This window comes from Astatotilapia calliptera, chromosome 23, assembly GCF_964374335.1.
Source record: "Astatotilapia calliptera chromosome 23, fAstCal68.1, whole genome shotgun sequence".
Classification (NCBI taxonomy): Eukaryota; Metazoa; Chordata; class Actinopteri; order Cichliformes; family Cichlidae; genus Astatotilapia; species Astatotilapia calliptera.
In genome coordinates this window covers 21,715,890-21,839,263 of record NC_137443.1, presented here as the reverse complement: position 1 = coordinate 21,839,263, position 123,374 = coordinate 21,715,890, and the positions used below count along the sequence as shown (strand labels likewise).

Sequence of the window (123,374 nt, the reverse complement as noted above, 5' to 3'; positions counted from 1 at the left end):
TTGCAGCATAACTAAGGGAGGATTCAGGATCACCTGGTCCAGCCCTAACTATATGCTTTAGCAAAAAGGAAAGTTTTAAGCCTAATCTTGAAAGTAGAGATAGTGTCTGTCTCCCGAATCCAAACTGGAAGCTGGTTCCACAGAAGAGGGGCCTGAAAACTGAAGGCTCTGCCTCCCATTCTACTTTTAAATACTCTAGGAACAACAAGTAGGCCTGCAGAGCGAGAGCGAAGTGCTCTAATAGGGTGATATGGTACTACAAGGTCATTAAGATAAGATGGGGCCTGATTATTTAAGACCTTGTATGTGAGGAGCAGGATTTTGAATTCAATTCTGGATTTAACAGGAAGCCAATGAAGGGAAGCCAAAACAGGAGAAATATGCTCTCTCTTTCTAGTCCCTGTCAGGACTCTTGCTGCAGCATTTTGGATTAGCTGAAGGCTTTTCAGTGAGTTTTTAGGACATCCTGATAAAGAGAAGAGCGAAAGTGGATCGTTAAATGAAACAGATGAACCAGAATTGGTTTGTAAAAATGCTGCAACTTCAGTGGTGCGGAACTGGTTTAGCTTTCGTCCGTCAGATACACAACAAAGCACTATTTTTGGTAGAGCATGCTAGCGGGTCGTCGTTATTACCGTGTTGTTTGGAAAATACGGCACACTTAAAATCAATCCTTTGATTTTTCTGAAAATCGACAGTGCCCCTTATAATCCCGTGTGCCTTATGTATGAATTCTGGTTGTGTTTACTGACCTCGAAACGATTTTATGTGGTACACGGCGCTCGAAAATCTGTCAAATGTTTTAATACGACTTGGCTAAGCTATGACCCGCACCACTTGATGGACTGTCGGAGCATTACGGCTATCGTAGGCAGGAGCCTCGCGGAGTGATACGTACTGTGCTTCAACATAATATTACCGTATTGTGTGTGTATAACCTCTTTTTAAGTTTTGTGGATATTATACATGGCTATGCTGAGGATATGTTGGCCAATTTCCACTGGAAATGCCTTTTGGTTAAACTGTCAGCAAGGAATTTGCACTGTCACATTTTTATATAACTTTAATGCACAAAAAAAAAAAAAAGCTGCTTGTTTAAGTGAAAATACATTGATGGGGTTTTCTGCACTAATAAAGTTGTGGAGTTGTAAAGTGTTTTGTCTAGTGTCAATTATATCGTCAGTTATATTGTTATCGCAAATTTTCAAATGTATATCATTTATCACATTTTTCAAATGTGATAAATATTTTTGGTCATATCGCCCTGCTCAATTGGGCAGTGCATTTATCACGACATGTAATGTGTTTTCTGGATACACTGTGCTTTTTCAGTGTTCAAAGATTGATGGCTCCGTGTCAGAGCACTGGCTATGAATTTCAGATGGATCAGGCCTTAACTTAACCTCTTACTTTTGCAGCAAAACAGCAAAAGTAAGAGGGAATTCATGACGATGTTTGTTAAATGTGAAGCGTAGTTTCAGAGGGGTTTTTTTTGTTTTTTTTTAGACGCCCCATTAAAAAATTTTGTCGCACTCTGGAGTCCTGCAACTAGGTCCAAGGTGGTGGAGCATGAGGATAACATAGCATTCATAACTTCATCAGCCGAGGGGGGAGTACGACACTTGGGGTCCATCATATCAAAGACAGTAGTGAAATTAGCCACAATCTCAGAGTTGATTACACGTACAGGGCAACAGAGATCAGCAGTGTTCATGTGTGTTACACCTAAGGCAGCAATAAACGTAACCAGATGATGATCAGAGATGCCAACATTGTCAATGTCCTTAATGTCCTTGAAGCTAGAGAATGTAGAAAAAGGCAGTCGCTGAAGTTTACGTTTATTTTTAAAAACCGTTGCTATGCCTCCACCCTTCCCTGAAAGTCTCGGTTAGCTGAAAAAAACACAGTCAGGGGAAGGAGTTCAGAGAAGTAGAAAAGCTAACTGGGGCAAATCCAAGTTTCGGTCAGGAACAAAACATCCAGGTGCAGGGTGAGAAAAAGATCATTTAGGATGAAGGTTTTATTCACCAGTGATCTTGTGTTAAGCAACGCCATAACGCTCTTAGTCACCTTGTCCCTGACAGAGGCGCGTCTCAGCTTGCCTGTGTTGAGCGCAAGTCCCAAAGGTCCCAATCCAGGTCCGAAGCGATGAGCACACCACTGGAAAGGCCAGATAAAATTGAAGTCCAACAGGGCAGATCCAGCGATGGCTGAGCAGTTTGAAGGATGGCCGGCCGTGGGAAGTGAATGGAAATTGCAGAAAGTCCAGGAAGGGAGAGGAGTTAGCTGCAGCATGTGCCTTAAGTAAGGCTTTAAGGTTAACCCGAAGTCCACTCCGCTTACCGTGCCTTCTGGAGTGCCTCTTGAACAGGGAAGGTGGAGGCAGGCAGAAAGTTCTAGTAGACAGGCAGGTACGCGGCAGCGTAGCGTCTCCTAGGTCCCAATGTAGCTCCGGCTCATGGAAGAGAGGTGGCCGGAGATTTAATAGAGTTAGCCGATCATATGTGATTAAAGCATTGTTCTCAGAGAGGCACAAAGCCAAGACGAGAATAAGAAGCGCACAACAGTCGAAATAAAAAGTATGAAAATGGAGACGAGGGTAAGAAGAGGTAGCAGGAAAACAACCTGCCGAGCAGACTGGCGCTATCTTGGTTTACTCTTCTTCCACAGACTATGAGCTAATACTGGGTATAAGCAGGAGCTGAACACATGTGAACGATTCAAGTCTGGAGGTTTACAGTTTTTGTTTTTCATTTTATGATCTTAGTCTGAAATGTTTTTGAATGTTTCCTTCTCCAAAGCTCCTTTTATTTAAATATCGAACTGTCATCATACACAGTTAATGTTTTGAAAATTAGATAGACAAAATATTCCAATATGTGAGAGCTTAATCAATCCAAAAAATATTTCGTTCCAGCCCTGGTAAGAATTTTAACTGAAGAAAACCATGAGGAGAAACTGAGTGAGTGTGTCAGAATGAATTGTCCGATGGAGGACATTTTCATCTATGAAGGTTTTAAATGTGTAATATTGTTCTGGTACAGTCAATGAACTAAACCAGAGAGGAAGAAAACAGACTTTACCATGAAGGTCCTCAGTGTGGATCAGTATAATATCAGCCTGCTGCTGATGTTTGCAGTTTAGTCTCAGCATAACATTCGCATCATATTTACCTCAGACAAACTGAAACATGGTGACTGACCTCAGAGTTTTAAGTCCATATCCTGGACTCTACAGAAAACCACACAGCTGCTTCAGTCCTGAATCCTGCAGCTTGCTGTTAGTTGGGAAAAAACTGTCACTACTCAAGTCTAGATGCTTCAGGGAGGAGTTGGTATTCAGAGCTGGGATCAGAGAGCTGACCTCTGATGAACCACAACTCCTCGATCTGTATAAAGAATGAAAGATGTAAGTTTATTAGACAAAGTTTGTGCCTGAAATCATTCAGTGTTTCATAATCTGTTAAGAGCTAAAAAAAAAAAAAAAAAAAAAGGTTCAGAATGTATTTGTCACATCTGCTATGGCAGGTGGCATGGAGTAGAGAGAGTGTGGACCCAAATACAGACAACGGAGATGGAATGGAACATTAACAGAAAGCGTGTTAATGCATGCTCAATCATCCAGGTAATCTCCAAAGGTTGATTCTGTTCATCTGGACGTAGCGTTTTCAGTGGGAGAAACATTTTGTCACTCATCCAAGTGACCTCTTCAGTCTCAGGCTGAAGAAGTCAGCCTGTCACGTTTTACCCTCTTAAAAAAGAGGGTAAAACGTGAGCAGAAGTTAAACAGCAGAAATAAATATACAAATAGATAAAAAATAAATAATAAATAAAAATGTTTAAAAAAAAACAAAGTGACACTGGCTTTAAAAGCACAAAAACACTCTGCTGTCTATCTAAATGTGGGTTTTAGTACTGACTTTAGAGACAATTAAAAAAAAACAAAAAACATTCGCCCAAACAAAGTCACAGATAAACAGTTAAAAATATAAACTCAAGAACTGAAGAAAAATCGTCCTGATTTTAAACATCCGCATCAAGATAAACTTGCAGATTTACGAGTCAAAATGTGTCAAAAAGTCTGTATCCTTACCTGAGAGTTTCAATTTACAGTTCGTGATTGGTCTGTGGGCTACTTGCTGTCTGTGTCAGCTGGCCTTGTAGGAGAGTCTGATTGGTCTGAAGTGAAAGACCCAGGAGGAAGCGGAGGAACAAGTCCAGGTGTCCATTTGGACTCTGTAAGGCCTTGTTCACAGCACTCTGGTAGAAGAGTATCTCTGTAGATTCTCTTGTTTCAGACTCCTGGGAGGTTGTTTGTTTCTCTTCCAGCAGATTGACTCCAGAGTTGATGAAGGTCAGATAGACATGAAGAGCAGCCAGAAACTCCTGAACACTCAGATGGATGAAGCAGAACACCTTGTCCTGGTACTGTCCTCTCTCCTCTTTAAAGATCTGTGTGAACACTCCTGAGTACACTGAGGCTGCTGTGATATCGATGCCACACTCTGTCAGGTCCGATTCATAGAAGATCAGGTTTCCTTTCTGCAGCTGATCAAAAGCCAGTTTTCCCAGAGACTCAACCATCTTCCTGCTCTCTGGACTCCAGTGTCGATCTGTCTCAGCTCCTCCATCATATTTGACCTTCTTCACTTTGGCCTGAACCACCAAGAAGTGGATGTACATCTTGGTTAGGTTCTTGGGCAGCTGTCCTCCCTCTCTGGTTTTCAGCATATCCACCAGAACTGTAGCAGTGATCCAGCAGAAGACTGGGATGCGGCACATGATGTGGAGGCTTCGCGATGTCTTGATGTGCGAGATAATCCTGCTGCTCTGCTTCTTATCTCTGAATCTCTTCTTGAAGTACTCCTCCTTCTGTGGGTCACTGAACCCTCTGACCTCTGTCACCATGTCGACACAGTAAGGAGGGATCTGATTGGCTGCTGCAGGTCGTGTGGTTATCCAGAGGTGCGCAGAGGGAAGCAGGTTGCCCTTGATGAGGTTTGTCAGCAGCACATTCACTGAGCTGGACTCTCTAGGGTCAGTCAGTATCTTAGTGTTCTTGAAGTCCAGAGGAATTCGATACTCATCCAGACCATCAAAGAATCAAATCAAATCAAATCAAATCACTTTTATTGTCACATCACATGTGCAGGTACATTGGTACAGTACATGTGAGTGAAATTCTTGTGTGCAAGCTTCACAAGCAACAGAGTTGTGCAAAATACAATAACGTAAACAAGCAAAATACAAGAATGGCTACATCTGAAACTAATAAATATATGTACAATATATAATAGTATATGCATTTCTGGATGTGTATACTAAATATTTTCTACGTGTGTGTGTGTGTGTGTGTGTGTGTATACACATATTTTACAAATTAAATAGAGTAAACAATAAATAAAATCTATAAAAATATACAGAGTTGAGACATGTGCAAAACAGTGGCATTACTGTACGGTATGGAGTGCATAATGTTAAAGTTCCAGTAGTGAAGCTGAGGTGTCTATGACGTGTTCAGCAGTCTGATGGCCTGGTGGAAAAAGCTGTCTCTCAGTCTGCTGGTACGGGACCGGATGCTGCAGAACCTCCTTCCTGATGGAAGCAGTCTGAACAGTTTATGGCTGGGGTGACTGGAGTCCTTGATGATCCTCCCCGCTTTCCTCAGGCACCGCTTCCTGTAGATGTCTTGGAGGGAGGGAAGCTCACCTCCAATTATCCGTTCAGAGCACTGCACTACTCGCTGGAGAGCTTTGCAGTTGTAGGCGGTGCTGTTGCCATACCAGGTGGTGATGCATCCAGTGAGGATGCTCTCAATGGCACAGTGATAGAAGGTCCTGAGGATGCGGGGGCTCATGCCGAATCTTTTCAGTCTCCTGAGAAAGAAGAGGCGCTGCTGCGCCTTCTTCACTGTTTTGTTTGTGTGTACTGACCACGTAAGATCCTCAGCCAGATGTAAACCAAGGAACCGGAAGCTGCTCACTCTCTCCACAGCAGCGCCGTTGATGGTGATGGGGGTGTGTACTTCTCTGCACCTCCGGAAGTCCACTATCAACTCCTTTGTCTTTGCGACGTTGAGGGTGAGATGGTTGTCTTGACACCAGTGGGTCAGGGCGCTGACCTCCTCCCTGTAGGCCGTCTCATCACCATTGGTGATAAGACCCATCACTGTAGTGTCGTCCGCAAACTTCACAATGATGTTGGAGTTGTCAGTGGCTGTGCAGTCGTAGGTGTAGAGTGAGTACAGGAGAGGGCTCAGTACACACCCCTGTGGAGCACCAGTGTTCAGTGTGATGGGGGATGAGGTGATGCTGCCCAGTCTGACCACTTGGCATCTGTCAGACAGGAAGCTAAGCATCCAGCCACAGAGGGAGCTGCTCAGTCCTAGATCCTGCAGTTTCCTGTCCAGCTTCGAGGGAACGATGGTATTGAATGCTGAGCTGTAATCTACAAACAGCATTCTCACATACGTGTCTCTCTTCTCCAGGTGTGACAGGGCAGTATGTAGTGTCAGGGCTATGGCATCATCAGTGGACCTGTTGTGGCGGTATGCGAACTGTAGAGGGTCCAGTGAGTCGGGTAGTGCAGAGCAGATGAAGTCCCTGACCAGCTTCTCGAAGCATTTGCTTACGATGGGGGTCAGGGCTACAGGTCGCCAGTCGTTCAGTGAGGAGATGGTGGAGGATTTGGGTACAGGGACGACGGTGGCCATTTTGAAGCAGGCTGGGACTACAGACAGAGAGAGGGAAAGGTTGAAGATGTGTGTGAACACTCCAGCCAGCTGATTCGCGCATGACTTGAGGACGCGGCCGGGAATCCCGTCCGGACCAGTAGCTTTGTGCGCGTTCACCTTCCTGAAGCACTTCCGCACATCCTCCTCAGACACAGTGTGCGCACTGACGTCATCCGCGGTGCGCACACTGTCCGGTCTCATGGTGTTCGCTGTGTCAAATCTAGCGTAGAATACGTTTAGATCCTCACACAGAGAGGCCGTGGTCTGCGGTGTGCTGGTTTTCCCTCTAAAGTCTGCGATCGTGTTTAGTCCCTGCCACATACTCCGAGGGTTGTCAAACTGTTGCTCCACCCTGTCCCTGTACTCACGTTTGGCTGCTTTGATCGTCTTCCGGAGTTGGTAATGTGCGTGTTTGTAGTCCGATGTGTTCGCGGAGGCAAAGGCAGTGCTCCGTGCCGCCAGTGCCGCGCGAACATCTCCGGTAATCCAGGGTTTTTGATTTGGGAAGGATTTGACTGTTCTGGATGGGACGACATCTTCCACGCATTTCCTGATAAATCCGCAGACTGAGTCTGTGTACTCATCAATGTCCCTAGCAGCCACGTGAAACATTTCCCAGTCCGCGTGATCAAAACAGTCCCGCAGCGCAGACTCCGATTGGTCCGTCCAACAGTGCACCGCCCTCCGGGTTGGAGCTTCCTGTTTCAGCTTCTGCCTGTAGGCGGGCAGGAGCAGGAGCAGGATGGAGCGGTGATCTGATTGGCCGAATGGGGCGCGGGGGAGGGCTTTGTACGCATCCTGGAAAGAGGTGTAGCAGTGGTCAAGTAGCCGGTCTCCACGAGTGTTGAAATGGATGTGTTGGTGGAGTTTGGGTGAGACTTTCTTCAGGTTTCCCTTATTAAAGTCCCCGGTCGTGATAAACGCTGCCTCTGGGTGTGCGGTTTCCTCACTGCTGATCGCGCTGTACAGTTCCCTGAGTGCACGGTCAGTGTCGGCTTGTGGGGGAATGTAAACAGCCGTAATAATCACTGCTGTAAATTCCCTCGGTAGCCAGAATGGCCGGCACTTAATCATCAGGTACTCCAGGTCCGGTGAGCAGAAGGATTTGACCGGGTGCACGTTCGCATAATCACACCAGCTGTTGTTGATCATGAAACACACACCACCGCCTCTGCTTTTCCCAGTAAGATCCTGTGACCTGTCCGCGCGGTGCACAGAGAACCCCGGTAGTTGTATTGCGGAGTCCGGTACCTTGTCCGATAGCCAGATTTCTGTGAGGCAGATCACGCAGCAGTCCCACATCTCTCGCTGGAATGAGATCCGTGCCCGAAGCTCGCACAGCTTGTTCTCCAGAGACTGCACATTAGCCAGTAATAAACTGGGTAGCGGTGGTCTGTTAGTGCGCCGTCTCAGTCGAACCAGAACGCCAGATCTTCTCCCTCTGCGTCGGCGTTTGCGGCCTCCAGGGCCAGAGAACAAAGGTGTCTCAGGTGAGATGAATGGGGGTCTGCAAACGGAGCGTCCGTGTTGCAAAACTTGAACTCCAGAAAGTTATAAGAAAGACCGTCTTTTATGTCCAGTAAGGTTTGTCGGTCGTACACAAGGAGACATATGCTACTCGCGAAAAAATGAAGGAAAAGTAAAATTAAACACAGAAAAAAGCTGTTGCTTAGGGGAGCTCGCGACGAGGCTGCCATACTCGGCGCCATCTTCATCTTCATCAAAGATGAACACAACCTGGAAGTCTTCAAAGCTGCAGATTCCTGCTTCTTTGGTATCAGTAAAAAAGTGATGAACAAGTTCCACCAAGCTGAACTTTTGCTTTTTCGGAAGATTCAACTCTCTGAAAGTGAATGAAAATATGAACTGGAGGTCCTGGTTGGCTTTGTCTTCAGCCCAGTCAAGAGTGTATTTCTGTGTTGAGACTGTTTTCCCAATGCCAGCCACTCCCTTTGTCAGCACTGTTCTGATTGGTTCATCTCTTCCAGGTGGAATTTTAAAAATGTCTTTTTGACTGATTTGATTGACTGGTCTGTCTGGTTTCCTGGATGCTTTTTCAATCTGTCTGACCTCATGTTCATCATTGACCTCTGCAGTCCCTCCCTCTGTGATGTACAGCTCTGTGTAGATCTGATTCAGAAGGGTTGGGTTTCCTGCTTTAGCGATCCCCTCAAACATGCACTGGAACTTCTTCTTCAGCTTAGATTTTAGTTCCTGCTGACACACCTCAGGAACCCCCGACTGACATGATCGCTGCAGCACCGGGCAAACCTCCATCGGCCCCACTTCTGCTAAACAGGTGAAAATAGGTTTAAAAGCGACAGCAATTAGTGCTGCTGAATCTTGGATCTTTATTTATTTTTTTGCTGTTTTACTTGATGTGGGCTGCCACAAACGATTATTTTGATAGTCGACTAGTCACCGATTATTTTTTGCGATTAGTCAACTAATCAGATCATGCGTCCATTGGACATAAAACGTACAGCTTATTGCATCAGCATGTGTCTGCTCTTATATAATTATCATTAGCTTACAGCTTTAAGTGTTTAATGTATGTGCTAACTAAAAATAAAGACAAGATGATAGTTTATTAAACTTTTAATGACATTTGCAGATTGTCTCGGGGGAGTTTAATAAACTCGTCCGTCTGTTCTTTCTGTGTAAAATATAACAGGACACTGGAGTAAATTCTCGACCATTTCACGCTTCTGTTTAATCAGTTCTGTTTGACATTTATTCAGCTGTGTAAAAACTCTAACTTTAATCTCAGCCAAACCAATTTATTGAGGAACAAATAAAACACTGAAAAAAGCCAAACATTAACAATGCGAAAGAACACAAAGGGGTTTGAAAATGATGTGCCGGGAGTTCACTGTTCTCGCCAGCTCTAGTGAACCTTGAACCCTCTAGCTATTGAGCGGGTGGGTAACAGACGTCTCCGAACACGTCAGAGCCCTTTTGCAAATATGTGATGTCTTGATAAACCGAGCAGAAATTTGTAAGTAGCTGCCGCCATTGTTGAAAACTGGAATTGGCAGGGCCACGCTATGAATTGTGGGATAGGTTGGGCCACGAAGTATACACCCGACCCATCCTTCAAATCTGGGGAAATGAAGGACGCATTTTTCGGCCACGTTTGGGGGAATCTTCGAATTTGGACAGGCTTCGCTGCGTCGCTGTTATGTAATTGGCCTACAAATGCTGCCTCTGAAGGATGCAGCCGCTAAATTTGGACACAGCTATGAAATCGGACACTGCTTCTTCTTCGGGGTTTAATGGCAGCTGGCATCCTTGTACATGCAGTGCTGCCATCTTCAGTTTCAGTCTGTTATTACACGCTTAAATCCTACTTATTCCTGCGTTTTTCGGGATCTTACAAAGCTTCAAACGAAGCATCAACTATTAAATTTGTCGTTGACGATTTTAATAGTTGACGTAATCGTGACTAGTCGACTAATCGTGGCAGCCCTAGTGTAAACACAAAAAAATATTTTATTTCATATCTTGGAATATGCAGAAAATAGAACTAAACGTTAAACAAATTTCTTAAAGTCAAAGACTGTTTCATATAATTTAATTTTTCCTCAATGCCATGTGCATAAAATTAAAAGATTAAAACTAATAAAACATTTTTTTAAAAGAGATTTTTTGATTTGATTCTATTTTATATTATCGATTTTACAGAAAAAAATGTATTCAGGTTGTGTATCATGTTTTTAAAAAGTAACTAAGTAATAAAGTAACTAATTACTTTTGAAAATAAGAAATCAGTAAAGTAATGGGAGTAATTGGAGAAGTAATCACCAATTACCATTTTCAAGTAACTTGACCAAGTGTCACGATCCTGGGTCTTAGGACCCAGTGTTTTGAGTTTTAGTTCATTTTGATGTTTATAGTATGTTAAGCTCATCAGGTCTCCTATGTTCATTTGCTTATTAGTTCCCTCTTGTGTTTTCAACCCCTGTGAAGTCTCCCTTGCCCTTCGTGTGTTTCATGTCTGTTGTCTTATGTTGTCATGTCTGCCTCTCATGTTTCCTGTTTCATTTTGGAGAGATCTCGTGTTTTTATATTATGGATTATGTTTTGAGTCCTTTGTGGTACTGTTTCGTGTTTCCCTAGATCTGTTATGGTTATCTTAGGTTTTGCTCTTTGGCTTTGTCATACGGCTTCCCTGTGTTCCATGTTATGTCTCCCCTGTTGCTGTTAAGTTTGCATGTTTAGAATTCAGTCAGTGTGTTTCCTGTTTTACTTTGTAGGTCCATGCCTCATGTGAGTGTTTCTAGTTTTGCGTCTCTGTCTCGTCCAGCCTGATTGCTCCCCTTCTGTGTCTCATTCCCTCGTTATCCCTCTGTGTATTTAAGCCTTGTGTTTCTCTTTGTCAGTGTCGTAGTCTCCATCATAGCTGTGTGATTTTTCCCTGTGGCTCCCTGTGCTTTAGTTTTCCCAGTTTAGTTTATTTTGTATTGTTTTTCGTGTCCCACTCCACGCCAGCAATAAAGCTGTGTTTTTTGAGTTTACCTTTTGTCTCTGTGAGTTCGCGTTTGGGTCCTCTCCTGCCTGCCACACAGCCGAAACATGACACCAAGACTGGTTATAACTCAGTGGAAGGTTTTATGGAGAAATATTCAATTCAGTTTTATTTATAGAGCACCAAATCACAAAAACAGTCACCTCAAGGTGCTTTATGTTGTAAGGAAAAACCTCAACAATCATTTGAGCCCCTATAAGCAAGCGCTGTAATGACAGTGGAAGGAAAAACTTCCTTTTATCAGGAAGAAACCTCCAGCAGAACCAGGCTCAGGGAGGGGCGGCCATCTACTTTGACTGATTGCTTGAGAGAAGGAAGCCAGGATAAAAGACATGCTGTGGAAGAGGGTCAGAGATTTATTATAGCTGCAGATTAGCAGCTAAGTGGTGTATAAACAGGCAGAGAAGAAGAAACACCCAATGCATAATGGGAATCCCCCAGCAACCTACACCTGTTGCATCGTAACTAAGGGAAGTTTTAGGGTTACCCGATCCAGCTCTAACTATATGCTTTAGAAAAACGGAAAGTTTAAAGCCTAATGTTAAAAGTAGAGATAGTGCCTGTGGCGAGCGAATGTGAGTGTGATTGGTTGTCTCTATGTGTTAGCCCTGCGACAGACTGGCGACCTGGCCTGGGTGTACCCTGCCTCTCGCCCTAAGACAGCTGGGATAGGCTCCAGCGCCCGCCGCGACCCTGAAAAGGATAAGCACAAGCGAATGGATGGATGGTTAATAAATATTGATTTGCTTTGATAATATTACAAAAATAGCATAATACACAATATAGTGTTCAAATATTTAATAACTTTAGAATATCGTTTCACTTAATAAAAAATTAATACATTTCTAAAAACTCTGGTTTAAAATTTAAAAGCCATTTGAAAGCACAAAGAGTGAACGTCTGAATGTATTATGAGATCCTAAAGCATGACCTGTTTGGATATTTCTGATCCCAAACAGGTTAGATGCTTTTCTATTTTTTTTTAGAATCTGCTATAAACCATCCTTACATCTCATCTAAAGGTCAGTTGTCCTCAGTTTTAACTGGATCTGCTCCTGAAGCATTAATATGAGGTAAGTGCTGTTATAGCCAGTGAACTAAAGCCAGAGATTTTTAAACCAACCAGCCATTCATTCATTAGAGCTCTGACATACTAGAGAGCTAAACTGAGGCTACAGAGATATCACATGGAAAGAATCGGAGTTCTGATTGGTCAGCTCAGAGTTTGTGTGTTTCTGCCTTATCCACGTCTCTTCAGACAAACTCATGGAATCTTACCTTCTGATTCTGATGAAAGTAATGAAGCCTTATGGGCTGAGGGCCTTCCTGTTGGAGGAAAGTGCACCTGAAGTGATCATGAGGTGGACTGTTTAAAAATGAAAACCTGCATGGCTTCAAAGTAATGTAAATATAACATTTGTAATCAAAGATTATTTGAGGAGGAAAGACAGACAAAATTAAAACTTTTAATACATAAAATAAATTGTGAGAATGTTGTGTCTTCCTACCATACTGAGTCTTTGATGTTTATTTTTTTCTCTGACTTTAATCATACTGGAGAGCTACATTGAAGCTACAGCAATGTCACATGGAAAGAATCAGAGCTCTGATTGGTCAGCTCAGAGTTTGTGTGTTTCTGCCTTATCCACGACTCTTCAGACAAACTCATGGAATCTCTGAATGACCTTTTTTAATCTTCTTTAAAATCAACTCCGCCACCTCCATCACACGGCCAGTAGTATATGTTCCCACCATAAGATCCACTACTCTCCTTGTGTCTGCTTTCTCCAGGTAGCTCCTTTTAATGGTCATGAAATCACCTCCGGGTCCAATCCGCAGGTGCCAGTGAAAACGTTCCAGCTCCTTTTTACCTAAATCATCCAGTATGTCCAGCAACTGTCTTCGAACCGGCTTCTCCATCTTTAATCTGTAAAACAAGAAAGCATGTGAATCATGGTCTCATCACAACTTTTTTTGTTTACTTATTTAGTATATTTCACAGCAGATTTCATGTTCAATCTGTATTATTTATACTGGCACCAGTCTGATATCATGTTTCTAAACCTGCTCTGGTATCAGGAACATGGTACCAAGAAGGAATCGTCACAATAACAGTTACAATATAATTATCTGATGACGGGATAGCTCTGGTCATTGGATATATTCTCATGTTCCCATTGATCCTAATGAGCTGGTTATCCACTATTAGAGCAGACAAACATAAGGATCAGCTGAGCTTAAAGCCACTCAGGGCTGCACGAACAGGCTAGAACGGTTTCACATAAGTTTCACATAAATCAAATGTCTCACTAAACAATTTGTCCTCGTCCATCTAGCAACACCTGAAAGTTCCTACCTTCACTGTGTTTGAAGCAAAGCACAAAGGAGACAACTGCTGGAGCAGCTGGAGTCCTACAGACACTCAAAACACCTCCTACAACATCCATTCTTTACACTCTGACTGCTGTGTTTGTGGAAACACAGTCATGGAGTCATGTACAGTTAGAGATGGTCTTCTCACCTCTGAGCTTTGGTCTGGTGTAACCCAGTCATAGATTCGCAGAAACACACCGGTTACACTGGCTCTCAGGTTCCCCACACAGAGTGGTTTTAGAGGGAGGGGCTCCCTTCTCTTTGTCTCTCTGATCCATGCTGCTAAATCCACATCCACCTCAATTTGTGGGTTACAACAGAAAATGATACATTTCTTGTTCTCCCGTATTATAAGACGGGATTATTTCATCAAACAGAGGACATTTTGCCTGATAATTATTACCAGAATTCCAGGAATAGTTAGTTATTATTAGGGCTGTGTGATATGACCAAAATCTCATATATAAGAATTCTATCGTCCCGATAACGATATAAATCACAAAAATGTAACATTTTCTGTAAATTCTGTGAATCTCCGGCAGCTCGACTTGCGGGAAGTGTTTCCAGCTGCGCGCCATGTAGCTGGAGTCAAGTGTTTTAACCAATGCATGAAACTATACAGTTTTAGACATAAGTTGTAAAGGCCGCCGTTTTCTTTGTGAGTATTTATTACACGGCGTGCTGCGGAGAAAAGCCTGTTCTAACGTTTGAGTCTAAGGTTTATTTTTTAGCACCTGGCGGCTCTTTTTTAATTCTCATCCGTAAATAATCTGCTCTTTCACGTGATTCAGTTTATTTTGAAAAGTTTCAACAGGAGCTTGAGCTTTATTGTGAAAGGTTTATGTGGAACATAAACAAGCGGACATGCGATGCTGTTACCATCGTTGTTGCTAACCATAACACATTAAAACAGGCGCTTGTCCGTCAGTAGTGTGGTTATATAAAATATAAGAGAAAGAGAGAACTTTAAGAAATTAATATAGCCACTACAGTGACCATCAAAATGATGGAAAAATATTGCCGTAAACAGTTTATTTTGCGACACCACGAAACAAACGATAGCGTAAAATGAAACGATAGATGTTTTTATATCGTCATCCGATATATATCGTTATATCTAACAGCCCTGTAATAATAATAATAATAATAATAATAATAATAATAATAATAATAATAATAATAATAATGGATTGGATTTATATAGCGCTTTTCAAGGCACCCAAAGCGCTTTACAATGCCACTCTTCATTATTCTCTTCCTAGTTATTATAAGAAGTGTTTGTGGACTAAAAATCAATAAATAATAATAAAACGAAAATGCTTAGACAGTGCTAGCATGATGGACAGGTTTTTGACGGGACTGTCACACAAACGCAAAGCAGAAGATGAAGCATTGTCAAACCAACTTGCTTTTAAGCCAAATACTAGAAAATATGAAGAAGAATATCTTGCCTTTGGCTTCACCTGCACAACGGTTGTGCCAAGATAGGTATCTCCGACAGAATTTGTTTCCCCTGCGTTGGGAGCATACGCTGGGCTGTCCAAATCACGGACAAACAGTGGTTGCCAAACTTGTTTTGCTACACCCCCCCTTATTTTTACAAGAAAATCTTCGCCTCCGACCCCCACCCCCCTTCTCCTCAAAAGGGGGGTGGGGGTGGGGAACCTGCTTCCCTCTGCACGCCTCTGGATAACCACACGACCTGTGCACCTCGGAAACTCCCTGATATCTGGCAGGTTGTGATTTATTTCTGCTGGTTTTCCTGTTTGAAACACAAACACATCTCATTACTTTGTTGTTCTTCTTGGTGCGGCGTTTGAATATTTCAGCACCAAACTGATTTTTCTTCAAAGCTCGTTTCGACATGTTGAAGTCTTAAATGAAAGTGCAGACTGAGAGTGGATCACATGCTTTTTAAGTGCATCATGTGACATGTTCAGTATTGTCACACATGTCTAGATTGCCCCTGATATCATAACTGCTCAAACACTGATTATTATATTTGAAGAATTATTACTGATGGCAGCAAAGTTGATGCTGATTTGTCGCCCCCTAGAGATCAAAACACAAACTGCATGATGTCGCTGCAACTCATAGTGAAAGGAAGTGTTTAAATGACTGAAACACATTCAGCTTTCACAGCCAGCCAATATCCTGTGACACTGAACATGTACAAACACAGGTCTTGAACTTTTCCACATTTTGTCACATTACAGCCACAAACATGAATCAATTTTATTGGAATTTCACGTGAAAGACCAACACAAAGTGGTGTACACGTGAGAAGTGGAACGAAAATCATACATGATTCCAAACATTTTTTACAAATAAATAACTAAAAAGTGGGGCATCACCAGGTCATGACTACAACCCCCGGGTTAAGCCTGTTGGATTTTATTATTGTTATTTGTATTGGGAAATATCTAACCATATATGCTTAGAGGTGTATAATCAGTTGTGTAGTGATAGGATATGTGATCCTTAGTGGTCTGCAACGACTTTGTTTTCTGGTGTTCTGGCATTCACACCCACATCCTGGGAGCATGGGAGAGGTTGTACCTTCTCTTATTGTTTTATGGTAGGATAAAATATCTATATCTGTTTTAGTCTAAGTGCCTTTTGTTTAGATGAACTGCTGGACTTCCAGACCAGCAGGTTTAGGGAAGTTGTTTATGGGGTCACATTCTGGGGTGCAGGTGTGTCACTAAGGTGCAGGAGAGGCATTCCTCCTCTGTCCCCTTCGGGTCACCTGTACTTCAGTTTTATTCCACATCCTATACATCCACATTACTCACACTATCATAGCACATACATATAGGGCCTTGGGGGGTGGGCATGTTATATGGTATCCAGAGGACAGTCTGGGTATTTAACCTCAACTCTGGTGTCGGTGCCCGTCTCTCAATTTTAAATGCATGAAGATATTGAGGGTTCTCGGGAGGGACCATGCTGACACCGGCTGCTCTCTGGCAGGAAGAACCATGCCTCTTCTATGTTTTAAATACACTTTAGAACAGCATGCAGCAGCACCACATATGAGCGGGAAGAGGGAGACATGGGGTCTTCACACTCCCGTTCTCTGTTTATCATCGGGACGGAGGGGCTGGGAGGAAGAGTTGGCCGTCTGATGGGGGTCTGGTGGGGGGGTCTCCCTGCTGCTCCGGGACCGGGGGTGGTCTGCTTGTCTCCACCCCAGGAAAAAGGCTAAAATCTCCTGGGTCTGGGTACCATCACCCCTCAGGGGTGGTGGTGCCTGGACCTGGGATATAGAGCATGTTTGGAGAGGGTGTGTACAGTGTCCATTTATGTTTGTTTCTACTTTGGGCGAGTGATGAGTATTTGTATGGGGATGGGGGGCCCTTGGACCTTGGGCCTCTGCGCCTGGGGCTTGGTGCACTGTGGCGTGGCTGGATGCCAGCAGAGCTCACAGGCACATCACCACAGCTCCCTCTGGCTTCTGCTCCGTGGCTTCTGGGTGACCCCTTGTCTTGGGCTCTCCTTAGCTCTTTCCAGGAGAGTGGCACGGTTGCACCTCTGATGGTACTTCTTGGGCTCTCACGCTCTGGGGGCCTCTGAAAGTCTGGGGCCTGGATCTCCTCCATGCCTGCTTCATGCCCTTGGGGACGGGGCTATGGTTCCCCACACCCTCTAGCAGATTACATGAAGAAAACCTTTTGAATGCAATACAATACAATACCTGAAAATGCAGGTGCTCATAGACACACACTATATCTTTCTTGGCTGCTACCTCAAAGCACACTGTGCGCTGTTGGTTGCACATACACAACTGTTCTACTATATTAATGTTTAGCTGCCAATGGACTTGAGGAGTAAATAATAAAAGGCCAAATGTCTGTAACTGAGGATTCTGTCTCAGTGATTTATAGCTGTAACGTGTTGGGTAAATCATGTTCATGTTGCATGATCACAGTCCGCTTCAGGACCTGACAAAAGTTGATTAAGAATTAAGACCAGGTTTACTTTAAGAAGTAAGATCAGAGCATTATTATTTTTAACTGTTTGGCCTCACATACTGAAGAGCACCAACAGGACAGACTTACCTTTAAGCCTCACCAGTGTCCAGAGTAATTAATCAAATTCAGCTCAATGTACAGTTATGTTTTTTTTTACTCTATTACTTCAGCCTGATTTAAGTGTGACTGATCTTTTTATTATACATTTTTAAAAAAGTTTTGTTCTATGCTTTATAGATTTTATAGAATATTTGTTTACAATGATTTATTTGCATCACACCAATCACATGTAACAAACACAGCATATTTCATGCCAGAAATAAAAGGTCAAACATTCTGGAAAATTATTCTGAAGTGAAACAAACCTTATTTCATGGCAGAATCATAACTAATGCACTTTTGTCAGCTCCTAAACAGTGGCCGGAGGAAAGAATTGGCAGAATTTCCTTGTAGATACTCTGTACAAATATTAAAACCATTAAAATCATAGAATTATTAACACCTGTTTTGAATTTCCCCAAAAAGACAAGAATGATCACAAAAGCAAATCAAATATAGACCAGAGTCATCCAGCTACATATAGATCACTATCTTTCATAGATACCGATATTAAAAAACACCGTGTTTAGTAAAAGTCATTCCAGCACTCAATAAAACACACACACACATTCCTCCCCATCCCCATGTGCCTCCTACTTTCCGCTCCACCACACCCACCCACACATGCAGAGCCTTGGGGTGCAGGTGTGTCACCAGGGTGGAGGGGAGGCATTCCTCAGCACACACAACACACATTCCCATACCGAGTTTTTCACTGAGATGAGACAAAACCTCACAGCAATCATTAAATAATGGATGAATTGTATTTCGTATGCATTATTTATTAATCGAAGAAGAGTTCAGTCTTTTTTTTATTACACAAAGGTTTTCTCACATTGTTTTTGATCAGTTTGTTATTTGATGATATAAAAAGTACACACAAATTATATACACAACGTTAGCGCAAAATAACCACAGACCAGCTTTTATACACGCTCTCTACTTTCCTCTGCATCTGGAGGGCTGTGTTGACGGAGCTCATGCTCCAAGTTGACTCTCCTCTATCACATTTATCTTCACAAAAACAGACTGAACATCCAAATGATGTTTACCAAAGCAAAAGTAAAATAATTCCTGCTTATTAACCACAAAATATCTTCACTGATGACCTGACTGACCTTGTCCTCCAGAGCTACCCTCTGGGTATCGTTTCTAACTGAATTCTCTGTCACACCAGTGCTGCTGACTGCGGGTGGATGTGCAGATATCCCTTATGTATTTTCCCATGGTTGTTTTTCTGCAGTCGCCTCACACTCCAACTCACACTCACCGTACATCATATGCAATCACAGATGCATTTCATCTAATACTCTGTGTCAGTTTTCGCTTCTCTTGTTCTTTGTTCATCCTTAAATGTTTTCTCTGAGTGGCCGGAATTTGTGGGGGTTTTTCTTTTTTTAAATTAAACAAATAAGCAAAGAAATAAGGAACAGGATCTGATTCCAGTCAAACCAGCAGGATACAGCAGATTTCACTTTGCATATGTTAAAAGTCTGCATGTTGGATGCATTCCTGTTTTTTTGAAGTATATGGATCTACTGCTTGTCAGTCAGCCACTGTTGTCAACAGTAACAGGCAGCACAGGGACAGCTGCCTCATTCCTCTCAGAGTCATCCCCATCATTCTTCTTCTCTTCCTTCCCCTTAGCTTCTAAACCAACCCTCAGAAAAGATGCCAAGCACGGCACTAGATGCACCTCGCCACTTTCCTTTAAGAGCTGGACACAAGTGTAGAAGTTTTGTGGTGAGTGGCTGGTGCTGAAAGTGAGTTCTGGGACCAGGACAGTATTGGGACCACAGGAATATTGCATCATGCTGTAGTCAGTCCCGGGCAGTGATACGATCTTCAGCATCGGCCATGGAGAAGGAATACTCCGAGGTTTGGTGAAGGCTTCAGTGGGAGAAGAGCTGTAAGGCGGCACACTCTGCACAATCAATGTAGTGTTTGGAGCCGTGAGCTGATGGTGGGCGGACACTTCCATGGGTGCCGGGTTGCAGGGAACTAGTAAGGTGTCCCTCTCTGATTCTGTAGGGTTGCGTGGGTCGCTGTTGTCCTTTGGTGTGTTTAGATAGAGGTCATTGGCACTCACATGGTCCCAGACGTCCTCGGAGGAGCTTGGAGGCCTGTAGCTGTGGAAGTTACTGAACTGACAATTGATTTCATCCAAGTTCCCCTTCTATGGATGGAGGTGGGGGTGGGAGGAGGAATGAAAGACAAAATTGAAAAAGTAATGAAAATTAAGATACGGAAGAAAGTGGGAAAAGAGGAAGAACAATAATCTTAAAGGAAATTACAGGAAGACAAAGTGATAAAATAAGAGGAGAATGGAGCAGGGAAAAACATATATGGAGTGAGGCATGAGAATTAAAAAAGAAGCGTCCTGATGCATGCTCAGGTAAGTAAATCCCAAAAAGTTGATTCTGTTCATCTGGACGTAGCGTTTTCAGTGGGAGAAACATTTCGTCACTCATCCAAGTCACTTCTTCAGTCTGAGCTGACTGCAGGTTTCCCCAATCGTATAAAAAGTATATTTGCATAATGACTGAAACCAACCCACTGAAGGAGCAATGGATCAGTATTTAACTCATTCACTGCCATTGACGTCTATAGCCGTCAATTGCAGTGAATGAGTCAATGGGTTTAACTCATTCACTGCCAATGGCTGGCAGTGAATGAGTTAAGGTTTGACTCTCATCATCCACTGGAGCATAAACTGGATGTCATCAGGACGCTACAACACAGAGCGAACACCATCCCCACAGACACAGCGGCCAGGAAAGCAGAAGAACATCAAGAAGGCCCTGAGTAAAAGTTGCTATCCAAGCTGGATATTTATGAAAGCTGGGAAGGCGCCAAAAGAAAGCTCCAGCTGATCCAGGACAGAAGGACAACTGCTGACTAAGCGAAAACCTGTAGGGATCCCGAGTATCGGAACAGTTGAGATGCATTTTTTCTAAACACCGTGTTTCTGTGGCTTTTAAATCCCAAAATACGCTGCGCCAAAAATTGGCCCACCCCAAGGATCGGGTCCCCCGACACAAACAGCACAGAAGAGCTACCTCATCAGGCCAGGACTCTGCAGTCTATTTACACCTACAGGCCAGTGGACACTCTTTCAAGGATGAGGATGTACACATCCTGGACAGGGAGGAACAGTCAGGGAGGCCATTTACGTGAAAAGGGAAAGACCATCTCTGAATCAAGGAGGGGGCCTAAGTGTCCATCTTTCACCATCTTACAATGCTGTGATTGCAGCCATTCCCCAACTCTCTGTGAATGGTACTCATGGCCATTGATCAGTGGGCTTTGGTCAGTGGTTGTTCATCAATGGTCATGAGAATTTGCATAATTATGATTAAGGAACTGACCTCCCAGCCCATTGTTCCTTCAGTGGGCTGGTTTCAGTCATTATGCAAATGTACTGTTTATAAGATTTGGGGAAACCTGCAGTCAGCTGAGACTGAAGAAGTCACTTGGATGAGTGACGAAACGTTTCTCCCACAAAATGCTACGTCCAGATGAACAGAATCAACTTTTTGGGATAAGAAAGGAGAGAGAGATGAGGGAGGATATGGGGAAACAAATTAGCCTTAAAATGTAAATATAAAATTAAGCAAGAGGACATGGGAAAATTATGGAAAAGAAAGAAAAGGGCAACAAAACTGGACTTGACAATACAATTAGAAAAAGGGGGGAGAAGAGATTTAAAAAAGAGACAAATGGAGGGAAGAAAAGAAAGGAGCAGAAGTACAAGGTCAGAACAAATGGCTTAAACCCTGAAAGCAGCGCTGCACACAGGCAAGTTACCTTCAAAAGCACGGGGTCAATGCCAATAATCTGTGATTTTGGAATGGCCGGCAGGAAGAACTCTTTTATTCTGAAGGTGAACGCAGACAGGGAGGAGGGTTGAAAATAGCAAAAATGAAAACAAAAACACACAACACATTCATCCTCCAACACTGTGACTGTGTGACAGCAGTAACTTCTGCTAACTGAGGTTCTAAGGGTTCTAAATAAGGTCATTGTAATGTTATAGCCATTATAGAGATCAAGGTAAGACCAAAACCAAGTTAATGACTAGCATTTGATACAAAGTCAGCAAGTAATTTTATTTTGAAGGAAAGATGTGTTTTTTCTCACCTCTTGGTCTGTAGAACAAGACTAAAGGCGATAACAAGCAGAGCCAGAACACCAACTCCAGTCTCCAGAATCAGCACCAACAGTTTACCTGCACAGGTAAAACACATTTACTCAGCTTCTGTTTCCTGCTCTCCATCAGCTTTATGACACAGTGACACATTTAACTGGAAAAGTTACAGTTCTTATAGAGATTCTGTGTGTAAGAAGCTGTCATTTTTTATTATTATTTTAGCATCTATAATGCATGTAACAGAAATGTGCTTAATGCAGTTACATAACTTATCTTTTATTAGTCTGCAGGATTAATGTCTTCTGTCGAGCTCTACATGTTTGACACATCTGTTCTTTCCTGCCACAGCACAGCTGTCATGGACTTTGTGTTCAAAGGATTTTGTTTTAGGTGATTAATGTCTAAAAATTCTGTGCACAAAATGCAAAGGGATTTTACGCCTGCTTAATAAATTTTAGTTAAGCACTATCATAAAAAAGTGCCTACATCTTTTTTATGCATAGCCAAATTGGTTTTACATGGACATAATGAGAAAAAATATCAGAAATTTATAAAAACCAAACATTAAAAGTAGAAAGACAACTGTATTCACTACAATTAAAACTAAAATAATGGTAACAAATAAAAACAACTTACTAATCATCAAAAAGTATGTAAATCAGCACCATATTGCCATCTGCCTGCTGACATACCTGCAGACGGTTTTGGGGGGATGCTCATCACCAGCGTGGTGCTCCAGTCACTCCACAGCTTGGAGTGCTGCGCACGGCAACGAACTCGGACCACGTAGTCGTCAACAGAGAGTCCAAGCAGCTCCACCTGAGGCTCACGCAGAGGATACTTCACCTGCAAACAGATAGCATGTTTTATGACATGCAGACTATAATGAACTACTTTATTCTTGAAAATATGTCAGCAGAAAAGTAAAGAATTCAGTCTAATGAATACATTTTTTTAAAAATCTACGTTTTTCATTCTCTCTTTTTCAAAGTCTTAGTCTCTCACAGTTCGGGGTTTCTTTTGTATTTTGCTTATTTTTTGTTTTATTTTATGATGCTGAGTTTGGGGTTTTTGTCTGTATGTTATTGAGAGTTTTTTGTTTGTTTGTTTGTTTGTTTGTATTTTATTGTTTTTGTGATGTTTCTTTATACTTGTGTTTGTTGATTTTTGTGGTATTGTGACTGTGATTGTCAGTTTTGTGATATGTTATGTATTCTGTTTTGGTTTATTTTTACTCTTCAAGACTCACAGATCTTCCTCTGTCTAACCTTTGTTGTTTCTTTTATTATTCCCCCTTTTTCTCCTTGAGACTTTGTTCATCGAGTTAAACATGCTCACTTTTTTCACACAGCACTGATCACAGTTTTTAGAACTTTGATCTTTATACATAGTTGTGCTTATCATCTTCTGTGCAGATGTTACTGTAGAATACCCAACATCTTCCTCACAGCCGCATCCTGACTTCAGTGAGCTACAGTAAACTCTTATTCATCCGACACCAGAGTTAGAGTCAATGAAATTACTGTCATCTCACATCTGAATGGGTTTTCTGCACAAATGCAGAAATGAATACGTTGAAGACTAATTTAACCAGATACAAATACAGAAAGGGCTCAAATGTTATGTTTTATATTTTAATGTTTCTTTTAGCATATTTAAAACCTTAAATATCTGCTGAAAACACCTTAAGCCTCTTAACCCAGATCTTAAATATAAATCTTACTTAAGAAATAGCAACATCAGCTCTGACGTTCCTTGATTGAATAATCAGATTAAATTTAAAGTCCAATCTCTGCCCCTCCTGGAATCGCTACCTTATCGTGGTGGAGGGGTTTGTGTGTCACAGGGATCCCAGGGGCTATGTTGTCTGGGGGCTTTTGCCCCCTGGTAGGGTCTCCCATGGCAAATTGGCCCTGGGTGAGGGACCAGACAAAGAGCGATTCATAAGACCCTTATGAAAAGGACACCGAGGGAACAGTTTACCCTGCCCGGGATAGGGTTACCGGGGCCCCGCCCTGGAGCCAGGCCCGGGGAGGGTGCCCGAGGGCGAGCGTCTGGTGGCCGGGCCTTAGTCCATGGGGCCCGGCCGGGCACAGCCCGAAGAGGAGACATGGGCCCATCCTCCCGCAGGCCCACCACCCGCAGGAGGCGCCATAGGGGTCGGGTGCATTGTGTGCCGGGTGGCGGCCAGGAGCGGAGGCCCTGGCGGACTGACCCCCGGCTGCCAAGACTGGCAATAGGGACATGGAATGTCACATCTCTGGTGGGGAAGGAGCCTGAGTTAGTGCGTGAGGTTGAGAGGTACCGGCTAGATATAGTCGGGCTCACCTCTACACATGGCTGGGGCTCTGGAACCAGTCTCCTGGAGAGGGGCTGGACTCTGTCTCAGTCTGGAGTTGCCCCTGGTGAGAGGCGGCGGGCTGGGGTGGGTATCCTAGTATCCCCTCGGCTTGCTGCTGGTACGTTGGGGTTTTTCCTGGTGGACGAGAGGGTTTGTTCCCTGCGCCTTAGGGTCGGGGAACGGGTCCTGACTGTCATCTGCGCGTATGCGCCGAGTGGCAGTTCAGAGTACCCAGCCTTCTTAGAGTCCCTGGGCGGGGTGCTGGAGGGTGCTCCACCTGGAGACTCTGTTGTCCTGCTGGGAGACTTCAATGCTCACGTGGGTAACGACAGCGAGACCTGGAGGGGCGTGATTGGGAGAAACGGCCTCCCTGATCTGAACCCGAGCGGTGCTCTGTTATTGGACTTCTGTGCTAATCACAGTTTGGCCATAACGAACACCCTGTTCGAACATAAGAGTGTCCATAAGTGCACGTGGCACCAGGACGCTCTAGGCCGTAGGTCGATGATCGATTTTGTAATCGTATCACCAGACCTGCGACCATATGTTCTGGACACTCGGGTAAAGAGAGGGGCTGAGCTGTCAACTGATCACCACCTGGTGGTGAGTTGGATCAGGTGGCGGGGGAAGACGCTGGACAGACCTGGTGCACCTAAACGCGTAGTGAGGGTGTACTGGGAATGTCTAGCAGAGGCCCCAGTCCGCGAGATCTTCAACGCACACCTCCGGCAGAGCTTCAACAGCATTCCGAGGGAGACTGGGGACATTGAGTCCGAATGGACCATGTTCAGCGTCTCCATTGCCGAAGCTGCTGCATTGAGCTGCGGCCGCAAGGTGGTTGGTGCCTGCCGTGGTGGTAATCCCCGAACCAAATGGTGGACACCAGAGGTGAAGGGAGCCACCAGGCTGAAGAAGGAGTCCTATCGGGCTTGGTTAGCCTGTGGGACTCCGGAGGCAGCCGACAGGTATCGACATGCCAAGCGGAATGCGGCTCGGGCAGTGGCTGAAGCAAAAACTCGGGTGTGGGAGGAGTTCGGAGAGGCCATGGAAAAAGACTTTCGGACTGCCTCGAAGAGATTCTGGCAAACCGTCAGACGTCTCAGGAGGGGAAAGCGGTGCTCTACCTGCACTGTGTATAGTGCTGGCGGAGCGCTGCTGACGTCGACTGAGAAAATTGTCAGGCGGTGGAAGGAATACTTCGAGGACCTCCTTAATCCCACTGACACGTCTTCCGAGGAGGAAGCAGAGTCTGGGGATGAGGGGAATGACCCGCCAATTTCCGGGGGCGAGGTCACTGAGGCAGTTAAACAACTCCTTGGTGGCAGAGCCCCTGGTGTTGATGAGGTCCGCCCCGAGTTCCTGAAGGCTCTGGACGTTGTAGGGCTGTCCTGGTTGACAAGCCTCTGCAATGTTGCGTGGAGATCAGGGGCAGTACCTGTGGACTGGCAGACCGGGGTGGTGGTCCCCATCTTTAAGAAAGGGGACCGGAGGGTGTGTTCCAACTACAGGGGGATCACACTCCTCAGCCTCCCTGGGAAAGTCTATGCCAGGGTGCTGGAAAGGAGAGTTCGTCCGTTAGTCGAACCTCGGATACAGGAGGAACAATGCGGTTTTCGTCCTGGTCGCGGAACACTGGACCAGCTCTTTATCCTCTCCAGGATACTTGAGGGTGCATGGGAGTTTGCCCAACCAGTCTACATGTGTTTTGTGGACTTGGAGAAGGCATTCGACCGTGTCCCTCGGGGTGTCCTGTGGGAGGTGTTGCGGGAATATGGGGTGTCTGGCCCATTGCTACGGGCCATTCGATCCCTATACAACCGTTGCAAGAGCTTGGTTCGCATTGCCGGCAATAAGTCGGACTCGTTCCCGGTGGGTGATGGGCTCCGCCAGGGCTGCCCTTTGTCTCCGGTTCTGTTCATAATTTTTATGGACAGGATTTCTAGGCGCAGCCAAGTGGCGGAGGGCTTTCGCTTTGGTGGCCTCAGAATCTCATCTCTGATTTTTGCAGATGATGTGGTTCTGTTGGCTTCATCGGGTGAGGGCCTCCAGCTCGCACTGGAACGGTTCGCAGCCGAGTGTGAAGCAGCGGGAATGAGGATCAGCACCTCCAAATCTGAGGCCATGGTTCTCAGCCGGAAAAGGGTGGAGTGCCCACTCCGGGTCGGGGATGAGTTCCTGCCCCAAGTGGAGGAGTTCAAGTATCTCGGGGTCTTGTTCGCAAGTGATGGGAGAAGGGAGCCGGAGATCGACAGACGGATTGGGGCTGCAGCTGCAGTAATGCGGACGCTGCACCGGTCCGTCGTGGTGAAGAGGGAGCTGAGTGTAAAAGCGAAGCTCTCAATTTACCGGTCGATCTACGTCCCTACCCTCACCTATGGCCACGAGCTGTGGGTAGTGACCGAAAGAACGAGATCGCGGATACAAGCGGCAGAAATGAGCTTCCTCCGAAGGGTGGCTGGCCTCTCCCTTAGAGATGGGGTGAGAAGTTCGGCCATCCGGGAGGGGCTCAGAGTAGAGCAGCTGCTGCTCCACATCGAAAGGAGCCAGCTGAGGTGGTTCGGGCATCTGACAAGGATGCCCCCTGGGCGCCTCCTGGGTGAGGTGTTCCAGGCATGTCCCACCGGGAGGAGGCCCCGGGGCAGACCCAGGACATGCTGGAGAGATTATATCTCTCGGCTGGCCTGGGAACGCCTTGGTATTCCCCCGGATAAGCTGGAGGAGGTGGCTGGGGAGAGGGAGGTCTGGGCCTCTTTGCTTAGGCTGCTGCCCCCGCGACCCGGCCCCGTACAAACCGGATGAAGATGGATGGTCCAATCTCTGGTCTCACAGTATAAATTTAAATTTATACCCATTAGAAATACCTGCTTTTACCTATAGACACCACCTATGAACCTGAATAATGTACCCTCTAACCACAAAGACAATGTTTTTGTAATACACTATATTTAGTGTATTTGTGTGTATATTTTACACTCAATATCACAATAATTATAAGTATTTGTGCAACAAATCTTCATAAATGACCAATTAAACGGCCAAATTTGACTCAAAATTTGACTCAAATGTTCATGTCCCCTGTGAATGTTCATGTCCCCTGTGGGACGTGAACATTTCTTTTCTCCCCTAAAGAACGTTACCAGAACAGGAAATGCAAGCGCCTTTACCCAAGTCCATTGTATTATTTTTATGACATAAGACTGCCACAGTAAAGAGAAGTCATATTTGTTCCTCTCCATGTTTTCTCCCCATACCTTCCAGTTGTCAGACTCTGTAACGTGTCTGTACTGCAGCTCATAGACCAGTGTGATCCAACCATACTGCACGTGGCCGGGCACCGGGTAGGTCCAGGAAATCAACGCGTTTTGGCCCATTTCATCGCTGCCTGCATTTGTCAAGTTGTAAGTCACGTTGACTGGAATTTCAGTCTGAACTGTTAAACACACACAAAATGTGTTTTGAAACATTAGCTGTGTGTCAGTAAATAGTTCTAGTTTCTATTTCCTGTCTTTGGTGCTCAGGAAAACAAAAAAAGAACATCTATAATGAGACGACAAATTTTGATGCTAATGTTGAAACTCCAGCTTTCTCCTGCCGATGCTTCCAGACATCCATCCTTGTTGAGACTTTTTCTAACTGCAGAGTCATGAACTTTAACATGTAACATGCTACATGAGGCCTGTAGATTCTTAGAGGTAGCTCTTTGTTTTTCTGCAGCTTTTCTGAGCTGTCCACTCTTGGCATGATTGGCAGCAGTTTCTAAGATCATTGTTGATGTCTGTCCTCTTTGGCTTTATGTGAACACACACCTGAATCATCCAGATCAAAAAACTGCAAAACCACTACTTTTACAGAGGTGCTCACATTTTGTGATCATCAGTTAGTCAAGTGATTTTTCACCTGGCTTCTACTTGTCCTCTAAATTCCTATGGAAGCAGTAAGAGTGTGCATAGTTTTTCCACACACTGCTTCTGCATTTTGGATTATTTTTTGTCAAATTAATAGTGTCAATGTCTAATATGATATAGTTCATCTGAGGTTGTATTGAAAAAAATCATCCCCCGGCTTCCAGTGTTGCTATAAAGTTTGCGATTTGGAGTTTAAAAATAGTCAAATAGTTAAATAGTCAGATATAATGATAAAAGAGGTGACCGGCTAAAACACATGTGCATAGTTTACTCCCAAGGCTAATTTAGAGCAAGGAAAAATCCTACCACTCACTAATACCTAAAGGTCACTAAAGGTCTGCTTGCACTAAAAACATATCAGATGTGTTTTTTTGGGGGGGGACAGTCATGGATATGCAGACAATTATACATGGATCACGGTGACAGTAAAGAAAAGTTAAAGACACACACAGGAGCACAGATTTTTTAGCTGGTTGGCGGAGCATGAGGACTCGTTTCTGGTTTAATTAATTTATAGCCTCGAACTTACTCTTTTTTCATCTGTTTTCTTTGTATCATTTTGTTCTTCAGTAAATAAGCAATAACAAGGAGAAATTTGCACTAATATCTGATTCAATTCAGAATCAAACTCAGAACAGAACCGCTTTGGTTTGTTTTTTGGGTTTTTTTGTTGTTGTTTTTTTGCTAAATAACAAACCAAAAACTAACTACAAAAAAGAAACTGAATTTTGTGTTATGGAATAATGGAGGTAGTTTGAATCAGTATTGATAAGCCAATATCATCTCCATCTTTACCTATTTCTGCCACATCCAGGCAGTGCTGCTGGGAGGTGTAGTTTCTGTGGGTGGTTATGGCAATCACGGTCAAACAGTACACCGTCCATATAGACGTATGGCTGCTGTCGAAGTGGCAGCTGTTGGGGCCGGCAGTCACATAGTCTGGACATTCAAGGTTGGGTTCCTGCCTTCAAAAAAATCAAAGAAAAAACACATTTAGATAAGCACTAACACACAAAAAGGAAATCAGTAAATTAACACTGGACATTTTTTTATACAATACCTTTCTTTTGTTTTGTTTTTTTTCACACTTTTTGTTTAACTTCTAAGCAGGTGTGCAGAGTTTAGTGGTGTTAGACAATTTGATATATAGCCATCATGAAGCCATTGTTGTAGCTTCACTCTGCAGTTCAGAGATCCACCCAGAGTCCTGAAGAACTGTTTACAACCAAAAGAAAAACAAGGAATCCCACAACAGATGGTCTCACTCCTGAGGACCTGAGGTTAATTTGTCTGAGACTGAAGTGATGCTCAGAGACGTTTTCCATCATACCTCAATACGAAGACTAAACCAAGTCGCCACCTGGTTTTCCCAACCTCTAAAACCAACTTAAAACCAGTTTCAGAACTAGTCCAAAGACAATGTCAAATCATATTCCAAATGCAAGAATGTCAAGGAACCTGTCTTTAAGTTTCCAAACTTTTGTATATGGAGCATAATTCCAAAATTGTGTTTAGCCTCATTGACATGCAGCACAAACATCAGTGGTGAGGTGTGCCTGCAGAGTGTAATCTCCCTCTCTGAGCTGTGACTTTATTCCTAGTTGCTTTGCTGTTTGGTGAAATTTTGTCTTTTATTTGTCAGATAATCACTGATCTACATTTGTTTTCCCAAACAAGCACTGGTGGGTGCGCTGAAGCCACGTGGAAGTCAAAAGCACAATCCAATTTCTCCTGATTAGTGGAAGCGTTTTCTTTGCTGTGGCTGCCATCTGGGCCAGCTGGCATCTGTTTGAGGCCACATCTGCGTTCAGGACTTCAGAGTAGCTAAAATGTGAACGCTTCCCAGTGACACGAAGCACGAGAAATCAAACTGCACAAACTCACCTGACCCAGAAACTTCAGTGTGCTGCTGATCTGGGGCTTCTTTTATAGTTTCACAAGGCTAAAACAAGGCTCTTATTGTTTGTTATGGACTCTGGCAGATGCCAGTGCTTCTCACTGGGCTCTCCTCTCAGAAATCTGTGCCCAGTCTTCAGTGAACTAATATTGCTGTCTAGCCTCCACTCTCCTTGTCTGGATCCTTACTCCCCTGTTCCTCATTTGCTGTTCCATGGAGTCCAGTGCTGCCTCCAGCTCTTGCTTCTGCTTAGCCACACCTCTAACCTGTACTCAAAGGACTTACCTGGATACATCCAGATTCCTGCTCTGCTTGGAAAACCTCCTCCCTAAACTGAAACCTCTCTATTCACAGGTAAGGCTATTTCCATCACTTACTCCACAATCACATCTACACGAGCTTGCCTCCACCTAACCTTCTCCTCTCCTCCCCATCACAGATCTCCCAGCTGTTTGTCTTTGCTCAAACTCTGCACCAGTTTTCAGTACGTCATTAGTTGTCTTTTCAATAAACCTTTTATTTAAAGAGTTTGAATTCTGAGTCCTAACCTGCCAGCATGACATGTATAAAAAATCTCTAGGGAAGTTTGATTAAAACACATTTAAAATTTATACCCCAGAATAAGTTTTGACTTTGACATAGCGGGTTTATGCCTCTTGCATCTTTGCTTTTGTGGAGCATTTCCATTGAGTTCAGTTCAGAATTTTGGAGAGCCACATTTGTCAGTTGGTATAATATCCTGCCATCCCTGTAGGATGTATTTTTGTATATTTCTATGTATTTTTTACAATGTGGGCTAGTTTTACTTATAAAATATTTTTAATGTGCAGTGTTCATACTCTGTAGAGTAGGTGAGGATGTGGGTGACTTGCTCGCCATCTGTCAGGTTGCTGAGTGGATGCCACCAGCAGGTGAAGTCCTCCATGTTGGGCGAGCGGCAGAAGTAGATGTGAGGCGTCACTGTGGGGCCACCGGTCGCCTCTGTGGAGTCAGACACAGGTGGAGTTACAAGCAGCATGATGCAGTAACACTCTCTGCCAATTATTCATATTTTGCTTCCAAGAAAGATCCTGGGAGGTTTTATTTTAGATTTATCTTGTTACTTGCAGTTGCAATACTTTTTAGTTGTTTTTTGATTCTGATGGAGTAACTTTGTATTATCAAAAAGTGGAAAAATGTTAATTTCTCTTACTGTTATCTCATTTTGTGTCAATTTATCCTCCTTTTAATCTAATCCCTTTTGATTATCCAGCCTTTTTTATTTCAGGCTTCCACTTTTTGTTTAATGAAGCAATGAGGCAGAAATCCCCTGCCTCCAAAAAAACAAGTAAATCACAGTGTTATAATTGTAAAAATTTAAAGTATGCTACACAGATTCTTAAATATAGGATTAGAGGTTGTGTATGAAAGGTTTCTGCAGTCACAGTGCTGTTAAATAATAATCAAAGCTCTGATAGTAACGGATGCACACAAACAGCAGAATGAAGTTTGTAACCAGAAGAAAAGTAACTTCTCTGATACTGCAGCACATCTTTACCCTCTGGAGCTCTTATCTACTGGTTGCTGGTCAGGCTTTTGCTGCTCCTCTTCCCTCAGCTGTGGAACTCCTACAGAGTTTATGTAAAGATGGGCGTAGCTTTTGGTTTCTGGATGCTGTAGTTTGAATCCTTTTGGTTGCTGTTGTGTTGGTTTTATGGATCAAGAAGTAACGATATGTGTATGAAAGAGTGGAGTACTCAGTTATCAGCTAATCTATAAAATGTATGAATGCAACACCCAGACTGAGATACCTGCCAAGGAGTAACTTCTGTGTCCTGTTAAAGATTTATTACATAAAACATGGAGACTTTAAATATAATTTTGTGCTGGGTAACTGTTTCACTGAGTTAAAAAAACAAAAACAAAAAATATTTAGGCTTTTTACTCGAGTAAAAGTTACAATCCTAGTTAAATAGCTTAAAAGTAAACAAGCTCTTAGAATCAAAGTAATTCGTCTTGTGAGATTAATATAAGTGTCTATGTATCAGTCTTAGCTATAGAGAGCATTCTGTTTATGTAAAATGACCATTTCATATACATTAATGATCTATATGAAATGGTCATTTTACATAAACAGAATAACTTTACTGCTTTACAGCATAACTACCTCTAGGCAGTTTAATTCTTAGCAGGGCCTCAGTGTGGTGATTAATATAGTGAAACCCTGCGTGCCCATCAAGATGATGCCGTGGGAAGTGAGCAGTAATCCATTGGAAAATCTGTGGCGCTTCAGTCTGCAGCAGCAGGGAAAAAAGGGAAGGCCGTATGTTTGCATCCAGTATGCAGTTTTATGGCTTTTCCCTTTGATTTTCCCTCTGAGATTTCGCCAAAATGCTGGAATAGTTTGTATATATAGTTTTGTATAGAATAGTTAGTACATAATTATTATATACTATGATTAGATAGTCTTTGCACTTTTAAAATGAAGAGCCACCAGTTGTTGTTCCACGATGCCTGTTGATACTAGTTTTTTACAAATTGGTGAAACTGCCTTTATTTGTGCAGGAGTTTCACACCCTGTGAGGTTCAAAGAGAAATGTATAAAGAACAGAAAGAATGGAGGGATGACTTAAAATAATCATGCCCTGGATTGATGTGAATCCTGTCAGAGGATTTACAGTAATAAATTTTAAGAAACACATTTTTCCTTAAAAACGTTTTATTCCTCTCAAATTAAACTGTTATAATTTCAGCACCATGGACCGCACACACAGTTTTTATGTTGATCTCATAAGCAGTCATCTTACACTTGACTTTTGAGTAGTGGACCTAACATGCACAAAATAAAAAGAAATCACCAGTTTGAAAAACCGCCAGTCTTAAGCAGTTGCGCTCAGACTCACCATGGTCGTGTCTTTCTGTGTGAGCGATGTTCTTGGCGACGATGCTGCCATTGCTCACTGGAGGAAGCAGAAAGAACAGCAACCACAACATCTCAGATCTATCTGGTAACCTGTCAACACAAACAAATAAACATTCAAAGATGAAAACTGGAGAAAACGCCACTGAACCCCTAATGCTCTTAACACTCTTACTGTGATTTTTTACTGTGATTGAGTCTCAGTGTCCACTTGTGTCTGTGTCAGGCCAAGAGGCCAAGTACATCTAAGATTTTCTTAGGTTGTTTCAAGTTAGTGTTTGAAAGCTGTACTACCAACCAAAAGTCAAGAAACAACCTCACTACTAGACACTGGACACATAATATTGGCACCATGTTTTGAAATTTGAGGGCTTTTTGCCTATGTGTCAAGTAAGATACTGACCATTTCAAATCCAATCTGATGGGTTCATTTTACCACAGCCAATATTACATTACTTAAAATCACCTAACTTCTTAACTCAGACTTAATTATCACTCCAAATACTTTAAGTTGCTTTAAAAACATATCTTCTGTGCATTTAAAAAAAGAAACTTGGTGTATATTCCCTTTCAAATTCTGGATGATTTCCAAGCTGTTGTCTTTTGTTCTCCTCTGTAACCCTGACAACAGCTGCTGCTCATTAGCTCCAGCTTACATTCAGATCTTTCTAAAAGTTAATAACCCTGCAATGTTTCATGAACTAAAAAATATTTCTGAGAAAATATCATTGCCTTTAGATTTCTGTGTTCAATCATTTCTATCAAAAACATCAGATATTAGAGGTTCTGTTGAAAGCTTATTATTTTAAACAGCTTAGTCCACTGAACTGCTTCCTCAGGCTGGGCATGTGCAAGAAGTCATAGATGCACATTTACACACACTGTTGAAGGACCAGGAGAGTGGACTTGTAGAAAAACCACTGTATTTCCCTCAGCAGGTGGATGCGGCGGCATTAGAAGTAGATGAGACTTTAAACCAGGAGTCTCGGACATTTTCCTTTGCTTTCTTCTCCTCTGTTTTATTTTTTTTCCTTGTTTGTCTTTTTCCATCCTTACTCACTTTCCTTTTCATCACATTCCTCTTCCTTACACTCCTCCTCTTCTTTTTCCAACTTTTCCTTATTAATCTTTTCCTTCCTGTTTTCCTTCCTTCATTTTTAACTCATTTTTTTCCTCTCTGTGCTTGCCTCTTCCTTTTCATCCTTGCACATTAAAATGTTCAACCTTTTCATCCATCATTTCACTGTCCCTCCTTATTTCTTCCCTTCCCTATTAAGTCCTCACTTTAACCCTTCATACTTGCTTTTCAGCAGTCCTTTTCCCTCCTGACCTTCTTTTCTGTCCTTACTCCTGCCCTGCTTCCATATAATCACTCCTGCTTATTTTGTTTCTTTACGTACTTTTACCCGTCTTTTCTTCTTCTTTATGTACTTTCGCTATTCATCCCATTGCCTCCCTTTTTCCTCTAAATCCCTTTTTTTACTACTCATTTTTATTCTCGTTTTTCAGTTTCCTCTGATCTGTCCCACTTCATTCACCTCTGTTGACTCTGCCTTTCCAGCTCATTCTTGTCCAGCAGCTCAGCTCTATCCTGGAGTACTAAGACAACAATTACCTCGAATAATCCCCACCTTGATCTCACAGGATTACTGCGAAGCCTTTTTGGGTTTTATCTGGCAGCCTCGGCTCACACTGACACGCCACAAGGTGCAACATGACTGCCTCAAAAAGCACAAAAAAGAGTGTCTCGTCCTTCAGACTGACCCACGTCAGCAAGCACGCAAACTTCTTCTGCAGGTTTCTAATCCCTTGGCGTCCCTCACCAAACATCTGACCTACAAAAAGCCAAACACTTGTTTTAAAAGCTTCAGATTTTATGTTCCCCAAAATCAAACCCCATGCTCTGTCTTGTAGAATTTAATAGGTTTTTTGTATTTCTTTATGAGATTTTAATATTTATGTAACAGCAACATGTAATTTGCTACAGAGAAGAGGGCTATCTCTCTGCTCTACTCATCAAAGAAAATGAGTGATATGAGTTTGACACACCGATGTGCTTTGCTTTGAGATGCTGACAGAAAGTAAAAACCCCAGACTAAATCCAGTTATTTGGATCTTTAAAATCCAAAAGCAACAGGAGGAAATTTTGCTAATAACCCAGTGAGCTCATAGCCTAATTAGAGGGGGAAAGTCTTAATTGACAGATAATTGCATTTGAAAGCTTTGTCACTCAAGCATGACCCACCTGGAACTTGTTCAAAATGCAGCCGCAAGGCTCCTGACGGGTACTAGAAAGAGAGAGAATATTACCCCAGTACTCGCATCTCTACATTGGCTACCAGTTAAACATAGAATCGATTTTAAGGTTTTACTATTTGTTTTTAAAGCTCTCCATGGTTTGGCTCCAGGTTACATTTCAGATCTTCTTAGCCTGCACTTACCCACTCGATCTCTGCGCTCCTCCAGTCAGATGGTTTTATCAGTTCCACACTCCCAGCTCAAATCTAGAGGTGACAGGGCTTTCTCCATTGCCGCCCCGAGACTCTGGAATAGTCTTTCCCCCTTCATAAAATCCTCTTCATCCTTGGAAGTCTTGAAATCGAATCTCAAGACCTACTTATTTTCCAAGGCTTTCGGATCTCTTTGATATCTTTTTTATTCTGTCTATTTGGTCTCTTATCTTATTGGATGGTGTTGTATGTGTATATACGTTATGTTCACATATGTGTGCTTGTGTGTGAATGTGTACAGTTTTGTATATGTATGTGCATATTTGCATGTACATTATATGCTATATACTCTTACATGTCTTACAATTCTTTTTTAAAATGTTTTCTTTCTATTTTAATTCTTTTATTATATTATCCCTCTGTTCAGCACTGTGGCCGACACTTGATGTCTTTTAAATGTGCTATATAAATAAAGATGACTTGACTTGACTCCAAAATGAACTAATGGCACAAACACGCCTAACAAGATGAAGTTACGTAATGCCAATTAGAAGAGATGAAGGGCAAGACAGTCCTCCTCTTTAAAAAACACTGGTACTCACACTTTAAGGTGAAACAAGCATCGTTATGACTGAAACAGCTGGCTCTGATGTAGAAATAATCTGAACTTTCCAGATATTGTCACTTTAATATATCAACACAACTTTGACACTTTTTTAAATCAAAGAAAAAAAACCAACAAATTAATTATATGTAAATTTTCCATTGTTTTTTGTAAAATGTTACATTTATTGGATTCGGGTCAAATGAAATGTAATTTATTGATTGGCATACATTCAGTTTATACCTTCTGAGTGCACTCAGTAAATTATAATCCCCGCTGGTTTCATTGATGTCTCTGAAATTTTTATGTTTTTTTCATCAAACAGAAATGAAAATTGGACTCTGTGCGATATTAAAAAGGTCAACCATGGAACCAAATAATTATAAGAACTTATGGGTAGATAACTAGTTTAACTCCACTATTTAATTAAATTAAACATGTAAAACAAAGTGTACACTCAGCTGGGAGAGGATCCAGAGTCCTACTCAACATCAAAACTGGATCAGCGTCTACAGTTTGATCAAACAGACAGTCTGAGACACAAGTAACAGATTCACGAACAGGCTGAGCGGGTGTACATGTGTTAGTCAGACGGCAGTTTCACTGTCCTGTTTAAATTGATTAATTAACTAATTAAAACTTGGGTTGCACTTTCGACTTTGCCTTAATAGGTTATTGATATGTTATTAAATAGAAACAAACAGTTTAGAATTTTGCAGCACTGTTTCCTGCATATTAGACAGAAATTACCCCAGGTAAATGAGTAGTAATTACTCAGAAATTACCACATTATTAAATTCTTGTTTCTTCCTTGTTACCCTACTACTACCACTTTATTAGCAAGCTGTAGTTCCATATCCTTGCCCCCAGTTTTAGGGCCCTTATTGTCCAATCACACACATTTCAGCATAATACTGTAATCACTGGTACTACCATGATATTACTTGGATATTAAGTGGTTATTACTTTGGTAAATTTATGGTAACAAATTAGAAATTAGTACATTAGTACATTATTACATTCTTATTTCCCCTTGTTACCCTACTATTACCCCTTTATTACTCAGCTGTAATAGAAAGTATTATTATTTATATGAACTGTTAATAGATCAGCATGTGCTGTTAAATTGCAGCACACCAAATAACATCGGTTTTATAAGTAATTTGATTTCTTGTCCTTAAAAAAGGTCCATGGTCTAAACGAATTGCTCCTGTGACGCTACACCAAATAATAAGATGTTGTAGTAAACAGTGGCTTGCTGCTCTAAACACTTAATTAATCCTTCATTAGTTCGTAATGTTAAGACTTTAAGGCATTTTGGATCTGGTTTAAATTAAGTTTGTAAACTGGGATCTTCTTGTTAACCTTACAAACTAGCACGTTTGACTAGCAGATTATAAAGCAGGAATCCATCTTACCAGGAGTAAGCCTCTTTAACGCCTCATGTGGCGCGATTCCTCAAACATGAACCCACACCGGGAGCAGGAACCGGCTGGAGGCCCGTCGATGGATGAAGTCCGTACAAAGAGTCGGGACCTGTTCTAACAGCTGCTGATGCTGCTGCTTGGTGCTGAAGTGCCATCCATGGAGCAAGTGCGCCTTTCACCACTCTGTCACAGTATATCTGCCCCCCTCCCCCCCATAAGACGCTTTTCCTCCACCTGATCCCGCGTCATAAACACCAGCTGGAGCTCCGGACCCCAACCCTTCCCTGTGTGTGTCTAGCACTGCCAATATTAGAGTATATAAGTGGCACGAAGTAATTAAAATTATACTGTAAATTTCAGAATAATTTAGGTACAAATATAGTAATATAGTAAATGAAAGAGAAACAAACAAGACTATTTTACAGTATGGTTAATGTAAAAATCTTTAAAGCAGGAAAAAATCATGTAGCAAATGTTGCTTACAGTAAAAGTACTGTAAATTTCTTTTACTGAAAATTAGTTGTAAACTTAATTTAAAACAAGATTTTCCTTGCTACAAATTACTTTCACAGATGATTACTGTATTTTCTTTTACAGTAACTTACTGACACCGAGCTGCCATTAAGTTATTCTAATATTACAGCAACCTGTTTACATGAAATTTTGGAAGAACAACTGTGTGTGTGAGAAATATTAATAATATTAAATATTAACTATAACCAGGAGATGTCATGTAAATCAAATAAAACAATAGCGAGAGACAGCTGGAAACAGTGATGATGTCTAAGCATAAACTGTGCTCTCCCGCTCCCCCTACACACCAAAAAGCTTCAAATTTATAAACAGTTAGCAAACTCTAAACCTGCTTCAAAAAGTCCAGATTTAAGCTCAAAAGAACACAAAAGAAGAAGATGTTGTAGTAAATAGAACACAAGATCCACTTAATGGTTAATTCATCCTTCATTGGATTATAACGATAAGACTTTAAGGCATTTTGTCTTTGGTTTAATTGAAGTTTGCAAACTCTGATCTTCTTGTTAACCTTACAACATTGGCATTTGACCTGCAGATTAAACAGCAGTAAACCATCTTACCTGAAGTAAGCCTCTTTAACACCATCTGTGGGGAATTTCCTCAAAAGTAAACCCACACTGGGAGCACGACCGGCGGGTAGCCTGCCGGTGACCTGCCGATGGAGTGGATAGTGTGGCTGAACAGACGCTGACCTCACAGCTGCTGCTTGAGGACATGCAGTTATCAATTACTGGTTAAAAATCTGCAGTTTTTTTTATAAACTGTTTTTATTCATTATCAAGAAAAGCATAAAACATGCAGACAAGAAAGAAAGAAAGAAAGAAAGAAAGAAAGAAAGAAAGAAAGAAAGAAAGAAAGAAAGAAAGAAAGAAAAGAAAAGAGAAAAAAACCCAAAGGGAATATTTCAAAGTCATTATATACCTGTACAAATATACATATGGTGTAAAGAGGAGAGAGAGAAAAAACAACAACAAAAAAAACATATTTTCGCTCAATTACCCACAGATTTAGAAAGAGAAAAGGCTAAACTCCAAGAGTGAATTATTGTCCTTTACGCTTACTTCCTATTTAACTGAGAACATCTTAATCTCAACCATCCCCCCTCAACAGTTGGGACAAATCATTTGGCAAATAAGAAAGCAAAGGGGACCAAACATTGAGACCCTCATTTCCTCCTAAAATAGCAGAAGTTCTTTTGTGAGGAATAACTTTTAATCTGTACCACAAAGTCACAGAGGGGGTTTATCCTTAACCCAATTAATTAAAATACATTTCCTAGCTACCAGCAATAGTTTGTCACATAATTTGCACTGCAAGTGATTCATCTGCAGTTAAAAAGAGACAAAACTGCAGGACTGGCAGACATAGGGAGCTGAAATGACATTGGAATATTAAGCATTAGATTAGATTATTTAGCTTTATAATTACAGGCCCTGGTAAAACTGTGGCATCAGTATAATATGAGATTCGTGAATTAGCTGTATTAAGAGTATTATAGTGGTTATATGATGCTAGGAGAAAAGCTGTAGCTGTAATGGAGTGAGATTTTCACATATCATGCTGCAGCAGTCTTGCCTTAATGCAGGGCTGGGATAGATTTGGATGAAAACAACAAAAAAAATCTGCTGAAAAAAGCCTAACAAATTGTACGTCTAATGTGTTTTGTTAGGTTTTGTGCACACAACATATATTGTACAATGTAATGCCATGTTTTAATGCATTTTTAACCTGCTACTGACAACTCAAAAAATAGAATTTGCAAAGTGTTTTAAAGACACATGTAAAAATAAAAAATAAGAATACAAAGATTTTCATTGCTGATTTCCTGCTTTTTCACTTATTGTCCGTGCAGTCATCATACCTGACCATTTGCCTTAACAAACAAACAAAACAAGCTATAAAAAAAAAAGACAGACAGCTTAGCAAATAACCCATTTTAGGTCCTAAGATACTGGCAGCCAGCCACATCTGTGACAGATCTTCTGACAGATGGTGATCATCCTGAGACTCCTCCTGTTTATTTGGGATCTCTTCCTGCTTAGAAGTAAGAGCATCACCTTTAGCACTAGTGACTTTGTCGGAAGGCTGAATTTTCCTGGATGTCCTCCTTCTGACTTTGTCATCTTCTCTGCCTCCTGCTAAGAGCTCCATCATGTCGGACTGGAGTTAATTCAAAACTGGAAACTTAAGGTTTTGGATATAGGACTTCACATAAATGTCGAGAGTCTGGCTGTTTACTGCCATCATCTGTCTTTTACTATTTTCTACCCTAATAATCTCCAGTCACTGGCGCAGAGAAGTTCATGGACCAATGCCAGCAGGGGTTGTTCTAGTTCTAGTTCTGCTAATCAGCTTCTCCTGTTTATGTAGTAGGATCCTGGGACCTTGATGCTGACATGGATCGTGCAGCAGAAACAGCCTTACCAGGCTGGATAGATATATAAATGCAATCCATTATTATTATTATTCATTTATTTATTTAAATAAAGACTCCTAAACTTCTGCTGTGCTGATTGAATCCATGGTTAACAGGGTCAAGCTACAATGATATTTCCTCTTACATTGTGAAATTAGAAAAAAAAATATCAAAATAACAGATGGGTTCACTTCTTGTTTACAGTGGTAATAAACAGGTTGACAGCTGAGTTCAGGCAGGAGTTTCTGTGGACTGATGTTTGTAGAGACACTGTGAGCTATAGCGAAAGAAGAGGGCCTGGCGAGGTGGAGGTAGGAGAGCAGAGAAATGAAAGTCAGCAGAAGTAAGACAGAATTCGTATGTGTGAATGAGAGAGAGACAGGTGTAACAAGGAGAAGATGTAGTGAGTCCTGCCATGATGTACAGTTTGGAGACAGTGGCCCTGACAAAAAGACAAGAGGCAAAACTGAAGATGATCAAATTTTCATTTGGAGTGACCAGGAGGGAAAGGATTTGAAACGAGTACATCAGTTTTTCTAATCAAAGACACAGTCAGTTCATTTCTGTATAATCAGAATCAGAATCAGAAAGGGTTTTATTGCCAAATGTTGAGCAGGTTTACAGCATTAGGAAATTGCTGCGGTGCTTAGTGCAAACATACTGTCAGATAACGCTTAAATAGACATAAAAATAAAAATTAAAAGTGCTAAGTAGATAGATATATACATGAGTGCAGGTGGTGATCAGTGCAAACATGGAATGAAGCAGTGAACACAGCGTAGGGTCATGTGTTAGGGGTGGGAACAGTCATATGGTTATTGTTCATGTTTCCAACAGCAGAGGGGAAGAAACTGTTCTTATGGCGAGAGGTTCTGGTGCGAATGGACCGGAGCCTCCTGCCTGAGGGGAGCAGGTCAAACAGACTGTGTCCAGGTTGAGAAGGGTCAGCTGAGATCCGAACTGCACGCCCCAGTGTCCTGGAGGTGTACAGGTCCTGCAGAGATGGGAGTCTGCAGCCAATCAAGATGAAAACTGTATTTTGATTTTCTTAATGAGTCCTAAGTACAAAAAAACTCTTCTCTCCTCTTTCCTAGGAGTCTGTAATTGAAACATAACCTTCGGTCCCCCTCCTTAAAGTTACAAATCACTGCCCAGAGTTGTCTGTTATCATTCTTCATTCAGCCTGTTTGTCTTACATGGAGAATCAAACATACTGTCATCACTTGAACATGAACAGGAGATATCTATGTATGTTTCCTGCATGATAAGGTGATACTGATGAGATGTACTTTGAGAAACAGTAGCTCCTTCCTAAGCTGAAACCCGCCGCTGGCAGCTTCCTGTAGTTAGATGGTGGAGGCAAAGGAGTTTTTAGTTTGCTCTGTCCAGCTGAGTGATTAGTGTTAGAAATATAGAGTTTTATCTTAGCTGTCATTATGTTGAGTGTCTTTAAAAGTCATAGTATGGGCCAGTATTTCACCAGAAGGTTTTATTGAACATTTCATCTGAAAATCACTCAGGGTACCAGCATGTTGGCCAACTATCATAAATTTGGTGATTATGGAGGCACTTCTGTAGATAAATTTTACAGACAAACCCAAAAGTAAAGAAACAGTTATTTTGTTTTTAAGGAGAAATTACAGTTTTTTCTGAATGCTTAAAACCCTAACTGTGATTCTTATAGCACACTTTCAAAAACTATTGATACTTATAGCAAAACCACTCACTGAGTTTGTAAAACTAAAAGCACAAACACTGCTTTGCACTCAGTTTGCCATTTTGTAACACACACTTTGCAAACCTGTAGCTACAATCGACTGCACAACACTCTTTTTGCAGAACTGTAAACACAACTCACTGCTTTACACTCAATTTCCAAATGATCAATGCACTCCTAGCAAAACTATACACATTTACAGCCATTATTTATACTATTTTGCCAACTGTCTGGCACACTGTCAAATGTGAAAACTGTTTTAGATAATTAGTTCACTTTGCAATCAGCCTAAGCACTATAATACAGGTAAGCTCTGTGTGTGGAGTACAATGGAGGGAGCAGAAAGAGTGAGAAGTAGAGGAGGCTGAGGAAGAGGACGTGGAGGTGAAGAAGTATAGGATGAAGAGGACGACAAGGACAAGGAGGACCAAGAGGAGGACGAGGAGGGGGGAGAGGAGGATGAGGAGGGGGGATAAATGAAATTTATATCTAAATTTATATAAATTACTTATATCAGCCAGGGTTTCGGGTGAGCTCATTGTGAAACCTGGCCCCACCCGCTTCAGATCTAAACTCCGAAACCATCTCAGAGACGAAACTCACCCTCAGGTCTGATCCTAAACACCTTTTTACACAAAGGACACTGACACCTCTCACTGATATCTCAGTGTTAACTGATGCAGTTTTTGCAGAAGTTGTGTCCACATGGTGTGGAGACTGGATCAGTGAAGACATCCAGACAGATGAAGCACAGAAAATGTCTTCAGATAGAAGACAGCTGGCAGCAGACATGTCTGCACTCTGAGTGAGAAAGAAAAGAAAATGTTTTTATTTAAAATTCAGTTTTAATTCTATTTAAAGAGGACTTCTTCTGCTTTTCCTACTTTCCTGTCACATGTCTCCTGTTCCAGTGGTGGATGTTCATGCTAAACATGACCAAAGTTTTAAATAATGTAATCGAGTAATCCGTGTGAGCCCAAAGTTTACACTTCAGACTGCTCTAAAAACTCAGTTTTACACAGTTTTTTTTAAACTGTTAGATCTGTTTGATGACAACACCAGTTGTGGGTGTTAGATAGTATCATGAGTCCAAAAGGGTGATGTTGAATGTTGTCAGTGTAAATACTCAACAGTCAGAAGAGAAAGAAGAATTCTGGAGTAGGTGGATTAAGTGGTACAGGGTGTCTCCAGTGGGGGAGAGAGTGCTGATTGGAGCAAACTTTAATGGACATGTAGGTGAACGGCATAGAATTATAGAGGTGTTGAGGAGATGTTGGATATTTATGATGTTAATGAGAGAGAAAAGGAAGGACAAATGGTGGCGGAGTTTGTGAAAAGGATGGAAATATTTGTGAACACATATGAGATGAAGGAGGAACAAAGGAGTAGAGGAATATGTCCACAGTTAGACTACATCATAGGCAAAAGGTTCAATATGAAAGGGGAGACATTAGGGGAGAATGTTGATTGGCAGCAGTGGTGACTTTGGACACCAAGAAGAGGAAGAATGTGAAGGTAGAGCAAAGTACCGAATGATGGAAGTTGAAGAAGAAAAAATGGTCCATCTGTCCTCTTGCTGTGTTGTTGCTCTTTCTCTTCTTTTCCTCTCCTACCTTCTTCTACCTCTTCATTCTGTGCAGATAACCTGGAGATCATTGATAAGGAGACTTTGGTTTCTGAGAGATTCTGTGCAAAAAGGAACTGTTGAATTGTCTGTGTGTTTGGAACCTGGACTTGACTATGCAAAACTTTTACCTGAGCTTTTGTGAACCTTAAATTTTAAACAGAACTTTGTTAAACTTTTTTCTAGAGTCCTGCATTTGACTCCAACCTGTTTGGTGGCCCCGAAATAACAATATAGCCAAGATATGGATCTGTGACTAAATGACAACGTTAACAATGTGAATGAACAAAGTGAACTGAAGATTTGTGCTGTACCAGTAAATTATGATGAGTTGCACTTACCAGTGTTTGTAAAGACGGCTGCGTTATTGAGGAAAACCCGTTGATCCAGTTGACCCTGAGAGTAGACATTTAGCTGCATGCTTCTTTGTCTCTAGATGATGATCCACATTTGGACTTTCAAACTGTTCAGTCATAATTATCTGTACTCACCAGTGTTGGAGAGAAGCTCCGTTGTGCTGTTATGAAAGGATCAGTGAGCCCAGTTTAATGTTCCTTTGGAAAGAAACTGATTCTTTTCAAGTGAAACTCTGTTGTGACACAATTTCATCTGGTAAATGTTGGAATGCCATCCATCTAGAGTTTTGTGTTGACTCATGCCGCACCTTTGCTGGCTGGTTGGATTCCTCCTCAGAAACATTTGCAGTGCTCAAGTCAGTTTATTTTAATGGGAATTAGAATCTCAATCCAACATTTACAATGCACTGCATCAGTTCCTAAATTGTTGAACAACTAAAGACAAAAAGTTAATCACTTTTAAGCCAATCACAGCTCAAGATTAACTGTAAATTATTCAAATGAGAGAATTCATGTTTGTCAAAGAAGTGGACTTTGCTTGTCTTTGTATTCTTTGTTTGATTCCTAATTTGTGAAAGAGGAGAATTTACATTTGGTCTTTTCAACCAGCATCATCATGATCACCTGTGTTGGACAGAAGCCCTGCTGTGCTTTGTAGCAAAATGTTCAATGAGCTCAGTTTCTCATTCCTCTAAACAGAAACTGAATTTCTTATGCTGCATCTCTCGCTTTCAGGTTCACTTCTGAATTTCTAGTCAGGTGAGACCCAGTGTTTACCAGTAAAGATTCAAATGTAGTCTGATTTCAACTGAATTTCGACCTCTGCCTATGGTGCCTGCAGGTATTTATGGACCTTCAGCTGTGGAAAGGAGTTTCAACTCATCATGGCCATGAATCCAATGGTAATCTTATGCTTTTAATGATTTCCTTGAACTGTATGTTTTTGTTTTTTTAATGATTGTACAGCATACACCTTTAATAATTTCAAAAACCAAGAAGTTTCAATTTATTTTCGATTTTCTCTAATTCACATATGGTCAGAAGTTTACATACAGCCTCAAATATGAACATACATGCCCATTAATATCTGGTTAAATTTTTAGCAGCTGCACCTACGGCATCAATTTCATAATCCTACATCACCTTGTTCTTGAGTGAACATTCAAAAACTTTGGTGTTTATGCTGTCTGCCTGCAGAGCAGGGTGACAACAATATTTCATCAGCCTTTTACAATGACGGGTAATAAAAACAATTTAAAAGCTTATAAAATGGGAAGAATTTTCCTCCACTTGTCCTTTAAATCTATTAATATTTAGTTGAAATTTGCTCTTCATTAGATACCTGTGACCAAGATTAAATTGAGTTTAGACGTCAAATGAATTCGTAGAAAACTGGACCTGGATAAAAAACACAAATGTTGTAATAAAGACAATAGAGAAAAGAAGTCTGATAGTTTATTTCAAGTTCTGCGAAATCTATCACAGGTGAAAGAGAACCAAACATGTAAATATATACAGTCATACACAGGGAAATAAAACAGAATATAAATACTGTGTAGCATGAAAGGAAACTAACCAACTAAAAAAACCAAACTGGAGCCATGCACTGTAAGTCGTTTGAATGGGGGAAAAAAAAGCTTGAAGCGTATTTACAGCATCATTAAAAGGTTTTCTTCTCGCCTTCAGAAGCAGTGAATCATAGTGTTAGTACAGGTTAGTATTGGACAGAACAACCAGGTGTATTGCAAGAAATCTTTCCTCAAAGGCACTCAATCAGGAAATCAAAATAATGTTCTCAAATCTTAATTTCAAGTTGACTACATTTAACGATTCCTGTGACACACTCATGCAGACGCAGTTTCAAGTTACACTGTAGATTGAAATAAAGGGAACTGAGTTTTAGTTGCCAAAACTGTAGCCTAAACAAGCAAGTTTAACACCGGATCAGCACCACTGGACTGGACACGCTATGGAGGACTTCGACATTCAGTTCAGAGGGAAACGCTGATCAGATTCTCAAAGCTGAGAAGAGTGACAACGGCCACTGGTACAGTACATTTAACAGTCCAAGTAATGTGTCAGAAGAGATTCAGTAAGGCCTGGAAACATCCTTCACTTTTAAAGACATTCTGGGAAATGTTTGCTTTTTACTGAGAGTCAGATGTATATGCAGGAATGTGCAGAAATAAACACTGGGACCCTCGAGAGGGTGGGTATAGCAACAGAAAGCATTTTTATTTCTACATGCATCCGACAACACACTACCTCTGAAGATGTAAACACAGATTCCATATTGGCTTCACTTTTCAGCCCCAGAGGTTGGAAGTAAAACTAATGCTGAAACTGAAAATCCTCTAATGTGTGCTAGAGGCAGTGTCCCCATAGACTACTGTGGTAAAATGTCCAAATTTATAGCTGAAGTAAACATCTTCACAGCTGCTACAAAAACAGTTTTGGTCAGAGCAAGAGCTGCAAAGTTTTGTAGGTATTGTAATTTCATAAAAACCAGACTGACAGACAAAGCTTGATTTCACTGAGAAATTCCACTAGTTTAAAGTAGAGACCATGCTACACTGGGATCACCTGTTTCACATGTATTAAGGCGTGGCCTATCTGCTTGATGGCCAGATGGTGTGTCACAGGCAGCTATAGGTTTTAGCTGTCTGGTAGACTTCACCTCAGCCTATTGGAGTTCCTAAACTGGACCTCTGGCTTGAGGTGATTAATATAATAAATAGAATCACATCATCAGCATGTAGTGGCAGTTTGTGCTCAGTCCCTTTTGGAGCATTTTAATGCAGCTATCTGACACATGATATGCATTGTGTTGCTGTGATTAGCTGTTCAAGAAGTTTTCGTTTTACGGAGTCAAATTCTAGGATTTTACTTGGATGTTCCTTAGCACTGTCTACTATTGTATGTTAGTTAGTGAAAATGTAGTTAAATTAAGCTAAATGCTTAGAAAAATCAGATAAAGTTCTGACATTCTTGTAAATATCTAAAATTTAGCTTGTAATGATGGATGATCTGTAATGTTCGGATCCCCACGCAAGCCATTTCTACACAAGGGAAAAGGGTCCAAATTTACAGAATGGAATCTCTGTAATCTCATCTGACTCTCAGCAAGAAAACAAATCACTTTGCTGGAAATGTTGGATTATTTCTCATCTTCTGCCCCCTCTGGAGCGTTTGTTTGGACTCACTTAGTGTGCGTGATGGGCGGAGTTCAGCACCAGGAAAGTGCAATCAGTCAGTCGATCAATCACTATTAAAAATTTCAGTCGTTTTTCCATCGTCATCGCTTCACCTACACTTCCTGCTGAGATAAAGTACATACACCAGAGTGGTTAGGCGCGTTTGTTAGTATTATAATAAGCAGCAGAAGGTTTAATTATAGGTGCGCTTATTTGAAAATGACACTTTTTTACACTGACCGGCGGAGCGTCTCAAAGGAGGACCTAAATGGGAATCTACAGTGTTTCCACAAGGAAATCCCAGCTGGATTTCTTGAAGTTTATTGCTAATGTCCACTCTGTTTCTTTTTTTACCACTGGCACTTCACCATTCAGCAGTTCAGCATTGTCGCGCTCATGTAGTAGCATCTAATGATTCAGATCGTCAATCTTTCCCACAGGTTTGTCATTCACATTTTAAAGGTCAAAAAAGTGACTTACATTCGATTTGGGAGCCGCTGATGCAGAGAGCACGGCCGCTAATACTATTTCTGAGATATTTAGGCCTTTATTTTGACCTTCAGCTTGAGCTTTAATATATATATTACAGTATTTTGGAATGAAAGTCCCCTAATCACAGTAGTCTAAACTTGACAGCAGTCATCAAAACTAATCAACTCCCAGTTTAACCCAAGCTGGGCCGTTCAATTCACAGGAGAGAGCAACACTGCTGTCATTACAGTGGTTTTAATTAGGAGCTGATTGACCTTTTAGTTTTTGACAGCCACTAAAAACCCACCATAGCTGAAAAAAAAATTAAACTTATGTGACACTCATCAGCTTGATTTTCCATTTAAAACTCAATAAAAGACAATTTAATCTTTTTTGTTCGTTATATCAGTCTCATATTTACGTAGGACGATGAGAAGCTTTCTACCTTTGGCCTGAAAAAAAAAAAAATCATAAATCTGTATTTAATTATTGTCTCCTTTTGGTCACAAAATGTGCATTTTTTTTATTAACATTTACAAAGTGAGTTCAGTCTTTACGTTGTCTAACATAAATTAGATGATGGTGAGGATATTTACAGTCCAAATGAGTGAACGACCAAAGCAATCACCAAAAATATGTTTTCTTTGGAATTTTTCTTATTGTGGTCCTCAGTCTGTCAAGCTGACAGTCATTTTTTACATTTTTTAATAAATAAATACTTCTTTTTTTTTTTTTTTTTTAAATAAGAAGATGGATTAGTGCTATACTTGAAATTAGTGATAATATTTAAATGTTTGTGTGTAATTGGAAAGTATTGCTTTAAGTGTCCTGGTTCTTATATCTACTTTTATGAAAGTATGCATTTAAAGTTCTGACCGGAAATAGGGGAAAAGAAGAAAAGCTCTCCTTAAATTTAGGATCAACCCAAAAAAGTACTGGGCAGACCATCCACCCATCCATCCATGTTCTACAGTTGTGTGCAAAATTTCCTTCCTATCACAACTTAAAAGAAATCTTTGTCTTTCAATAAATCTGCCTGCTATGTTCACATCAGCAGAAATGCTACAGAGAAATCGACACGTGTTTAGGTCAGTATTTTCTGCTGCCGAGTTATCTTTGCGTCATATGTAGAGATCTGTAATGAAAGCTTAAATGAAGTCACATTTTATGTTGATAACTGGAACACATATTTAAACATAAATATTGATAATTTAATGATGATTTAAAGACTAATTACACTATTTTTCAAACTTTTTCTAACAATTAGAAATGAAGTCCAACGCAGTATTTTAACAGCTTGTTTCTCAAACACTGCAATATATTAAAACCTTCTTAAAAACAACATTTATATAAATAAAAGGCAGCATTAAATTTCAAAACTTCCTAAACTAAAGTTAAGATTACTTAAATCCTACAATCAGCTCTTCAACATGCTTCTGTAAGCTGTTTAATCAGCTGAAATTTACCCTGCTGCTGCTAAAGCTTTTATTGTGAAAGTCACGTATACAAGAAAGTGCTGTTCACGCGCATGTAGGACAAATCTAATTTCCAACACTGAATATTAAATCTGTGTGTGTGGTCTGTCTCTTTCAAACCTCCACCTCATCTCCAACAGCTCATTTAGACAGCTAACTAAAGCAAACCTGTGATTTCAAAATAACTCTCACTCACAAGTCTAGTTCTTCATCTAAAAACACGGCCGTTTCCATTTGACATTTTTTTTCCAATTCAGGTAGAAAACTGTGATCTGTGAGGTGAAATATTTAGCCTTGACTATTAAATGGAAATCTAACTGATGAGTGCCACAAAAACAGAAATAATTTGTTCCTTCTTTTTCACACCTTAAAAAATGACTTTCAAATATAAACACTGCTGTTTTCTGCTGGTTCTCGGGCCCAGAACAATAAAACTTTGCTGATTTGTAGTGCTTAAAATCATTGGCCAGCCAAATGATCAATCACTGTAAACTGAGACGAGCTTCACATCTTTTGAAATAGATTATTCCAGGACTGAGTGCAACCCCGTCGATTCTCCCATCGCACTCACAGAGGCATGAGCCCATTTTCAAAATAAAGCTTGTGTTGATCTTTCGATTATCTCTGGGATTCAGCCTTTTAAAGACCGTAGTGCCACTTTCTGTAACAACTCATTCAAATGTTAAAAACTGGAAAACGTCCCATCGATGAGGCAGTAGTTCACGAAGGAGACTCGCGCTCACTCAAAGCTCTTTACATTCAATAAAAGGTTTGATGTGTCAAAGCAAAACAGTGTCCAGGAAGTGGATTAAAGGTACTAAAAAGGAATAAAAATACTGACAGAAGGAGGAAGCTACACTGCAAAAACTCTCCTCTTCAGGTCCTTCATGGTTCCACGATCTCCTCGGCTTCAAACTGCACCTCACATCCAGGAGATTAAAGACGACGATGATGAGATGAGGAAGAGGAGATCTTGGTTTCAGGCACACGGCCTCTAAAAATTGATCATTTCCATACTGGAAGATGGAAGATGAAGTCTTAAGGCTAATGCATCTAGTGGTGGATCTTCATGAAACGTCTCAAAAGCCAGGGTCACCCTACCTCCAAAAAACGAGCTGAACTTTATGGATGATGGACATGAAACTGGAGCCGTGACAGCATGAGCTCCTCAGGGACTTCAGCTCCATCAGCAGCTGAAGGAATGAGATGGAAGATGGTTTGGGAAACAGAAGCTGGTCAAGAAGATGAGGTGCCAGGCACCTGGTCCTACAAAGAAACTGATGATGATCCCACTGGTGGTGACGTCGCCCCTCAGGTCGATCACCGGCTGATGGAATGAAACCGTTTATAAGCGTGTCTGCGAGGATGGAAGCTGCAGGAGTTAGTAGGAGGAGATGTCGGAGGAGCTGCTGCTGTTGCTGGTGGAGGTCTGCGCCCGCTTGATGTACAGGTTCAGCAGCTTCATCTGCAGGAGGGAAACAGCGGCGCGGTCAGAGGACTCCAAGAGCTCTGCAGATAATCTAAAGCTCACTGCTCTTTAAACACTATACTAAAGTTAAGTTATTGTAACAAAACTTGATTTATATGACAACATTCAAACAGGTAAACACAGTTTAGGTTAGTTCACAATTAAGAAAAAAAACACTGGGAAATTTATGAAAAAAAAATATAAAAATGCAAGAAAAATACTGTTAAACAGATAAATTTATGAGAAAGATTTACTAGAAAAAATTGTCAAAATTATGAAAAAAGAGCAAATATCTGTCAAAAATTGAATATTATTAAGAAAAAATTTAAAAATTAAAAGCTTTTGTCAAACTTACAAGAAAAAGATTTACTCACAAAAATAGTGAATTTAAAAGAGGGGAAAAACAGGCAAACTGCACGATTGCAAACGCCCTTTCACTGTACTTTTAAAGACTTAATATTTCTGCGGTGAATCGTCTCTACGTGTAGGATGCCGTTTCAGCTGTGTAGTCTGAAATACCTTGCTGCCGGTCAGCTGAGCCAGGTAAGGCTTCAGCTCCTCTCCGATCACAGAGTAGATGGCCACCAGGCAGAAGACGCTGGCCTTCCTCACGCTGCTCTCAGTGTTGTCGTAGCCCTGAAACAGCAGAAGGAGAGACTGATATCAACACAATTGAAACAAAGAAGAGTTTATCTCACCGATGACTGTGTGAATAATTTCTGGGATAAAGCTGATCATACGGCAGAGGAAATTAAAAAGATATTTCAATATGTGTCTAAATTCAGTCTTTTCAGGTACAACATGAAACACACGAGTGCTACTGACACTAGTTTTATTTCAGTATAAAAAACTGTCTAAAGGCAGTCTCGGTCTATTCGTGTGCTGCATGGTTATCTTACCTGTACAAGTCTCTGGATTTTAACCATATTGTATTCTTGTGTTTGTAATAACACAGTTGAACCATTTTTAAGTGTTTTCATTTACTCAAACATTAAATACATTTCAGTTCACACATCCTGCATCCTGAGCCCAAATGGTGGATACAAGTCCGTAACATGAGCTAATCTTGCGTGTTCATGAGCAGTTAAAGCATCTACAAATTTAAAGAATGAAAAACCTGCAGGAGTCCGGGGATGATGTCGGGCAGCAGCTGGTGCAGCGGCTCTCTGGTGATGCGTTCGATGGCCCTCGTCTGCATCTTGATGGCGGCCAGGTTGATGGGGTAGTCGGCCGTCTGCACGATGGGGCAGAGCACCTTGATGCACTGCTCGGGGTGGATGGAGCCCGCCAGCGTGGAGGCCGCCTCCTCGGCCGCCCGCACCACCTTCAAAAGAAGAAAGGAGCGCCATGAGGGTCAGAATCACAGGAAGACCGGAGGAGTGGCCTCTGGTTTCTTTTTCATCCTCACCTCCTTGTGCGAGTCTTTGTGGGCCTCCAGCATCTTCATGATGGTGAGCTCAGCGTAGTTCTTGAAGCGGGCGGGCTGGTTCCTCAGAATCTCCTTTAGGACTCGCAGGGCGAGTGCCCGGATTGTGTGCTGGGACAGCGAGAGGAAACAAGTCACTCACAGGACATTTACAGCAGTGGGGAAAAAAAATCAAAAACAACGGAAGCCTCGCGTCCTCACGTCTTTGTCTCCCAGCGTTTCGAGCAGGAGCAGCAGCATGGTCTTAAAGTGCTCTTCCCACACCACCAAGCTGTCCTCCCGGGCCACCTTCAGCATCTCCAGCAGGGTCCCCCGGCGCTCCTCAGGGCCCCGCTCCCCTGCCTGGCCCTGGGAGAGCTCCTTCAGCAGCTCTCCGACCAGCTCCAGCTGCTCAGCAGCCCCGGCTGTAGGTGGAGGGGAAAGAGGTAGTTTTTAAAAAAAAGTGAGAACAAAGATCAAATAAATAATTTGTTCACCTCTGAGGTTTTCTGGTGAGTTTACCTGGGAAACCTTTGGGGTTCAGGATCTTGTTTTCCACACTTTCCTGCCGGCGGCCTGCAGAGTGGGACGGGAAAGACAGAAAAACTGAATCTTTACCGACGCAGCAGGACACACACTCCTGCACAGCTTTTGTCCTAAGGTCCCACCTTCTCGCAGCTGCTCCACAGCGTCCTCGTACAGCGCCTCCTTCAGCGCAGCTTTATCCATCGTACTGATGCCGTCCGTGTAGTTGTATGGGTTGTACTCTCTGAAGCGCGGGCCGGCGAAGGATCGAGGAGACGGCGTGTTCAGCAGAGAGGTCTTGTTGTCCAGGGCAGTGCGCCCGCCCTCCACTGCATCACCGCTGGGACGAGGTTCGGAGTCCGAGGAAGCCCCGCCTCCAGTCTAAGATTCAGTGACAGCGGAGCAGATGAGTTATTCTGAGTCTTTACTCCAAAATAAAATAATCTTTTTTTTTTTCTTTTTGACCAAAAAAAAAAAAACAACCCAAAAAAAAATAATCTGTATTTGAATATGTTTAACAGTTATTTCAGTTATCTGCCCTCTGGTTCCTCCCTGTAACTCCTCACCATAACGCCATCCTTCTTGCCGTCCCGCCTCAGCGGTTCCACCAGGTCCTCCTGGCTGCGGAAGCTGAAGTTCTGGATGGCCTCGGTGACACCGCGCAGCGAGCTGTAGATCTCCTCGGAGTTCAGGTTCTCGCTGTCGTACTCCAGCATGCTGCAGCACGAGACAAGTCCAATGGGCATTTTAGACAGGATGTAGGCAACATCGTCAGGGGATCGTCACTTAAAGGGAGAGTTCATTGCTAAATCAGATTCACATGTTTTTCCTCTGGCCTGTAGAGCGTGTTATCCATATTTACCTGGAGCTGTAGAGGCGTCGGCCCCAGCACTAAATCGCCCTGAGCTGCTCCAAGCACCAAAAACACATTTGGAAAACTCAGCAGTAATGACTCCAGACCTCTTTGGGCTTTTTGGTTTTTTATATCCCCAAACACAGAGGTACTTTCATCCATTACATCATGTTTATCCAGGATCTTCAAAGCAGGATTTTCTTGTATGCAATTGGAATTTAATGCTATAAATATTTTTCTTTCCCTACAAACTAATAGTTGTCCCCATTTTACTTTGGTGGTCAGTTAATCCACTCGAGGTTTGAAGAAAACTGGTGTTTAGATCAGACTGTGCTGTGTTACTTTTTGTTTGTCTTGTAATAAATTTCTTAAGAAAAACTTTAAAGTTACAGTTTGTAAAAACTCACCACTAGATGTCAGTAGGCTGCAGAAACTGAGTTCTGTTTTCTTACCCCTGACATGTTCAGTGCGTAATTCTAGCTACAGTGGCCACTGTAGGACAAACAGCTCTGTCTGCTGATCATCTGTAGTGAGTGTAGGCTGTCAGTCAGCCTCAGCTGTCGATATGTGTCCACATCTATTAACTCTGGAGGAGGGTATAAAACTTGTGTGAAAGTAGTCCGATACGAGTCGATATAAAGGACATGTGAAACTTGTCTCTGTCTCCTGCTGCAGTTAGCTGCTGCTAGTAAAACTTTGAACTTTGAAGTGGAGCGTTAATGTTAACGCTGTCTGGCAGGTGTGAATGCCAGAGAGGCCGAAAAAGATGACTGGAAAGTTACTGAGGGCTTGTGTCTGTTTACAAGGAATGAGAACCTCGATCAGCGCAGGAGACGCGTGGGAACAGTCGATTAAATCAGAGGATCACTGCCCACATAACTGCTTCTAGAAGGACATTTAATCATCAATATATCCAAAGCATCAAAACAGTGGAGATGAATAAAGAGCACCACAGGTCAGAGGAAGAACGTGTGCCTCTGTCTTTGAGGTGGACTGTCCCTCTAAGAGACTGGTGGAAGTACAGAGGCTCTTCTTCTTAACAGCACCTATGATCCCTTTAATGTCAGCGACATGAAGCAGCTCCATTTTCATCTTGAAGATTGTGAATGACGACTGAGGGCATTTTCCTTGACATGGATCAAACACAAAAGCATCTGCGTGCCAAACAAATTAGTCAAATCTTGTACCAAGGGATGGTTTGTCCATGACCAGGAAACAGGAAGTGCAGAGCCGTGCATGTTGACGAGCGCACGCGGACAGATGAGAGACAGAAGGAAAGCCACCTTTCAGTCACCATGACAACAAAAAGAAAAACAGACACACGAAGCTGATGGAGGCACCGAGGCAGCAGAGGTGACGACAGACTGATGGAAGCTCGAGGTTTCACAGAGAACTCCAAAATATCTTTAAAAATAAGCTTAGAAATCCATTCATCACTACAGAGACAGATCCAACTGTTAAACTGTGAAACCCCGTACAGAGGAGGGAGGAGGAGGAGGGGGAGGAAGAAGGGTTACCTGGGTGAGTAAGCTCGCCGCAGGGCCTTGAGGGAGGAGTGGGCAGTGGGTGGAGGAAGAGGGGAGGGGAAGGGTGGAGGAGGGAACTTGGAGAGGCCGTCTGCGCTCCAACCCCACAGCCGACTGTGACCAGCCGGGGAGGAAGAGGTGGAGGAGGAGCCCGGAGAGAAGAAGAGATGTGAAAAGAGTGGAAGATAAGGAGAAGCAGTGCTCTCAGTCAGAGTTAGTACAGGCGGAGGGATCATTAGTATGACAGCTGTGAGGAAACCTGCTGATTGGCTGAGAGGAGAAAACGTCTAAAATCACATGAAGCTTCAGGAAGAGACGCACGGAGCCGAACATGAGCCTAAAATTCTGACGTTCATTTAAAACAAAGCATCAAACCGCAAGTTTAGACTTTGAGCTTTGGCTCTGATTTTGAGCTCTTCAATGGCTCCACAGTGGAGTGGTCAACATCTAAACTCTGTGGCGACCCCTCAGTGCAGCTTTACACTCCTCTGTTAACGAGCGAACAAAGAGAAGACACGGGGAAATACGCCCGCTGCGTTATAACCTGAGCTTCAAAAGAAAAGTCTGGACGATGGCAGAAATGAAGGATGAACTGCTGAAGCCACAATTTTATCGGTGTGGATAAAATTATACACAGGAAACGTGGTTTGAATTTTAGGTGTGGCGATGGCGGGGCCGTTTCTGTACCTGGGGGAAAGGCCGCCGTGGGAGCAGTTTGTGGGGGAGGTCAGCGGGCTGCTGCGGCTGCTGGGCTGTCGCAGGGGCGTCCGACCTGCCGAGTTACTGGGAGACGCCTGCGGATCCATGAAACAAAAGTGTCTGGATTTAATGTGAGAACATTCGGAAAGCCACAGCTGTGATGATGTAAGGATAAGAGGAACAGCACACATACAGAAACTACTATATTTATCAAAACAAGTGTGTTTGTGCATCTATACAACACAAACAACAAAAAAGCCTAAAACTCTTCTTTAAAATGATTATTTTGTCTAATCAATAATCTTAAAGTCAATTACAAACATCTACAGCCATGTGACATATTTATTGTTTGAGTTAAAGTCTTAAAGTGTGTTACGATATTAGTTATCAAGGTCAGGCTACGATGATTTATCAATATATTCTGGTATAGATCAATAAATAAAGGAATAAGACCTCCTGGAAATAAAATCTTTAAAAAAACATCCTGAAAGAATGTTGTTTAAATGAATCTGAATGCAAACATCTCCATATTTGAGCCTGTGTGTGTGTGTGTGTGTGTGTGTGTGTGTGTGTGTGTGTGTGTGTGTGTGTGTGTGTGTGTTACCATGCTGATGCCGCTGTTGGCACTGGCGTTCCTCAGGTGGTTGTGCAGCAGCTTTGTTGTCCCGTCCTGGAAGGTTTTGGGCAGAGCACCCAGCAGCATGGTGAACTCTGGAGTGTTCAGCTCAAAGAGGGCGATCAACACCACCTGGGCTGCCTGCACACACAAAGAAAACATGTTACACATCACTTTACTGACGTTTAATGACTGTCACTGCACTGATTTTGGCACTGAACATGAAGAAAAGCTTTCGCTCTGTTATAAAGGACAGCCAGAAGTAAATTAACCTGTTTGAAATAAAACAAAATATTGTTTTGCAGCATTTTATTGCAACAGTCAGCCGCACTGAAGCACCATGCAGACGTGAATGATACCAGATAATGCTGTAGTTCAAAATAAAAGCTTCCTGTTAGTCACAGGAATTTTACATGATGCTTCAGTTTCACTTTTTCCAAAATAAAAGCATCTAGCTATTTATTGCATGACGCTTAGGCTACGTTCACACTGCAGGCGAAAGCGAAACTTTTTTGACCCTATGCGACCCATATGCGTTCATGGCATGACAGTGTGAACAGCACAAATCCGATATTGTCAAATCCATCCTGGGTCACTTTCGTATGTGGTACTGAATCCGATACATATCTGATGTTTTAGAAAGTGACTGCTGTTTGAATGGTCATGTCGCATTAAATCCGTCTTTTATGTCAGTGACACAAGACAGACGCCAATTATCAGCGCCGGAGAAGACATCGTGAACGCTTCCTGGCCATCCCGTGTAGATGTCAGTGAAACTGTTGGGAAGACAACGTTGGAGAAATGTGAATATTTTATTTGTGCTGTATAATCTGCAGATTCTGACAGAAATCAGCAACTATCCTTTGAAGCACCGCTCCTCTCTAAAACAGCAATAAGGATCATTATTAGGCCATATGTAAATAACAAAATAACTTTATAACTTAAAGCAAAATTGGGAAACGAAACAAACGTCCGAAACAAGTCTTTATATTAACGGCCAACAGTCAAACAATACTGTTTGGTCTGAGTCTAAACAGAGCACGTTGTGTGTGACGTCGTCTTTTGTGCATGCGGGCCGCTTTGAGGGTTCACACTAGAGCGTGTTTGCTGTCACATTTTATTTGCAGTGTGAACAAGCAGACAAAAAAATCAGATTTGATCAAAAAATCGGAATTGAGCATTAAGACCTGCAGTGTGAACGTAGCCTTAGATACTTCAGTGTTGTGGGACTTTTAAAGTAAAAGTCCCCAGTTAATTTTAGACCTTTAGACCTTCAGACCTTCAGAATAAAAGCCTTCAATTTCATGCACAAGTTTATCAGCATGCTTTAATGCCCAGACCTTTTTTTGTTTTTAAGTAAACCTGTTTACCTCCAACCTTTCAACAGTTAGTAACAGACAAAGTCCAGCAGTAACAAAAACCGTACCACAATTTCTCCACAAATTAAGACAGAGTGCTTTCAAAGATTAAATCCTCGCACAGAGAAATCAACTCTGAGTAAACATGGCTTCAGCAGTGTTCACTTATTATAACCCTGGCTTCCACTTTAAAGTGGACCTATTGTGCACCATATTTTAATTCTGGGCTTTGCATGATTTACAGTTCAAAATATTCTTTGTTTATTTTATTTTAGTTTGTCCACAATTAAGCCAGCTTTTTTCTGATTGGCTGCCCTTTGCAAACTCAAGGTTTGAACAGCAGGTGGATGGAACTTCTGTGACAAAAAAACCCCCAAAAACTGAGAGTTTGGAGCAATTTGACCTCTTGTTAAGTGCCAGGATTTATACATCGGGGAAACCAAACAACCTCTGGCGAAGCTGATGGCACAACACAGAAGAGCTACCTCATCAGGCCAGGACTCTGCAGTCTGTTCACACCTACAGGCCAGTGGACACTCTTTCAAGGATGAGGAAGTACACATCCTGGACAGGGAGGAACGCTGGTTTGAGCGAAGAGTCAAGGAGGCCATTAACGTGAAAAGGGAAAGACCATCTCTGAATCGAGGAGGGGGCCTAAGGGTACATCTGTCACCATCTTACAATGCTGTGATTGCAGCCATTCCCCAACTCTCTGTGAATGGTACTCATGGCCATTGGTCAGTGGTTGTTGATCAATGGTCATGAGAATTTGCATAATTACGATTAAGGAACTGACCTCCCAGCCCATTGTTCCTTCAGTGGGCTGGTTTCAGTCATTATGCAAATGTACTGTTTATAAGATTAGAGAAACCTGCAGTCAGCTGAGACTGAAGAAGTCACTTCGATGAGTGACGAAACATTTCTCTCACTGAAAACGCTGCGTCCAGAGGAACAGAATCAACTTTTGGAGATTTGTACAAAGACTGCGATTCTCTGAAACTTTGACCATTTTAATTGGAAGAGGAAAAAATATATCAAGAAAAATAAAAGTAATAGTTCTGTTAACATGCAGCATGTCAATTGAACTTGTTAAGCAAAAGCTAAAGGAAGCATTTATCACTCAGTTTCCTTTCAAATGATTCGAATGTTTCATGTTTTACTGTAAAGGTTAAAGGTCAGACTCATGCCTGATAATAAGAGAAACATCATAATGGTCGGCAGAGTTAGTCTTAAAGCTGCACTCAGCTGCAGCATCTCATGCACACACCTCAGGTACACAGACACCTCTCCACCGTTTTCACCATTTGCCAGCAGTTAGTGCTGAAAAGCATTCACAGAACCCGCTCACACTCTCAGGTTAATGTCCTCTGTACGCGGGCCTGAACAAACACGCTCACAGCAGCTTCCCGCTTCTTTGTGACCGGGTTAGACGAGGTTATTCACGCTGCGCATGCTCACTGGTAGAGGATCTACCTGCTTGCACCTCTCCTCCAGGTTGCCCTCCCCGGGCAGAGAGGCCACGGTGCTGGTTCGGCCTGAGAAATCCTCCCCTGCCCAGTTATGAAGGGTCTAAGGGTGAGGTGGGTGGAGGAAGGACCATTAAGGGGGAAAAATTTAAGACATGAAAAAAAAACAAAAAAACAGAACAAAAAAACTGAAAATATAAAAAAAATGAAACATTTAGAGGAATTTAAAGGGATGAAAAGGGGGGAGTGTTTTAAGGAAGACGGAGGCTGACATGCCCTCCTACCTTGCGGACATCGGAGCTCTTGGGCTCGGTGGTCCAGGTGATGATGCGGGAAACGGCGAGGCGTGTCTCGCTGGAGTTGACAAAGTCGGCTGGGTCCATCTGCCTGGCCAGAGCCTCGATGTAGCGCAGGATGGCCACCTTCACCTTCAGGTTGGGGGTCTGCGTCTGATCCACGATGAAGCGCATCAGGATGTTGAACTGCTGCTCGTATGGGAAGGACTCCCTGCATGGAGGCGGGAAGGAGGAGAGAAAAACATGGTCAGAACACGAGATGAAGTTACACCCTCTTTTTTATTGACAACAGCTGCTCTTGCTTCAGTGAGTTCACACAACATACTTTATATTATATTTCCACATATTCTAAAGTAATTTATAAACTTAAAAAAAAAAACATTTAGTGCAAAATATCTCCTGTGCTCCACCTGCAGGACCAAATTAAATAACAGGATCACTTTCCCCTTTACTAAAACTGTGACTCGTTGCTCTTTTGTGTTATTTCCTGCACAGAGTTTGGTTGATTGGAGTTTAATTTGCTGCAGGATAGAAGCATACAGGACTTTTCTTTAATGATGAAAAGGTTTCAGTCTTAACCTCGTGACATCCAGAGCCTTCTGGACTTTGGCCTGGACAGAGCCCAGCAGGTCGGCGCCCATCTTCTTCAGCAGCTGTGTGAGCAGGACGAAGAGCCAGTCCAACAGGTCGTCCCTGTGCAGCACGATGAAGTCCACCAGAGTCTCCAGGAACATGCTGAAGACCTGTCACAGAGTCAGGGGTGATGATGAGGAGGAGATGTTTGAGTGTTTGTCTGCACATGTTGGTCTGAGACGAGTACACACGCAGTGAAATATGACAGCAGACAGTTCTCATGTGAGTGAGAGCAAACACTTACTCTCTGGTGTTTGTTAGAGTCCGCAGCAGCGAGGAGGCATGCAACAAGAAAACACACACTGTTAGTTTGTCCTGCTGTTAGTGACGACACGAGAGCAGTGAAATCAGCCACGACGCTCACGTCCCAGCTTCAGAGTCACAACAAACTCCCAGGTTTATCCCTCCGGCTCTCACTGTCCCCTCTCTCTCCACAGAAAGTGTGAACTGCTGCTTTCTGACGTCGGCTTTCACTTTTAATAAGAGTACGTGTGAAACATGCTGCCGTCTCACCTTGCTGTGAGGGTCCGCAAACATCCTGGTGAAGATCTCACAAAGCCTCTTCAGCTCCACACGACTGAAACAACAGGCACGGTTATTTTGTTGCCAACAGAAAGCTTTTATGTGCAGACAGAGTAAAGAAACAGGAAACATTACAGTTCTCTACTTTACTGTAGCTTCATTAGATAAACTCGACTTTGAGAGGAAGAGAAAATAGTGAGGTGAGAAGCACACTCATTTTCTCATATCCTTTTTTGTTTGTTTGTTTTAAACCAGAGGAGTCGCCCCCTTGCATAAATAAAAAAAGACCAGGGGTCATGAGAAACTTGTATCTAGTGATGGGTGTGGCTTTTTAGACTAGAATACATGTCCATCACTATATACAGTGTATAGCTACAACAGAGCAAGTTCACTGGAGATCATCTCCTGAACCGCGCACAGTGCATTTCCAGTAGCTGAAACAGATCTGAACAGAAGTAGGAGTGTGCTGAAAACACAGCCTCTGGATCTCAGCCTGGACTGACCACTAAAATCTCTCTGCTTTAACCTTTCTGCTGACTGTCAGCATCAAGGTACAAGGTTGATTAGAAGTGTACAAAGACTACAAGGTTTCTTTTATTAAACCCTTCTTTAACAAAACTCCTGACATTAAACTCATAACCCAGCATGTTTCTTATCCACCGCCCCTTTACATCAACCAAAAGTCCTCAAACCTGCAGAGGCGGAGCTTTTCAGACCTGTTTTCCACTGTTGGCACACCCACCTGAGCATCCTCTGGCTCTTGAGCAGGTTCTGCAGTCCCAGCAGTCCCTCCTTCCTCTCGGACCAGTTGGCGCTGGCACAGTGGTTCAGCACCTCCGCCACGTCCTCCGTCTGACGTAGGTAGTGCGGCGCCACGCCGCCGTTACGTGAGCTGTAGGAGCGCTCAGAGCAGGCGCTGGAGGCGTCGCTGTTGGCGTCGTCGTCTGAGTACATCCCCGGCGACTCGAACCGCCGCCTCACTGGCCTCCGCTACATCAGAGAGGAGATGAGAGAGGCTAAGTGTAAAGACGAGACTTCACAGGGTAAATGTACAGCTGTCAGAAGAAGTAGCATGCAGCTACACAGGCAGACTCATGGATGCTTCTGGTGTCATCGCATGAGATGGATGAGGTTACTTTGGGGTTTTTCCCCCCTCTCTTGTGAGTCCATATCAACATGCTGCTTTTAATGGAGCGATAAGCAACTTTTACCAAGCTAAAACAACTTGAAATAAAGCAAATCACTGCATCCATGTTTAAAACGTTAAAGTCAGTGTGCACAGCTCATGCTCTGCATGCAGTGACAGGTGAGATCTACCTGTACCTTACTCCTCGAGTCTCCTAAGAGCTGAAATGTACAAAGTCCAGAGAGAAAGAGCAGAGAGGGCATTAACAGAGCTGAAAGAGCTGCGACAACATCTTTGATTCACGTTTGTATTCACATTAAGGCAAAAACAGTTTTCTGTTCTCACCAGAGCATCAGCGACCGCAGCCTCGACTTCGGTGCCCGTGTTGAGGATCCTCATGGCATTGACTGAGGCAGAGATCCGAGCCTGATGGGACAGCCGGTCTGATGGGAGGAGGTCAGAGGAGGAGAAGCAGTTTGATTAGAGGCTTTAAAATCCACAGGCACGCCTCAATATTAAACAGAAACATCTCCTTCATGTAGAACTGATGATCAATAACAGTGACGTGAGTCTTGGTCCCGTTTTTGTGAATTCAGACAATTTAATGAGTTCAAATTACATGAGAAGAATTTGTGTTATTTACCTGTGCAGGTTGCAAATTTTTAAGTAACTGCTTTAAACCAGACCAAACCCACAGTGATGAGCAGAGAGGCTGTTTGAATGTAATATAATATAACACAAGTCCAGATCTGAGCAGCGAACAGCCTGTTTAATCAACTCAAATACAAAGAAACAAACTCCATAAACTGCATGAGAGAAATAAACTTCATGATGCTCTGCAAAAAAACAAAAACAAAACACCAAACTGAAGGAGAAGCAAAACTTTATCTTCAATATTTACAAGCATGAACTCCTGTTTCCTGTAGCCGTTTCATAGCAACAGGTAGGGGTGTAACGATTCACCTGATCCATAGTCAGGTTAATTACAAAACATACGGGCAAGTATTTGCTTTATCACGGGCATGATCAGCTGATAATGAATTAAGTATTCCCAGTTTTCTCTTTACTTGAAGCATCTTTAGCTTTCACCATGCTAACAGCCCACCGACAGCCCAACTCATAATGATGAGTTTAATAAACAAAAACGAGGAACTTTGTTAGAGAATCTTGACTGTTTTTGTGAGTATGTTGTACTCTGGCACAGAGTATTCCACCTTAAAGCTGCACCAGCTTATATTTATCTGACAGATTTACTGGGTGGAGGCAGGAGACTGCGGACGTTTGCACCCTGATTCAGAACCGTTACACCCTTGGTAGCGATAAACATGACAAAGGCAGCTATGACTGTAAGGACCAGGCCAGACTGGTTTAGTACCGCCCCCTGTAGGTGAATGAGATGTACTGCTTTACATGCACCAGAGTGGGAAACTTCACTTTAGCATCTTTAAGGTTTATCTGTGGCTGGAGGCTACATCTGATTGCTCTGTAAAGGTTTCCAATATCTGACTGATTATTGATTACTTCCCACTCTGACCACAGGAGGCAGAGTCGACTTTGGCCATGCAGGGTGAGGCAGGAAGCTTTGAGCCGCTTTTGTTTTCGTTATCTGTTTAAATCTGCTCCACTGGTCACCTGAGTAGCACTCTGCAGAGGACAGGGCGCTGGTGGAACGGGAGTGACGGCGGGACGCTGAAGGAGGACGCAAAGTTAAGGAGAGACCAGGAGTGAGGATGTTATTTTACAGAGGAACTTAAAAGACAACAATTAGCTGCACTTTAAAGGATTACCAGCAGACACAACCTGGACAATTAGACAGAGAGCATGCAGATAAAAAAGCAGGAAAAGTAAGGATTTAGTCAGACAGACGTCTGAGATTGTCTCAGCCTTCAGTTTTTGATACCATACTCACCCAGGGGGGAGAAGCCCCGCGCCGGGCTGGTGTCGCGGCTGCTCTCGCGACTGGTTTCGCGGCTGCAGCCCTGACTCATGCTCGGTCGAGGGATGCGACTCCGGGCTGCAGAGGCGGACACACAGACAGACAGAGAGCGGTGCAGGGAAGAGAGGTTAGGCAGACATGACACACCTGAAGCCCAGCAGAGACGGTTAGTGAGTCAGGCAGGCAGGCGAGCGAGACAGAGACAGAGAGGGGGGAGGCAGCAGGTGTTAGCATCAGGAAGACGAACCAGGAAGGTCTTTCGCCTCCAGTCGAGCGTGCAGGTCGACTCACATACAAGGAGTCCGATCTGCCAATTCTGACCGGCTTTACTGTTTCAGACAGCATCATATTTATACCAAGTTCTCAGATTTTTACTTTCAGTAATTCTTTTTCCACTTTTTAACTTGAACTTCTTCACAAATGCTCCCAAACCTGTGTTTTAAAAAAAATGCTTTCATTTTTAAATGTGTCTGTCTTCCCTCCCATACCCGTGCCTGATCTGGTGGGGCTGGTCTCTCGGCTGCAGCCCTGGCTGCGGTGACCTCGAGGTCGGCTCTTGTCGGTCAGGCTGGTGGAGGTGCTACCCGTGGCGGCGGCAGTGGCACCGGTGCCCATGGTGGGCCTGGGGATCCGGCCATAGGTGGAGCTCAGCAGACGCCCGGGAGAGCCTGACCGACTCCCAGCTGAAACACAGGAAGACATATTTCGGTGAACCAGTTCATATGTCTGTCACACCTTTGTTTAGGTTTCCAAATAAGTGGTAAGATTAGAAAAGTATGAAAAACAGTTACAAATCCATTTTTTAGTCACAGAAATGTTATTTAAGAAAAACGTTTATATTTTCTCTATGTATTTGAACAGACTGATATCTAAATTTGATCTATATCACTAAAAAAGCAGCAGAGTTACTCACGCTGGGACTGAGAGACGACTTTCCCTCGACTCCGGCCCCGTGTGTCTGTCACTGACGGACCGTTTCCTGAGCTTGTCCTCCTTGTTCGCACTCGACCTGCAGAGGCAGAGACGCAGGAAGACAAAAGCTCAAACACACTGAAGTCTTAAGACTGCTGTGACACTTCCTACATGTGTGCTTCATGCAGCAACAGAGGGACTGAGACTGAAGGGAGGAAAACCATACAGATCATCCTGAAGACCAGAGAAACACAGAGTCTGTCATCCATGAACACGAGCTTTAAATCCATAAAGACAGCAGACGGTAACATTAAAGGTGTTTTGGTGGGTAGCAGGGGTCACATGACAAGCATTTATTGGTCACTGAGAACAAATTGTTTCTCTAATGTCTCAGCTGCCAGATTCAAATGTGGAGACAGAAACAGATGGAGGAGATATAAAGACGCCACAACATTTACAGACTCGGAGAGGAATCTGTGCGTCATGCAGACGGAAGTCTCAACACGTCACCAACAACCTTTCATTCCGGGTTAACGAGCTGTAATGTGAGTGAACTGGTGCAAAGACTCAGGAACAATTACGTTATAAAGTTCACAGTAAAGGAGAGACACGTATACACACACATAGTAAATACAGCTGGCGTTGGTTGGGAGTCCCGCCTAACTCCATCTGGGTCACATGTCCTACATTTGGGTCCACTCAGCACCCCATCACCTCCTCCTCTCCTACATTAGGAGCTCTGCGTGTCTATGGGCTGCTTCTGTTTGATTCGTCTGCCTGATCAAATACGAGCAGAGACACATGACTGACTGCAGTCCTGCTTTTGTACATGTCTGTAGATGCAAGTGTGTCCTCTGCTTCCAGGAATCACTAGAAAGTCTGAGCAGCTGCTTCATGCACTGCAGAGAAAGCTTTTTTCCCGTAATCTGTGGATACAAACATCCTGAGCTCTGACATAGAACAACAAAGGCCATGTCGTAACAGCTGCACAAGCCAAGAAGTGGAAGAAAACAGAAAGCAGGACAGTTTTTCATGGTCTCCATGTTCGCTGATGGGCAGGTGTTACAGCCAGACGAGTGTCAGAGCCTGGGTGACAGAGACGGGGTGATAAAGCATCCACCAGTGCCCTCAGGAGGTCGGCACTGCTTCTGCTTTGGAGGCACAGCGAGGATCAGGAGACTCTTTTGTGTGTTTTTTTTCTGTTGTCTTTTCAAGTATACATCAATCACAACGTGTGCCCGGGAAGCCTTCAGCCACAGTGTGCATCTGCGTCACAGCCAGCGATGAAGTGCTTTCTTCATCAGTAACTAGGCCGGTCTCTCTGTTCGCTTTCTGTCAACACAGACTGTGGAAGTTTAACCATGGCCGAGGCCACAGAGACGCACGTTTGTGAAGTCTTCCAAAAAAAAAAGGCAGCAGGAAAATATCTGTAAGTCAGTTACTCACAGGCTGAAAGGTTAATGTGAACAGTAAAAGGAGCCACAACTGCACGTAAAGCTCAAACGATGGCTACAGCGAAGAGTTTTAGGTTTATTTGGTTTCAAACTAGACACAAAGAAGTGAATTCAGCCTGCTCTGCAGCTGAGGGCTGAGTTAAAGGAGCCACAACAGCCACAACATCACAGGCTGTTCCTCTTATTTCTGACAGATCTGACACCACCATGCAGGGATGTGAATTACAGGATGAAACCCTACCGACACCAGCACAGGAAGGTATTTTGTTTACTGACCACATGGAGAGCAGTTCAAGCCTCCACGTACTGACAGCCAGAGCGGGACTTCAGAGTCAGTGAAGTCTGAGCTGTTTGCAGGCCGACTAACAGAGGACTAACACTGCACTTCTCAGGACAGGAAACGCTGATTTTTTCATTCTAATGCTTTACATTTATCTACATGTCAAAACTACAGCTGAGGAACAGAATCAGTTATTTACACAATCAGCTGACTCTGTTCTCAAGCAAGGAAAAACTGCATGTGATCGTAAAACAACTTCAGACTCAAAGCAGAAGCTACGGCTACTTTGTAACTCTGTCATCATATTTGTCTTTGTAACCGCACAGGTTGGTAGTTTTCCAGGTGTGTGTGTGCGTGTGTGAGAAACTGGAGTAAACCATGCACAGACAGTCCATGCACTGATTACAGATGACCACCATTACAGAACTGATGGAGGTAAAACACCCACCACACCCACACAGCTTACCGTCTGCGTTAACAGACCACGAACCGTCTGACAAGCGAGCGAGGCCGGGAGAAACACAACAGGGTTTAGGGTCAACAGGTTAGGCTTTAGAGGGGCGGAGGAGGGGTGGTAGTGGGAGGGGGGCATACACAGCAAATTTGATTTGGATGGTGAGCTTATGATCAGATCAGATCAACCTGAGACAAATGCATGAACGGCCCACACCAATTTATTTATTTGAGATTGATTCAGTAATCGTATTATCAGCCAACATGACAATTATATAATGAAAAAATAGAAATAGCATCTTGATCCTGATCATAAGACCTCCTGCCTGAAAGACATCAAATTATATAAAAAGCAGCAGAATCTGAAGCTGAATAAATGCAATTATTCAAAGTATTTGTTTGGGTTTCATTAGCACCAAACAGCAGATGGTGATTTTTTTACTACAAACTGTTATTTTAGTTTTTGTTGTGTGAACTTTTGAGCCATCTTTTTGTTTTTTGTTTTTATAAAGTGTGCTCTGTGATTTTTGCATAAATCGGCCTGTGCTCGTGGTCGTGCTTTTAGGTTAAATACGTTGCTATAAGTGGAGCTGCTGGTCCAGTTTGCAGCTAGAAGCAACAGCAGAGTGTGGAGCAGGATAACTGCAACGTGAGCGGCTGTCTCACCCAGTGAAGCGTAGGATCCAGGAGGCAGCGCCGAGGCAGAGCTGAAGGGCGAGGCCGACGACGGCACAGTGGAGGGTACGGCAGGCATCCTCGTGCGGGCGGTGGCGCTGGCCGCAGCGTTTACGTCCACGTCGCTGCGGGAGCGCTGGAGTGAGCCGGGGGAGGAGGCGGCAGCCGGCATCCTGGAGGTGTGGGCGGGTTTGGCTGGAGAAGGACAGATAAAGTCAAACTGTTTAACGGCAAATCAACTTGATCAGAGGCAGATCAGATTAGATCACCTCTGGTGCCTTTTTTGCTTTAATAAATCGAATTTTCTTGCATTTAGGTGATAACAGAGCTTTTATTGAGGAACACACACTAGACAAATACGTGCTCCTCTTAAAGCTCAAAGAAAACATGACAGGAGATCATCTGCTGCACGCAGATTTAGGTTTTTCTAAATGAACAGAAGAGCCAAACAAATAGTCCTTACATCGGGCTGAGCTGCTCCCAACAGTGCTTTTTGCAGACAGAGGTCGACTGTGGAAGAAGCGAAAGAGAGAAGCTTGTTTAGAACAGCAAAGAAATGGTAAGTGTGAGATATCAACTGTCACAAAATCATTCAAGACTTCCCCCAAAAATCTGCCAGTGCTGCTCCTTTGTGTCAAAACAAAAGCCCTTTGACATGAGACTGAAACACTGATTGACCTGCATTTACAGCTGTGGAAAAGTATTCACTGTTTTCCTGATTTCTTTTTTTAAAACTAATAACTGGTTGTTCCACCGTTGGCAGCAAGAACTGCAAACAAGTGTTTGTGATAGCTGACAATGAGTCTTTCACATCACTGTGGAGGAATTCTGGCCCACTCTTCTCTGTAGAATTGTTTTAATTCAGACACATTGGAGGGTTTTCCAGCATGAACAGCCCGTTTAAGGCCAAAACATTTCAATCGGATTTAAGTGCAGACTTCGACTCGGCCACTTCTTCAGTGTATGAATTGATTACTTCTTCACACAGGGCGAGGTAGGTTGGATACATTTTACTTTAATAAATGAAATCATCATTTAAAAACTGCATTTTGTACGTATTCAAATGTGTGACAGAATACCACACTGTAATATCACAGTCCCACCTCATCAGCAGGACGGCTTAGTTACATTAGTTACATTCTCTGCTGCTGTAAATCACATCTTTTAAAAAAAGACCATCTGTGACAAACAGCTCATCCGCGGCGCACACACACATCAACACAGCAGCTTTTTATTAGACGTGGACGGCACAAAGATCAATGAGGCCCTGAATATGTTAATGAGACAGGAGTCAAGTGACAGAGAGGAAAGAGACGGGAGCAAGAAAGTGATCTGCAAAGGCAGAAATTCATTCGAAGCGAATGAGCGGGCTGGTGTGGCAGCAGCACTACTGTATGTGACTACAGGACAAGTTTAAGCTTAAACCGCTTAATGCAGTCATTTCTATTCAGTCTATGACAGCAAAAAGATCAATAATCAGTCCAGGAGCAGAAAACTACACATAGATTAGATGTTTCCATTATTTCTACATTAAAGATATGTTATTGGGTGAGAACTAGTCTTCCATCCTTGTGTTTTCCTCTTTGTGAGAAGATAAAGAGATGTGAGTTAGTCAAAAAACTAGATGAAGGGCCACAAAGATTAAAACCTTTTCTCCCTTTATGACTTTAATCAATAAACTGATCAATCGGGGAGGAGGAGAGGAAGTCTCACTTGAGGCTCTCCTGAGAAGAGGAGGAGGAGCGGTCAGAGGCGGGCAGCGACATCAGACTGTCTCCGCTCCTCAGGTGAGCCTGCAGAGCTTTCTGATAGGACGACTCCAGGCCCTGGAACAGCTGCTCCGCCTCCCGGCTGAAGTGACTGTGGAAGCTCCAGTAACACCTGCAACATCAAGCCAGAGGGCCACAAACCTCTATTAGGGCACAGGCTGATAAACATTCTGCTTTTACGTCCTTTTCCTTTGTTTCTGTAGGTTTAAGGTGCGAGTGCGCTCAGACTTACTTTCTGGCCACAGAGCGAGCCTCAGCGTCTGCATCATGGATCCCTTTCTTTATAGTCTCCATTAAAACTGTGCCGTGCCTGCAGGTGGAGGAGAACAGGAAAACTGTTCGCGTACCTGCTTTCATTGAGAGGCAAACAATGCTTGAACATGCGCGTGTTTATTTGTGTGCTGATTTCTTTTCTCCATCCTCAGTGCTCCTTGTTGTTAAGATGTGTTTTATACATACATACATATATGGTGTCGACAATACCCAAAGCCTTTCAGGCTGAAAATAAGCAGGTTTAGGGACACATGGTTAGCTGAATGAAACGTTTATAAAACTTTAGGGTTTTGCCACCCTAAAACCTTTAAAGTTTGATCTAGGATATTTTATTAATATTTATTATTTTATCAGCTTAATGACTGTTACAGCTGCTTTAGCTTTGCTGCCACTTTTGCGTCCCACTGAGATCACTGTGGCTCAAAGTTTCAGTGGCGTTAACATTAAGTACAGTCAGTGAAGATAAAAACAGGCCAAACTACTCTGTCATTCAGCATGGTCAAACTCAACCACCATGCATGCAGCACTATCTCACAGCTGTAATGACAGGAAGAGTCGCAGCCTGCACACGCCCCAGCATTAACTGCAGCAGTGACCTTTAAACTGCCATCTGCTGTGCAGCCTACACTCCATCAGCTCTGCTGGCACTTTAGTCTCTTACGGCTCTATTAATCAATATTTAGGGATGTTGCTCAGATTGTGCTGAATGTGCAACAGGAGGCAGTTGCATAGAGAACTTTACCAAATAAAGCACAAAGTGTGGATTTAAATCTGATGGAAAAAGTAAAACGATCACAGCTTGTGACCTTTTTTTTAATAACAAAACCTAAAGAAAGGTACTGAGGTTCAAATCAAAGACCTAATTTTCTCAAATTAAAACATTTTTAGTCCTTTCTCTTAGTAAAACTGATTTGTAGCTCAATGACTCAGATCCGCACACAGACAGCCTCTGACTGAGTGATCGATGAGAACCAGAGCGCTCCCCTGACACTGAGGGGTCAGCTCGGGTTTCTCCCTGGCGGCGGCGGCTGCAGGAAGCAGCCGGGTGGAAACACAAAGAGCTTTTTGGTGGCAGACAGAGATCCCCCGGCATTGCCATGGAAACCGCTGAGACAGACCTTGACCCGGCCGGTGTCGCATTTCCTCACAAGGTAGCATGTAGCGCTCCAAGTGTCCCACAAATCACTGTCACTGCTATTGTTTTGTGTTTACTGCATGGCTCTCTGCGTATTCCACAGTTTACACACAGTTAGTGCTGAAGGCACGCCTCAGATACTACTAACCATTAATCCAACTAAACCTGTGAACCCCTGCCATCAGCTGACCCACTGTTCTATTTTTCCTCACCTCTCCAGACAGCTCGTCTGCCATTCCTGCAGCAGCAGGTCCAAGAACTCGAAGCAGCGCCTGCAAACAGGAAGAAAGCAATCAAATTATTTTTGAAATAATCATGAATATTAAAATCTAAATTAATGTAAAAATGAAGCAAGAAAGATATACATAAAAAATATTATAAAACAAATAAATATAAATAAAATTGAAATATATATAAAATAAAGCTAAATTAGAAAAAATATTAGAGTGAAATGAAAGAAAAAAAAGTTGATAAATTCACATTTAAAATGTAAACAAATATTAATAACATATATGAAAATATAACATAAACACATGAATATAAATGTAATAAAAAGCTTAATTAAAAGAAAATACTGGGATGAAATTAAAACAAGAAATGAGGAAATAATAATAATAAAACATGTTTATAATTAAGAAAATAAATAAGTATTAAAATAATATAATTTACATAATACGGACTTACGGTATAAAAATTACTACTTATAAAATAAAAAAGGAAAAATACTTAAAAAAGAAATTACATATGTATGAAAACAAAAACAAAATATAGAAAACACAAAAATAAAGGAAAAAACTAAAAACACAATACTACATATACAGATAAAAATTAATTAAACAAAGACAACATGAATCAAAAATAAACATGATAAAAAAAAATACCATCAACAATAATAAATTAATGATAAATATAAACATATAATTATAATAATAAAAACTATAATAAAACAAACTGAACTCAAAGAAACTGGAAAAAAATAAAACCACACTAAAATATTATGAAACAATTATAAAGACAAAAACGATCAAAGAGAAAATGTGAGTGTGTCTCACCTTCGCACAGCCACAGATTTGGAGGTACAGTTGCTGGTGATGATGGGGATGAGGCGTGGGTAGTGTGTGTGCTGTTGAGAAAAAGGCAGAAGGAGCTCTCTTAATTTACTTCAGACAGACAAGCTCCTGCATTTGAATTCATTTAAAAAGAAATTTGTTCCATCTGACAACAGTCAAGTCTTTTCTTCTGGACATGAAATGTGATTTGATCAAATTTTCTGTGAAATCCATCCTGTTATGACATCAGGCTAACATTGTTATGTCTGGAGAAGATGTTCAGATCAGATAGAGCAGCTAAGTCAGACCATGCATGGATGAAGATTTAATAGGTTTAAAGTTAAACTTTTTTCTTCCTTGAATGTCATAGTCAGTGATCAGCATCGAAACCGCTCGCAGCCTCTGCTTTATCGCACGTACTCTGAGGATGAGATGGATGGCGGCCACGCCGGACGTGGCCATGACTTTGGCACTGTTGGGGACCAGGTTGAGGAGTATTGGCATGATGGCCTCTGCTGCGTGATCGAACCGGTTGCCGAGCACTGACGACAGGTATCTGATGGATGGAGAGGAAGACAGATGGATTCATTTCAGCTGTGCACTAATGACAGGCAGGAGGAGACGATCAGCCTGGTTTTATTTTCCTTTTCTTTTATCTTGTGAGCCATGTGCCTTACCCCAGAGTGATGCAGGCCTCCCTCACCACCTGAGATCGCAGGTCCTTGGCAGACAGCTTGAACGCCGCCTCCATGAGACGCAGCTGCTGCAGGAAGCCGTCGAACTCTGGTGCACCGGCCAGTAGCAGCGAACGCACTTTCTTCAGCTGGTGGAGCACAAAAAAAGTTCAGTACACACACACCTTCACTGATATTTCAAACTGAGGCGAGGGCCAAGGTCAGGACATGTCCTTACAGCTGCCACTCTCAGCTCCCAGTCCCGCTTGTCGTCCGACAGCACGTCACGAATCTTCGTCATGGCTTCCTCCACCTCCCTGTTAGAGTAGATCTGATGGAGGAGAGAGAGAGGAGAAGGTCCACACACGAGCAGGAGTCTTACTCCCTGCAGATGGAGACGGTCAGCCGTTTGAAGTACATGTCACATATGTACTAACCTGCACTGTGGGAACATCTTCAAACGCCTGGATGAAGTCCTCCTCATCCACGGCTCCAGCACTGGACCCGTCCCTCCCTGCAGAAAACACAGCAGAAAGAATTACAGATCCACAAAACGCAAAAACTGTCATCTTATTTTTTTTTACATCCTCATGAATAAATTTGGGTGGCGATGCGGTGGTTCTGACCTGCAGACTTGCTGCCGGGGGCAGGGCGTTGAAATGAACCCATGCTCACCGCCTTCCTCCCGGACAGCGAGGTTCCTTTGGACGAGGACGAGGAGCGGCCGCCGTCCACCGAGTCATCGTCCTCGAAGTTCTTGTCTGTTGGGGAGGAAGGAAAGAGAGGGACAGTCATGTGACTGAACAACAAAGTTCTCACAAAGAAAAACGCCACTGCTGAGCATCCAAACAATGCGGCGCAGCAGGAGGACTCTGACATTTCTGCGATTGGACTTCAGCTGACGCAGAGGGCATAACTCGCATTCCTGTAACACCGAATTAGCGAGCTGGTAATGGCGAGGAGGGCAGCAGGTCAGAGACACAATGCCCTGACAATAAAGACAACAATTAGCCCTGTGTTCCCAGCCAGAGCGACCACAGGAGGACCGACTCACATCCTCAGGGCAACCATCTGAAAACTGACTACATTTATCCTCCACACTCTCAGATTTTATGATTATTATAAACAAATAAAAGCTTTGCTTCATCAGAGAGTCACACTGATGGTTTCCCTTATCTCCCCTGCTTGATACTGACACATTATCGCATACAAATGATCATTTATGAGACAATCCGCTGGTTTCAGATTCTCCAATGTGAATATTTGTTGCTGTCATACATCATTATAGATATGATAAATGGACACGGGTCATACTGAGTATTTTTATTACTTATCTTTAACAAACAAATGTTTTAGTCCAGCTAGTTACACACTGCTATAATGCCAAATATATATTTAATTAATGATGTCAGTGTATGTACACATAAACCCACTGAGCCTCAAAGTTCTTTACGTGCTCAGTTTTTTTCTACTCTAGGATCTGAACATGAGACTGATCCCAAAAAAAGAAGCATATATCCCTAATTATACAGACACCTACCTGCTGTTTACAAGGCCCCGTTTTGAAAGTAAAAAACGTTAGAGGAGGAGCTAAAGCATGACAGCCCAGTATAAGACAAGTATGGATTATTTTGAATTGTGAACCATGCAAAGCTACGGTAGCATAGTAAATGAATACACTAATAAAATAATTTGTTGCCCTTTAGAAACAGGAAACAATCATTCTGAGTAAAATGCAGCTGAAATATATATTATCAAAATTAATCATTAAGGGAAATGTGTTTGGTATAAACTGAATATATGCTAAATAGTACATTTCATTTGATCAGATTCCACTAAATTAAATATTTTACATTGTTCTTTTAAATAAAACTTACATGTAATCTAATTACTAATTAAAACCAGTTTTCTGAGAGTAAAGATTGTGGATGTGGAAATGAGCAGAGCACATGGCGATGTCTTTGTCTTCTCTTCCTGTCATGTAAAACAAACAGGCAACAAATCCTCACAATTCAGGGGCCAGATCTGGAGAATATCCAGCAAACCATCTGTTTCACCTCTAATCATTATAAATATAATCTATTACATTTGAACTGATCAGTAATTGAACCAAAATACAGCAACAAGAAGCAGCTGAAAGAGGCCCAGCCCTGTGCAGATGTCTCCTGCGGTGGACGCCAGAGCGCCACGTGAGCCCCCCTCAGCACAGGAATCTGCCAGGCCAGCAATCAATCCTTTTTCATTATTTAGAGTTTCAACACACACACGCACACACAAACACACACAGAGCAGCAGGGAGCTGAGCCAACACATCAGTCATGTGACATCAGGTTGGAGGTCTTCCTCACAGCATAACACACTGTGAGTGTGTGTGAGGGAAAAACACAGCCTCACCTGTCACCTCAAGTTCAGCACGCTAACACAAACAGAGCGCGACACCGAGAGAGGACCAGGACGGTGACAAACATGTTAGCACCAGATGAAAATCCAGCCACAGCAGCTCTGAAACTACAGCTACTAACAGCGTGACATAAGAAGACGTTTGGACGGCGCTTTGCTTTCTGTCGATCGATGAATTTAATCTTATCACGGCTTCTCTGAGAGGGGTATCATCATCACCAGTGTGCTGTCTTACTGTTAAAAAGCCTTGTAAAAGCCTCGGGTGATGTTTCATAAGGAAAAAAGAAAAGCCTGCGTCGGTAAAGCTACTTTCTGATCAACAATCTGTTTTCATATGTTGCAGGTCGGACATTAGCCGGTCTTTAACCTGCTTGCTCCTAATTACAGGAGTCTTTTCTTTTTACTTTAAACATCGCGGCTTTGACTCAGAGAGGGTCATCTGTTAATCGAAACTCTGGAGGAGACATATGCCGACATATGTCAGCAAAGATAATGACTCGAGTGTGAGGTTAAAAGGGCTTAGGTACAGAATAAAGAGAGCACTTGTATGAGCGTGTGGGTGAATGAGGCTTATTGTAAGCAAGTACTATAAGTGTTTAATCTGAGTAGAAGATGGCTGTAAAAGTACCAGTCCATTCAAACTCAACACAGGCACAGGCTCTTGAAACACACAGACGATTTCCAGCAGTGAGAATGTGTCTGAGGCAGAATATTTCCTGCTATTTTACATGAAAATAAAAGATTGTTACCAAACGGTACAGAAAAGACGACAATTTCAGTGCATCAGTCCAAACATCCACCTGGCTAACAGTGAACCACTGAGGTTACATTTTAGCCACAACCTAAAGAAGCACAGCTTTGAATCAAGCCTCATAATTCTTCAGTTCTAACCTCTGCCTGTTAAGTAAAGGAACAGACGTGACCATAAACATAAGAGTAAACAGGCCCTCGGTGGATTTCAGAAGTTACTTACTGTACTTGTGTGAGGATTCTTACAAATGCCAGAGACAAAGAAAACGAGGTGACAACAGCCCTCAAAGTGCACCACAGACATCATTTACAGAATCAGAGGAGGATGGGCGACAGAATGAAGCCTTTCACATCAGATTTAACCTTCACGGCTGAGTTTTTATCAGCTCGTCCTTCCACTCTGATCACACACAAGTAGATTAAAAGTTTCAGTGTTTACTCATCACACTTGCTCCTGCAGCTTCCTGACCTGAACCCTAACACACATCACTTCCTATGCATTGTCCACACAACAATCCAGCAGAGAGCAGGCCAGGAAAAGACAAAATCCTGCTGTGTTTACGATCGAGACCAGGCACACGCGTTCCCCCTGGAATCACAGCTGTACCCGCACCGCACCTTCATCACCGATCACGGCTGCGAATCGATATCGATATTTGATTTAGTCCAGAGGAAGAGGAGCTTACAGGAGCAGATCCGCCTGCAGACCAGTTTCCTCAGCATGCCGGCAGACAGACAGGCAGACAGACAGACAGTCAGGTGGTCCTCCGCTCCTCTGTGCTCCTCACATCTTTTCCTCCAGCTGTGGAGGGAAAAGAGGGGAGGGAGAAGCCGAGCCTCCCCCCTCTCTCCTGTCAGGGAGCATGTGCTCCCAAACGCTCTTCCTCTGCGTCTTCGTCCTCTAATTCAAACACGCTCGCAGTGAGGACAGAGGATGGAGGAAGAGGAAGAGAGGGGATACAGAGGAGTGATAGAGGTGGGAGGGGAGGAGGGGAGGAGCAGACCAATGGGAGGAGGAGAGGAGGAGATGGGAGGGGTCGCTTAGGGGACAAACCCCTGCGGTTTCTGAAGCGGAGGCGGTGCTGGTGGGCGGCGCTAGAGATGAGGGACAGCTACGGAGCCGTGATGACTCAGGAAAGAGGGAGGAGGGTGGGAGGGTTGGTCTCTATAGGAAGCCGGTCCCCTGTCGGCGTTAACGTCAGGCGTGGAACCTCCACCAAGGTTCCTCCGTCAGCCCACAGCAGCAGCAGCAGCTTTATCTCAGCAAGGTCACTGCAGCTCCACACGTGTGAGAAACTTCACTGTTAGCGCTGAGGTGGAGCAGGAGGAGGCTGAGTGATGTCACAGAGTCTGTGTGTAAAATAACAGTTTCTAGCGTACAGTGGGGCAAAAAAGTATTTAGTCAGCCACCGATTGTGCAAGTTCCCCCACTTAAAATGATGACAGAGGTCAGTAATTTGCACCAGAGGTACACTTCAACTGTGAGAGACAGAATGTGAAAAAAAAATCCATGAATTCACATGGTAGGATTTGTAAAGAATTTATTCGTAAATCAGGGTGGAAAATAACTATTTGGTCACCTCAAACATGGAAAATCTCTGGCTCTCACAGACCTGTAACGTCTTCTGTAAGAAGCTTTTCTGTCCCCCACTCGTTACCTGTATGAATGGCACCTGTTTGAACTCATCATCTGTATAAAAGACACCTGTCCACAGCCTCAAACAGTCAGACTCCAAACTCCGCCATGGCCAAGACCAAAGAGCTTTCGAAGGACACCAGGAAAAGTATTGTAGACCTGCACCAGACTGGGAAGAGTGAATCTACAATAGGCAAGCAGCTTGGTGTGAAAAAATCAACTGTGGGAGCAATCATCAGAAAATGGAAGACATACAAGACCACTGATAATCTCCCTCCATCTGGGGCTCCACGCAAGATCTCATCCCGTGGGGTCAAAATGATCATGAGAACGGTGAGCAAAGATCCCAGAACCACACGGGGGGACCTGGTGAATGACCTGCAGAGAGCTGGGACCAAAGTAACAAAGGTCACCATCAGTAACACACTACAACGGCAGGGGATCAAATCCCGCAGTGCCAGACGTGTTCCGCTGCTGAAGCCAGTGCATGTCCAGGCCCGTCTGAAGTTTGCCAGAGAGCACATGGATGATACAGCAGAGGATTGGGAGAATGTCATGTGGTCAGATGAAACCAAAGTAGAACTTTTTGGTATAAACTCAACTCGTCGTGTTTGGAGGAAGAAGAATACTGAGTTGCATCCCAAGAACACCATACCTACTGTGAAGCATGGGGGTGGAAACATCATGCTATGGGGCTGTTTTTCTGCCAAGGGGACAGGACGACTGATCCGTGTTAAGGACAGAATGAATGGGGCCATGTATCGTGAGATTTTGAGCCAAAACCTCCTTCCATCAGTGAGAACTTTGAAGATGAAACGAGGCTGGGTCTTCCAACATGACAATGATCCAAAACACACCGCCCGGGCAACAAAGGAGTGGCTCCGTAAGAAGCATTTGAAAGTCCTGGAGTGGCCTAGCCAGTCTCCAGACCTCAACCCCATAGAAAATCTGTGGCGGGAGTTGAAAGTCCGTGTTGCTCAGCGACAGCCCCAAAACATCACTGCTCTGGAGAAGATCTGCATGGAGGAATGGGCCAAAATACCAGCTACTGTGTGTGCAAACCTGGTAAAGACCTATAGTAAACGTTTGACCTCTGTTATTGCCAACAAAGGTTATGTTACAAAGTATTGAGTTGTATTTTTGTTATTGACCAAATACTTATTTTCCACCCTGATTTACGAATAAATTCTTTACAAATCCTACCATGTGGATTCATGGATTTTTTTTTCACATTCTGTCTCTCACAGTTGAAGTGTACCTCTGGTGCAAATTACTGACCTCTGTCATCATTTTAGGTGGGGGAACTTGCACAATCGGTGGCTGACTAAATACTTTTTTGCCCCACTGTATGTCATCTGATCTGGACGAGACCCAACGCTGTTTTTACAGATACAGATTTATTGATATTATAATTGACTTATTATTATATTTGTGTTCTGACAGGAGCTGAGTACCGTAACTGTAGTACAGCATAGCTTTACTTTTTAAATCCCACACTATACCCACTATACACGAAATCTTGTGACATAAAGTGAAATATGAGGATCAGATTAATCTGAGAAAGCGTGACTGAAGGCCTGAAGGAGGAGCAAATAAACTTATGTGCGATTAGAACTCGGCCATCAGTGTGAAATCAATTTTGATGAAGTCGCATTAAAGGTGGACCTAAAATTAACTGCGCATAGAAATAATGATAAACCATCAGGTTTCTATTACGAAGTAATAATAAAAAGAGAAATTCTTCACATGTTGTTGTTGAGAGGCCCGTTTTGTTTCACTTCACATATCTGTGTGATATCATATTCCTCTTTTAGGTTGTGTTGCGCTATTTTGTTCAAGCATTTGGCAAGAAGGGAAAATCCTCCTCACATTCCTGCTCAGATGTGACTGACAGAGCTGATCCTGTCCACTCATGACAGCTCTCGTGATTCCACAGCTCTCTGTTGTGACCGTTTGTCACAGAGAGCTGCTGAGGAGGGCAGGAAGTCAGACAGAGGAACGGCAGAGAGCATCTGGTCTTTTTTCAAAATAAAAGACACTATGAAAAATACGTTTGCTTCTGAAGTTCTCTCAGTGCGATCTGAAGCTGCGAGAAGCACCCAGTTAACCCAGCACCATCACAGTGATGTAAGAGTTGGTTTTTCTTTAAGTAACCAACCAACACTGCTGGTCTGCATGGATGATGCTTTGAGCCCTGACTGCACAAACTGTAACGCCATCAAAGCATCACAATCATTCATAATCATGTCTGAGGAGAGCCTGACCTGCTGTGGTCTTCATCTCTGAGCTAACGTATCATACATAGACCAATACTGACCGACCTGCCCGCCCCATCGTGCCTCCAGACCTGCCACTGCTTCGTCCACCACTTTACACAGGCAGCCATCCAAGCCAGCCACATGGCTCACATGTGCAAAGACGACAAAGGTGAGCAGAAAATGTCAATTAAAGTCTCCAATATATGGCCATCGCTCCATTTCTTCTTCAGTTCAACTTTTCAGCCAATCAGCATTCAATCAACTCATAGATTCATCAACACGGGAGTACACGCTGTTGGCTTTGAATCATTTAAATTTCAGCAATCCATCTGTCTCAATCACAAAACAGACAACAACACGGTGCTATAAACTACAAACATGGCGCTTAAACCCTACATTACCCAGGCTCAGCACAAGGTTCATTTTCTTTTAGAAAGTAGATGAAAGAAGATGTCTCTTTTACAAACCTATAAGCCGAGCTCTGATTGGCTCATGGGTTTTCCTCCCAGAGACAACAGCAATCAATAAATAAACACCAACTGTTTCAACTGCTATGCTGATCAAAGATTCAGAGGTTTAGGACTGATAATCAAATTTAACACATCGTTTTAAAGAGACCGAGAGTGTCTCAGAGTGACTTGAGTTGACTGTTAAATGCACCCTCTGAATGCAAGCAGAGCACCTCCACCTTTAACCCCTCAGGAGAAAACACACAGACACTCCCCCTGCTGTCACCGTCAGCTTCATTTATATTCATCAGCATAACCTTGAAGGTCAGACAGCAGAAACTGCTCAGTCCGGTTTAAACAGTTTTCCGATCAAAGGAGATACTCGTGCACATTATATGTCAGAAAGCTGCTCTGCTTCCACAAGATGGCACAGTTACCACACTTAATGCTGACAGTTAGAGCCATAACACATTTCCTTTCACATCCTCGTTCTTCTAGTACACGGGCAGGGAAACAGGAAGACAGCGCGGACATGCAGAAGGTCAAGAATAAAAATAACAAAATATCAGTTCTTCAAATACTTAAAACAGTTTAAAGAATCATTTCCTACATTTCTTACTCTATCTTCTTCTTGCACTGTTGTCGTGTTTTTGCTTCATTTTTGAAATATCTAACAATCTCAGCGGCCTATAAATAAATGAACTGCCTCAACAAGTCTTCATTCATATAAATAATAATGGATTGGATTTATATAGCACTTTTCAAGGCACCCAAAGCGCTTTACAATACCACTATTCATTCACTCTCGCATCCACACACTGGTGGAGGCAAGCTACAGTTGTAGCCACAGCTGCCCTGGGGCAGACTGACAGAAGCGAGGCTGCCATATCGCGCCATCGGCCCCTCTGGCCAACACCAGTAGGCAAGTAAGGTAAAGTGTCTTGCCCAAGGACACAACGACCAGGACAGCGAGCCCAGGGATCGAACTGGCGACCTTCCGGTTACAGATGCGATTCCCAACCCCCTGAGCCACGGTCGCCCAGTAAATCTGTCCCTTCACGCTTTTTCACAGTGATGCAAAACAATAAGCCCTCAGTATCACTACATGCACATCCTGAATGTATGCTTAAGAAACACCATCTTGAGTTTAAACAGAGTAAACAGAAACGCTCAGAGGATGGACACAGGATGAAAAAAAGCACCAACACATAGTTCTTTACACACAGAGCAGCTCTGAGATGTGTCTAGAGCAGGCATGGGCGAACTACGGCCCGGGGGCCACGTGCGGCCCGTTAAACGTTTTGATCCGGCCCGCCAAACTTGAAAAAAATTTAATAAATTAACCTTGTTAATGTTTTATTTCCCCTGCAATTCTGATGTTTCCTCACTAGATGGCGCACTCTAGATATATTGGCTTTGTTGAGGTGAAGCGGCGTAGGCCTATTACTCCACGTTTGCACTTTACCCTGTGACCTACCGCCCCTCTATGAAGATGAGCGGTCCCAAGAAAAGGAAAGTGGACAGAGAATGTCGAGTGTTCAAAAAGGAGTGGACAACTAAATATTTTTTCACTGAACACCGATCATCTGCTGTTTGCCTGATATGCCAAGAAACTGTGGCGGTTTTTAAAGAGTATAATATTAGCCGTCACTTTGCCACAAAGCACGCAAATTATGCTAGCAAGCTCTCAACAAAAGAACGGGAATCTGCTGCTGAGAAGTTGGCAGCTAATTTGAAGGCTCAGCAAAGTTTTTTTCACCGTCAAACTGCCATTCAAGAGTCAAGTACCAAGGCCAGTTTTATGCTTTCATTCAAAATAGCAAAGGCCAGCAAACCACTGTCAGAGGGCGAGTTTTTAAAAGAATGTATGGTAGAGACAGCAGGTATTTTGTGCCCAGAGACCAAAGACAAATTTGAGAAAATCAGTTTATCACGGCGGACAGTGACTCGCCGTGTAGAACTAATAGATGAAGATATCACCAGCATATTAAACAAAAAGGCGAAGTCATTCACTTTTTATTCTTTAGCACTGGATGAAAGCAACGATGTCAAAGACACTGCTCAGCTCCTCATTTTTATCCGAGGAATCAACGAAACCTTTGAAATAACGGAGGAGTTTTTGACAATGGAGTCTCTGAAAGGACAAACACGGGGAGAGGACTTGTTTGAACGAGTGTCTGCTGCCATCGAAAACATGAAGCTTCCCTGGAGTAAGCTTGTTAACGTCACCACAGATGGATCTCCAAATTTAACGGGAAAAAACGTTGGCCTGCTGAGGAGAATCCAGAATAAAGTGAAAGATGAAAACTCTGACCAGGATGTGATTTTCCTCCACTGCATCATCCACCAGGAATCTCTATGTAAATCGGTGTTACAGCTGAATCATGTTGTGAATCCTGTGGTGAAACTTGTCAACTTCATACGCGCACGGGGACTTCAGCACCGTCAGTTCATTGCGTTCCTGGAGGAAACTGATGCGGATCACCAGGACCTGCTTTATCACTCCCGTGTCTGCTGGTTGAGTTTGGGCAAAGTGTTTCAACGAGTGTGGGAGCTCAAAGAGGAGATTGGCGTGTTTTTGGAGCGGCAGGGGAACACTGATGAATTTCCTGAGCTGAGCAACAAGAGCTGGATGTGTGACTTCGCGTTTGCTACAGACGTATTTTCACACTTGAATGAGCTCAATGTGAAACTGCAGGGGAAGGAGCAGTTTGTGCATGACATGCACACAAACGTGAAAGCCTTCAAATCCAAGCTGGCTTTATTCTCCAGGCAGATTTTGAACAAGTCATTCACTCATTTTCCTACACTAGCCACGCTGAAAGAGGCCCGGAGCAAAAGTAAAGAAATACAGTGAGTCACTGGATGCACTGCACGGAGAATTCTGCCGTCGGTTTTTGGATTTCGATAAAATTGACAAGTCACTTCAATTGGTGGCCTTTCCTCTGTCACAAGACCCCGAAACAGCTCCAGAGGAGCTTCAGCTCGAACTCATCGACCTTCAGTCTGACCCTGCCTTAAAAGAGAAGTTCAGCTCTCTGAAACTAAATGACTTCTATGCTTCACTCAATGATGCCGCGTTTCCAAATCTAAGGCGAAGAGCGCAGATGATGTTGGCTTTGTTCGGCTCTACCTTCGTGTGTGAACAGACATTCAGCGTCATGAACATCAACAAAGCCAGCCACAGATCCAAGTTAACAGACCTACACCTCAGATCAATCCTGAGAATCGCCACAACAAAACTAACTCCAGACTTTGATGTGCTGGCTAAAAAAGGAGACCAACAACACTGCTCCCATTAAAATGTGTGTCTCTCCGTGATACGCACGTTGTTAAAATGAACAGTGCGCGCAGATCAACTATAACGCTTCACAGACTGACTTGCTGCAACTGTTTCGTCCTTGCACTGGTCGTTGTTGACTTTTGGCACCGGGGAAACAAATTGAATAAAAGGAACAGGACAAGTACATCTGCATCTCCTACCGTTTTTGGAAAAAAAAAAAAGAGTTAGGAGGAGAGTGATGTGATATTCTGAAGGATAACAGAACTTTCAGTGCTTTAAAATAAAATATTCATTTATTTGATTTTCAGTGTTTAAAGGCTCATTTCGAAGTCAGAGATTTTATTGTAATGCTTTTCTTCATTTTCATTGGAAATTAAAGCACATGTTTTCTCCATATCCCAAGATGTGTATTTTTCCCCCAATGAGGTGATGTTTTCAAAGCATGCCATCTATCTACTCCTGTTCCGGCCCCTTTGTCAAATGTTAGAACTCAATGTGGCCCACGAATCAAAAAGTTTGCCCACCCCTGGTCTAGAGTATCAGTCGGACTGATGACTCCCAAGGGTTTAATGCAAACTGCTCCACTGAGAGCAGGAGGACAGTTTAGATGGATGAACACTGGTGTGTTTTCTCAGTAAAGAGATCTCTGTTAGCGTCCCAGGACCTGGCGTCCACATATGTGGACATCACATTTTGGGTTGTCTAGACCAAAATACTAAATTGTGCTCTACAAGGGCGTGATATCCACTTACGAGGACATTATACTGCCACTGTTTGAAATTTAATGTGAATGTCCTCATATGTGAATCTCATTTTTCTCAGAAACAAAAATCAGGTAAAAAAAAATAAAAAAATCACGTAATTCTTTGTTTTTACATTCATCAGGTTCCAATCAGCCCAAATAGCAAAGAGAAATTAAAAATGCATGCCATGGAAGAGTTCAGGTCTTACATATACATATGAAATATGTGTAGCTGTATTTGTATTTTTAAGCTTAGAACAGAGGCGGAGCTGCTTTCTTAGAACCAACAACATTTCTGAAGTGAAAGCTAAGACTACAACTTAGAGCCAAGTTTTTCATTTCCAACAGTGAGTCAGCCCCCATAGACTCCCATGTTAAACTGTTAAATTTCAGCCTTCATAACAATCGCAAAGGAGGTGAATTTATTCTAATTCACCTGTTCAGGTGTATCAAGGCTTAAAGTGTGTATTATTAGGGCGAGTGACATCTTTAACTGACAGAGTCAGCTGACAGTCCCTGAGCTGGATCTCTGGAGCATGTTGTTGCTTTCTGGAGCATTTTATATACAAAAAATTTAAAATATTTTACAATTTCACTGGTGTCAGTGGGCTAAATGATCCATCGTTTGGACCATTTGGGAGCCAAATCTCACATTTTAATGGCTTTACTTTGCTAAAAACAAAACAAAACCCCTCAAATCTCCATTTTTTTTCTTGGGTTTTGTACTAACAGTTTCATATAAAGAGAGTTTTGGGAGATTACATGAAAAAAAGTAAATAGTGTTTGACATGTTAAATATGTGAAGTTCGCTGTTACTTTTACAGCTTTACCACAGAGATATAAACAACTGCTCCCACCTGACAGATCCACACTTACGACTAATAATCATAATCGAACAAATCTAACAAAGCGACTGTGACTAACTATGCACCTCCTCGCCACGCCAGGTCACAAGTTTCCCTCCTGGCAGCGTCTCACAGTCTTCGGGGAGCTTGGACACTGATGGGGTCTGACAGCTGATCGCCCTGATGCAAATGCACAAAATGACCGGGGAGGAGGTGAAGCGTTTACGAAGGGAGGTGTTACATCACAGACCTGGGAAGAAACCTGAGACTGGGGAGCGTGGGAGAACAGACTCACAGCGGGTTATCCCTTCCTGCACGGATCAAATCAGCCTTTTTAACCCCCCGCCTTTGGAGGCTTCAGCATAAAAAAAAACCCCAACAATTACATGATCAGGCAACCACAGGCTTAAGGTAACACTTCAACACCTCCCTGCCTTTCACCTGCAACAACAGTGGGAGGAGCATTCCCACAGAAATCTCAGGCTTCGGTCACGTTTTCTCATCAGATTACAGCCAAGAACACACTGTGGAGTTACAGCGTGTCAGAAAACATGTCTCACCTTGAAAACACAAAGAAAAGCAGCAGATCTGTACATCTGAGAGGTCGAAGAGGTTAAGGTTGAATATTTTTGCTTCATATTGCAGCTCAGACTGCTGCTGGTCTGTGGATGAAGCTGAGGAACCACAAAGAGGCCTCTGCCATCTTCATTTTAATTCTCTCAAACTGAGACAAGAAGTGCTGGGAAAAGTTTGTGAACAATTTTTAATATTTTTGCATAAATACAAACTAAAACATCATCAAATTTTTAAACTAGTCCTGAAAGGCCCCCTGCATGCTGTCAGCCATCAGCAGTGTCTGCTTCATGCTGCGCTTCTTAAGCAAAGCTCAGTTTTTCCAGCTCACAGTTTGATCTGCAAACAGATTAATTCATGTTTACTGAAGCAGAAAGTTAGAACTGCCTGTTTCTTTACCTCCGTTTTCTCCTGTTTCTTGGGATTAAACTGCTTTGAGTTACTGTCCCCATCCTTTTTACATATCACGCTTCACTGTTTAGACCCCTGTTTTAGCAGGAACTCAGTCACATTTTCAGGCGGGTGTGCAACAAACAGATTCTAACTAAACAAACTGAATTCAAATGTTATACTTGGAAACCTCTTTATTATGAAAGGTCTGAACATGCGCAGCTATGTAGATGTTTGTGTGTCGGGTTTTGAGGGTCAGCCAGTCTTGATTCCTGTTGGGAGTGAACATTTCCTGTCTGGTGTCCTTGTGTCTTTGTGGAGAGGACGGTTCCTGTTGTGTCGTTGGACAAACCCTCAGAGCTCCAGTCAGATAATTTTAAAGTCTGGAAAAACTGCATCCCTGCACCTCTGAATGTTTGTGGTGTCAGAGGTCAAGGCCCAAACCTTTAAATTAACAACCGATCTTAACCGATCAGGTCAGTACTACAGCACCCAGCAGCGAGTTAGAGGCTGTGAGCCCTCGGTCTTTGTTCTTTTATTATTCTGTTTTCCAAACAGCCGGGGGAGTCTCTGCGCTGCACCGTGTCCTTTCTGTCTCTGCACGGCCTTCATTATTCACGAGCTTTCCAACTGTGCAACCCAAGTCCTGCTGGCAGCCTGTACCTGGCCTCGTCTGTCAGCACCTCCCACCTGCGGGACCTCCTGCGTCACGCAGCGAGGTCAGAGATAACACATGAAACCAAAAAAAATCCCAGAGCAGGAAAATGAAAGCGTTCGTCCCGACCGCAGATATGACGATCTGACATGCAGAAGGTTATTTATGCGCACTGTGTGAGCTGCGGGGCTTTGGTAAAACTATGTAATGAGATCACATGCTCAGGATCAATGTTAACATCCCTTCACTGTGTTATGGCTGCTTTAAGAATACAGCCATAAATCAATTATTCATTCATAAGGGTTTAAATGGACTTGCCTCGAGCTCTGTCTCTGATTTATAACAGCTCTAATGTACAGGAGAGCAAAGTGATCAGAGAAGCAATGAGATCTGGTTGATGTCAGTTTTTAAACCACTAACACTTTACCTCCTATTTATCTGCTTTTATGACTTCTTTAAGCCTCCTTTAAGAAACAGAACTTGTTTCAAATCAGGTTCAAGCCTGACTTAACAGGTAATCTTCCTTTGAGAAACGCGAGTACTTCAACAACAAGCAGAACAGAGGCAGAAAGCAGCAGTTTTCCTCAAATTAAAGCAGTCATTTCTCCCAGGATACTGGGAACGAGTGAAATGCTTCAGCAGGAGCAGAGCAGCAGGATTACACACATCAGCGCGCTTCAGCTACTTGTGGCATTCGGATCCTAATTATGATGTAATTATGAAGGATTACAGAAAAAGTCGTTTCGTTAATCAGCTCTCACATGAAGACAAACATGCAGCTCAGATCAGATGTCCTCCCTGAACTCTGCAGACGGTTACAGCAGGCCTGTAGGTTTCACAGAAAAATGCTCCGACTTGTTATTTACCTGCAAACGGCAGTCTGCTTGCAGAGGCGACACCGTCCCCTGTGGATCTGCAGGAGGACAAATGCTAGCGTCCTGTCAGCCACTCCGAGCTAACGCACTGCTGCCTGCCTCCTCCCTTCCCCTCCAACCCAGTCTTGTGACTGTAGGGACGACAGCTGACACTGCTCTTACAAAATAAGAGCCCTGGGCTCTGAGAGTAAAGGCACTTCTTCTTTGTGACTGACTCCCACTTTGTTTTATTATTCCTTTCTTTTCCTGCCTGTCACTCTGGTCCACTTCTCTGCTCTCTGTGACTCCCGTCCCTGTTTTCCAGGTCAGTATGAAGTTTCCTGCTCCTCTGCTGTGCGGCTGAAACACACTGATGAACACAAAAACCTTCCTAATTAGTTTTTTTTAAGTGACACCTTTCCCTGAAATAGATATTAATAGGCTGGCCGCTCTGTAATCTTCACCAGTCTTCATCAACAATCAGGCCGCGTGTCTGAGGAAAGTGAAATAAGTCCTCCGTATCAGTTCAGCTGACAGACAGGGCCCAGCACTACACACAGGAGTGAGTCTTTATCAATGTCAGGACTCGTTTAGTCATTAGCTGTTCAGTCAGCTTTTAAATGTGACATCATCACTTCTGAAGAGCAGCCAATGTCATCAGTCCAGCTTGTCTGCTTGCCAGCAGGATTACTCAGTAATCAGAACAGATCTGCGGGGGAATTTGATCAGAGCTCAGTGCGGTTTAAAGTGATCAATCTTTGAAGTGCAGCTCAGAGTCCAGTAGTTTTTGGAAGGATCCATTACAACACTGCCCTGTGAGACATCAGCAAACTGAAAATTTTCCATAAGAGCTTTGCAAAAACAAATCACACTGAAATAAGAAAAACCGTCTGCTTTTGTCTTGAAGTTCTCAGGAAGATATCACAATCTAATCCAGATCCAGAGATCCTTCTGGATCCAGGGGTCAGTGTGGTACTAGATTTCATTTACTCGTGCATAATGCCCATTTATGTTCATTGGATGGTCAGAAAATAACAGAAAAATACACAGATTTCTGTCAGGTAATGTAACACGGACTCATTACAGGTGCTGTGTAGTTAGCAGTCATGCTTACGTCACCTTATAAATTAATCAGGATAAACTGTTTACTAAAACCAGAGAGACAAAGTGATTCTTAATGAGTCAGATTTAGTGAAGATGTAGAAAAGTCAGAGTTTCATCTCTTGTGTTTCTGTTCCTGTTACCTGAAACAAACCTGGTTATTTCACTTCAGTTTATTATATTTATACACTTAGATAAATGAATGTGCTGTGTGATGAAGTTTCTTTTTCTTAAAGATTAAATCTGAGCAGACTTAAGGTTTATAAATATGACGTGTGTCAGCTGCTGTTTTTTCTCTGTATGTAATCATCTATAAACACTGGGTTTTGTGGGCCTCTACATGAATAACAAATACGCGTTTCCTTCTGTTACAGTAACGCTGAAACATCTTGGGACATGTTTGACCTCAAATATGGCAGATATATTCATTAACAACAAAACCTGGGATGAATGATCATCAGGCTTTCCTAAAGGAAGGTGGTTGTGCCTTTTCTTTTCAAGGCTGAGCACCTCCTGAGATGAAAGCTGACCCATGTGACCAGAGATGGAGCGAGGTAACGAGTTCATGAGACCATCAAACCAGTTTAATGTGACTCGCTCCGGTCTGCTAACCATAACCTCTGTGCACAGATCACACAGAGACAAACAAAACACACCTGCTCAGAAACAATATTCATCCTCTTTAATGACTGCTCAGCAGTTTTCCCTGTCCTGCCACACAGCCATAGCACTAAACATAAGTAGCTGCTTTTCACTGTGTAAACTGTCCCGTCTGTGTTCTGCAGGGTCACTTTTCCTGCAGCAAAGTGACTGAAATCTGCTCATTTCAGTCCACAGGAACAAAGAAGGCACTCGGGTTTCCTTCTCACTGAAAGACAGCACGCACAGCTTTACACCATGGAGAGGGCTTCCCAGCAGAAACACTGAGACTCACTGATGAGTACAACGTGTACTTTCTCTCACTTTTAGATTTACAGCCTCCATCTGAATCCCACAGGACCAACAGAGACAAAGAGAGGAATAAATCCAATTAGCAAATTAAATCTTTTTAATGGGCCACAGAATTGATATGTGGGTTTTTAATTTTTGTATGAACTTATTTTTATGAGCAAAATATTATCAGAAAGTGAAAATTACAAAATTCAAACATGCTTCCATGCCAGGACATCCCCGGATATAATTGCACGTTTGCTGTAAAACATGTGTAAGGAACTTTGTGTGCTACCTTAAATAGCGAACACCTTCTTCAGTGGGAAAGTCTTTCCCCTCAGTTCCTCCTTATGAAGCAGAAACTTCTTATAACTGAGCAGAAACTATTGAAAAGAGCATTAATGGTGTCACACATTACTGGGCCTGTGTGTGTTTCAGACATCTGAGCCACATCTCTGATTTCTTAAAGCTCCTCAGGCCTTTATGACGCAGTCAACATTATAGAAATGAGACAGATGGTCTCATCTGCAGTACAAAGAAATCACAGTTATCTTAGTTATTAACTGTAATCTTGATTATTTAGCATCATTACTTATTAACTTACCAAACACCAAGTGTTTGTTATGTGAAAGTGAAAAGAGAAACCAATAAATAAACAAACAGAAGAAATGGGTATGCACACAGGACCATCCGTTATTGAGTCAGGCGTCTGGCTAGCGAGTGTTTCAGAAAAAGCCCACTTTGAAAGGGCGACCACTGTTCGCTATTGGCCGTCAGAGTCCAGATGGACAGATGAGTGGAGAGCCGACCAGCCAATCAAAACTTTGGTCAGGCATCACCAAAAAGGACACGGAGAGAGATCGGAGACGAAGGCAGCTCTACCAGTTAATAATCCTTCACAGGTTAACTTACATAAACATCTTACTTCCTCTAAGCAGATCTTGTTCACCAAAATCTTTCCATCTATTCATCACCAAACCAGTCCAAACACGTCTTCATGATTTGTTCCTTTCAAGAAATTCATAAATGTTGGTCTTTTTTTTTCTTTTTTCTGATCAAAGGACACTCAAAGTGTATCAGTATCATTTTACTTGAAGACAGAGAACTGCAGCTGTTTTCTACTGATATGTCTAACAAGGTTTCCTGTTTTCTGCACTGAAACACAAGACAAACTCAGAGCTTTGTAGGGAAAAAGAACAGACAAAAGAGAAACTGTTTTATCTCCAGTTTTATCTCCATTATCATGCTTTCATAATCACTGAAAGCCAAGATTATGATTAAGATTAACCTCTGATTAATGGTCCAACCCTAGATTCGGATGTTCTTTATCTCTGGATGTGAAAACATAAACTGTGTGGATAATATCCTGCTCGCTCACAGCAGAAACCATCAGGCTTCAGTTTTCCTCAGTTTTGCAACTTTGTAACTTGATATGAACTCTTTGTTAACTCTGTATTATACTTTTTAAAAAACATCGCCCAGGAAGCTAAATCTGTGAAAACATCTCGATAACATCTCAATCATCCAGGTAAGGAAGTCCCCAAAACACGAGAGGAATGAGAAGCACCAGCTGAGTATAGTGTGAGAGGACAAAGTGACAGCCCTGTTTGTAGTTTTCTCCCTGACTGATTGATTTTGTGCATAAACACAGATGAAACCACAACACAGAGATTATCTTTGACTTATAAAAATGAATTCCCCATCCCAGCAGCGCTGGAAAACACTGGAAATATTTCCTGGTACCCAAAAACAGCATTCAGGACTTTCCATGGACACACTCAGTACATATAAACCATAAACTGGGTGCAAGTCAGCTGGTGATCAACAGGAGTAACTCGGATGCTTCTGGATTTATTTATGAGGCTATCATGGAGTTCAGTAAGTGTGCACATACAGGGCTCTAGAGTGCGACTTAATTTGATCACATATGCAACTTCATTTCGCAATGATGCGACAAAAAAGAATCCTCTCCAAGTCTGAAAGTCTCTGCGTGGTCAACAACAGACACACATTATGCCCATATCGTTGTCTAAACCAATGAGAGATAGTCAGGGGCGGGACCTCTCTGATTGGCCTGATTGGTCCCACACACGTGTATGTTTGAAAGTGCAGGCAGATAGAGAGAGGTGAGTAGCTTTAATAAAGCGATATCGATTCATTAAATCCTGAATCTACTTTTAAATATAAACGTATTTTGCCAGAAACGCCAGAATCTTAAAATTCACAAAACTATTTGAAAAACAACCAAACAGCTAAAACAGCAAATGAGAGCAGAATCAGTGAGATGTCGGCTTTTTTTTTTTTTTTCAAAAAAAGACCTCTGACAAGAAAGTCTCATGTCTGCTGTTTAATAGCACAGAAACGTAAACTTTTTTAAATAAAGCCAAATTGCAAACCGCTTAGCTGTGTCTCTAATAGAACCTCTGTAACTTTGCTCTGCTTCACTTCAGCAGCATCTTTATATGTTCACTCATGGTTTTCTTCAGTTTTTGTTCTACTGCAGAATATTTTTAAGCTTATCTGCTATAAAAAGCCAGGCCAGGAAAATATTCTTCATGTTTTTCTGTGTTTTATCCTCAGTTACTTTGACACAAAGGCATGTGGTGTGATGCTTACACCTCTGATAAAGTCTCACAAGTGTCAGTACTGATAAATGATCAGAATTATAGTATTTCTGACTGTCTGAGTCAAAATTGAATGGAATTGAATCGGGACTTTATTAATCGGAATCGAATGGATTATAGTGAAACCAGTGATGATACCCAGCCCTAGTGAGAAGCCTAGGCCTGACATAAGTGGATGTAGCTGTGGGTAATGAGAAAAGATGAAAAGACCTATTGATAAATTTTTTGTTAAGTTAAGGCCTGACCCATCAACCTCTGAAGGCTGAAAAAGCACAGTGTATCCAGAAAACACATTATATGAAGCGATAAATGCACTGCCTATGTGTCCCCTCTCCCCACTGCCTTTCAGCAGCAGGCAGCAGCAAACAGGTCGTCAGAGGAGGCCGAGATGATGATTAAGTTTAACATTGTCTACAATATTGTACTTTAAGCACAAGCACTTTTTGAGTAACTTCTCTTTCTTGTAGAAATGTGCTCCAAATAAAGACAAGATCAATATTGTCTGTATGGACAGCAATTAAAAAATAAAATAAAAAGTGAACATGTAAAGCAGTGGGGTTCAAATGCGGTTGAAAAATTTGGGTGCACCTAACTTTTGTGCTGGTGCTCCTAAAAAAAAAGTAAGTCTAGAGCCCTGACATGGACAGACAAATTTGGTGCAGTTTGGGAGGGTCACATGTCGCGTGTCTTGAGGCTGCTTTCAACAATCGACAATAGAAAATATTAAATAAACAAATTAACGCTGCCATGACAACAGAAGCATCATCATAAAACTGCCCCTGGCACCATAAACCAAACTGAGCTCATCAAACGCTGCAGGACTTACCCGACAAAGGTGACAGGACCATGTTCCCCGACCTCTGGACTTCATCGAACTTACTGAAGATGACGTTCAGCCTGCACACAGAGACGGAGCAGACAGTCAGAAGCAGCTGGTGTTATGATGTCAGGAAAGCACCAAGTTAAAAAAAAAAGAGGCCTTGCTGGCTTCAAGCGTGCAGAGTGTCCTCTGAAAAACAGAAAACTGGCTCATTTCAGGCTCCTGGGAGAGTGTTTAAATAGGCCAAAGTAACAGCACAGAGTCTACAGCCTCCAAAAATACACAGACGACGGCAGATATTATTAGAACAAACACCAAGAACCACAATGTCACTGTCACATCTGCTGACCTGATGGAGGAGGAAGCACCCATCACTCAAAGGACGAGCTTTATTGGTAACAGTCAGTTACTGTTTGTGTGATTAAAATGAAAACTATTTCCTGATTATTCAATTAATAACTTAATTATCTGCCATTTAATCAGACACTGATCATCAGATTAAAGCTGAAGTTAAAAGTCAGTTAATTAATAAGATCATCACTGCCAATCTAAGCAGTGAAAAACCCAAACATCTAACCACAGGAGCCTGAGATGAAGCATTCCCTCCTCTGAGTTTTCACTAATTCACTTTGCTTGTTGAGGTTTTTCATTAACAGCTGTAACTTCCAGCAGACAGCCACTCTTCCTCTATAGCTCTATCTCATTACTGACATAAAACACATGTAAGTGAAACTCTGGCGTAACAGGACACTCTGCTGATCAATGAGGCTTCATAGATTTTCTAATATTTTCTAGATTAAATAACCAATCAATCAATAAAAAACTAATCAGAAACAGTGTTTTTGAAGGGCTGTGAATGCCTTTCCTTCTAATGTGAAGAACAGTTATTCAAAAGGCTGTCACTTTTCTACATGTAACTGAGTAATGTGAGTGTGCACCACCAGCAGTACCACAGAGCCCTTCACATGATGAGATTTACAGGGAGCTTTGAACGCACCGTGACTGAGGCAGGCCCTTCTTTCCCAGGTCGATCCGCACTCGCTCTCCGACGTGCCGGTAGATCTCCACCAGGCAGTTCATGGCGCCATCACGCACCTGTGGGCCGACAGGTAAACACATTACTTGAACACAAAGAGATTGCTTGTTTTAAATCATCCTGAATATGTGGTCGACACTTTAAAAACAATTAAAATCATCTCCCATGATGCTCTTTGGCTGCTGTCACAGCAGAAAAACACATGACTGTGATGACATGTTTAACGCTCCAGGTGTCTTTCTTTCTTTACTTTGTGTCCTGGTGCAAATCCATCTGTGTGTGTATCAGCATTTACAGTGACGTGTCCACATTGATGTTCTCACTCTTATTTTGAAAGAAGCTCTACGTTACACCGGTTTAAATCGTTCTCTTTGTTTTCGTCTAGATGCAGATTAAAAGCAACAATAAATACACACCGACTTTAAACTAAACATCTGAACTGTGTTCAAAGCTGTGACTTTTTTCTCTCTGCAACTGATTAGTGATGAAATCAAACAAAGACTATAGACTTTAAAATCTGATAAGGGTAGCTGAAGGCCTCACTGAGCATGCGTGAGTGTGTTTGGCTTTGGAAAGGGAAGTTCATGGGCACGGCTTCCTGTCCTGAGGAGGAAGTGCGATTCCGGCGATGACGAACCAATCAGTAAACAGCAAACAGAGAGGGGAGCAGACAGATGATAGCTGAGGATCCTGATGCAGAGCTGGAGGATCACAGACTTCATCCCTGTACAGCGGTGTGGGTCTGACATCAGCTAAAGCAGGTCTGGTGTAGTGTAATGTTTGAACTCCACCAGCAGAGGGCAGTCAAACACCAAGATTACTGCAGATTAAAGAAACTGTTCTCCAGCTGGATGTGGAGGAAGTTGGCTGACCTGCACAGTACAGCTGTTTAAAGCCATCACACGACTGCCGCTCAGCTGCTGTCCTGAGTGTTAAGTCCTTTCACTTGTTTCTGAAGCACTCCAGTATGTAAGTCTCAGATACTGACTGCATATGAACCACTACAGCCCCTCAGGCCTGCTAATCTCTGCTAGATGAGCCAGAGTTTAGCAGTAAAATGATGACTGGTGAGGGGGTTTTAAGTTTTCACACAACGGCTGGAAGCAGCAGAAATCTTTCAACCTAAAACATCCTCAGCCTTACTTTATTAAGTAGCAGCTTGTCTTTTTAAGACAGCATTATTCTTTTCACTGATTCACTGCTGAATTATTGCACATTTTAATATATTTTCTGTCTTTTTAAAGTAATTCATCTAGCGTTACCTGGTTTGATGTGAGAACATGTCTGAAGCGGACATTTTCCAACTTCCTGTGGAAAACAATCCGACTCGATCCTCAAGAAGCTGCTCACAGTGCATGTGTGAAAGCGGCTCAAACCACAGTGTAACCTGGTGTGTGTGTGTGTGTGTGTGTGTGTGTGTGTGTGTGTGTGTGTGTGTGTGTGTGTGTGTGTGTGACCGTGTGAGTGAGCAGGCATTGTACCTGGCTGGTGGGGTCTCCGAGGAGGCTGCAGATGTGAGGAACGATTTTACTGAGCGTCAGACTCTGAGAGCCAAACCTGAAAGATCAAAACACAAAACTGACTAAAGTCAAGTAAAACTGGAGGTGAGCTCAAAGACACATGACATCATCAGTACGCTTCCTTTACTATGAATAAAACTTCCAGTTTGTGCTCTTTTATTTTGAAAATCACCCACACACTCATTTCTGCGTTTTTTAAAAGCAAAAACAACAAAAGCGTCTCTAGCTTCTCGCACGTGAAGGTTTGCAGCTTTTCTTTTATCACATGAACCAGTTTTAGGTTTGAACTTTTGAAATAAAAATCAGATGTGACAGTTTTATATCTGAAGCTGTGATAAACCTCTCTGAATATTTCCTGAAACTTTAGAGCTAAATAAACAAACAAAGAGTTAACAGAGTCCCAAATATAAGCGCCAAACCTGCTGTTACATTATAAATCAGTTACTGCTTTCAATAATATTAATAACTTACACGTTTAAAGTTGAGATGAGACACAGGCAGAGTCCCTCTCTGGTCCTGTTGTTCTTGTGCTTGAATCCTCCCATCATTCGCTCCCACACATACTGAACACAGGGAGAAGACAGAGAGACATTAACATGTCACCTGTAACGTTATGGTGACGCTCTGTTGGAGGACGACACAGTGGTGGATAAATCCAAACATGCAGGTGGAAATGTGAGTGTTAGACTAATTTACTTTTCTGTGAGTTTAAATTTGAATTTAAATGCCTGATGGCAAAATTTCTCCTGTGCCGTCTTTTTTCCCTGTAGTTTGCAGAGTTATGACACCAGATGTTATAGGTCAGCACCACCATGAGGTTATTATATCGTGCAAAACAGTTGTTTGAATGAAATATCAGCTCCCGAGATGCACTTAAATTCAACAAATGTTGATGGTAATTGAACATATTTCTGCTAAGGTGGATCTCCTGTGACCAAAGGTGTGAAAAAGGAGATAAGATGAAGAGTGAGTGTACCTGTGGGTTTGCAGCCTGGTCCATGATCTTCAGCAGAAGTGCCTGGTCCTGCTCTCGGACTTGATCCTTGGCGTCTCCCAGTCGATCGATAAGACTGGGCAGGACTGAAACAGGAAGCGAGAGTTGGTGTTTACAGCCTGCAGTGATATCACAAAGAAAGCAAAAACCTCCATGTTTGGATATTAACGCAGTGTTTCTCAAACTAGGAGAAATATAGAGAGAATCTAAGCTTTGGTCAGGAAAATAAAATCATCTGTTGAAGCTGAAACTGTGGGGTGTGAACTCTGAGAACTGAATCAATTTTCTTATTGCTGCACTCGTGTCATCTGATTATAGAGATGACTTCCATTACTTCCATACAAGCACAGACAGTAAGTTAAGTGAAAGACTGAAAATAATGGCTGTGATATAAACATTAAGTCTACGGAGGATTATTAAAGTTTAAATAAGAGGAGCACAGAGTAAAATGGGATTAAAATCTGTGAGCCACATGAATGAAATCCTTCCTGTATCGGTGGTTTTATCATAGTAACAGTGAGGAATGGGAGGAACTGTCTAATGCAGACAAATAAATACATTTGAAATCAAAAGTACTTCCTCACAACACTTCAAAAATAACATAAAACGCGTGTTTGGCCACACTGTATCACAGAGTTTGGCTTAAAGTTTCAAATAATTTTTGTAGAGGTGAGCACGATGTGTGAGAAAACTAGTTAAAAACTAATTCTGCTGAACTCAAAGCCTTTAAAAAATAGTCTGTATTCAGAAAGACACAATTAGACAAACATGACACGTGTTCATGATGCTCAGCCTTTAAATACTAAAACTACAAAAGAACCAGTTAAACACAGGAGAAGACATGATGATGGACACAAACCCCTCTACTAGAAATAAGGTCACACATTTGGCTCTAACAGTCAGTCTGAGAAGCTGGTTCCTGTAAACTGTTTTTAACTGTTTGCAGTGTTTTCTCTTTTACTGATTCAAACTGTTGTGTGTTTAATGTGAGTAGCAGGCTCTTTTCTCTCTAACAGGTCTCACTATCACTTTATAAACCCTCTTGCTGGTGTCCTTCTATCACACACCATCGTGTAAATGTAAGAAAACACAGTTCTTTCATTTTTAAGTGTGTTTTTTATAATTGCAGTGTTTGATATTTTAGTATATGTAACTATCATTCCAGCCATTTCCTCCTATGAAAAACAATAAAGTAACATTAACCTTAAATAATAATATAAATTACATTTAATACGCACATGTAGAGATTTGCAATGAAAACATAAAATAAAAGACACTCAAGGTGCATCAAAATGTAAATTAAATATTTTTAATTTGGGAAAAATGTAAAAAATACATATTTATATACATTTTGTAACATTTCTAAATATTTAAGAAAATAACAGATTTTTTTAATGCACAAAGTCTTATTTTAGTATAAATACATCTATCTAAAACTAACAAAAACAGCTTAAAGTCATTTTTAAAAGTAAGCTGAAGCTCATGTTGTTGTACTGTTATTATGTGTGCAGTAAATAACGAGGAGAGGCTCACCAGTTCCAACCTGTGTCCTGAATCTCTCCTGCAGCCGGCTCACCAGAGCCGACAGGATATCCATCCCCAGTAAAACCACCTGAAACACACACACCATCACACGGGCGGTTAAACTGATCCACAGTGACTCCTCCTTCAGCGCCGGCAGCTCCACAGCGCCGCAGCAGCACAGTATTTGAATATGAGCCGCAAAGGCTTATGGGTAACACAGAAAGCAGCGGTTTCAGCTCTAAAAAGGTAGAAAAAGGCCGAATAAAGGCTGCTGGTGTATCTGTGATGTGAGCTAACAGTGTGAACTGCGGTCCTGTGCGCTGAAGCGTTGACCTGATTGTGAACCGTGAGTGTAGCCACTGTGTAGATCTTACTATCAGCGCTTCCGGGGAAGAGAACATGACTTTCCTTGTCATGGGGTGGTTCGGGAAACTCAATGAACGCGTAGTGAGAGCTTCCCTGCTGACACCATATCAACACATACGCACCACCTGAACCGCGAGTTCAGACCACGGTGCAATTTTTGGAAACTCTCAACAACAGAGAGCGATTGAGCGTGACTAATATAAGGGTGACTGAAATAAAACGACCGCCTCCGCTATGGTGCCATCTGCTGGACGGAGAGCGGAACGACACTGACGTAGATATTTGAACGAGTTAATTACAATCTATTTTCATTGTATAACAACGCCATTCTTCTTCCAAGGACTTTATTTAAATTTATGAAGATACTTCGTTTTTATATATTCATACTCAAATGTGTTACATATTTACCTGTAAGCTCTTATATACTTGGAGTGATATTCACTGAGCGTCTTTTAAATTTTATATAATTTAAAACAAACAAAATTATATATTTATATATAAAAAATTTATATAAAATTATTAAACCAATTATTGTCTCAAAATTTCATGTTACTGACTCAAACTTTGGAGAAAATAACTTGAAATTTTGCATTATTAAGTCACACTTTTTAGATAATAACCCAAATTTTCATATTAGCTGTGGTTTGGTTTTGTTATTTCAACTAATGATTGTTTGCTTACTAATAAATCGACTGTGTATCTATAAAAGAGTAAAAGATGGGTATTTTCACTGATTCTGACAAAAAATATTAAATACATCATGATGTTAGAAGTGACTCAAATGATTAACTGATAACAGTTTTTTTTCCTGCATATGAAATCTGTTGGTGTCCACTAAAGGAAAGCCACTGAGGTCACTTATTTTGGGGTAGGTCTCACTTACATAAAATACACCTTTGTTTATTAATTGTGCAATGAATTAATTGTGAAATATGAGGAAAATGCTTTGACATCTTATAACTAAGGTATTATAGACTCACTTTTATAACCGTATGCAGACTGATGGAGATTTGTGGTTCATTCTGAGTGGGAATAATCTGGATTAAGAAAAACACTTTCAGGTTTACAGGGATCTGTTTAAATTTTTCTTACTTACTGTCACATGTCTCCCGAATAAGAAGTGGGGATTCATATTAAACATTGCCAACACTTCAAATATGTAAACGCAATCCCAGAGAAGCTAAAGCTCAGGTTTCAGACTGCTCTGAACACTCAGTTTATCACAGTGTTTTCTACTCTCAGCTCCATATCATATCACAAAGAGCAGATATGTAGTCCAAAATATGACCTTTAACCTTTAGATCACCCAAAAACATCTGGACATGAGTATGTGAAGAAGGAGAATTGCTGCTTTTCGACATGATGATAAAGTGAATATCTTTGGATTTTGTGGTGACATTTGAATAATTCGACTACTACAAATAAAATGAGTGTTTCTGACATTTGATCCACTAAAGAGAGGAAGAAATCAATGTGGAGATGAATCTAAACATGTGTCCATTATTCATATCATCTTAAATCCCTCATGTTTAAGCACTTCACTTTTGCCATAAGAGGCTGCCCATAAGCAGCCTGTATTTACAGCTGGCTGGACAGCCTTTTAATTTACATCAGAGGCCTGTGATCGATTAACACGAGCCATTATCCTAACAGCTTGTGAAAGAGCCCTCCTCCATCCTTCACACTCAGCGCTGGAAGGTTTTAGTGCCCTGTTAACAGCAGCGACTGGCTGGAAGCTGAGTCTCTGTCAGACCTGCTGGCTCGCTCACACAGAGCAGGAAACTGGGCTAATGGGTGCTGGTAAATTAAGCTTGCCTCTGCCGTGCTCGCCTGGGAGCCTCGCCGTCCTCGTTACGGCCCCACAGACATCACCAGGACGGACAGGAGGCTGTGTTTCCAGGGCAGCGCGGGATGCAGCGATACGATTGGTCCGTATGTGTCTGCTGCTCTTACTACTGAGTGAAATGATGCCACACCAGACTCCAGTGAAAAATCCGGCATTTTAGTTAATAAGACTAAAAGTTCAGCAGCCGTTCAGGAGCTGTGATTCACATCAGAGGGTTTCCTTTGGTAGACAATGGTGCAAACATCTATTTTGTAAAACAGATGTTTATAAAAAAAACAAACCATCTGGTCTTCCACCAAAGCATTTTTACCATTGGGGGTTTCATTCACTGAATATTAACACCGTTTGTTTTGTTTTTTTTGTCTATCAGACAGGAAAAAACCTTCTATTAAATCAGGTAACACAGACTCTACCTATATCAGAAACAAATCCATAAATTTGTCCTGACTTCCTCCCCTCAACTCCAACTAGTCGTACTGTTAAAAGAGAGTTTTTCCTTCCCACTGTCGCCAAATGTTTGTTCATAGGGGGGCCGTTTGATTATTGGGGTTTTCGTTGTGTTAGTATACGGTCTTTAACTGAATGTTGCTGTGAATTGCTGCTATATAAATAAAAGTGAACTTAACTGAACCCAACAAAAATACGACCATGAGAAGAACATATGTGAAGGAAACCTGAGAGACATTACAGAAGCCTCAGATATGTTGGACGGTTTGTTCCCACAGTCTGGCTTTGAGTTTTAAGGCATTTTTAATAAGTAATATTAGAAAAGAACTGGGTAGCTACATGTAGTTTGTATAAGAAGCAGAGCTGGTGAAAAATGGCAACAGTTGAGTAAATCCATCATCAGGGTCAGGAGCTCTGTAACTGTCCTTAGATGCTCTATGATTAATCAATTATGTGCTTTTATTCAGCATCTGTTTGGCTAAGTCTGGCACATTTACCTTTCTATCTGACCGGCGTGAAACACGAGGGTTCATTGACAGTTTCGTTTGTTTAAACTACACAAACTTAAACAGCAGATGGTTGTTTTTGTTTTATTTTGCATATTTGTGGAGTCAGCACGACTCTGATTTGTCCTCTCTGGCACCGTTGCATTAAAAAGTGACATCATCAGCCTAAAGCAGCTCTACATTACTGTGCACTACTCCCATCTCTATTGATTAACCAGCACCAGCGGCGGCGGCAGCAAACGTCCATGTACAGCATGCTAATCGAGCAGCACGGGGAACCGGGCTGACTGCAGCTGAAGGTAAACAGGCTGGTGGGTTATTCATCAGCTCTCAGACAGAGCAGCGCTCCACGAGGAGCTGCGGTAATTAGCATCGAGCGGTTTCAGGCTCAAACACACAAACGAGGTGGGAAATAAGAGGCAGGAAGACTTAAAGTACCACCTTAAAAAACGACAATAAAAGAAATCAGAATTCTGGACTCTATTTTCTTCTATTTAACAGAAAGGATGGTTAGATCTCCTTCAAATGGCACCGTACACTAACACAATCTGAAACCAAGAAGCACTGAAAACTGCTCAGCAGGCTTTCACCATCATTTTCAAAGCTTACCCCAAGAAGACTTTTGCATATCACTAAGTTGTTAATAACTTATCCTGGTCCTAAAATAACCAGAAATTCAACTCTTAACTTCAGTCATTTCTCAGGACATCAGCTGACATTACAAAGATGTGTCATTTGTCAACAGGAAGCCAAACATTACAACACATCTGGAGGGTAAAGATAACACAATAAACACCACACTTGTATTTAGTGGGGCTTTGTTTGGCCAATTCTCTATTTTATCGAGCTGTTTAAAGCCATGTTATTACAGGTCGGTTTTAATATTTTTGGTTTCCACAGCTCAGGAATTCCCCACCTTCTCAGAAGGAATACAGTGGCTCTCATCGTGACTTAAACTGAGTGTTTCCTTCCCAAAACGACCAGCCATTCAGCTCTTCTTTTATTAAAGACACTCAGTGAGGGATGAGAAACCTAATGAAATGGTGTGTTACAGTTAACACACCCAGCCAACACTCTAAATTAAGGGCACTTCTCCAGCCGAGTTTCACAACTAAATAAAAGCACCACTCCCTCTGTACTGCAACAGCTGAGGCTGAAGTGCTGTATTCACAAGCACGCTGACAGATGTGAGGACTGGGATCTTTTTTTTCTTTTTACCCCATCTCACCCTCCAGCTGCTGCTGCTCTGCTCACCTTGAAGTTGCTGGAATTGACCCAGGAGCTGGCCACGCAGTCCACCATCCTGTCCAGCATGCTCTGGTCCTGCTCCAGCTCCGAGGACCTCTCCTCATCCAGGATCAGCTCCATGACCTCCTGGCCCACCTGGAGCCTCTTCCCCAGGTCCTTCTGCGTCACCTGCTCCAGCAGGTACTCCATGCTCACCGCCTCCACCTCCTCCTCCATGGCTGCAGGAAGCAGACTCCCCCAGGTGGTCTTGTTTTCCCTCCTCGCTCCTCCTCACCTGTGGTCCAGCAGAGGGGTTACAGTTGGCAGGACCTGCAGCAGGATTCGTACACGGCGCTTGTGCTTAGGAGGCAGCTAATGTGGAAGAAGGAGAGAGCTCCAGGCTGTCCTGCTGCGGAGGGCTGTGCCCGGCATTGGGCTTCATTCTCCTGCACAGCTTTGCTGTGATTTAATGAGGGGGAGAACAAAAAAGGCGAGAATTAGAGCCAAGTTTCCACAACTATCACCTCCAGATTAAAAGACTCCAGCCTGCTGACCTCCAGATCCTAGCGTGGTCTTAGCAGTGCCTCTGTGCTTTCAGCTAACGGGCCGTTAAGGGGCGCTAACACAGGTGACCATTAAGTTAGGTGTCAGGACAGTTTAACTGAGCTGTTAGCTTCAGCTGCTAGCTCGCTGATAGCCTGCTTTCTATCCAAAAATACAGCCGAGCTGGTGCTAGCTATGCGGGGAAATTCAACCCTGTTCTCCCCGCAGGAGAGCCGTGAACGCCTCTAACCTGTCTCTCGGACTCCTGGCGGCTTAATTAACTAGTTATTAATTCAGCGACCGGCTGTAAATCCACTCACCGGATGGACTGACTCGTTCCCAGGGAAAAAAGTCAGAAGTGGCGATGCTGCCTCCGGCCACAAACTACCGTTACTTTCCTCCGTGGGGCTCGGCGATCACTTCCTCGCTGGTGAAATCTTAATCTTCTGGCAGCTCACGCCATCTCTGCGCTTCTAACCTCTCACCTCTCTAACTGACGAGTTGCCCGCTGCTAATGAAAAAGGGGAAGATTATTATTTGCCGTAGTAAATCAAATCATGACCCCTGCCAGACGCCGTAGAGTCCTGCAGCGAGTCGAGTGAAGCCGCATAGTCGCGACACCTCCCGGCAGAAGCGCGCAACTACAGCCGGAGGAGGGCGTACATGGTTGGGAGGGCTCTCCCGTCAGCCTCAGGTGACCCCTTTTAAAAATTCAAGGTGTGCCTGTCAGAGTCAAGAGGTGTCATCCGGGCCCAACTTGGCTCCGAGATGACAACAAAAATTATTTATTTATTTTTATGGTGAATGAGAAGTTAGAGAGAACTGAGTTTGGAGACCACTGCTTGTTGCAGATCTCAAAGGTTAGAGACAGGGCCTGCATTTTGATCCGGTTGTCTAAAAGTCTCAGAAGAAGTCACTATGCGCACTGTGAACGTAAGGGCTGTATATGTGCTGATTTCTTAGATTTGTTTGGCATATTTGTCACACTTGCATGTTTCAGATCATCAAGCAAATTTTAATATATTCTTTTTAAAAGATAAGCCAACTAAATAAAAAATGCAGTTTTGAAATGATGATTTTATTTATTAGGGGGGGAAAGCCATATCTGGCCGTGTGTGAAAAAGAAATTCACTGCAAATTAGCTGTGATTAACCACATTTTTGGAAAACTGAGTTCAATTTGAATTAAAACAGAACATGTATGACAAAATGAGGCAGGCTAAAAGAGTTGAAACAGCTACAGAAACAGCTGAGAAACAAAGTCACTGGCATCTATCAGTCTGGAAAAGTGTTAAAAAGCCATTTGTAAGGCTTCAGGAGTGCAGTGAACCAAATAAAGAGCCATTTTACACAAACGGAGTAAACTTGAAAGAGTTGTGAACCTTCCCAGGAGTGACCGGGTAACCAAAATTACTCCAAGAGTGCACTGATGACTCATCCAGGAGGTCACAGCAGAACCCAGAACAACATCTACAGAACTGCAGGGCTCACTTGTCTCAGTTAAGGTCAGAGTTCATGATTCAACAATAAGAAAGAGACTGGGCAAAACTACTCTGTGGACTGATGAGACAAAAGCTGATCTTGAAGATCCTCCACAGTGATGACTCATTGCTAGTTATCGCAAACACTTGATTGCTACCAAGTCACACAAGAACCATTAATGAGGTTTATAGGGCAATCACTTTTTCACACAGGGGCAGGTAGGTTTGGATAGCATTTTTCACTCAGTGAAGAAATAATTTTGTATTTACTTGTGTTATCTTTGTCTAGTGTTAAATGTGTTTGATGATCTGGAACATGTAAGCATGACAAATACACAAAAACTAAGAAATCAGGAATGATGTAAGTAAGTAAGTTTCCGTGTTTCATGAACGCCCCTGCAGCTTCAGAGTGAGGGTCTGACCTCTATGTGGTTAAAAGAGCCTCGTCCATCTCAAGAGAGTCATGAATAAGCCATGTGACAGCCAGGGCCCTATCAGGGAGAAGTCTTCACATCAGGGAAAAATAACACCAAAGTGAAACTAAAATACTGTGGAACAAGCTGGATAGTTCACTCATTACAATAAACAGTGAAGGAACGTTTTACTTCACCATCCTTTAAGATTTAGTAGCTAAACCTTTAATAATAAATCCCTTTGGAAGACTGTCACCAATAACAATGTGAGTAAGCATAATTATGACTTATTATCTCTTAATTACAAGTTAGTATCTCACAGGTTTGATGGAAATTCTCATAACAATCATTTAGTGTCTCATAAGAGATGACTTTAGTATGATAATGAACTTTATTGTCATACTCATGAATGTCTTTCTTTTGATATTTGGACCTCATATACTTATAAGAAGCGATGCCTTCATCATATCTTAAAATTAGGATTTAGCATCTTCTAATTAATAATTAACAATGACTTAATGCCTCATATCAGACAATAATGAGCCTAAATATCATAATTATGACTTGCTCACTCTTTTTTTAATTTGTATCCAGCGATGTAATACAAATGCTCAAGGTTATGACTTAATGTGTCATTATTGTCATATTTTTGTCATAATATAAAAATGTTATTAAAGTATCATAACAACAAGTTTCACTTGTATTATTAGTTCATTTGTGGCCAGTTTCTGAGTGTGCTGCCAGATAAAGACTCCAACACCACACATGTAACTGCAAATTAAAGAGCTGTTTATGTAATAACAACATAAATATCAGTCAGACTGAGGATATAACAGGTTTTTATAAACATGTAGTTGCTTTATTTTGCCTTTGGGGGCAGCACTGAGTCTCTGTTGCTGTATGTCCCTGCAGGTGATGGAAGAAGTGTGAGAACATCTAAAAAAACAAAAGACTCCCATCATTGACAACCGGTCAGTGCCAACCCACATAAAACACACTCTCACACACATATACTGTGCTGCTGCTGACAGGCAGTGGGGAGAGGCGGAGATGCTGGTGCTGCTCCAGGTCATGTACACCGACCTGGACTTCCCGACGGAATTCCACATGGAGCTGCAGAATTTCCTGTTTGAGAAGTACTGTCTCTGTGTCACCCAGATGGCTGGAAAACCAGGAGGGAAACACCTTTACCTCAGAAACATAAACATCAATTAAATTCAGGAGAAGTTGGTGTTTTTATATAAAAACTGCTGTTGGTGCGTCTGTGGACTCTAAAATCAAACACATAAAAAAGCCTGAAATGGAAATAATATTGCAGTTATGTATCTTTTAAAGTGTAGCTTTGTGTAGGGCTATTACTGACAAACACAGCTGATGTCCACATCATGGACCACATACAGGAAGTTCAAAGGAAGTCTACACGGTCAGGTTTATAAACATGGCGGTCTTAACATCGGGATGTGTCTCCCTGTGGTTAATGTGGATTTATCTCAAATGCAATGCTCAGACCATCTTGGCTCTGGAGAACCACCGCTGTGCTGTCACCTCTGTCCGCGGTACATCAAAAGCACGAGTTCAGCTGTTCATAGCTACAGAGAAAACACGTTTTAACTGTGAATAGTAATGACACAAGGTAAAAGCAGCAGCTTTAAGTTTGGCTCTAATAAACTGCACCATGTTAATCTTACTGCTTTGATGCAGAAGCAGTTTTGTGCAGATCAAAAAGTTGGTATTGAAACACCGAATGAAACGTTTAATATGTAAAGATATTAATGTGCTCAGACAGTTCTGTTTGCATAAGAGATAATTAAAGATAATAAAAGCAAGATCCAAATGAAAAAAACAAGCAAACAGAAAAACTCTAACACAGTGCAGAGGAAGAGTTTTTATTACAGAGTTGGAGATGGAGAGAGCCACCAAAGAGGAGGAAGTGTCCAGTCCACAAATTGTTGACTCTTTCTTGAAAGATTACTGGCTGTGTTGCATCAGAAATCTTAATAAATACAAATGTGTGGTGTTAATCTTACAGTTTTTATGGCGTTGTTTGGATTCAGGCTGCTTTTAATGTTTGATGATCTTTAAGAAAGGAGTTAATGCTTCTCACTTCAGAGCAGACTGTCTGTTTTGATCGATTGTATCTATTTTGTAAGGTCACAGAGGGGCTGGAGCGTATCCCACGGCGACAGGTGAAGTCAGAGAAATAACCACACTTAAATTAGGTGAAGCTAATGTGGACGTGTTTGGACTGTGGCAGGAAACAGACAGGCTTGTCAGGAGGTCTGAACGACCAGCGCCATCTGGTGGACTAATCCAGTTCATTTAAACAGATGGATGCTTTACTGATCCCCCTGATGTGAAACAGTGAGTAAATATTTTTAATATTTTTTAAAAAATGGATCCAGTTTTGATTAAATTACTGTTGATTCTGTGTGATTAGAGTTTTTAAAAGCTTCTAAGTAAAAAATAAATAAAAAAGGGAGTCGAGTTTATTCTGAGGTTAAGTTCAAAGTTTTCGTTTGTTCTTCAGTCCCTTTATTTCCAAAGCCCACAAACAAAAGTGCAGATGTGTGATTTCTACCTCATAACCACCCACCATTCAAATAAAACGTGGAGTTGATGTTATCCTGTCTGAAACGCACTAACTTAACAAACACTAAACGTTCAGTATTTACAGCACAGAGAGCTTTCCGGTACATTCTGTTGGCATTTGTCAAAGAAAACACTAAACGGACGAGTTTCCCTCAAAGGTTCTCGTCTGTGTGGAGTGTCAGCAGCACCCGTGTCTTTCCACACCAACACAAACACAACGAGCACTGAGCGCGCTCAGATCAGCTTTAAAATGACCTTCGTGGACACATTATCACATCCTCACATGGTAACAGTTAGTTAATGTCAGTTTACATAACGGGAGCTCACAGTACCTTAAAGTGTTAAAGCAGCATCAGACTGGTGGGTATGAAACCGCTGCTGTAAAGGCTCACACACGCAGACACACACCGTTTCTCTGACTTAGCTTCTCTTAGATGATTCACTAGAGTGAAAAGCAAAGCGTCGCTCACATGGCCTTTAATTATGAGTGACTTGGCAACATTTTCCCTTTGCTTTGTCTTTAAATCCAGTTTGTGATTAAAAGAAAGAGCTTGATTAGCTTATTTGAACTAGAACTAGGGCCTGTGAGTATGTGTGGGAGCCTTTAGAGCAACTAAAGCAGGTTTCATATTGTTAAATAGGAACTTAGAGGAGGAAACGAAGCTCCTTCCATCGCCTCCTCGTGCAGCTCTGGACCGCTTCCAGCACCACTGATATTTGGACACAGCTCGCTAAAAGTCCTTTAGTGACTATCTTCTCTTTAAACGAGTCAAAACAAACACCTTCAACACTGAATAAATAAATAACATGTCAGATGTCTTCAAACCATCTCCTCAACAAGGAGAAGAAAAGAGTCTTTTCAGCTGCTTTAGGGGTAAAATTTGCTGCAGCCGCCGTCTCTCCTGCAGATTACAGCTTTGATCATTAATACCAAATATAAATGTAGTACCAAAGAAATAATGTGGATTAAATGCCTCAGCAGCAAATAAAATGATGAAAATTTGCTTTTTTCCCCTCCTGCAGTGCAGGAAAGAAACACTGAGCTGCCTGCTCTGGGAGCTGTTCTAATGGATGCTGTTTGCTTTTTAAGTTTTCTGGTTTGGTGTTAAATTAGATGTTAAATCTTTGTGCAATCAGGTCAAACATGACAACCACAGAGCATTTTAACTTGTTACTCACTGAAATTCAACCAGGATGAAGCCTTTAGCTCTTCTCTGATCTGATAAACTCGTGAAAACCCCAAAACTATTCTAAAGGCCATCAAACCACAACTTTATGGATATGTACCGAGGTCAAAGCTGGTCATTCAGGGTCCAGGGGAGGTCGTCTCTATGAGGAAAACAGCTGAGATGACTGGAAGCGGTTCAGAGGTGCATACCCATCCTCTAAGATCAGGGTTGCTTTTTGATTTTCATGGGTGGAGTTTAGTTGGAGAGCTTTGTGATTTCCTCTCTGTGCAAAGAATCTGATTGGCTGGTAATTAGAAGAACAACCAATGCTACAGTAAAACAAACAAACAAACAAGGTTTAGTGTTTGAGGGAGCTGGCATGTCCACCAGACGCATGAACACAGGCAGGAGTAATATATAAATATGGCAGCAACACGTACAACAAAAAAAGACAAAGTGCAACAAAGTCCTCAACTTCAAATAAAATCAGCTCCAGATGTGTGTGACCCTCACAGCTGGTCCCATTTCACCTCCAGATTTAAAGATACACATGATCATTTTCCAGTTATGACTGAATATCATCTCATTCAGAAGTGTGTGTGTTTCATACATACTTGTAGTGCATTTTCTTAACCGAGAAAGTTGAATTTGGATTCAAAGAAGAGCTAAACTTTCTAAATATGTTGACGTTTCGGGCCTGAAGATCACTCAACAGGTCTGGATCTGGATATTTGGGGAATAGCACTTCACCAAATATGTTAAAACTTTATAAATCTTTATAAAGTCTGAGTGTTTTAGGGCTAAATATACACATCTAACACACAGAGCCGTTTGAGCTCTAAAAGAGAGGAAAGCTAGGCAGAATAAAGACACCCTTCTGAATGAGATCATCTCTAAAACCTACACCATGAATCAATAAAAACAATCATCACGGAGCCTCAGAGGTCCAAATTTCATTTAAATATGATCAGAGATGATCGTTAACCCTGCGATTCACTCCATACACACACACACCGCCCTGAAGTCGCAGTTTCCCTTCATCTGAATCTCTAAACTGAACGAGCAGCAGCAAATGAACGACGTTAAGGTGGATTCACTATGTTTTAAAGCCTTCCTGCCACTGCGGGGGTGGGAGGATATTGAGGGAGGTGGAGGGGCTTTTCACAGGTAGCAGAGCAGCGTGGCGTCATCTTTCCAGTTTGACATATTTACACCATCAGGGCAGTAAACCCGCCTCTCACGCTAGTTGAACATGATGGACTCTGGATCCTGGTTCATCATCTGGGCCATGTGACGCAAAACGTCCTTCTTGGTGATGATGCCCAGGAGACGCCTGCAGAGGAGGGATGCAAACAAAGGTCAGAGGTCGTTGCCCATGTGATGAGTAAAGGAAGAATGTGCAGATTAGAGGAGACAAACTGAAACTGCAACCAGATCAGCTTGACAGCCACTCTGATCACACAGATCAATCAACTACAGGAGAAAGTTGAGTCTAAGACCCAGCTTCCTTTGCTGTTGCTGTTCCTGGCAGAAACAGCAAAGCATGGACACTGCGGGCTGGATCACAAAGTGTCCTGACCTCTAAACACCAGCTGACCTCTCATATAAGTGAGTAAACACTAGGGATGGGTATCAAAACCCGGCTCTTGTTGAGAACCAGTTCCCATTGTTTCAATTCCTTGGAATTGTTTGTCATTTTTGCAAACGATTCCCTTATCGATTCCAGTCGCCCCGAATGACGTCACCACGTTGCGGAGCGTCATTTACCTGGCAGGAAATATGGCGCCTTTAAGCGGCTCAAACACTAAAAAGTTTGGTTATACTTTATGAGAACAGATGACAACAGGGCAACTTGCAATACTTGCAAAGTAGATATTTCATTTAAAGGAGGAAACACTACGAATATGCAAAAGCATTTGCTCACAAAACACCCGATGACCTTAAATGAATGTCGTGTTTTTAATTCCGCTCCGGACTCGTGAATCTCAACCCAGCAGCAGCGGTAACGTTTGCACGTCCTCTCCCGTTAATGCGGCAGGTAAATAATCAACTAACAGTGCATATTATGTTAGCGCGATCTGCCTTATTACAAAACCTGCCATCACTGTGCATTTAGGTGACCATGATGAGAGAGACAGTCTGGCTCAGATGCTGGCAGTTCTTGCTGCAGTCTACCGGTAGCGTCTCCTTTCAGGCCAGGATAGACGAATGTCACCCAGCAGTGACTAAGTTTGTGGTAAAAGGCTTGAACCCATTTGCCAGCAGATGCCCTCGATTTTCAGTAATGTGTTTAATTGTAGGCAGGGACATTACTGGATATTCTTGTGTAATTGCTACAGAATAATTTATGTTATACTTTGTTATTGCTACAGAAGAATATTTATTTTATTATTTTACATTTACAATTTTTTTTCCTGGGGACCCTGTGACACCCCATTGAAGAGCCGTAGGCTGTGGATCTCTTAAGATCTCACTGTTGGGTTTGTAAGGCCATGTTACTCCTAAATTTCTATCTTGTTCAAAGAGAAGATAAAAAACAAAGTTCTAAGCTAATCGACCTTAGTGTTCTCCTTTTTTAAAGAGAATCGATAAAGAATCGAATCGTTAAACAGAATCGAAAATGGAACCGGAATCGTGAAAATCTTATCAATACCCATCCCTAGTAAACACTGAATACATTTGGGTTTATTTAAATCTTGGTTATAGGAGACCTATTTTCATTTTTATTTTTTTAAAATAAGTAACAGAGGTAATAAAGATGTAATAACGATTAAAGAAGTCATAAATTAATTGGTTTTAGGAGTTTTAACAATTATTTATGTCACTTTGCTTCATAACTATTAAGACAAATGATCTCATTGAGTCACTAGAGGGAGCCGTTTGCCCTTAAAATAACCTAATGAAAAAGCTGCTGATCTCTTTGATCTAAGCTAAGCCGGCTGCTGCAGAAATATGACCTTAAAAACTTCAGCCCAGCTTCACCTTCCTCATCTTTTTTTTTTAAACTGTATATTTAGAAAAAGACTGGCACATAGAACAGAAAACACTGCACCGAACACCCGATCTCTATTATTCTAGATAAAGCCCTGAAATACTGGCTGCTCTTACCAACAGAGCAGCCAATGACATCAGAGGTGAGCAGGAAACATGAAGCTGCTGCTTCTCTGTTTCCTGCAGACTGGAGAGAATCCTTCTCTGACATTTTAAAGGAATGATACAGATCAGCTTCTGAGCTACAAACGGTTTCAGGGTTTTTACTGATGAACGTCACTGCTAAAGTCAAGGTATTCACAGTATTTTTGGTGGCAGGACAACTGCAAATGATCCAGTTTGTCACCAACAAAGTGAAACTATGTTTTCAGGACTTTGTAGGTGCATGAAATCTGACCCCGTTTCAACCCTCTAGCAGATCATTACATGAAGGCACCTTTTGAATACAAGCGCGCTCATGCTCACAGGTGTACACACGGGTGCTCACACACACAAACTACACCCTTTTTGGCTCCTACCTCAAAGCACACTGTGTGCTGTCGATTCTATGTGCTGCACAATAATATTCAATATTTAGTATTTGCTGTTATCTTCACATAGATCATCACGATGATGTTGTTTATTATATTGCTCTCTTTTTTTGCTTGTTTTCTTTTTTCTTTCTCAACAGGTGATCCAGGTGACTGATATATGTATTTTTTGTCTGTTTGTTTTGTTTGGTTTGGTTTTTGCCTTTCATCACCGTTCCTCTTCCCTGCTGTTTTTCTTTCCCCCAGTCATGTCTGTCCCGTGTGTAGCAAGTGAAAATAAAATAAAATAAACAATAAAAACAAAGGTCAATCAAACAGACTAATACGGCAAGGCCAGGATGGTCCATTTGGTAAAGTAAATGCATTGGGCATCTTTCTTTGCCTTTAGACAACAATTCTGATGGCAAAAGAACATAAATGGGACAGGCGAAAAAAAAAAGAAAAAAGAGAATTTTCAACCGTTTCCATATTTCAGGCTGTAACAGCAGATGGCATTTGGCGTGCTCTTACCCGCTCCTGGTGACCAGACACTGGCGCAGACCAAGCTTGCGGAAGATGTCCACCACGGTCTCCATGGGCGTGTGGTCGGTGACGGTGAATGGGCTGAGGTTGAGGATGCGTCGCAGCTTAAGCGGCTGTGGGTTGCTCGCCGGCAGCTGCGGTGCGTCCTCGGTGAAGTAGACCACTGAGCTGCTCACCACGCCGTCCTGCTTCTGACGGGCGTTCTCTGTGGATGGATCGAGGGGAGGAGTCAGTGGAAACCTTTCGATCGGATTCACTAAAGACTAACGTGCATTTGCGGTTGACTTACTGATGGCGAGCGTGAGGTCTCTGCGCTGGACGAAGCCGATGAGCCTCTCTGACTCTCTGGACACGACCACGGGGAAACCGTTGTAGTCCGTGTCTTTGATCAGCGTCTCCACATCCTCTACTGTCGTGGAGTCCTGCGTGAGGACAGCCAGCGGTGGGTCGTTCCTGCGGGGACGCATCACGTCGGTGGCGAGCGTGCGGTGGGTGAACTCGTCCCGCACGTCCAGGTACGGGTAGCCGTTTAGCAGGATGTGTGACTCGTAGATGCCCTCCTTACCGAATGCATCTGCCACCCACTTGCTGGTGACAGCAGCGGCCATCAGGGGGACGATGTACTCCAAGCCGCCGGTAAGCTCAAACATGATGACCACCAGCGAGACGGTCATCCTCGTTACACCGCCTGAAGCAACACAAACACAGCTGCTTCATCACAGGAGGAGACTTAATTCAACCATTCACAGTGTGAGAAGTTTCTGCTGTTTACCAGGGGCAGCCAATCAGAACAAAGCTTGGGTTAAAAGGGGAGGAGCTAAAACAGCTTGTTTCAGGCAGGCCTGACACAAGGCCTCATCATGTCTACATCTTAAAGCTTCTAATGGGTGAACGGTGCACTCACCCAGGCAGGCGGCGGCTCCCACCATGGCGTACAGTCCTGGCGTGACGCAGTCGGCGCCGGGCCGGCACCAGTTCTTGAAGATGATCCAGTCGTGGTGATGGTAGGCCATCTGCTCCACGGCGATCCCGACGATCCGCCCGGCGATGGCCCCGACCGCCATGCTGGGGATGAAGAGACCCGAGGGGATCTGAGGAGGAAAGAGATCCGCTCAGAGAAACAGAAACAGGAAACAAACACCGACTTCCAGCCCATCGTCTTCCTCGCACTGACCTTCATGCCGAAGGTGAAGATGGTGATAACGATCTTGAAGATGAGTGCGAGGGTGAGCTGCCACAGGGCGTTGTAGACACCAGGTCCCGCTGGGCGGTCCGGGATGTCGTCCACCGGCCGGCTCATGTTGGGGTTGTTGACGTAATCGCAGAGCTGCGACGACTCGAGCGCGCCACAGTCATTGAAGAGCTCTGAGATAAGCTCGCTGGTGCTGCGGCGGGTGTATGGGTTGGGGTAAGCCAGAAGGGCAGTGATCCCCGTCACGGCGATCACCTCCAAGACCGGGTACTTCCCCAGCTGTGTGGTCTTCCTCCGCCGGCACCAGGCGATGTTGGCCCGGATGAAGAGAGTCCCCCAGAGGCCGCCGAAGACGCCAAGCAGGATAAAGGGCACCAGCTCGGCCATGTACCACGGCGTGTGGTACTCCACATAGAAGAGCACCAGGCGGCTGTTTCCAAATGGGTTGATAGAGCGCAGCGTGAAGGCTGCGACCAGTGCGGCGAAGAAGGAGCGCCACAGAGTCTTCAGAGGGAAGTAGTAGCTGACCTGCAGGAGGAAGCACAGGACATCGTTAGGAGAGAGGAGGAAGAGCTACAGATACTCTGTGTCCAGTCTGATAGCCAACCTCTTCCAGGCTGAACAGGACTCCTCCGATGGGCGCGCCAAACGCCACCGACACTCCAGCTGCTGCCGCCGCCGACAGCACCTGCAGGAGGCAGACACACATACATCTACGTGACTTTTCCTTCATCGAGGGGAGAGCGTGCACACTGTGAGGAAATCTTACTGCCCTTAAAAGGTCAAAGGTTAGGAGTGTTTTTTCCGCAGCATACCTCTCGCCTCTTGCCCTCGTTCTTGCTGTACTTGGAGAAAAGGCTGCAGAAGAGGTTTCCGCAGCAACACGCCACATGGACCAGAGGACCCTCCTTCCCCAGGCTCAGGCCCGACGACACGGCCAGCACCAGCGTGACTGTCTTGATCAGCAGGGTCCACTTCCCCAGGTAGCCCCGGATGATGAAGCCGCTGAGGATCGTCTTGATCTGCACAAAACATGCAAACAGACGGAGACATGTGAGAGCGAACGCACGGCTGAAAGCGCAATCAGACTCCATTTAAAAAGTCCCACAGGAAAACTGTTAAAAACCATCTGTGTCATGGCTTCAGTTCCTGTATCTGCATGGGGGCGTGGCCTAATGCCACCTGCTGCAAGTAACACACCTCATTAGAAGCCTGCTCAAATGAACTGAGCCAACTCCAACTGATTGAATTTGTTTATCCAGTGAAAAAGTTTGTTACCTCCGGGATTCCCGACCCGCAGGCATACGGAGCGAACACTCGCACCAGCGACACCGCCAGGAAGGAGAAGAGCAGAGCCCATAGGATGTACAGGAAGTAGTTCAGCACGTACGCTCCGGCTCCCTGAGAGAACACAGAGTTAGCTCATCACTCTGTCCACTCATTGAAGAAACACACACAACCACTAAAAGCGGGCAACTCAACCTCGGCGTGGCCTGTCATCAGCTCCGCCCACTTCTGCCACTGTGGGCACTTGTCCCGGTCGTCAAACGTGGTCTCGTTGGAGGTCCAGCAGCACTGCTCATGGCTGTACCAGAACGCCGAGAGGCACACACCCTCCTTCAGGTCCGTCATCCAGTCCACGGCGAGGTCGATCACGCCGGCCAGCGTCCCTGTGGAGGAGAAGGGGAGGCGTCATTCCACCTCAGAGACACCTTCATCACTCTCAGATTGCTCCTGTTTCTCTTCCGGTGTCGCTCGGACATCCAGAGAGACGTCTGCAGCTTCAACAACAGAGTAAGAAACAGAAATAAAGGTAAAAAGGAAGCTAGATAGATGAAGCCTGGGAACTTTAAGCCCAGCAGCACGAAGAGGAGGAGGAGATCAGAGACACAGCGAGCCTGACCTGAGAGGAGGCCGATGAGCAGCATCACCACCCATCCCGACCAGGCGTCCAGCAGGCTCTTAATCAGCTCCCAGAGGGACTCTTTGCTCTTGCTGGTGATCTGCAGAAACACAGGATCAACTTACAGGTTTGCAGTGTGGATTTCAAATAAAAGCTCACGCGTCATGTGTCACGCCTCACAATGAGGAGGGAGAGGAATAGATGAAGCACACACCTTACGGTGGCGGTCTGTGTCCCTGGATTTCTCTCTCAGCCAGTCAATGGTGTGGAAGTCCTCGTACGTGCTCACATCGGGGAAAGGCTCATCCAGGAAGTCCATCAGGTTCCCGGCACCATTCATCTCCTCCGTGGGCGTGGCGGCACTCACACCTGGAAGAAAGTGAGGACGTCATCAGTGTTAATTTGATTTATAAACACTCACTGTTTATTTAACGTTAATGTCCATGCTCATCGGTTTAATGAGATTTCACCTGCTCAACACATTCATATAAATAAGAATAAAAGCTTAAATTAAAGATCCACGTGTTTTTAATAATATGCATTTCTGTTTATACTGAGGAGGAGGAGCCGGGTGCAGTCAGCCTTTACTGAATTCAAAGATCCCGATGAGTTAAAAGGAGGGGGGGGGGAAGCATTTCACCTGCCTCATATCACAGGATGAGGGCAGATCTCCTCACTTTTACCTGAAGAACAACAACAACTATCTCCTCTGACATGAATGCAATCACCACCGAGAGTCCCCACTGTGTTTGTCAGACTTCGCACCTGAAATGATCCAGCAGCACAAACAGCACTGCGGAGCCTTTATTTACGTTAGCTCCTGAAGCTAACCAGGCTAACTCAGCATCATTTCACTGGCTGTTGTTGTTGTTTACCTTCAGCGACCTCCATGTTGCTCCGTGCTCACCGCTGCGGGTCTAAAATAAAATCTCTTCAATTATTAACTGATACGTTGTCAAATAAAAATGTCATTTTAGTAAAATTCAGCGAGAGAAAAATAAATAAAAGCCTACGGAAGCGTCGCAGAAGGCTCCCTGCAACCTGCCAGTATCGCGATACTTCGGGATCGCGCTTTGCTTGGACCACCTCAAAGCTCGTCGTGTTTCAGGTGTTTGGAGTCTTTTCTGCCCTCTGGTGGCCACGCGTGGGAATTACAAGAAAGAGTAAAGTTTGAAAAATTACAAACCAAAGTCAAAATCAGAATCAGAATCAGAAACTTTATTGTCATTGTCATGAGAACAACGAAATTAAGAATGGTCCCCGATCATTGCATCATCCCTAGCAATATCAAAATATGAATAAAACAATAAAATTCAATAAATAAAATAGATAGAATACTTAAAATACTAATAAGATATAACAGTAAAACATTCACATACATTTCCACACACATGCTTCAGACCGTGCATAGATTAACACAAGAGTGGCGTGATGGACATTTCTGATTCTGATTCTGATTCTGAAGAGCAACCTGCCCTTCTGGGCCAACTCAGAATGGCTGTGGTTCGGTTCAAAGGGAAAGGTTCGCCATCTTCCTCGTCAGGAAGAGATCCAGGTCTCACGATCCCATAAAAAAACCTAGCCTGTAAACAACAGGACTATTACTAATTCAGTTCACACTCTAATGATATACATGGCCATGTGTAAATAATGTAAGTGCTATAACAAAACAAGCACAAAACATTAATTCTAATTTCTAACTATAGTCTATACAGTGCATCTTAATCATGAATGCAATCTTTAAGTCACAATCAGCTTATTCTATCATCAATGTGCACATTTCTATCAGAAATCAGAAATAAACCATAAACTATGGTAGATTTTTTTTACAGTATTGCCCTTTAACTGAATTAAAGGAGCATTGCTTTACACTGCATAGCAATGAAGCAATATATTATTTACACTCAATGTACAGAATAAAATTATGAAAAGAATATACAAAAACCCACAGGCTGTAGTTTTACAGTATGTGGTAACGTATCAGCACAGTAAGAATACACACAGACATCTATCCAGTGCCGCTCGAGCATCAAATGTAACAAAATAAAGTAGATTCATGACCTTTAAGATCAACATTAACTTATTCCATCATCTAATTTTAGTGCATTTAATATTCAACAAGTAATACTAGAACATCATCAGCACACAAGCTGAGTGCTCAAAATGGCTGAACTCTGTGAGAAACCCCGTGTCACTACCCGATCCGTGGGGGGCACCAAGATGGCGGCTTGAACAGTCGTGTTTTTTCAGGAGCTCCGAAAGACCGCAAAATTTACTAAGTAACTTTATTCTCTTTCCACTCGAACTATAACTATGGATGCCCAAAAGGTTATTAAGAATGCAAAGCTGCAATTTGTGCCGTCAAACCCCATTGTTAAGACGTCGTCGCATGCTAAAGTCAGTGACCATGGCTATGCTAGCACTGAAGCTGCCAACGTGGGCCTAAACAAGCGAGAACGGGGAACAGACTCGGCGCCGCCAACTCCTTCAAAACAACCGCCAGAGGAGAAAAGAACAAAATCTTCAGAGAAGGAAGATGATATCTCCAATAAAACTATTTTTGAAGCCATTATGGGAGTTGACAAAAAATTTGAAGCACAACTGGAGGATATCAAGGAACAAAACAAACAAAGTGCAGCTATGGTTGCCAGCTTGGCTAAGGCTGTAGAGTTTAATGCTGCAGAGATAGTTGATTGCAAATTGAAAGTTGTTAAACTGGCAAATGCGAATGAACAGCTGCTTAAAGAAAATGAAGACTTGAAAAGAAGAGTGAGAGAACAAGAGCGCTACCGAATGAGGTGGTGCCTAAAACTGAAAGGGGTGAAGGAAGACAAAGATGAAAACATTAGAGTGAAGGTTTTGCAAACGCTTCAGAAGATTGCCCCTGACTTGAACTTAGAAGAGGCCGTTGATATTGTCCACCGCTTAGGGAAACTAGTTGATGGCAGAAACAGAAACATCATTATTCTATTCACACAGAGGCGAATTAAAGAAGAATTGTGGAGGCGCACCAAAGACTCTTCAACCTGCAAGCAAGAAGGCATCAGCTTCGCGGAGATGTTGCCGCAGGAGGACATACAAGCTCGACAGCGCCTATGGCCTCTGGTGGAGGAAGCAAGACGTGCGGGTAAACGGGCCTACTTTCGTGTTCCACATGCCTTCATTGATGGACGCAAAGTTGAGGAAAGACAGGAGAACTAAAAATGACAAAAACTGAAATAGTGGAAACTTGTTCGCGGTCTGAGGAGCTCAGCATTTAGTACTTTTTTTTTTCTTCTTTTTCTCACGTGGTGAGTGATATTCTGTCTATAGTTCATGTTGAATGTTAACATTTGTTTTGGTTCTTTAAATGTTAGGGGTTTAAGAGAATCTGTTAAAAGAAAAGCCTTATTTTTGTACTGCAAAGGTAAAAAATCAAACTGTATTTTTCTACAAGAGACTCATTCATCTGATAGTGATGTATCTTTTTGGTCAAACCAATGGGGTAGCAAAATCCTGTTTAGCCATGGCTCAATGAGGTCGGGGGGTGTAGCAATTTTATTCAATAACTTTCCCGGGGATCTTGTAATACAACGAACTGACTTGAATGGTCATTGGTTGATTGCTGTAATGAGAGTTGAAAGTTTGTTTTTCATTTTAGTCAACGTTTATGGATATAACAATGAAAGTCAAAATAAAATTATGTTAGAAGATATAACTTCAAATATTTTTGAACTTAAAGGTCGATACCCTACAGAATACATTTTAATGGGTGGTGATTGGAATATGACTCCTGATGAATGGACTGATAGATGGCCCTCAAGGACAGGTAGACCACAAAAAAATAACCTAATTATAGAATTTTTGATTAATAACGACTTGACAGATATTTGGAGAGTAAGAAATCCAGAAATTAAGAGCTTTTCCTGGTTTAAACCAAATGGAGCTTGTAAATCTAGAATAGACTATTGGCTAGGAAGTGACATCATTCTTAGCCACACTGTAAAAGTTGCAATGTCAAATGCACCTCTATCTGATCATTGCTTTATTGAACTGTGCTTAGAATCGGAAATTAGACAATCAAATAAAAGAACTTATTGGAAGTTCAATGCCAAACTTTTACAAAATGAAGACTACTGCAACATAGTCAAAAAAATTATAAAAGATATTATGGCTGATCATCTAATTGTAGGATATATCAATAAATGGGAATTCATTAAATTCAAAATTAGAGAATTTAGTATTCAATTCAGTAAAAACATAAGTCAAAAGCAAAGAGAATATGAATGTAAATTATTCCAAGAAATTACTTATTGCTGTAGTAAAGATGATCTAAATACCCAAGAAAGGAGTAAACTTATGGAGTTGCAAACTAAATTAGATCAGCTCTACCTAAATAAAGCAGAAGGAGCTTTTGTGCGTTCACGGGCCAAGTGGATTGAGGAGGGGGAAAGAAATTCTTCATATTTTTTTAATTTAGAAAAGAGCAGACAGAAAAGAAATTTTATATCTTCTCTGTTAATTGATGGCATTGAATGTGACGACCCTAAAATTTTGGAGAATGAAACTTATACATTCTATTCCAATTTATACTCCTCACAGTTCTCCCAAGCAGATTGTGATGTCTTTTTTGATCAAATAGATAATCTGATCCCTAAAATTGATGAATCATTTAAGGAATTATGTGAATCTGACTTCAGAATTGAAGAATTAGATGCATCTGTTAAGAAAATGGCACTTAATAAATCCCCTGGTCCAGATGGGCTGACAGTTAATTTCTTCCAATTTTTTTGGGAAGACTTACGGGAAATTTTATTCAAAGCTATACTGGCCAGTATTGAAAAGGGAGAATTGATGTCTAGCATGAAACAAGGATTAATTACATTAATTCCTAAACCAAACAAAGATAAACGACAATTGGATAACTTAAGGCCCATAACTTTATTAAATACAGATTATAAAATTTTCTCTAGCTCAGTTGCAACAAGGCTCAAACAAGGGGTTTCAAGTATAATTAGTGAGACACAATCAGGGTTTTTGAAAGACAGGAACATTCATAATAATATCAGATTGGTTTTAGACTTACTGGACTACAATGATTTGATTAGTGATGACAGTTTTATTCTTTTCTTGGACTTTTATAAAGCTTTCGATTCAGTAGAACATCCTTTTATTTTAGAAACACTAACTCGATTTGGATTTGGGGATAAATTTAGGAAGATAATAGATATACTGTATAATGATATAAATAGCTCTGTGTCATTAGGCTATGGCACTGGTAAAAGATTTGGCGTCAAAAGAGGAATTAGGCAAGGGTGTGGAAGCTCTCCGTTGTTGTTCATAATGGTTGTGGAGATGCTCGCAATTCTAATTAAAAACAGCAGCGTTGCCGGAATTGAGATTATGGACAATTCTTTAATAATTAGTCAACTTGCGGATGACACTACTCTTTTCTTAAAAAATGAACATCAGATTCCCCTGGTAAAACAAATAATCACTACATTCTCAAAAGCTTCAGGCTTAAAGTTAAATTTAAATAAATGTGAATTATTGGCATTAAAGGAGTGTAATTCACAATTACTGTACGATATAAAGGTGAAGAGGGAGGTAAAATATTTGGGCATCACAATTTCAAAAGATCACAAAGTCTTAGAAAAAGTAAATATTTTAGATAATGTTGACAAATGTAAGACAATCCTAAATAAGTGGTTACAAAGAGACATCACAATTTTTGGAAGAATATTATTAACCAAAATGGATAGTTTATCTAGATTTATATATCCAGCTTACTCTCTATCAATATCGAATAAAGTTATTAAAACAATTAATAGCTTGAATTTTAATTTTATTTGGAGGAATAAGTGCCATTATATATCTAAAGATGATTTGGTTAAACCATACATTGAAGGCGGTGGAAACGCAATTGATTTTGACATAATGAATGGTGTTTTGAAACTTAAATGGTTAAAATCCTTCCTAAATAATCCACACTCCATTTGGTTTTTTATACCAAGTAAGGTCTTTAACACACTAGGGGGTATCGACTTTCTCCTAAAGTGTGACTTTGAAATTACTAAGCTACCTGCTAAACTCTCTGAATTCCATAAACAGGTCCTTCTTTATTGGAAAATGTTATTTAAACATAATTTCACTCCACATAATAGCCCAATTTGGAACAATAGATATATACTGATGAACAGAAAATCTATTTTTATTCAAGATTGGTTATCAAAAGGTGTTTGGGCAATTGCCCATTTTGTAGATGAGGAAGGACATGTTCTAGGACATCAAGATTTTTGCCAAAAGTTTAATATCCAATGTTCTAAAAGTAAATTTAATCGGATTATAAAATCCATTCCATTGTCACTTAAAAACATAGTTGTAAATGATATAATATATTCTGACATCTCCCCCAAGTTAAGGCAATTATATATAGATGGTATTCGATTTTGTGATGTTAAATGCAACAATAAGTTTCTTAGATCTTCATTAAGGAGTCTTTATTCTCCAAATTTACTTAGACGTAATTACATATTAAAAGATTTCCAAAGGGAAGAAATTGAAAAAATAAGAACTGATTATATCACCTTCCCTATCCCTCCTAAAGGGAAAGAAGTCCAATTTAAAATCTTGAATAAAATTTACCCGACAAATAGACTCCTTGGTGATAGATTCAAAATAGAAACGGGTAATTGTGTATTTTGTGAAACAGAAGAGGAGGATTTGGACCATCTATTCTTTTTGTGCAATTTTATACAAATATTTTGGTTGGATTTTCATACCTGGCTTTATTCCAGTGGGATTCAAATTACCCCATTTACCTTAAATATGATAATGTTTGGAGTGTTTTTGAAAGAAAAGAAAGCTAATTATGGTGTTAATGTGTTATTAATCTTGTGTAAGTATTTTATACATAAATGTCGCTTTTTTAAGATTAAACCAACACTGGCTCACTGGAAAAACGACCTAAACCTGTTGGTTAAATCTTTGACTTTAGTTAAAAAGAAAAAGGCTGCTTTTTTGTTTCCTTTGTAGAAGATTTTGATTTAGTGAGTTAATAATCTGTTAATTTATGTGACCCCATCTTTATATTTTATTTTCACTATATATGAAAGTTGCTAATATGTAAGAAATGTTTATTCTCTGAATCTGTAATATATGGTGCATTTTGTTTGTATGTTTATATTACTAATAAAAGGGAAAAAAAAAAACAAAAAAAAAAAGAAAAAAAAAAAAAAAAAAACTACCCGATCCGTACCTCTATGCATACAATTCTTCTGTAAGTACATCACCATTATTGTAATACTGCTTAATTCCATTTTGTATTGTACTGATGTTTAAATAAAGATTTTGAAAAAAAAAAAAAAAAAACCCCGATCCGTACCGGAAACCCGATCGGTACCCCGCATGCGCGAATCTTACGTCACTTCCTCTCTGCCAACATTGCGACATCCAATATATTTGAATGATACGGTTAGCGCCCAGTTAGCTCCTAGCATTTCTCAACAGCTCTGCCTCCTTTTCGACTGCCCGGGACATTTAAACAATGAATAATCGGTATACAAAGAAATTCATGCTTTTCTCCTCAACAGAGAGTGTCCCCCGATTGAGCAACAGCGCCGTAAAATAAGGAGAATGGCGCCTAATTACAGAGTTAATAATGCAGACTTTGTAATATCTCACGTGTAGATTCATCAGCCAGATGAAGTGTTTACTGACAATTGACAGTGATAGCGCACATCATCATCACTATTCCAACAATCCTCTCCTCACAGACAAGCATAAACACACTCGACTATCGCTAAATCAAATTTAACACACGTTTGTAATGACGCTAATTCAGTTTACAATAGGGTTTATTCGCTCGGTCAGCAGGTGGCGGTATCCTCGTACACTGGGGAGTACACTGCCATTAAACGAACAGAAGAAGAAGAAAACATCTGCACATGCGCGGTACGGATCGGGTAGACTCGATTTATACGGTCAGACTTTACACATGCGCAGTAAGGATCGGGGAG

The 123,374-nt window shown here is 42.3% G+C and overlaps 4 protein-coding genes and 1 non-coding gene across 13 annotated transcripts; 2 read left to right on the top strand and 3 right to left on the bottom strand.

The window, feature by feature from the left end:
* Positions 1 to 18,467: 18,467 nt before the first annotated feature.
* On the bottom strand, positions 18,468 to 37,573 carry LOC113016634 (prolactin receptor-like). Of its 2 annotated transcripts, XM_026159615.2 has the most exons (10): positions 37,371 to 37,573; positions 35,144 to 35,186; positions 32,882 to 32,991; positions 30,839 to 30,980; positions 28,898 to 29,067; positions 27,449 to 27,627; positions 22,549 to 22,702; positions 21,847 to 21,934; positions 21,514 to 21,583; positions 18,468 to 19,882 (listed from the first exon to the last, which is right to left on the bottom strand). In XM_026159615.2, exons 3-10 carry the CDS (start codon positions 32,970 to 32,972, stop codon positions 19,256 to 19,258), a joined length of 1,521 nt encoding a protein of 506 aa, XP_026015400.2. In that variant the 5' UTR covers positions 32,973 to 32,991; positions 35,144 to 35,186; positions 37,371 to 37,573; the 3' UTR covers positions 18,468 to 19,255. The 2 variants fall into 2 exon arrangements, with proteins under 2 accessions (XP_026015400.2, XP_080153556.1); XM_080297430.1 differs by lacking the exon at positions 35,144 to 35,186.
* Positions 37,574 to 45,468: 7,895 nt separating this feature from the next.
* Positions 45,469 to 103,192, bottom strand: LOC113016628 (CLIP-associating protein 1-A-like). 7 transcript variants are annotated; one of them, XM_080298002.1, is made up of 40 exons: positions 102,909 to 103,192; positions 102,073 to 102,504; positions 97,663 to 97,741; positions 96,112 to 96,215; positions 95,607 to 95,698; positions 95,097 to 95,172; positions 93,577 to 93,674; positions 92,586 to 92,656; positions 72,896 to 73,030; positions 72,707 to 72,783; positions 72,508 to 72,600; positions 72,273 to 72,418; positions 72,016 to 72,151; positions 71,599 to 71,669; positions 70,759 to 70,818; positions 69,371 to 69,448; positions 69,083 to 69,250; positions 67,833 to 67,879; positions 67,361 to 67,564; positions 64,509 to 64,604; positions 64,084 to 64,278; positions 63,569 to 63,673; positions 63,292 to 63,348; positions 62,005 to 62,102; positions 61,857 to 61,880; positions 61,276 to 61,523; positions 60,525 to 60,588; positions 59,958 to 60,121; positions 59,367 to 59,589; positions 59,090 to 59,185; positions 56,247 to 56,399; positions 55,631 to 55,737; positions 53,131 to 53,281; positions 52,708 to 52,945; positions 52,562 to 52,615; positions 52,262 to 52,464; positions 52,043 to 52,171; positions 51,752 to 51,958; positions 51,154 to 51,270; positions 45,469 to 50,631 (listed from the first exon to the last, which is right to left on the bottom strand). In XM_080298002.1, the coding sequence occupies exons 2-40, from the start codon at positions 102,280 to 102,282 to the stop codon at positions 50,548 to 50,550; spliced, it is 4,758 nt and encodes a 1,585-aa protein (XP_080154128.1). In that variant the 5' UTR covers positions 102,283 to 102,504; positions 102,909 to 103,192; the 3' UTR covers positions 45,469 to 50,547. The 7 variants fall into 7 exon arrangements, with proteins under 7 accessions (XP_080154128.1, XP_080154129.1, XP_080154131.1 ...); XM_080298003.1 differs by lacking the exon at positions 63,292 to 63,348; XM_080298005.1 differs by lacking the exons at positions 59,090 to 59,185; positions 63,292 to 63,348.
* On the top strand, positions 81,007 to 82,619 carry LOC145424138 (general transcription factor II-I repeat domain-containing protein 2-like). Its single transcript, XM_080297043.1, has one exon. The coding sequence runs from the start codon at positions 81,249 to 81,251 to the stop codon at positions 82,617 to 82,619; it is 1,371 nt and encodes a 456-aa protein (XP_080153169.1). The 5' UTR covers positions 81,007 to 81,248.
* On the top strand, positions 98,056 to 98,184 carry LOC113017026 (U4atac minor spliceosomal RNA). Its single transcript, XR_003271358.1, has one exon. It is a non-coding gene; the product is annotated as a U4atac minor spliceosomal RNA (small nuclear RNA).
* A 3,154-nt stretch (positions 103,193 to 106,346) lies between the features above and the next one.
* clcn4 (chloride channel, voltage-sensitive 4) lies at positions 106,347 to 116,500 on the bottom strand. Of its 2 annotated transcripts, XM_026159603.2 has the most exons (13): positions 116,391 to 116,500; positions 116,253 to 116,294; positions 115,592 to 115,746; positions 115,378 to 115,477; positions 114,957 to 115,144; positions 114,753 to 114,875; positions 114,290 to 114,496; positions 114,082 to 114,162; positions 113,457 to 114,002; positions 113,187 to 113,373; positions 112,572 to 112,970; positions 112,271 to 112,487; positions 106,347 to 109,572 (listed from the first exon to the last, which is right to left on the bottom strand). In XM_026159603.2, the coding sequence occupies exons 2-13, from the start codon at positions 116,266 to 116,268 to the stop codon at positions 109,482 to 109,484; spliced, it is 2,310 nt and encodes a 769-aa protein (XP_026015388.1). In that variant the 5' UTR covers positions 116,269 to 116,294; positions 116,391 to 116,500; the 3' UTR covers positions 106,347 to 109,481. The 2 variants fall into 2 exon arrangements, with proteins under 2 accessions (XP_026015388.1, XP_080153029.1); XM_080296903.1 differs by having other exon boundaries at positions 116,253 to 116,449.
* Between the last annotated feature and the right edge of the window lie 6,874 nt (positions 116,501 to 123,374).

Excerpts from the sequence above, each read along its gene's own strand:
- LOC145424138 (XM_080297043.1), top strand. The coding sequence starts at position 81,249 with ATGAAGATGAGCGGTCCCAAGAAAAGGAAAGTGGACAGAGAATGTCGA.
- clcn4 (XM_026159603.2), bottom strand. Across the intron at positions 114,003-114,081 it reads TCCTGTTCAGCCTGGAAGAG|GTCAGCTACTACTTCCCTCT; the intron begins GTTGGCTATCAG and ends TTCCTCCTGCAG. Across the intron at positions 113,374-113,456 it reads TCTTCACCTTCGGCATGAAG|ATCCCCTCGGGTCTCTTCAT; the intron begins GTCAGTGCGAGG and ends TTTCCTCCTCAG.
- LOC113016628 (XM_080298002.1), bottom strand. The coding sequence starts at position 102,282 with ATGGAGGAGGAGGTGGAGGCGGTGAGCATGGAGTACCTGCTGGAGCAG. Across the intron at positions 70,819-71,598 it reads AAATCTGTGGCTGTGCGAAG|GCGCTGCTTCGAGTTCTTGG; the intron begins GTGAGACACACT and ends TCCTGTTTGCAG. Across the intron at positions 59,590-59,957 it reads AAGGCTCTGGATGTCACGAG|GGAGTCCTTCCCATACGAGC; the intron begins GTTAAGACTGAA and ends GCCTCCATGCAG.
- LOC113016634 (XM_026159615.2), bottom strand. The coding sequence starts at position 32,972 with ATGTTGTGGTTGCTGTTCTTTCTGCTTCCTCCAGTGAGCAATGGCAGC. Across the intron at positions 29,068-30,838 it reads ATCCTCACCTACTCTACAGA|GCAGGAACCCAACCTTGAAT; the intron begins GTATGAACACTG and ends ATTTTTTTGAAG. Across the intron at positions 19,883-21,513 it reads TTGACCCCGTGCTTTTGAAG|AAGGGGAACTTGGATGAAAT; the intron begins GTAACTTGCCTG and ends CTCCATCCATAG.